Source organism: Arvicola amphibius, chromosome 3, assembly GCF_903992535.2.
Source record: "Arvicola amphibius chromosome 3, mArvAmp1.2, whole genome shotgun sequence".
NCBI classification, from domain to species: domain Eukaryota; kingdom Metazoa; phylum Chordata; class Mammalia; order Rodentia; family Cricetidae; genus Arvicola; species Arvicola amphibius.
The window spans coordinates 106,518,522-106,641,058 of NC_052049.1; the positions used below are offsets into that span (position 1 = coordinate 106,518,522).

The 122,537-nt window shown below is 38.9% G+C and overlaps 2 pseudogenes; one reads left to right on the plus strand and one right to left on the minus strand.

Moving 5' to 3' along the window:
• Window positions 1-25,145: 25,145 nt before the first annotated feature.
• Window positions 25,146-92,313, minus strand: LOC119809331 (annotated as a pseudogene).
• On the plus strand, window positions 45,612-46,319 carry LOC119808832 (annotated as a pseudogene).
• Window positions 92,314-122,537: the final 30,224 nt, after the last annotated feature.

Here is a 122,537-nt window from a genome sequence, read left to right on the forward strand (position 1 = left end):
CTCTGCTCAGTGTTAGTATTGGAATCACCAGGTGTAGTCTGCAAGAAGGATGGTGAAGTAGGAACAGCTTTGAATGATAGACATGGGCTTTTAAGACAATGGCTGCTCTTATGAGACTGTAATCTTACAGAATTGAGCCACAGTTGGGAGAAAAAAAGAAAGAAAATAAAAGAAGAAAAAAAGGGAAAAGGTAAGGCATCTGTGGGGAAAGGAGGACCCTCATTTTCTTCCATGTTAGTCAAATTGCAAACTGACTATTGGTATAGTTAGGATACTTACAAATTTGTCAAACTTTGACATTTTAAAATTTCAGGGTTTATCGACACTAATCAGTGCATTCTAGATTATGTTGAAGTCACAGGCTATTCTTTTACTCCAGCCCACTGCCAAACTGTAGCAAAGATAAATCTTATCATGTTTTGTTTTTTTTCAATGTATTTTCTTATCGTGGAAAGCCCATAAAATTAAATGATACCAGTGGGGTTCTCTCATTATATGTAGAAATATATTTTCAAAGTTCATTCTGCCTGAACTTATTGTTTAAAGTCAGTACTTATTGTTTTAAAACCAGAATAAATTTCTTGAATATGACGATACCACAATGTGCTTATTCATTCATTATATAATGTGTACTTAGGTTAAATTTACTCTTAATGCATTGGTAATAATTGTCTTATGAAAAACATTCATTTTCATTTATATATGTCCAAATCCTTAATATATATTTATGCATAATTCTTATGTCAGGTGATACCTCAATTTTTACACTTTTACAGAACTACCTGATTATTTCAAAAAGTTCTAGAAACATTGGCTGCTTTGAAAAGTGGCTAGACCATTTTTGATTCCCATATCTTATTAACAAATAAACAACCTAAAGGACCCACAACTCATGCTGAGATGGAAGTTGTAGTTCAAAATCTACCACCTAAAAAAGCCTAGAGCAAGGCAAATTCAGTGCAGAATTACACCAAATTCAAAGAAATTCTAACCCTAAGGCTCCTCCAATTATTTCACAAAAAAGACATTGAATGAACATTTCAAAATTCCTTTTCTGATTCATTTTTCTTACCCTAATATCAAAATTGCACAAACTCAAGAAAATGTAATATTATATACCAACATTCTTCATGAACATAGACACAAAAAAATTCTTAATAAAATACATTCACATCAAATTCAAGAACACATAAAAAATTATCCAATATAATCAAGTTGGCTTCATCCAAGAGATTCAGGGATGATTCCATATATTAATCAGTAATAATAATACTCCATACAAAACAAATAGACTAAAATCAAATCAAAACAAAACAACAAAACTAACAAATAAACAAGCATAATCATCTCATAAAATGTATAAATGGCTTTTGTCAAAATCTAATGTCCCTTCATTATAGAAATCCAGAGAAGAAAAAGGATATAATGCACATATCTCAGCATGATAAAGCAATGTACAAAAAGGTCACAACCAACATCATCCTAAGTGGTTTTTAAATATGAAGCAAAGAAAACCAACCTACAAACCACAATCCCAGAGAACTTAGACAATATTAAGGACACTAAGTTAGAGTTACATATATCTAATCTACATGAGAAATAGAAAGTAGAAAAAGATAAGTTCTCCTGAGTAAATTGGGAGCATGGGGACCTTTGGGGAGGCTTGGAAGACGAGGGGAGAGCCAGGAAGGAGAACAGAGAAAAATGTAGAGCTCAATAAAAATCAATAAAAAAAACAGCAAAAAATCAGCATAAAACCAGATACACTAAATCTGATAGAAGAGCAAGTGGGGGAGAGCCTTGAATGCATTGGCACCAGAGGCAGCTTCCTGACCAGAACACCAATAGGGCGGGTGCTAAGGTCAACAATTAATGGATGGGACCTTATGAAACTGAAAAGCTTCTATAAGGCAAAGGACACCATCAATGGGACAAAATGACAGTTTACTGAATGAGAAAAGATTTTAACCAACTCTACATCTGACATATGACTAATATCCAAAAAAAAAAGAATTCAAGAAACTACACTCAACAAACAAAATAATTCAATTTTAAAATGGGGTACACATCTAAACAAATAACTTTCAACAAAGAAACTGAAATGGCTGAGAAACAGTTCACGAAATGTTCATTTTTTAGCCATTGGGGAAATGAAAATCAAAATGAAACTGATACTATATAACACCTGTCAGAATTACTAAAATCAAAACTACAAGAGACAGCTCTTGCTTAAGAAAATATGAAGCAAGTGAAACACTTCTTCACTGCTGGTAGGAATGCAAACTTATACAGTTACTTTGTTAATCAATATGGTGTTTGCTTAGAAAATTGGTAATAGATCTACTTCAAGACCTACCTATATACCTCGGCATATACTCAAAAGGTACTCAGTAATGCCACAAGGGCACTTACTCGGCTATCTTCATAGTAGCTTTATTCATCATAGGCAGAAGGTGGAAACAATATAGAAACGTTGCTCAACTGAAGAACCAATAAAGAAAATGTGGTACATTTACACAGTGAGTAAGTCTCATGATAATTCAATGATATTATGAAATTTGCAGGCAATTGAACAAAACTTGGAAATATCAGTGATAGTCACTGAGTCTTTTGCCTACTTATAGGACACATTCCCCCTTATAGGGTTACCTTATCCAGTCTTCTTTTCATAGTGAGTGACTGGCCTTATAGTAGCTTCTTATGTCTTATTTGATTGATCTCTCTGAAATGCCTGTTCTTTTCAGAGTGGGGGCATACTGTTGGTGGATGGAGGAGAGATCGAGGATGGAGTAAGATATGGAAGAGAGGGGAGGGAAGGGAAACTGCAGTTGGCAGGTAATATTTGTGTGAAAAAAATAAAACAAATCAGGGGAACAACACATTTCACAATAGCTTACTAAAATATATTGGAAAAACACTAAACAAGTGACAGACGTATATAACAAAAATGTTGATATAGGGAAGAAAGAAAATTAAGAAGCCATTAGAAGATGGAAAAGAATTCCATGTTAAAGGATCAGTAGTAAGATTAATATTGTGAAAACAGCCATCCTACCAATAAAAGTCTAGGACTCAATGTAATTCTCATGGAAATTCTAACACAAACCCTCAAAAAGTTGAAAACAAAGCTTAAACTTTAATATTTCTTCAAATCTCAATATTGTTGATAATTATTTGCATTCATCCAACTAGAACTTTTATTATAATATAAATGTGATAATTCATTTGTGAGTATTGCTGTGACAGCTAACTAAGGTGGGAAAACATGTTCTCTAGTTAGTAGTGGTACTCAGTAGCATAGATTGTAGACCTGGAAGCAATACACCCAAATGGTGTCTTATTCACATTGTTTCTGGTATGCTTTACTGGTATCAAAGAAGGTTTTTTTAAACCTGTAATTCTCCCAGTACAAGCATTTGAAAATTTCCTGAATATACAAACTTTGTGGGTCAATTACATGATTGCTGAATCAAATCCTTTCAAGTTTGCCTTATCACACTATGACTAAAGCTGGTTCCAATGTCTTCTGAAGGAGAGCAAAAAGCAGAAATGTTTGTCATAGTGACCTAGTGAATGATAATTAATATACATCAAGTCTACTAATCTATAAAGATAGCTGAAAATAGCAGAAAAAACTGTGATATATTCATTAATTAACTTGTGTTGAAAGAATCATTATATTCAGAAGAACAAGAACTACCAGTTCATTCCATCTCTCCAACATTCCCCTTCCAACAACTAGACCTGGTCTCATATTCAATGTCTCAGCTGTTTTGACAACCCTTGCCTGCATTGCCCCTAACCAATATTAGTTATATTATATATTTCTCTCTGACATCATATATATGCAGAGTCCATGGAGGCCAAAAGATGGCATTGGGTCGCCTGGATCTATGCTCTGCTCTGCTATGTGGGTGTGAATCCTCTGCAGAACAGTAAGTGCTCTTAACTGCTGAATCATCCTTCCAGGTTTTATTCCTCATCCTCAAGTATTTCCTATGTAAATGAAATTGCAAGGTGTATTATTTAGATTTAGAAGTGAGTATGGTATGCTAACACAGTTAAATGCAAAGCATAGACATTCTGGCCCTAATTAAAGAGAGCTGTTGATTATTTTGTGGTTAGGTTTTTATTCATTTATTTTTCCCCCTGCAACAGGGTTTCTCTGTGTAACCACTCTGGCCGTCCTGAAACTTTCTTTGTAGACCAGTCTGGCCTCAAACTCATAGAGAGCCTCATGCCTCTCCCTCCTAATGCGGGGATTGGAGGCAAACAACCCTATCGCCTATCTTGAGTTCTTGATCATTTTGAAATTTCTCTTTGAGATAGCTTTAGAATGATGCATACTGCCTCTGCAGAAAATCCGTGTTTTATTGCTTGTGTTGAAGTTTCTTGATTCTTAGTGAGGAAAATATACCAACTAGACTGCAGGGGGCGCAGCTTCTATCCTTTGCCCTGCTCCTTAATTTCCTTGCTCTTTCTAGCCTGCCTCACTGAGAGTCCCAGTGGACAGGGGCAGACCCAAAAGGGCAGACAGGGTGCTCAGGGGCTGTGGTGTTCTGAAGTCAGCTAGCAGGGGGGGCACACTGATGTTTTGTATTCAATACACTGACTGCACCTCAAGCAACTTCTGTCCCAAACAGCAATTGCAACTCCACACTTACCAGCAGCAGTTTGTCCTATGGGATAAAGTGATGAGGGAATTCTGTTCCCTCAGGCACTGGTCTCAGACTCACAGAGATATGAGATAAGGGATCCTAACAAGACGCTAAGAAAATCTATATCTAAATCTCTATCCTTCTATGGAACTCGGGATTTAGCTATTTAGGTAAATTCCTGCTAGCTCAGAGAGGTTGAATAGTGAGATCCTAATGTGTTCTTTTTGCTTGCATTTATGAACGAAGGTGTGTCCTTCTACTCAGCCTTCACTTAAAAACTCCCACTACACTTAGTTTCTCCCTACAACTTTTTATCAGATGGTTGCTGATGCAGCCAGTTGACCACAGGTTAATTTTATTTATTCAAAAAATGTAAAACATGTTTGCATCATTAAAAAAGCATCAAAAAATGTAACACAACTTTACACAGTGAAAGTAATATTCCAGAGCAGCAGACCACTGTTGGAGGTCAGGCCTCGCTCCATATGGTGTGGATGATGTGTAAATGGAGACTGCACTTTTGTTTCCTGACCACGCAGACCTGAATAATCACACAAAACTATTAATTACAACACTGTTTTGTCAACAGCTCAGGCATATTGCTATATAGTTCTTACATCTTAAATTAACCCATTTCTGAGCCGGGCGGTGGTGGCGCACGCCTTTAATCCCAGCACTCGGGAGGCAGAGGCAGGCGGATCTCTGTGAGTTCGAGGCCAGCCTGGTCTACAAGAGCTAGTTCCAGGACAGGCTCTAAAAAAGCTGCAGAGAAACCCTGTCTCAAAAAACCAAAAAAAAAAAAAAAAAAAAAAAAATTAACCCATTTCTGTTATTTTATATTTTACTATGAGGCTCGTGGTTCGTTACCTCATATCATGATTCTCTTATTTAAGCAAAAGGGGTAGGTGCTATGAAACCTCCTTCCGGTAATAGCCTTTAAGATACCAATCCACTTGGGCATGGTCTCTTAACATTATAAATCAATCTGTAAAGTGTGTGGTCACTTTCTTGATTCCATCACTTGATTCTGGCTGCTAGATTTATTGTATACATGATCCATTCATTTGTAGGTGCTCATCGGACCTATAAAAGCCCAAGATATTCTTTATTCTTACACTCTAACTTGGTATTTTCTTTTCTTTTCTTTTTCTTTTTTTGGTTTTTCGAGACAGGGTTTGCCTGTAGTTTCTAGAGCCTGTCCTGGAACTAGCTCTTGTAGACCAGGCTGGTCTCGAACCTAGAGATCCGCCTGCCTCTGCCTCCCGAGTGCTAGGATTAAAGGTGTGCACCACCACCACCCAGCTCTAACTGGGTATTTTCGAAAGTCTGAGATTCAATTAGTACTAGTTGAACTTCAGGGTCTGTCACTCTGACTTGTTCAGCCTTCAAAACTCATCATAAAAACATGACCTCAGTGTTGAGTGATGAATTTAGAATGAATGCAGCTTTATTAAGTAAAATCAAACACTTCTTTCTCGTGTGTGCATGTTATTATAGGTTTGGGAATATGGGGAGATATGGTACAAATCTTCAATTTTCAGTTGGAAAAATGTGTGGATTGTTTTTAATTAAATGTCAGAAATCAGTTTGCCTTAGCATGAGGAGTTATTTTATACAGCTACAAAATTAAGCAAAGTTCCATATTTCAGCTATTCATTTCTTACTATCATTTTTGATAATTAACCCATAATCTTCTATGTAGCAAGGATTTTTAAACTGTTTTTAATTCAACTATATGTTTTTTCCACTACTCTCCCTTCCTCTCCCCTCCCCTTCTCCCATGATCCACATGCTCCCAATTTACTAAGATCTTGTCTTTCTCTATGTCCTATGTAGAATAGATCCGTGTATGTTTCTCTTAGGTTCCTTTTTGTTGTCTATGTTCTCTGGCATTGTGAAAAAAAAGGCTGGTTTTCCTTTGCTTTATATATAAAAGCCATTTAGGAGTAATTAATTTCTCTTTTTGGATCTGGGTTAACTCACTCTTTTAAGACGTTTTCTCGGTCCAGCTTTTCCCCCTAAATGTTTCCTTTTATATGAGTTCCCAAGGATTTGGTATCTCTACAAAAAATAGAACACTAAGACAAATGGATATTAAAGGGGCTAAAGATAATCTAACATAAACTATAATTATGCTCTGAAACTCTATCATCCAAACCTCTCCACAAGCACAGAAGTTCTAATCAATTGATTATTCTTGCAGAAGGCCCAGTATAGGTGTGGTGTTGTACTGGGAACAACTGTTCACAGATTTTCAGTCCCATTCCCCTAGGCAGAAATTCACAATGACAGAAAAGGTTACTGAGAAGTTTTATTATGACATAAGGACTAGAAAGCAGAGAGAAGGAAAACAGGAAAGGTCAGGGAAATATATTACTTGCAAGGCACATTTCCAGTGACCTACTTCCTCCAACTATGCCATAAAGATCACACTAACCCCAAATGGTGCCACCATCTGGGAAACCAGTCAATAAGCATATAAACTGTGGGACTGCTTCATTTTCAAACTCTAACAATGGCAATGAACTCCTAAACAAAAATCTAGACTTCACAATGGATAGCCGTTCTGTCTCATCATATATCAATCTGTTTATCTAACATCTATCCATCTGTTGATACTGTTTTCATAACCTGCTGTTTAGGAGATGGCAGTGGGGTATGGGGTGATGTTAAAGTCCTATATGCAAGAATTAGATACTAATTTTGGATTCCCCGCACCCACATAAAATGTCAGGTTCTGGATGCCTATGCCTGTGACCCCAAGTAAGGGGAAGAAGCAGACAAGAAGATTCATGGGATTTATTGACTAGCTAGAGTAGAATTAGAGGGCTCCACTCTGAGATACTGTCTCAAAACACAAAAGATAGATTGATAGGTACATAGGTAGGTAGGTAGATAAGTAGCAGAGAGAGAGATTGAGCAAGACTCTTCATATCAACCTCAGGCCTTCACATACACGCTTCCCAGAACGTGGGGGCCAGTCTCAAGGCTGCATGGAATTATCTGACAAGATAAACCAAAACTAAACAGTGCTGACACAATATCTGTAGTTGAGAGGGCCAGAGAAGACAGGTGAGATTTTCCTGTGAGCTTAAGGAACTCAATATGAGCTGCAGAATCCATGCTGAATAGAAAAAGAAAAAAAAGGTAAGGTCACAAGGCCTTTTTAACACCAGTAATGGGAAAGGGACATGGAGACAAATGAGTACCTGGGACTTGTTGGTCAGCTATCTTATTCTAATTGGAAAGTTACAGAGCAATAGGAGACCCTATCTAAAAAGAAATAGAAAATAAAAGTTTGGTGAAATTAGAGGCCTGACATCATCTCTTCCAAATATATACAGACACATATACAATCACATGTCTCCACAAGTATATACACACACTCATGCACAAACATACATACACAGATGAACACTAGTACATACAAACATATATACATACAATTCATTGCTTACTTTGCTTGTGTATATTTCTATATTTATCTATGCCAGTTTATATTTGTATAGATATTTAGCAGGTTTTATGTAAAAAAGGTCATATTCTCATGAGTACCAAAGTTTTGAATATTTTACAAACCAAATCTTTCCAAATAACATCTGCAGTGGAATGATTCTTTTGTATACTCTGAAGATTTGTAACTCCATTTGCTTTAATAAAGAAATGACTGGCCAGTAGATAGGGACGAGGCACAGGGAGCATGACATGAATGTGCCTTGTTAATAAAGGTTCTACTCTGTGGTAGATAGTAAATAAAGAATGTGTTAACTTAAAAATGTCACAGGTAGTAATAAGCCTGATCTATTGGTCAAGTATTTTCAATTATTAAAAACCTCGATGTAGTTACTTTGAACTGTCAGGTAGGAAAGAAGTAACTGTTTACAAATTGCATTCCAATGTGTGGCCAAAAATTTTCACATAAAATCTGAAATAGCTTGGAAAAGGAATCAAAACAAAAAACTACATAGTCAACTACAGCTTCTCAGTGACTACCTCTTTTTCTTGGTGGGCTATGCTAGCGATCAGTGATCAGAGGCTTACCCCCTTTATCAGATGATGAGCATTTGCAGAAAAATAGGCAGTTCTTTTAAGAGACCTTAAGTTTACTGGCACTGTGTCTTCTTTCTCTTGCTGACCTGAGAGCCTAAGTTATGAACCTGCTGGTCACCCCTCTCCCCGTTTCTACAAATCAAAGAATGTGTGCAGCCCTGTCTTGATTCTCCAGGCTGTCCTGCTCAGGTGTCACAGTCATGTGTTTGTGGCTGCAGCCCACCTTTGGTCTTTTATTTGGCATGACTGAATCTTGAATAGCTCTGGACAGCATTATTGGGAATTACCTTCAACACCTTCCCAGAAGCATCCTTTCTTACTCAGTACACTGATCTATGTTGCTACTGTGCACTATATTATATGAAAAATTACCATAAAGTTCTGTGTTCAAAGATATGATTGCTGACTTCTACTGCGGAATAGTGATTTCCCCATTTTTAATTGTGTCCAATTTCTTGATAGTTCAGAGTTTTGAGTTACTTAAATGCATGTTGATTGATTGTGGTCTACAAACAAAAGGCAGCATAAGAGAAAATTTTAAACTGTGAATACAAAAGTGATGTGTTTACTGTCATTAGTAGGAGGGGCCAACAATACATGAAAACATGATTGCTTTTTGTGGCTAACCAAGAACCACCCACAACTATGGAGAATGAACTCAAGCAAGGGGACACCCGATAACTGAGTTTCTAAGTTCCAATTATGGCCAACTGCTTTGGTTAAATATCCAAATATCTTTTTTTCCCATGGTTTATTTTTATGTATTTAAAAATTTCCATCTCCTCCCCTCCTCCTCCTCCTATCCTCCCCTCCCCTCCACCTATATCCCCCTCCCTCCCTCTCCAGGCCAAGGAGCCATCAGGGTTCCCTACTCTATGTTAAGACCAAGGTCCTCCCAACTCCCCCCAGGTCCAGGAAGGTGATCGACAAAGCTGAGAAGGCTCCCACAGAACGCATCCATGTAGAAGAATCAGAGCCCAGCGCCATTGTCCTGTGCTTCTCCGTCAGCCCCCACTGTTGGCCACATTCAGAGAGTCCGGTTTGGTCGCATGATCCATCAGTCACATTCCAACTGGAGTTGGTGATCTCCCATTAGTTCTGTCCCACCGTCTCCAAGGGTGAACGCATCCCTCACGGTCCTGACTTTCTTTCTCATGTTCTCTTTCCTTCTGCTCCTCATCAGGACCTTGGGAGCTCAGTCCAGTGCTCCAATGTGGGGCTCAGTCATTTTCTTCATCTATCATCAAGTGGAGGTTCTATGGTGATATGCAAGAAATTCATCATTATGGCTATAGGAACTGGCCTTTTCAGGCTCCCTCTCCTCAGCTGCCCAAGGAACTAACTGGGGGTGTCTCCCTAGAAACCTGGGAACCCCTCTAGGGTCAAGTCTCTTGACAACCCTCAGATGGCTCCCTAAATTAAGATATATGCTTCCCTGCTCCCATATCCACCCTTCCTGTATCCCAAGCATCCCATTCCTCCGAGCTCCCCCCATTCTCCCCTTCACACATTTCTCTCCGCATCTTCCCTTGGCCACGTCTCGCCCCACCCTCATGTTCCCAATTTTTGCCAGACGATCGTGTCTACTTCCAATATCCAGGAGGATTACTATATCTTTTTGGGGGGGGTTCACCTTCTTATTATCTTCTCAAGGATCCCAAATTATAGGCTCGATGTTCTTTAATTATGGCTAGAAACCGATTATGAGTAAGTACATCCCATGTTCATCTTTTTGGGTCTGGGTTACCCCACTAAGAATAGTGTTTTCTATTTCCATCCATTTGCATGCAAAATTCAAGATGTCATTGTTTTTTACCTCTGAGTAGTATTCTAGCATGTATATATCCACAGTTTCTTCATCCATTCTTCCACTGAAGGGCATCTAGGTTGTTTCCAGGATCTGGCTATTACAAATAATGCTGCTATGAACATAGTTGAGCAAATGCTTTTGTAGTATGATTGGGCATCTCAAGATTCCAAAGAGTGGAATTGCTGGGTCCTGGAGTAGGTTGATCACGAATTTCCTGAGAAACCGCCACACTGCTTTCCAAAGTGGTTGCACAAGTGTGCATACCCACCAGCAATGGATGAGTGTACCGCTTACCCCACAACCTCTCCAGCAAAGGTTATCGTTGGTGTTTTGGATTTTAGCCAATCTGACAGGTGTAAGATGATATCTCAAAGTTGTTTTGATTTGCATTTCCCTAAGAGCTAAGGGGGTTGAGCATGACCTTAAGTGTCTTTTGGCCATTTGGACTTCTTCTGTTGAAAATTCTCTGTTCAGTTCAGTGCCCCATTTTTTAATTGGGTTAATTAGCATTTTGAAATCTAGTCTCTTGAGTTCCTTATATATTTTAGAGATCAGACCTTTGTCAGTTGCAGGGTTGGTGAAGATCTTTTCCCAGTCAGTAGGCTGCCTTTGTGTCTTAGTGACAATGTCCTTTGCTTTACAGAAGCTGCTCAGCTTCAGGAGGTCCCATTTATTCAATGTTGCCCTTAATGTCTGTGCAGCTGGGGTTATGCGTAGGAAACGGTCTCCTGTGCCCATTTGTTGTAGAGTACTTCCCACTTTCTCCTCTATCAAGCTCAGTGTGTTCAGATTAATATTGAGGTCTTTATTCCATTTGGACTTGAGTTTTGTACATGGTGATAGATATGGATCTACTTTCATTCTTCTACAGGTTGACATCCAGTTATGCCAGCACCATTTGTTGAAGATACTTTCTTTCTTCCATTGTGTACTTTTGGCTCCTTTATCAAAAATCAGGTGTTCCTAGGTTTGTGGTTTAAGATCCGGGTCTTCTATTTGATTCCATTGGTCGACTGCTCTGTTTTTATGCCAGTACCAAGCTGTTTTCAACACTGTAGCTCTGTAATAGAGTTTGATGTCAGGGATGGTAATGCCTCCAGAAGTACCTTTATTGTATAAGACTTTTTTGGCCATCCTGGGTTTCTTGTTTTTCCATATAAAGTTGATTATTGTCCTCTCAATATCTGTGAAGAATTTTGATGGGATCTTGATGGGGATTGCATTGAATCTATAGATTGCCTTTGGTAGAATTGCCATTTTTACTATGTTGATCCTCCCAATCCATGAGCAGGGGAGATCCTTCCATTTTCTGGTATCCTCTTCAATTTCTTTCTTCAAAGACTTAAAATTCTAATCAAATAAATCCTTAATTTCCTTGGTTAGAGTTACTCCCAGATATCTTATGCTATTTGTGGCTATTGTGCAAGGTGATACTTCTCTGATTTCCCTCTCTGCTTTCTTATCCTTTGTATAAAGGAGGGCGACTGATTTTTTGGAGTTGATCTTGTAGACTGCCACGTTACTGAAGGAGTTTATCAGCTCTTGTAGACCAGGCTGCCCTCGAACTCACAGAGATCCGCCTGCCTCTGCCTCCCGAGTGCTGGGATTAAAGGCGTGCGCCACCACCGCCCAGGAGTTTATCAGCTGTAGGAGTTTTTTGGTGGAGTTTTTGGGGTCGCTTATGTACACTATCATATCATCTGCAAATAACGAAAGTTTAACTTCTTCCTTTCCAAATGGAATCCCCTTGATTCCCTTATGTTGTCTTATTGCTATTGCTAGAACTTCAAGTACTGTATTGAAGAGATAAGGAAAGAGTGGACAGCCTTGTCGTGTTCCTGAATTTAGTGAGATAGCCTTGAGTTTCTCTCCGTTTAATTTGATGTTAATTGTCGGCTTGCTGTAAATAGCTTTTATTATATTTAAGAATGACCCTTGTATCCCTAATCTCTCCAAGACCTTTATCATAAAAGGATGCTGAATTTTGTCAAATGCTTTTTCAGCATCTAATGAGATGATCATATGGTTTTTTTCATTCAGTTTATTTATATGATGGATTACATTGATAGATTTTCGTATGTTGAACCAGCCCTGCATCTCTGTCATGAAGCCTACTTGATCATAATGGATAATTTTTCTAATGTGTTCTTGGATTCGGTTTGCCAGTATTTTATTGAGAATTTTTGTGTCAATGTTCATGAGTGAGATTGGCCTGTAATTCTCTTTCTTGGTTGAGTCTTTGTGTGGTTTAGGTATCATTGTAACTGTAGCTTCATAGAAGGAATTTGGCAATGACTCTTGTGTTTCTATATTATGAAATATCTTAAGAAGTATAGGTATTAGGTGTTCTTGGAAGTTCTGGTAGAATTCCGCATTGAAACCATCTGGTCATGGGCTCTTTTTGGTAGGGAGGTTTCTGATAACAGTTTCTAATTCTTCGCGACTAACAGGACTATTTAGAGCACTTACCTGGTTATGATTTAACTTTGGTATACGGTATTTATCTAAAAAGTGTCCATTTCTTTTACATTTTCCAATTTTGTGGCAAACAGGCTTTTGTAGTAAGATCTAATGATTCTCTGAATTTCCTCTGTGTCTGTGGTTATGTCCCCTTTTTCATTTCTGATCTTATTAATTTGCGTGTTCTCCCTCTGCCGTTTGATTAGTTTGGCTAAGGGTTTGTCAATCTTGTTGACTTTCTCCACGAACCAGCTTTTTGTTTCATTGATTCTTTGGATTGTTTTCTGTGTTTCTATTTTGTTGATTTCTGCCCTCAGTTTGATTATTTCCAGTCTTCTACTTCTCCTAGGTGAGTCTGCTTCTTTTTTTTTCCCAGAGCTTTCAGGTGTGCTGTTAAGTCACCAATGAGTGCTTTCTCTGTTTTCTTTAAGTGGGCACTTAGTGCTATGAATTTTACTCTTAGCACTGCTTTCATTGTGTCCCATAGATTTGAGTATGTTGTGTCTTGGTTTTCATTAAATTCAAGAAAGACTTTAATTTCTTTCTTTATTTCTTCCTTGACCCAGGTATGGTTCAGTAGTTGGCTGTTCAGTTCCATGAGTTTGTAGGCTTTCTGGGGGTGGCGTTGTTGAATTCTAATTTTAATCCATGGTGATCCGATAAGACACAGGTGGTTACTAATATGTTTTTGTAACTGTGGAAGTTTGCTTTGTTACCGAGTATATGGTCAATTTTTGAAAAGGTTCCATGAGCCGCAGAGAAGAAGGTATATTCTTTCCTATTTGGGTGGAGTGTTCTATAGATGTCTGTTATGTCCATTTGGTTCATTACCTCCATTAAGTCTTTTAATTCTCTGTTAGGTTTCTGTCTGATTGACCTGTCCATTGGTGAGAGAGGAGTGTTGAAGTCTCCAACTATTTGTGTGTGTGTGGTTTGATGGCTGCCTTGAGTTCTAGAAGTGTTTCTTTTACATATGTGGGAGCTTTTATATTAGGGGCATAGATATTCAGGATTGAGACTTCATTCTGAAGGATTTTTCCTGTTATGAGTATAAAGTGTCCCTTTCCATCTCTTCTAATTGATTTTAGTTTGAAGTCAAGTTTGTTAGAAATTAGTATGGCCACACTGGCTTGTTTCTTAGGTCCATTTGTTTGATAAACCTTTTCCCAACCCTTTACTCTGAGTAGGTGTCTGTCATTGTGGTTGAGGTGTGTTTCTTGTAAACAGCAGAATGTTGGATCCTGTTTTTGTATCCAATCTCTTAGCCTGTGCCTTTTTATAGGTGAATTGAGTCCATTGATATTAAGTGATATTAATGACCAGTGGTTGTTAACTCCGGTCATTATTTTGTAGTAGAGTTTGTGTGTTTCCCTTCTTCTAGTTGTGCTGGTGAAGGGAGGCTAGATGCCTGAGTTGTTGTGGGCGTTGTTGGACTCCTTGGTTTGTGATTTTCCTTCTATTACTTTCTGCAAGGCTGGATTTGTGGCTAAGTATTGTTTAAATCTGTTTTTGTCCTGGAATATCTTGTTTTCTCCATCGATGGTGAATGCAAGCTTTGCTGGGTATAGTAGTCTAGGCTTGCATCCATGTTCCCTTAGTGTCTGTAGCACATCTATCTAAGCTCTTCTGGCTTTCATGGTTTCCATTGAGAAATCAGGTGTAATTCTGATAGGTTTCCCTTTATATGTTACTTGACCTTTTTCCTTTGCAGCTCTTAATATCTGTTCTTTATTCTGTATGTTTTGTGTTTTGATTATTATATGGCATGGGGATGCTTTCTTTTGATCCAGTCTATTTGGTGTTCTGTAGGCTTCTTGTACCTTCATAGGAACATCCTTCTCTAGGTTGGAGAAGTTTTCTTCTATAATTTTGTTGAATATGTTTTCTGGGCCTTTGAGTTGTAATTCTTCTCCTTCTTCTACCCCAATTATTCTTAGGTTTGGTCTTTTTATGGTCTCCCAGATTTCCTGGATGTTCTGTCTTAAGAATTTGTTAGATTTGTATAGTTCTTTAATCTGTGAATTAATTTCCTCTATAGTATCTTCAGAGTCTGAGATTCTTTCTTCCATCTCTTGTATTCAGTTGGAAATACTTGTCTCTGAAGTTTCTGTTCGTTTACTCAGAGTTTCCATTTCCAGTCTTCCCTCAGATTGTGTTTTCTTCATTACCTCCATTTCATTTATCAGGTCTTGTACTGTTTCCCTTACCAGTTTGATTGCTTTTTCTTGTTTTTCTTGTTTTCCTTGGGTATCTTTGAGAGATTTATTTATTTCGTCTACTTTTTTGTTTGTCATCTCCATTTCTTTATTTCAGTTTTTTACCTCCTGTTTAAGGTCCTCTATTATTTTCATAAAGTACTGTTTAAGGTCGGTTTCTTCTATATCTTCTGGGGTAGGGTGTTCAATTCTTGCTGTTTCGGGATGTCTGGATTCAGGTGATGTCATGTTACCTTTCATGTTGTTGGGGGAGCTCCTACATTGGCGCCTGCCCATCTCTTCCTTCAAATGGAGCCAGGAGGCACTTGGTGACCTAGACCAATCTTTGCTGTGACTGAATCTGGTTGGATCTCCCCAGTGCCAGAGGAGGACCTGTTCCTTGCGTCACAATCTGTAGAAGCCTGCACTCCCTTGCATGAATCCTCAGACCTGCCTGGAGGCCAGAGTCTGATGCCTTTGGATGGATGGCCTTAGTACAGGAGCAGGACACCTGAAAACACTAGGGAAGGCTTGGCAGAGGCGGGGTCATGAGAAACAAAGGCAAGCCTGCAGAGGGAGCTGGGGGGAGGGGGCCTGTGCTCTCTTCCAGGGCAGGTTGCCCCAGGGTCTGCACTCACTCAGTAGTCCAGACAGAATTGCAGGGCACAGGCAGGATCAGGGATTCCAGGCAGCCCAGGGAAGCTGCCCAGACAAAAGGGCCAAGGTGGGGGCAGGGCGGGATCCAAATATCTTTTTTTTTTAAATAGGCATAAAGCTTTATTAAAAGAGAAAGGGAGAGGGAGAGGGAGAGAGGGGGGAAGAGAGGCAGAAGCGAAGCTGCCTCTCCGAGAGGAAGATGGAAAAGAGCCAAATATCTTTTGAAGACTTTTATTGTCAGCTTGTTTCCTGATTAATTTTTTGTACTTTCCCCTCATTTGGGGAAGATTTGGGCTCCGAAATACTTTAAGAACTAAGTCTAAGTTAGTTTATAATACTATAAGTCATTTATTTCTTCTGGGCCAATGATGAGTTAAGATGAACTTAGATCAGCCTTTTATACCTTACTGTTATTAATGACATGTTCATGAGGCTGAAAAGAAGACTCAGCACTTAGAACATTGGTGACTCATCCAGAGAACCTTTGATACCCAGCACCCACAAGACAGCTCACAACTGCCCGTACCTCCAGTCACAAAAGAGTAGACACTATCTTCTGGTCATACACTTGGTAAACTCACTGGTTAAACTTATATATCTAAATTGAATGTCATTTCTTTTTATGGTTAACAGACACATGAAGAAAATCTATTTAATATAGAATCAAATACAGATCTTTTTGTATTTGCACATCTTGTACCCTTTGAGGGCAGAAGAATGCACCCGATCTTCAGGACCTCCAATTACAGGGATTTCAGACCAATCAGATATGATGCGATGAATCAAACTTGTGTACCCAAGAGGAGCAGTATGCCTGAGACAACTCTCCAGGTCCAACCTTTCATTCTAACACTGAAGGTAGAGAGGTCACACTGTTCCTTCTGTCTCTTAACACTTGAAGGATAAAGTCCACTCTAGATGGCTGGCAAAGGATTCAATGGATGGAATGGGTATATTGTTCATTTTCATTGTTAAGACAGTTCTCTCTATGTGAGGGAATATTTAAAACGTTGGTTGAAATTAGTTTGACTCCAAACAGATTTTATTAGGAAAACTTTGATAATTTGGGATAGTCTTTGTCTTTTGTGATCTTTTTGAGATAGGATATGTCCATGTAGCCATTGATGACAGGTATGCATTATGTGGAACAAGCTGGCCTCAAACTCACTGAGATCAGACCCACCCACACTCCCATGTTCTGTGATTATAGCCATGCACCTCTAAGTTGAGCTGAAATGTGTTTTTTTTCTTATTTTTTTTTATTAAAAATTTCCAACTCCTCTCCTTCTCCTCCCCCTTCCATCCCCTCCCTTCCACCCATACTCCACCCCTCTTCAAGCCAAAGAGCCATCAGGGTTCCCTTCACTATGTTAAGTCCAAGGTCCTCCCAGCTCCCCCTAAGTCCAGGAAGGTGAGCAACCCAACTGACAAGGCTCACAGTGAGACCATCCATGCTGTAGAGTTCATGCTCATCGCCGTTGTTCTTGGTTTCTCAGTCCTACTCCACCGTCAGCCACATTCAGAGAGTCCGGTTTGGTCCCCTGTTCTATCAGTCCCATTCCAACTGGACTTGGTGGTCTCCCATTAGATCTGTCCCACCATCTCAATGGGTAAATGCACTCCTCACAGTCCTGACTTCCTTGTTCATGATCACCCTCCTTTTGCTCCTCATCAGGACCTTGGGAGCTCAGTCTGGTGTTCCTATGTGGGGCTCTGTCACTTTCTCCATCCAATGCCAGGTGAAGGTTCTATGGTGATATGCAAGATATTCATGAGTATGGCAATAGGATCTGGACATTTCTGGCACCCTCTCCTCAGCTGCCCAAGGAACTAGCTGGGGGCATCTTCCTGGACACCTGGGAACCCCTCTAGAGTCAAGTCTCTGCCAACCCTAGAATGGCTCCCTTAATTAAGATATATAATTCCTTGTTCCCATATCCACCCTTCCTATATCCCAACCATCCTATTCCCCCAAGCTCTTCCCATCCTCGACTTCACACTTTTCTCTCCCCATCCCCCCATCCCCCAATCCCACCCCACACCCAAGTTCCCATTTTTTGTCCGGCAATTTTGTCTACTTCCAATATCCAGGAGGATAAATATATGTTTTTCTTTGGATTCACCTTCTTATATAGCTTCTCTAGGATTTTTTTAAGAATTATAGGCTCGATGTCCTTTATTTATGGCTAGAAAGCACTTATGAGTGAGTACATCCCATGTTCATCTTTTTGGGCCTGGGTTACCTCACTCAGGATGGTGTTTTCTATTTCCATCCATTTGCATGCAAAATTCAAGATGTCATTATTTTTTAGCGCTGAGTAGTACTCTAATATGTATATATTCCACACTTTCTTTGTCCATTCTTCCACTAAAGGGCATCTAGGTTGTTTCCAGGATCTGGCTACTACAAATAATGCTGCTATAAACATAGTTGAACAAATGCTTTTGTAAAATGATTGGGCATCTCTTGGGTAAGATCCCAACAGTGGGATTGCTGGGTCCTGGGGTGGGTTGATCCCAAATTTCCTGAGAAACCTCCACACTGCATTCCAAAGCGGTTGCACAAGTTTGCATTCCCACCAGCAATGGATGAGTGTACCCCTTACTCCACATCCTCTCCAGCAAAGGCTATCATTGGTGTTTTTGATTTTAGCCAATCTGACAGGTATAAGATGGTATCTCAATGTTGTTTTGATTTGCATTTCCCTGATTGCTAAGGAGTTTGAGCATGCCCTTAAGTGTCTTTTGGCCATTCGAACTTCTTCTGTTGAGAATTCTCTGTTCAGTTCAGTGCCCCATTTTTTAATTGGATTAATTAGCATTTTGAAATCTAGTCTCTTGAGTTCCTTATATATTTTGGAGATCAGACCTTTGTTGCGAGGTTGGTGAAGATTTTTTCCCAGTCAGTTGGCTGCCTTTTTGTCTTAGTGACAGTGTCCTTTGCTTTACAGAAGCTGCTCAGCTTCAGGAGGTCCCATTTATTCCATGTTGCCCTTAATGTCTGTGCTGCTGGGGCTATACGTAGGAAGCGGTCTCCTGTGCCCAAATGTTGTAGAGTACTTCCCACTTTCTCCTCTAACAGGTTCAGTGTGTTCAGATTGATATTGAGGTCTTTAATCCATTTGGACTTGAGTTTTGTGCATGGTGATAGACACGGATCTACTTTCATTCTTCTACATGTTGACATCCAGTTATGCCAGCACCATTTGTTGAAGATGCCCTCTTTCTTCCATTGTGTGCTTTTAGCTCCTTTATCAAAAATCAGGTGATCATAGGTTTGTGGGTTAAGATCTGAGTCTTCTATTCGATTCCATTGGTTGACTTCTCTATTTTTATGCCAATACCAAGCTGTTTCAATACTGTAGCTCTGTAATAGAGTTTGAAGTCAGGGATGGTAATGCCTCCAGAAGTACCTTTATTTTATAAGATTGTTTTGGCTATCCTGGGTTTCTTGTTCTTCCATATAAAGTTGATTATTGTCCTCACAAGATCTGTGAAGAATTTTGAAGGGATCTATAAGGGGATTGAATTACATCTATAGATTGCCTTTCGTAGTATTGCCATTTTTACTATGTTGATCCTTCCAATCCAAGAGCAAGGGAGATCCTTCCATTTTCTGGTATCCTCTTCAATTTCTTTCTTCAAAGACTTAAAGTTCTTGTCAAATAGGTCTTTCACTTCCTTGGTTAGAGTCACTCCAAGATAATTTATGGTATTTGTGGCTATCGTGAAAGGTGACGCTGCTCTGATTTCTTTTTCTGCTTCCTTATCTTTTGTATATAGAAGGGCAACTGACTTTTTGGAGTTGATCTTGTATCCCGCCACGATACTAAAGGAGTTTATCAGCTGTAGGAATTCTTTGGTGGAGCTTTTCGGGTCGCTTATGTATACTATCATATCATGTGCAAATAACGAAAGTTTAACATCTTCCTTTCCAATTCGAATCCCCTTGATCCCCTTGTGTTGTCTTATTGCTATTGCTAGAACTTCAAACACTATATTGAAGAGATAAGGAGAGACTGGACAGCCTTGTCGCATTCCTGAATTTAGTGGGACGGCCTTGAGTTTCTCTCCGTTTAATTTGATGTGAATTGTCGGCTTGCTGTAAATAGCCTTTATTATATTTAGGAATGACCCCTGTATCCCTAATCTCTCCAATACCTTAATAATAAAGGGGTGTTGAATTTTGTCAAATGCATTTTCAGCATCTAATGAGATGATCATATGGTTTTTATCCTTCAGTTTATTTATATGATGGATTACATTGATAGATTTTCGTATGCTGAACCAGCCCTGCATCTCTGGCATGAAGCCTACTTGATCATAGTGGATAATTTTTCTAATGTGTTCTTGGATTCGGTTTGCCAGTATTTTATTGAGAATTATTGCATCGATGTTCATTGGTGAGATTGGCCTGTAATTCTCTTTCTTGGTTGAGTCTTTGTGTGGTTTAGGTATCATTGTAACTGTAGCTTCATAGAAGGAATTTGGCAGTGACTCTTGTGTTTCTATATTATGAAATACCTTAAGGAGTATAGGTATTAGGTCTTCTTGGAAGTTCTGGTAGAATTCTGCATTGAAACCATCTGGTCATGGGCTCTTTTTGGTAGGGAGGTTTCTGATAACAGTTTCTAATTATTCACGACTAACAGGACTATTTAGATTGTTCACCTGGTCCTGGTTTAACTTTGGTATGGTACTTATCTAAAAAAGTGTCCATTTCTTTTACATTTTCCAATTTTGTGGCATACAGGCTTTTGTAGTAAGATCTAATGATTCTCTGAATTTCCTCTGTGTCTGTGGTTTTGACCCCTTTTTCCTTTCTGATCTTATTAATTTGTGTGTTCTCCCTCTGCCGTTTGATTAGTTTGGCTAGGGGTTTGTCAATCTTGTTGATATTTTCCAAGAACCATCTTTTTGTTTCATTGATTCTTTGGATTATTTACTTTGTTTCTATTTTGTTGATTTCTGCCCTCAGTTTGATTATTTCCAGTCTTCTACTTCTCCTAGGTAAGTCTGCTTCTTTCTTTTCCAGAGCTTTCAGGTGTGCTGTTAAGTCTCCAATGTGTGCTTTCTCCATTTTCTTTAAGTGGGCACTTAGTGCTATGAATTTTCCTCTTAGCACTGCTTACATAGTGTCCCATAAGTTTGAGTATGTTGTGTCTTTATTTTCATTAAATTCAAGGAAGACTTTAATTTCTTTATTTCTTCCTTGACCCAGGTGTGGTTCAGTAGTTGGCTGTTCAGTTTCCATGAGTGTGAAGTCTTTCTGGGGGTAGCATTGTTGATGAATTCTAACTTTATTCCATGGTGATCTGATAAGATGCAGGTGGTTACTCGTATGTTTTTGTAACTGTGGAAGTTTGCTTTGTTACCAAGTATATAGTCAATTTTCGAAAAGGTTCCATAAGCCGCAGAGAAGAAGGTATATTCTTTCCTGTTTGAGTAGAATGTTCTATAGATGTCTGTTAAGTCCATTTGGTTCATTACCTCTATTAAGTCTCTTAATTCTCTGTTAGGTTTCTGTCGAATTGACCTGTCCATTGGTGAGAGAGGAGTGTTGAAGTCTCCCACTATCAGTGTGTTTGGTTTGATTGCTGCCTTGAGTTCTAGTAATGTTTCTTTTACATAAGTGGGTGCTTTTGTATTAGGGGCATAGATATTCAGGATTGATACTTCATTCTGATAGGATTTTTCCTGTTATGAGTATAAAGTGTCCCTTTCCATCTCTTCTGATTGATTTTAGTTTGAAGTCAACTTTGTTAGAAATTAGTATGGCCACACCGGCTTGTTTCTTAGGTCCATTTGCTTGATAAACCTTTTCCCAACCCTTTACTCTGAGTAGATGTCTATCTTTGTGGTTGAGGTGTGTTTCTTGTAAACAGCAGAATGTTGGATCCTGTTTTCGTATCTAATCTCTTAGCCGGTAAATATTTATAGGTGAATTGAGTACATTGATATTAAGTGATATTAATAACCAATGGATGTTAACTCCGGTTGTCATTTTTTATTTGGTAGTAGAGATTGTGTGTTTCCTTTCTTTGAGATGTGCTGTTGAAGGGTCGATAGATGTCTGAGTTATTTTGGGCAATGCTGGACTCCTTTGTTTGTGAATTTCCTTCTATTACTTTCTGTAAGGCTGGATTTGTGGCTATGTATTGTTTAAATTTGTTTTTATCCTGGAATATTTTGTTTTCTCCATTTATAGTGAATGAAAGCTTGGCTGGGTATAGTAATCTGTGCTTGCATCCATGGTCTCTTAGTTTCTGCAAAACATCTATCTAGGACCTTCTGGCTTTCATGGTTTCCATAGAGAAGTCAGGTGTTAGTCTGATAGGTTTACCTTTATATGTTACTTGACCTTTTTCCTTTGCAGCTCTTAATATCTGTTCTTTATTCTGTATGTTTTGTTTTTTGACTATTATACGGCAAGGGGATGATTTTTTTTTTTTTTTTGATGCAGTCTATTTGGTGTTCTGTAAGCTTCTTGAACCTTAATAGGAATATCTTTCTTTAGGTTTGGGAAGTTTTCTTCTATAATTTTATTAAATATATTTTCTGGACCACTGAGGTGTAATTCTTCTCCTTCTTCTATGCCTATTATTCTTAGGTTTGGTGTTTTTATTGTATCCCAGATTTCCTGAATGTTTTGTGATGAGAATTTGTTGGATTTGCTGTTTTCTTTGATCAGTGTGTTTATTTTCTCTGTGGTATCTTCAGAATCTGAGATTCTTTCATCTATCTCTTGTATTCTGTTGGTTATGCTTGTTCCTGTAGTCTCTGTTCGTTTACATTGATTTTCCATATCCAGCTGGCCCTCGGGTTGTTTTCTTCCTTGTCTCCATTTCAGTTTTCAAGTCTTGCACTGTTTCCATTATCTGTTTGATTGTTTTTTCTTGGTTTCCTAGAATATCATCTATGGATTTACTCAATTCTTCAAACTTTGTTATTCTTCTCATCCATTTCCTTAAGGGAGTTTTTCACCTCCTGTTTAAGGGACTCTATTACTTTCATAAAGTCAATTTTTTCTACTTGTTCTTGATTAGTGTGTTCAAGTCCTCCTGTTATAAGTTCGCTGGGTTCTGGTGCTTTCATGTTGTTTTTCAAATTGTTGGAGGAATTCTTGCATTGGCACCTGCCCATTTCTTCCTCTGAATAATCCCCTTTGGGTCTTCTTTTAGAAGTTCAATTCATCCCAATGAATTCAACTCACTCACCCCAATGAATGATGGATCTTCTGGTAGATAATCAGGTTTCCATGCTGGCCAAGCAGCTCGGTGACAAAGGGCCTACCTTGCTGCAGGCAGGCTATTGGAACAGTGGACCTCCCACTGACCTGGGTGCACTCAATTCCCGGTCCAGGCGCCCAATCAGGCTGGGCTGTGGGCTTTTGTGGCCCCAAAGACGTGAGGATGAAGTGGGGGGGGGGGTTCTGGGTGCAAGCTGGGAAGGGATAGGAAGGGAGAGGCAGTATCCGGGGAGAATAAGCCCTGCAGGAAGAGCAGGAAGTGTGTGTGGGGGGTTGGGGAGTGTTGGTGGTCTCTCTCAGGGCAGCTGCTGGTTCAGGGACTAACTCACCCCAATGAATGATGGATCCTCTGGCAGACAGTCAGGTCTCCTTTCAGGCCAAGCAGCTTACTGACAAAGGGCCTACCTTGCTGCAGGCAGGCTAGTGAAAACAGGGGACCTCCCACCAGCCTGGGTGCACTCAATTCCCGGTCCAGGCTGGGCTGTGGTATTTTGTGGCCCCAAAGACTGAAATGTGTGTTTTTAAAGACTTACTGAGTCATAAAAACATAATGAAAGACTTAGAAGGGAACATCATTATTTTGATGAATAACAATATTTCTTGAAGTTCTGTAATTTAAATAGCCAAGTAATGTCAATAATAATGGGTTATTTTTATTGCAGTGTCAACTCCATCCATTTAAAAATGCTTGATGTGTATTTTTGTGAATACACATGAGCCATGTTGTGCATGCAGCACAGACAGGCAAACTCACAGTTGTTTATGACCTACTTATACTTTGTGAGTTTTAGTGCTTAAACCTAAATAGTCATTTGGCTGCAAATAACCTCAAAGACACTTCTTTGGGTTTAAAAATTATTTGTGAATGAGCTGATGTAGGACTGTGTATAAGTAATGCTGATGTGAACAAATATGACAAAATTTGTAAGAGTGTTAGGGTAAACAAGATATAAAGGCAGATTATCATAATCAGCAGGAATGAACTTTAGTAAATTATGCAATTCACTGGCATATAATTTTGATTCTAAGAAAGTTTTACAAATACATTTTTTCCTCGGAGTGAAAAAATTTTAAAAATCTGTGTTTCTAAGACTATTTTCACATGCAAAGAGAATTGACTATACAAATTGTCCTATGTTTTTTGATTCTTGAATGGAAATGCATTTACAATCTCAATAGAAAAAAGGGCTTTACTGTTGTAATATTTCTTCTAATTGAATTTGAGCAACAATGAGATGACTCAGTGGGAAAGGACACTTATTGCAAGACTAGAATCCTAACCTCGATTGCATCTCAAATTTTGCAGGAAAATGGATGGAGCTAGAAAACATCATTTTGAGTGAGGTAACCCAGACACAGAAAGACAATTATCACATGTATTCAGTCATAAGTGGGTTTTAATCATAAAGCAATAAAACCAGCCTACAAATCACAATCGCAGAGAACTTAGAGAACAGTGAGGAAACTAAGGAGACATACATACACGGGAAAAGAAAAAGACAAGATCTCTTGAGTAAATTGGGAGCATGGGGACCTTGGGAGAGGGTTGAAGGGGAGGGGAGATACAGGGAGGGGAGTACAGAAAAACGTAGAGCTCAATAAAGATTGATAAAAAATTTTAAAAAGAACATCAAGTTATAGTGTCAGATATACAACTGATTGCTGATTATACTATTTATTACATCTATAAAAGATAAATGAAAATACTTCTTTGAATACACACAAGGCATCTTAAACATAATTCACAATAAGCCCCCAGTTTCTTCCTCAGGTCAAAAAAGATTATGGTAATATGCACAAGCTTTATCAGATTGATTACACACAAAGAATCTTACTACTATATGAAGCACAAAATATTATTCATTTATATAGTTTCACTACAGTATGATTTTTCTCATTTTTTGAAGAATAGACACATTAAATTGAGAGTTTCTCTACAGGATGGCCTAGTTTATGTATTTGGAAATGATTGTGAAATATGATTTACCACATTTTCCATTCGCAGATATCTCTTCAGTATGTGTTCTTTTCTGCCCTTGAAGAGTACAGACCTTACCACACTGATTTTATTCAAAGGGTTGTTTTTTAGAATGCATTCTTTTATGAATGTGAAGATTATTTTGATATGCAAAGGACTTACCACACTGATTACATTCATAGGGTTTTTCTCCAGTGTGTGTTCTTTGATGAGATTGAAGACCACCATACTGTGCAAAGGCCTTACCACACTGATTACATTCATAGGGTTTCTCTCCAGTATGTGTTCTTTCATGGCTTTGAAGAGCACTGTGATTAGCAAAGGCTTTACCACACTGATTACATTTATGGGGTTTCTTTCCAGTGTGTGTCCTTTTATGCATTTGAAGATTACTGTGATATGCAAAGGCCTTACCACACTGATTACATTCATAGGGTTTCTCTCCAGTGTGTGTTCTTTTATGGCATTGAAGATTACTGTCCTGTGCAAAGGCCTTTTCACACTGATTACATACATAGGGTTTTTCTCCAGTGTGTGTTCTTTTATGGCATTGAAGATTACCGTACTGTGCAAAGGCCTTACCACAATGATTACATTCATAAGGTTTCTCCCCAGTATGTGTTCTTTTATGCAGTTTTAAGGTATGGCGATGTGCAAAGGCCTTACCACACTGAATACATTCATAGGGTTTTTCTCCAGTATGTGTTCTTTCATGGATTCGAAGAACATTGTAATCAGCAAAGGCTTTACCACACTGATTACATTTATAGGGCTTCTCTCCAGTATGTGTTCTTTTATGTGTTTGAAGACCACTGTGTCTAGCAAAGGCCTTACCACACTGATTACATTCAAAGGGTTTCTCTCCAGTATGAGTTCTTTTATGCCTTTGAAGAACACTGTGTTGAGCAAAGGCTTTACCACACTGATTACATTTATAGGGCTTCTCTCCAGTATGTGTTCTTTTATGTGTTTGAAGAACACTGTGTCTAGCAAAGGCCTTACCACACTGATTATATTCACAGGGATTCTCTCTAGTATGTGTTCTTTTATTCTTTTGACAATGACTATCATCAGCAAAGGTGTTACCACACAGAATATATCCATATGATTTCTCTCCAATACGTGATCTTTTATGACTTTGATGAGTTTCACAAAGAACAAAGTCTTGACCATCTTGAAGATATTCATGGGGTTTCTCTCCAGTGTGTGTCCTTTTATGCATTTGAAGATGACTGTGATAAGCAAAGGTTTTACCACATTGCTTGATTTCAAAGCAATTTTCTCTGGTGTGTGTTTTATCATTCCTTAGATAGTGAGTGTCATAAGACAAGGCTTTAGCACAATGAGAATAGACTGAAAACTTCTCTCCAGTTTGCTTCCTTTCAATCCTGCAAGGATAATAGACACATGTAAAAGCTTTACCACATACAATGCACTGTTGAACATCATTTCTGTATAAATTAATTTCATAATTTGTTTCAATTATAGAAAGGAATTGAAAATTAAGGTTTTATATCTTTTTAAAATCATGTTTTGTTCTCTCAGGGGTTATTTTGCATCTGGAAAAATACTTGCGATGATAAATTCCTTTGTGTCATGGTTTACCTATTCATCTATACCTATATTTTTTCTAGGATATTTTTTTTTTTATTATTTTTCGAGACAGGGTTTCTCTGTGGCTTTGGAGCCTGTCCTGGAACTAGCTCTTGTAGACCAGGCTGGTCTCGAACTCACAGAGATCCGCTTGCCTCTGCCTCCCGAGTGCTGGGATTAAAGGCGTGTGCCACCACTGCCCGGCTCTAGGATATTTTTTACATTTTTGAAGAGACCTGCATACTCTGAGTGCTTTACCAACTTTAATGCATTCATAAATTTTTCTATATTGTGAATCATTATACATTTGCTAAATGAACTAAGATACCTGGAAGTATTTGTACAGACCTAGAACTTATGGTTTTTGGTAATGTAACTCTGTTTATGTATTAACAATGATGGTAGAAAATGAATTAACTTTGTATTCTTGGATCAAATTCAGCAAGTATACTCTACATAAGAACTACATTTTATCTTCTTAATTGTTCTTTTTTTTTTTTTTTTTTTGGGTTTTCGAGACAGGGTTTCTCTGAAGCTTTCTTTTTTAGAGCTTGTCCTGGAACTAGCTCTTGTAGACCAGGCTGGCCTCGAACTCACAGAGATCCGCCTGCCTCTGCCTCCCGAGTGCTGGGATTAAAGGCGTGCGCCACCACCGCCTGGCTATTCTTAATTGTTCTTAAAGAGAGGTATACTAAATCTTTCCATATCCCTATGCTCATACACTTATGTCAAGAGTGACAAATCACACACACACACACACACACACACACATATGAAAGGAAGAATAGTGAGTAAAAGATTTGACATTGACTCTTCATGGTTTGACTTTGTGTTCCTCAGAGTCTTGTGGTATAGATATTAAGGTTTCTCCACAACATCTGTTACTTGACCTTTGACTCTAACAGCTGCTTTCACTAAACTTAGCATAGTCACAAAAAGTATATAAGTAATACAAGACTTACTCTGGGCTACTGATATAATAGAAAGTTTTGCAGCTATATTCATCATCACTGAAATGTATACATTTCCTGTAATGAGTAGCAGGAAACAAATGGGCTGGCAGATCTATAACAGCTCTCATGGTGCTATGACTCAAATGGTGATATCTGTTTAGGCATTGCTTCCTTGACTTTTTCATAAATGAATGACTGAGGTATATGGGTTTGTGAGAATTTAATAACCACCAACGCATTTAAAGCTGTGCTTATTTACGCTATTGCTTTTGTTTAACAGTTCCAGGACACATTACAAACTCATCAGAGGCACATTGTTATGAATTTGCACAAGAAAATTACCTTGCATGTCTTCTAGAACATTGACAATGCTCTTCAGTGTTACGATCTTCCCAAATGTATCCTAAAACACAATACCCGAATTTCTATATTATTTAACATTGTACAACAATTAGCTTATTATCTTAAGTGCACCTAGGAACTATGACTGGTATTCACCTCATTGTACTTCTTTCTAAATCAAATTACAGAACATCATAAACCAAGGAAAAGTTGTCTCCATATTTTGAAACATGAAGGAATTTCATTTTTACCTATAGTAGTTAGGTTCCTGTAGGTCTCCAGCATCACATCTTTGTAGAGATTCTTCTGGGAAGGATTCAGCAAATCCCACTCTTCCTTAGTGAAATTGATATGCACATCATCATAGGTCACTGCCTTCGAAAATATACCATACATGTGTACAACGTAAGCATGACAGTGACATCATTGGAAATGCATACTTCTTTGAAAGTATTGTATGATTCTGCAGTTACCCATTCTTATTCCATGACGTACACAGTCACTTTAGAAGAAAATAGAAAAGGAGAGTCAATTCTGTCATTTCTCTACACTTTTAATGGGATTTCACCTTAAGAACATTATCTATTTTTTTTTTTTTTCGAGTCAGGGTTTCTCTGAAGCTTTTTTAGAGCCTGTCCTGGAACTAGCTCTTGTAGACCAGGCTGGTCTCGAAGTCACAGAGATCTGCCTGCCTCTTCCTCCCAAGTGCTGGGATTAAAGGCGTGCGCCACCACCGCCGGGCAAGAACATTATCTATTAACAGAGAGAGAAAACTAAAGATCAACAGTATATCGTATGCATGAGAAAATTGTATGAAAAGTTAGTGACTACAGAAAGAAAAAAAAGATGTACGATGTACAAACTAGGTTTATTGATGTGTTGTGCCTTTAACCACAATATTCAGAAAAGAGGTGGGAACATTTGTCTCTGAGTTGAATGCCAGTCAAGTCTATGCAATCAGGTCCAGGAGAGGTGGCAGTACACATTGAGACCCTGTCTCCATTGCAAGCCTCAGTGTAACAAACAATGGGATAGAAAAACGGAAAGGTTTTTATTGAAGTTCCTACAAAGAGTTGTTTTCACTCCAGTTCTGTATTCATCTTCCAGACACCTGAAGTACCCGAATATAAACTGCAATACCAATAACATTTTGTAGAAAAAGAACTGCCTGTATAAAACAGTTTCAAGTGGACAGATGAAAACAATAGAAGTACATGTTATAAATACATGGCATCCTGGGAATCAGAGTGATATTCTCTGTCAAATTTTAAAATTCAAGATAAGCATGAACCTCAGCACAGCAGCATATACTTAACATGAAAAAAAAACCAGGGCCATCATCCATTAACATAAAAAAATAAAGCCAGGAATGATCCCTCCCTTTACTTTCAGGAATTTAGAGCCACACAGTTATTCAGATAAGCAAATGAAACAATTAAAACAGCAGGTTACCAAACTCCTTAGCACTAAATAACATCTGTTTCTACTATATCTTACATGATTTAGAGATGGATCCTATAATGATGGTAAAAACATTTCAGTATTAATAGGAAGTTGGCTGATTAATGTCAAACACAACACAGTAGATATAAATGTCAGGAAATTACTTGAGGGTATCGAGACTCATAGCATACAATGAGGGATTTCATCTAGAAAGGCTTCTCCTATGAAAGGGCCAGAGAAAATTGAAAGAAAACCACTAAGGACAGAAACTTGTTCAAATACATATTTTCTGGGAGGTTGTTTATTCAGTCAAGTACATTGTGAACCCAGTCACTATTGATTCATGGTCAACAATAGAAAAAATGTATTTAGTCACTGCATAGATTCACATTTAATGATGCTTGAATAAGGATGCTTAAAAGAAATCCAAAAAAAAGAAAAAAGAAAAAAAAAAGAAAAAGAAATCCAACACTTGCTGAAACATGAAAAATAGATGTTTATTTATTTAAGGGTAGACTCACAAATCAGAATCCTATGGTTGAATGGTGTTCAGAATCTGAATTACACAGCCAGAAAAGAGGCCAGACTCATGCTCTATATTGGCATATATAGTATAAGATGCCATGCCCCCTTTTGTATAAATAAGAGAGTTCTAAGCCCACCACAAAATTATATACAATAAGAACAATATATTCACGAACTATCCTATCCTAACTAGTTTAAGTCTTGTATAATAAATAGTTTTGACAAGTGATGAGAGGAAAGTAACTACAACTATCTAGTCTTCCACCAAGAAGGGAAATATTACTTGAGTAAGCAGGAAGTGCAATCAAGAAATTTTCAAAATGTGCAAAAAATTACAGAGACAACTGGCTACCTGGGCAATTATGCAAAGTCTCACTTGCAATGTTGAAGCAACCAACTTTCAATAAGACCTAGAATAAATGAAAGGCCATTTTCCAGGGTAGGGAATTTGTCAAAACAATCTTACCCTGTCTTGGCAAGATTTAACAGATCTGCTTATTCATTTTTGGATACCATGTATCTTGTCAGTGGTTGAGGCATGAACATACTTTGCACAAAGGACAGTTTTGCCAAGAGGAAAACAAGCTCCAAGTCCAGTATCTTCAGATGCTCAACATTCTCTGGGGAATAAATTGATGATACCAGGAGATATTGGGACTCACTTCAACAGAAGCCAAAGTTATTTAAATGCTATATTCTACAGCTCTTTGAAGTGGGTGAAGATTACCTACCTATGCAGAATATAATCTCTACTTATCTAAAGAACCTGACAAACATAGATGACTATTGATCTATAATTCTTAATACCTATATAATTTAAAGACTAAGACTTCATATTGGAATATTATACAATAAACAACTCTGCAACAAATGAGGACAATGACCTCAAAATGTAAACAATGTATTAGTATCTTGATCAGTGGTAGAAATGTGCATAGCAATATGATCAATATAAATATATAAAAAATGTTTTAAGCAGAGGGAGAGGCATGAATGCATACAACACTCAATATATTTTAACATATCAATATACAGGAATCTATTACTCACTATTATTATTATTGTGTGTTAGTTCACACTAATCTATTATCCCATCCAATTTTGCCATTTTCTTTCAAAGAGATCCCTGAGCCTATAAAATTTCCCCTCCAACCCACAACACTATACCAATTATAATCAACCCCTAAATGATGTCCTTAACCCTGAGGACAAACTTTGCTGGGAGAGGGGAGGTAGTCTTTTAAAATTACTTCCAGCTGTCATTGGGGCGATGTTCTCTCCATGGGATCCTGTGGAAGAAAATGGTGGTTAAGTTTCAAGATTACCGTCTGGTATAATTGCAAATAGTCTCAGTATTTGGTAAGGATTTTCTGAGCTTCCTATTAAAAGGTCTGTCCAGAACACTGTAAAAAAAAACGGACACCATTTCAGCTAACCAAGTTGAACCATCTTGAGCAGCCGGTATGCAAAACATGTCTTGTGCTATCATCATCATAATATAATATCAACCAGGTTGAGTTGTTGTTGTGGGGCCCCATCTTCTTCCCAGAAACTTCAAAAATTACTGCAGGAAAATTCATTGTTCATTGTGGAAAACTTAAACATTACTTATATAGACATATACAGACAAATATATCCAATGACATGTACAATAGAGACAAAAATAGATATGAAGAAAAGTAAAATTTTTCTAAATTCTTTTTACTTTCTGTCCCATGTCATGGCTCCTGACATGAGACAGAAACTCAATTTTTACTTAATCAATATATGTGGATTTATAGAGGGACAGAGCGAGTGTTCAACTCCAAAGCCAGCTCTATATATTCATGAGTCTATATCCACCTACAAAAGGCACCCAATAAAATGATAGAATAAAAGTGTACATTATTGAATCTGCTCTAAAAAAAATAAAGGGGCATATATATGTATGATGAGATGAAAGGGCAAATCATTAAAAATAATTTTAAAAAGTAACTACTTATATATTTTACATTGAAATAGATATGGATGCTTCCTTTTGATACTAATTTGACATTATTTTTGTTAAAAAATAACATCTATGATTATATATTCCTACTCAAGATAGTCTATCTAATACAACTCACTTAAATATGTAATGAAAATATCTAGTCCTTGAAAGTTATTATCAAATAATTAGGATATAAAATATTGCATGTTAGTAGTTTGTTAATTATTACAATTGAAATTATACTCAAGTTAGATATGTTTTCAGCATTATAAAGAATTTTATTATCAGATTCAAATGTACATACTTTAGAGAAAATGTTTGCTGAAGTGAAGCAAACTTTGTCTCATTGGGGAGTACAAATTACTTCTGAAAATACACAAAAAGGTGAATGTATGAATTATTCAGCATATAAAATACTTGTATAAAAATTTGAGCCCAAAAGTAAGAATTAGGAGAGATCATTTGTGAACTCTTAATGATTTTCAGAATTGTTGCAAGACATTGACCATCTATATCCCACTATTGGAGTAAAATATTGAAAAGAATAATTTTGACCAAACCATAAAAGGTGACAAGGATTAAAGAGCCAAAGAGAATTATCGTCAAAAGCAGAGAAAAAAAAAAACTGTTTTGGTAGAAATTGGTTTAGTGAAAATAAAATTATAGGAGGCACATATGGATTGTTTAGATCTGAAGCTTGGTTACATTCAAGACATTTCTTTGATACAGGATTTCTCTGTATCTTTGGAACATGTACTAGAACTAGATCTTGTAGTCCAGGCTGGCCTCGAAATCCACCTGCCTCTGCCACCCAAGAGCTGGGATTTAAGGAATGAGCCACCACTTCATGGCCTTCACTCTGAACATTTTATCTTCTATGCATTCCCCCATAGGAATTTTAGTGCAGAAGAAAGATATCTTAAAATCAATATCTTTGCTATAGAAACAGACTAAAAATACTATAAACTTATGTGGAAAAAAAATGTGAGTTGATTTTAAAATGAAAATTGAAACTTCATCAATTAGCAAGAATTGGCCAAGGTTAAATTGTAGCATGTTTTACTAATGTTGAAATTGAATCATTATGGACAAGAAGTGAATATTGGCAAAAAGCTTGCAGTAATTTCTTGGGAGAAATTAACAACAAATATTTCTTTTACCATATTAGTGATCATATAGAGAAGTAACTAATTCTGGGAAAAGGTTTCATCTAGCTTCTTGTATTTAATTTTGGGTTTGAGTCTCTATCAGGAATCTAGGCATTAAGTTGTGAACTCTGAATTTACATAACAAATACTCATCCTTTAACTTCTTATCGATCTTGTGCATATGAGATTTAAAATGCTTAAGTTTTCTAAAATGAAGTATGAGCATGCCTTACAGTGATCTTTGAAGTCTCCAAAAGAAGCATGAGTCTCACAAAGGTTTTAACCGCACTAGGTTAATGCTTCACCATCTAAACATCGGATTTGAACTACAAACTGCTCAGGACAATATCAAAGTGGTACATTGAGATGATTGTGACTGCTGGGAACATGTTTTAATTAAATAAAAAGTTCATTTTGGAGGTTTGAGAAAGGGAAAATGGGCAAAAAAAAAAAAAAAAAAACCAGACAGGTTGACCAATGGAATTGAATCAAAGATCCACCCAGATAATAATCCACACACTTATGAACACCTTTGGAATATGAAGCTAGAATTATACAATGGAAAAAAGAAATCATCTGCAACAAAAGGTTATGGCATAACTGGATATCAACATGTAAAGGAATGAAAATAGATCCATATCATTCCCATGCGCAATAATCAAGTACAAAGGGGATAAAGACCTTAATGTAAATGTGACCACACTGGAACTGAGAGAAGAGAAAGTGGGAAGCAGCCTTCCAAGCATAGAACAGGAGACCACTTCCTAAACATAACACCTGCAACACACAGTCTTAGAGGAACAATAAATTAATGGGACCTTCTGAAACTGAGAAGCTTCTGTAAAGCAAAGGACACAGTCAATAACATAATAAGTCAGCCTATTAAATGGGAAAATAGATTCCCAAACCCATATAAGATAGAGGACTGATCTCCAGAATATGTAAAGAACTCAAGAAATTAAACATCAATTATTCAAATAATTTCAATTAAACAATGGAGCATAGAACTAAAGAGAGAATTTTCTATAGAATAATCTCAAATGACCAAAAGACACTCAAGGAAATATTCAACATCCTTAGCCATCAGGAAAACACAAATCAAAATGAAGTTAGAGCTAATGGCCAAGCACAGTCTTAATGAATAAAGTTTCAGTGTGATTATTTTGGGTGTAAGCTAGCCTGGCAGCTGGGACAAACAAGAGGCCCCCTCCTCATGTAACACTAGCCCTCCTTCTATGAAGCCAGTATCACCATAATACCCAAACCAGTTACTCAACAACCAAAAAGAAAACTGCAAGCAAATGTCCCTGATGAATGTAAATTCAAAATATTCAAAAAAATAGTACCAAAAAGGACAAATGGATACATCAAAGATTTCCCACTATGAGCAAGTTGACCTTACGCCTAAAATACAGGGACGGTTCAACACAAGCAAATCAATAAATGTAATAAACCCTAGACTTAAATACAAATATCCATAATCATTTCAATAGATGTAGAAAACGTCTTTGACAAATTCCATCATGCTTTCATGATAAAATCTTAGAGAATGTTGGCTTTAGTCTTCATGGAATTAAACGCAGAATTAATTGGTGGCTCCTGATTTGCAGCTGCTGAAGGTTTTCTTTTACGGAATGAGTGCAGAATGTAGTTTCTCTATTTTCTATAGGTACATCTTGTCTGCTGTAATTTATTTAGACATTGCAGCCTACATGTGTTCGTGTACTTCATGCATTTCTGACTAAGCCACAACATTTTTAAACTCTATGCAACATTTGGTAAATATACAGAGATATAGCCATTTACAGGGATTAAATACCTTGATGTAAGGATGAATCTGTCTTAAGTTCCTATGTGTGACTTGTGTCCAGTGACTGAATATTGTCACATTTCCAGTTTCTGATGGAAAATTTTATTAAAATTTTGACTATTAAAAAAATTAAATGATTTGGGGGCTGGAGAGATGGCTCAGAGGTTAAGAGCATTGCCTGCTCTTCCAAAGGTCCTGAGTTCAATTCCTGGCAACCACATGGTGGCTCACAACCATCTGTAATGGGGTCTGGTACCCTCTTCTGGCCTGTGGGCATACACACAGACAGAATATTGTATACATAATAAATAAATAAATAAATATTAAAAAATTTAAAAGATTTAACTTTAACATCATTAAACTACATACAATAAAACAGGTATCAGGAAGAATGATATTTATAACATTCAGTACATTTGTATTTATCAAATGTAGAGAAAATACTCCATTATATATCCTATCTTAGAATTCAAAAATTTTATAAGTAACTTACTTTCCATCATAAGTAAGAAAAACTGTAACACTAATTATTTTTTCTTTAGCTCCAAAGACCCCAGTAGGATGTAACATTATCTAAAATTAGAGCAATCTGGCTGCCTGGACAGTCACCCAAAGTTACTCTGAAACACAGGACCATTCATCTTTAAACTGAAGGCCTAGAATATCTGACAGACTTTTCAGTGAAGCAGGAAATTTGAAGGAAAGTTCTACTTGTATTGGCAAAGGTCTTCAGCCACTTTCCGCTCTGTCACTCTGTCTGGGAAAATATCTTGCTGACACTCCAGTGATGTAGGAAATCTGATAACCTTCCCACCTTGTTTTGATGAAATTCAGCAGTCATTTTCCTGTCACTCCTGCATATCCTGTTTAAACAACATCCTATCAAGCAGTCAAGGAAAAACAGTTTATTTCTTACCCAAATAGTTAACCTGGCCACAATGAAAAGAACTCTAAGGGCATTCCTTTGATGACCATCATTCTTTTAGAAATAAAATGATGCTACCAGAACAGGTACATCTCAGTGTCATGGAAAACCTTAGACTATTAAACACATTAATGTTATATTTTGTAAGTCTTTGAAGTGTTTTCAAATCATCTGTCTAAAATATAGCAGGGTAAGCAAGAAAAGAAAGCTAATGTGTTTACAAGTTTGATTATTAGAGATTAACTAGTAACCTCATTTCTTAACTATTGCATTTGTAAATCAGCTACATTAAGGACAATACCCCAAAGAAGAGTAGAAGCATATGGTGTACAAAAGTAACTTTAAATTTGTATTGATTTATCAAAATCCATGCCAATGCAAAATATATGAGATTAATAGTTGTATTTTTATCCTATATTCCCCTAACTTAAAAGAAACATCCACGATCCACCAAATAACCAAAAGCATTCCATACCATAACTCTTGGGAATGTGGATGCCTTTTTTTCTATAATAATTTCTGCTGTCTGTGGGTCAAGGCATCTTTATGGGTCACTGAGAAAAGTTGAGAAAATGTCCAAGACCAGGAAGGACCAGCTAGTAACTTTGTTTTTATATATAACCTGTCAAGAATCAAGGGATATTCTCTGGTCAAACCTGATCCATTTTGACCTGGAACAAATTTAGTCTCTTGTTTCCAGTGGACATAAAATAAAACCTCATTTCCAAAACATTTTTTTATTTCCATTTGACAAATACAATTTTTGCTTCCTTTTTTTAAAGGGAAAAGAGACCTAAAGAATGTAGGACAATTGAAGTTTGCAGTCTTCCTACCATGAGAACACCTGTGCAACTGTGCTGTAGCAGCTTTATTCCTAATAGCCAGAAACTGGAAACAACCTAGATGTCAATGTCTCTCAACCAAAAAATAGAAATATGTGGTTCATTTACGCAATAAATTATTAATCGGTTATTTAGACAGGGACATTATAAAATTTGCAGCTGAATAAAAGGAAATAGAAAAAAAATCATTCTGCATGAGGTAACCTAGACACAAATGACAATGGTGTGAACTTCCTTATACATTAATATTAGTTGTAAAGTAAAGGATAATCATGCTACAATACACACACACAGAGTTAAGTTAAGTAACAACAAAAGCTCTATCTACATCGATCTCTTTCAAAAGGGGAACTAGAACAGGTCTTCTGGATTGAATGGAGGTAGGTGGGGATGGGAACAGGAGAAAGCAGGATCAGGGTGCTTGGATGGAGGGAGAATGACGAAAGACTACAGGAATTGGGGCACATTTGGGACTTGGTATGGTACCTAGTACAATAGATACTCCTTCGATTGTATGAAAATGGCCCTAGCAAGGACTTTTAGGAATGGGGGCTAAGAAGCCTGTGGAGTCTTCTCTCACCAGGCAAAGTTTTCAACACTGGGACAGGGACACCAACCCAGCAACAGTACCTTCACTCTACAACTAGTCCTGCTTGCAAGATATGTTGAGTTATTTGTTCCCCAGAAGTTGTAGGAGTAAACAACAAATAACTTGTGAAACTTCAGGCCCGTTCCATTCAAGGGAGACCATGTCCATCCTAACTGGATGACCAAGAACTTGAAGCCCATTACACTGCAGGTCTATGATAGAACCAATCAAGAAAGAAAAAAAGTCCAGGAAATGATTTCTAATGATATTCTGCTATACTCATAGAATGGTTCATCATCCAATTGTTATCAGACCGGCTTATTCCAGGAAGCCAAAGCAGCAGGAGCAGACACAGGCAGTCAAACAATAACAGGAGCTAAGGAGACCCTGCTGGCAATGGGGAGGAAGTACCATAGCAATCACCTCCCACCTTGGTTGAGGACCCTAAAATAACACAGCTCACAGAACCAACTAAGTAGGAGTTATTGGTGCTCACAGAGACTATCATGATCCTCTAAGGGCCTGTGCTAAATGCTTTGCATATATGTTATCAGTTCATACTTTGGTGTTTTGTGGGACTCCTAGGACTGGGGGTAAATATGTGGGGTGTACTGTAATTCATTTGACAGCTCTTGAGACCCCTTTCCTCATACTGGGTTTCTATATCCAGGCATTATATGGATTCTGCATAGTCTTAGTCTAACATGTTGTACCATGTATGTGGGGCTGGTTTTCCATGTCTACTTGATAATGTCCTAGAGACATCAGAGATTTGGGAGCCTCAGGGAAAAAAATCCCTCCATGGGATTCAGAAATGAGGCATTCTCTCAATGACTGATCAATGGCAGAGGGCACAGCCCATTGAGACTTGTGCCATCCCTGGGCTGGTCCTGGCTTCTACAAGAACAGAGAATGAGTAGGTCCTGTGAAGTAAGGAAGTAAGAAGAACTCTCCCATCATATTTGCATCAATGCTTGACTCAAGGACCTTGCCCTCCTCGAGTTCCTTCCCTGGTATGCTTTAATAGTGAACAGCAATATGGAAGTGTGAGCCAAATAAATCCTGTTCACCCCATCTTGCTTTTTGGTCATGGTGTTTCATCACAACAGCAGATCACAAATTACAACAAGACACCATGTTTTGTTGATATGTATGAAAGACCTGCTCTTTTTAAAGGTAAACAAAGAAGAGAGATTTGGGGGAAAGGTGGGACTGAGATGAATGGTGGAAGGAAGCACTCCAGTCAGGGTAATAAAAAAAAGAAACAAAAGACAAATGAAAGAATGAGGACAAATGAGGGAGGATTGAGTCAAGGAAAGATGAAAATTCAGCAGAGCAAATGTCAAATCCTGTGGTTCTCTCTCAGGTACATGGGGCTACATTTTTTGTTTGTTTTCCTTTTTGTTTTTGTGTTTCTTGAGACAGGGTTTCTCTTTAGCTTTGAAGCCTTTCTTGAAACAAGCTCTTGTAGACCAGCCTGGCCTTGAACTCATAGAAATCCACCTGCCTCTGTCTCCCAATGTTGAAATTAAAGGTGTGTACAACCGATGACTGGTGGGGCTTGATTTTAAAAGGGCTTAATTAATTAGCTCTTTCCCTACTGAAGCATTAATCTAATTGACATTTATCAATAAAAACTCAGACCAGGCAGTGTTGGTGCACAACTTTAATCCCAGCACTCAGGAGGCAGAGGCAGGCGGATCTTGTGAGTTCGATGTCAGCCTGGTTTGCAAAAGTGAGTTCCAGGACAGGCTCAAAAGCCACAGAGAAACGCTGTCTCAGAAAAACTAAACTAAAATGAAATAAAAACTCAGGAGTCAGATAGTAGGGTAAGAACTTGAAAGATCAGAAAACCAATTGATCAGCCATTGGTGACTACTACCACTTCAATATCTCCGTTCAAGAAAATGCCCGTAACTTCTCTCATGCCTGCATTAATAATCCTGACTCCTATCTGGCCAAAGTACTTCAAATCTCTATGGCAATGTTCAGTCAGGTTGTGGTTAGCTCTGTCCTGACTCCAAGCAAGCTCTATTATGAGAACATGATCAAAATGTCATAATTTCCCCTTTCTTAATAAATAAAAAGTGAAGAATTTAACTAACAGAGTGAAGCTATATACAAAATATACAACAGCTATGTACAAATATATATAGGAAACAATGACCAATCCATTTGTATTTGGTAAATTTAGAGAAAATACTTTATTTTCTATCCTATTTAGGTAAGTCCAAAGGGTTGTACCTAAATTACTTTTTATCCAAACTTGTATTACCGAACTAAAATAAACTTTTTATGTCTCTTAACCTTATATATTTCATACTAATTTATGAGTTGTTTTTTTCAATTTCACAACAGGGAGAACTACAATTATCTAGTATTTAACTCCATTAGAGACCTTAGAAGGATGTAATATTACCTGAGTGAACAGAAAGTATAGAGTTTATCTATCACCATGCAGAAATCTCAAGTCCAAATAGATCAAAGACCTCAACATAAAACCAAACACATTGAACTTCATAGAAGTGAAAGTGGAAAGTACACTTGAAAACATTGGTACAGGAGACCACTTTCTAAATATAACCCCAGCGACACAAACACTAATAGCAATAATTAATAGATGGGACCTCCTGAAACTGAGAAGTTTCTGTAAAGCAGAGGAAATGTTCAATAAAATAGCAGCCTACAGAGTGAGAAAAGATCTTCCCCAACCCCACACTGAACAGAGGACTGATATCCAAAATATATAAAGAGCTCAAGGAACGGTCATCAGAAGAAAAAATGATCCAATAGAAAATAATTTGTACAGACCCAAGCAGAGAACTCAACAGATGACTATAAAATGAGTGAAAGACACATAGAAAATGTTCGACATCCTTAGCCATTAAAGAAATGTAACTCTGAGATTCCACCTTACACCTCTAAGAATGGCCAAGATTAAAAACACTGAGGACAGTTTATGCTGGAGAGGATATGGGGTGAAGGGAAAACTTCTCCACTGCAAACTGGTACATTCATTTTAGAAATCAGTATGGTGATTTCTCAGAAAATTAGGACAAAACCTACCTCAAGACCAAGCAATACCACTTTTGGGTATATACCCAAAGGACGTTCAATCATGCCCCAAGAACATGTGTCCAGCTATATTCATATCAGCACTATTTGTATTAGCCAGAACCTGGTAACAACCTAAGTGCTCCTTGACCAAATAATGGATGAGGAAAATGTGGTACATTTACACAATGGAGTACCACATAGCAGAAAAAAATAATGACATCTTAAAATTACAGGCAAATTGATGGATCAGGCTGGGCGGTGGTGGCGCACGCCTTTAATCCCAGCACTCGGGACGCAGAGGCAGGCGGATCTCTGTGAGTTCGAGGCCAGCCTGGTCTACAAGAGCTAGTTCCAAGACAGAATCTAAAAAAGCTGCAGAGAAACCCTGTCTCGAAAACCCAAAAAAAAAAAAAAAAAAATTGATGGATCCAGAAAGCATCATATTGAGTGAGGTAGCCAAGACCCAGAAAGACAAATATACAATATACTATGTTCTCACTCATAAGTGGCTTTTAGACCTAAAGCAAAGAAAACAAGCCTACAATACACAACCCCAGAGAACCTAGATAACAAAGAGGAATCTAAGAGAGACATAAAAGGATCTAATCTACATGGAAAGTAGAAAAAGACAAAATCTCCTGAACTAAGTGGGAAAATGGGGATCATGGAACAAGGTAGAAGAGGGGAAGAATGCAGGAGAGCAGAGAAAAATATATACTTCAATAAAAACAATTAAAAAATACTAAGAAATGACAGAAACAACTGATTGCCTGGATAGTCACAAAAGATTTCACCCAAGATTCCACTGCACTGTTGGGAGTTTTAACTGTGGTCTATACACCTAGAAGATCTGACTGAGTTTCTGTGAAGCAGGGATTTTAAAAGCTTGCCCTGCTTTGCTATGGCAACGCTCAGCTGTCACTTTCTTTTGTGTCCTGCCTATCTAACTTAGACAGTATACTGTCAGTATGTAAGTCAAAGACAGTTTCTTGCCAGTGCCTAAGTCTTGCCACCAAGAAAGTTAACTCCATATAGTCATTTCTATGAGATCCATCATTTCTCTGAAGTAGATTGGTGTTGTTAGAAATAGACATATATTGTCATAAAAGCCCTATATTATCACAACATCTTAAATGCCATATTTTGAATAGGAAATGTTTGATGACTTACTTAAAATGCCTATTTAAAATATATTTTTGGCCAGGGAGTAATGGTGCATGTCTTTAATCCCAGCACTTGTGTGGCAGAAGCAGGTTCATCTACAAGGTGTTTTCCAAGACAACCAGAGCAAGACAAAAGAACCCTATCATGAAAAAAAAAATGGAAAAGACGTGTCTTTTTGTTTCACATTGAGAAAATACCTAACATGAGTATATAAGTATGATAATATGTAACTATTAACCTGTATATTTATTAATTTAAATAGTTTACAGTAGTAATCTTTAAAAACTAGAGATTTATTTTACACTGTTAAGTGACTTATTGGGCACAAAATCTTACATAAGAGTAGAAATGTATGTATAGTATGTTTTATCAAAAATAACCTTGAATTTCCATGAACATACAAAAATATGTTAAACAAGATTAGAAACATATATAGCATAACAAAATAATTTCAAATATGTATTAATATATAAAAATCCATACTAATGTAAAATTTTAATACAAATAGTTGTTTTTTACTTAATGTCAAATTAGTAATCTATCATTTATCCTATAATTTCTATATCTTTCCTTTTTCTTTTCAGAACATGATAACTGAATATAATCTCCTTTGTTTATACTTTTTACCATTACCCATAGTACCTTGTTACCACCTCCACCTCAATGATGACATAAATCATGACCTAATGAATGACCAAACTACTTACCCCAACTCTTGGGAATATGCGATCCACGCGTTTAAAATTATTTTTTGTTGTCTCTGGGCGATGGCATCTATAAGGGTCCCTGAAATAAACCTAGGATAATTTCAATTCATGCAAGAATTACCTATTATCTCTTGTCCAGTCTTTGTGTAATGGATATGTGGTGAAATTATCTCAAGTTCGGGCTAGTGTACTGCATGAGGACCATCTTGGATAGTAAAGTTGGAATTGTCCTGAATAGTTTATAGTCCAAAGCAGACCTTTTGGGGTGGAGGGGGGGCGTAGTCAGTTTAGTGGATTACCATACTCTAGGAGGAATCAATCGTGTGGGGCCCTAAGCCTCTTTTTAGGATTTTAATGGTCACTGTTAAGAATGATCGTGGTTTACTGTAGAAAACCTTTTAAGTGCTTTTTGTAGTACAGCTCAAAGAGGTTAAAGGACCAGAGTTTGTTATTGACATACAGAATTCAAAAACTTAATTTTAAGTTACTTGATAGGGATTTAGACCCAAAATCATGAACAGGAATTAAGAAGAAGCCTTTTTTGAAAATTAGTTTTTAGATGTAGTGCAAATTGATCTTATTCATAAACCCTGTAGACAGATAGCAGGGCTGAAAGCTGAAAGATCAGAGAAGCACAGCATCCAGCCACTAGTTCTTAGCTCCATAAAATTCCCAGTCCAATGTGGGAGCCCACATGTGACTCAGTTTCCATCTGGAGTCATTTGAGACTTAAAGAATCCCTTTGAATTCAAGCATGCCTGCTGTGCTTCTTCCAGTAATCTTGAGGGCTGTGAATAACATCTGTGTCAGCCAACAGAAAAAGCATTTTTTTTCAGCTGAAAGAGCCCATTTTTTTCTATTAAGATTTGGGCTAGTGTAGGCCAGCCAGAGGCACTCCTTGTTAGTGATTAGAAGCTGCTTAGCTGAATCACATAATGCACAGGTTTGAGCTGCCTCCCAGCACAGTGCAGGGAGGTGGGGAGCTCACTGTATTGCTTTTGGATCTGCCTTTTGACTGTATTTAGTATATATGCTGGATGAGAAATAAACTCAGGCTGCTTCCTATTGACCTTTCATCCTCTAGGTCTAACCTATGATTCTGTCTTCATTTCTCTTAATCTAACTTTTCCTCAGCCTCAGTATCCCCTCCAAGGGAACCTTGAGATGAATTCTGCTAGACAGACCAAATGGGGTATCCTGTCTCTATAAGTCCTCAGACTGAATGCTGTTTCTACAAAATACTCAATCCTCAGCTCCTCTCTTGTACCACCTTATATTCTTCTCTCTGCCCAGGCATACCACTTCCTATCTGCAACTTCTTAGTGATAGGATTAAAGATGTGAGACACCAGCACTTGACACTACAACAAACTTGTGTGACTACTGATATTAAAGATGTGTGTCAGTATTGCCTGGGGTGTAAGGCTGGTCATGGCATGTTTTACTTTATGATCTTCAGGCAAGCTTTATTATTAAAATATAAATGAAAAAATAAAACTAAATAATTAGAAGCAAGCATCCGACATCAAGAAGAGAAATGTAAAACTGTTTATCACCAAAGAGTATAAGAAATATTCTGAGTACAAACTGGGGAAGGTCCATCATTTTCAAAAACAATGAATGATATAATTAAATTATGGTTCACAAAATCAGCAATATAGATGACACCATTGACAAAACAAGACACAAACACAAATCTACACACACACACACACACACACACACACACACAATTGTTTCTTAAAGAAGAACAAGAAGGCTCTATTCAAAATTAATTCCTAAGAAATCACTGGCCATCACGCATCCTGTACACTCCTGTTCTCTCCTTTACCAATAACAGAAAATGGGATGGGTGAGAAGGGCTGTTTCACCAAAATTTACAATATTCACTTGAAGTATTCTGATGCTTTTACTTTACAGAAAATAGTTTTGATTACGGAAAGCATTTCATCTCTTATGATGAAGAAAATGATGTCTGTTAGGATCACTTACCATGTTGTTTCCTGCAGTTGGTGACTGAATACAAATCTGCATCACAGTGAGGAAACGAAAACTTCTTAAATGAAATTTCAAGAGAACAGATTTTTAAAGAGTCCATGCACATGTAAAGCAACTTGCTTTACTTCGACTGCTTTAAAAGTCGCAAGCACTTCTGAAAACAAGGTTACTGCTATTTTTTGTGTATGCTTGTGCATGACAGAGAATATCATACGTGTGTGTGTGTGTGTGTGTGTGAGTGAGTGAGAGAGAGAGAGAGAGAGAGAGAGAGAGAGAGAGAGAGAGAGAGAGAGAGAGAGAGAGAGAGAGAAAGGTTGTCAGATCCGCTGGATTGGGAATAGTGGAGATTTATTAACCTCCCAACTTGCATGTAGGTGTCTGAACTCAGGTCATCCACAAAAAGAATCTGTGCTGAGCTACCTGCCCAGACACATAAAACCTGTTATCCAATAAGTCAAGTCTTTCTCAGATTAATAAAAACAAGAAAAACAAAACATAAAAAAGAAGAAAAGAATGATCCTAAGAAGATGATCCATAAAAATTATGATTTTTGTGTATGGTAAATTTCCACCATTAAATGAATACAAATAGCTTTGCCCAACAATTTATAACTGGACAGCTGATAGCAAACCGATACTCACAGTGGAAACACTCAGAACGCTCAAGGGATTATGTATTGATCATACCAACACTTAAGTAGCAAAGATTCAAATATGAAGATAGCAACAACTAAAAAACACAGATATGCAAGGAAATGGAAAGAGGCAGGCATCTAAGAAGAAAAAAGCAGTCTTTGAAGAGAAACTTTCCAAAAAACAATAATGACCTAATAACATTAGAACTTTTCTGAATAAAACTGAGAAAGCTCCATCATTTTCAAGATAATAATATATTTCGATTACAGCTAGATTATAGAAAAATAGTATACCCATTTATGTAATATGACTTCTATACTTTCCCCGATGATCCATAAATCAAAAATGTGCACAATATTTGTATAAGAATTAAGGGGAAGGAAATAAAAAGGCAAAAGCAGAGGCAGAAATATATAGTCAACTTTTAATCAAAGACCAAAGAAAACTTAAGCAAGGAAAAGTGTGATCTTGACCAATGTTACCCAGCTACCTTTGATTATGTGTGTACAGAAATGAAATAAACACAAACCGCACAACTTTCACAAAGTTATCTTGAAATGCCCCTTAAACTGTTGTTCCTGACATCCAGTTACAGATCTGTCTTCCAAAGACAGAAGCCTTATGATATAGATGTTCTTCTTCCAAACATGGAAGATCTTTTGTGATGGCTCCCCATCCCCTTGTGCTTTCTTCTGGTTTCAGATCAATGCTGCTCCACTGATTCCCAATCCCAAACAACCTAGAAAAATGATTTAAGGAGCAATAGGGGAAGCAGGTGGTTGGAGACTCGTGCCTCAGCAGTGGGCCTAGGGCTTTAGGGTAAGCTGGGAGGGAGACCCAGGGGTGCAGAGGACTATGGAACAGTCTGCACAAAGAGCCCCAGTCCTGTGCCACCTCCACCCTCCCAACCCCCACACTACAAGTTCTGGGCCCCCCTGGGGAGTCCCTGGCAGCCAGGAGGAGGAGGAAGATCCAGGACTGGTTGAGGTGAACCCCAGAAAAATCATCATTGAGGACCCAGAGCTAGAAGTGATCAAAGCTTCAGGGAGTCAGGGAGCTAGAGGAAGAGGATGAGAAGTTAAAGGAGCTAGCTACAAAATGAGGTAGAGAAGCAGAGGAATAAGAGAACAACCCCAGGTAATGCTGGCTCAGTGATCACGTCTCTTGAAGAGAAGATGCAGGCTGATGCCAGTTCCATCTATGTTGGCAATGTGGACTATGGTGCAACAGCAGAAGAGCTGGAAGCTCACTTTCATGGCTGTGGGTTAGTCAACCGTGTTTCTACAGTCTGTGACAAATTCAGTGACCTTGCCAAAGGGCCACTGAATATATGCAAAGGGTTTGCATATATAGAACTCTTAGACAAAGAGCCAGTTTGGACTTCTCTGGCTTTAGATGAGTCCCTGTTTAGAGGGAGACAAATAAAAATGATTCCCATCAGTACATCAGAAGGGATTCCCACGTGCCCAATACCTTGCCTGGACTATCAATTACAACAGCTCCCAGTCTCGATTCTACAGTGGTTTTAACAGCAGGCCCTGGGACCAACTCTTCACGGGCTAGGCTAGAGCAACATCAAGGTATTCCACTTACTAAAAAAAGTATTAGAAAGAGAGAGGAAAGAAGAGAGAAAAATTAAAAGAAAAACACAACATAACCTTGATGGAAGAGGTATTTTTAAAAAGGATAAACTGCCCATCAAAATCCCTGCAAAAGTCTTCAAGGACCTTGAAAGAAGGGTACTCAACTTCCTTTGGAAAAGCAAAAAACCTAGAATAGCCAAAACAAAACTATGCAATAAAAGGACAATAAAAGGACTTTTCAAGTCATCACAATCCTTGACTTCAAACTCTACTACAGAGCTACAGTAACAGCCTGGTACTGGCAAAAGAGCAGACAGGAGGAAAAAAGGAACTGAATAGAAGACCCAGATATCAATCCCAAAAACTTCGAACACCTGATCTTTGCGAAAGAAGCAAAAAAATATCAAATGGAAAAAAGAAAGCACATTTAACAAATAGTACTGGCATAACTGGATATCAACATGTAGAAAAATGAAAACAGACCCATATCTATCACATGCACAAAATTCAAGTCCAAATGGATAAAAGACCTCAACATAAAGCCAGCCACACTGAACCTTATAGAAAAGAAAGTGGGAAGTACACTTGAATGCATTGGCACAGGGAACCACTTCCTAAATAGAACCCCAGCAGCACAGACACTGAGAGAAATAATTAATAAATGGGACCTCCTGAAACTGAAAAGCTTCTGTAAAGCAAAGGACATAGACAACAAGACAAAACAACAGCCTACAAATGGGAAGAGATCTTGACTAACACGACATCAGACAGAGGTCTGATCTCCAAAATATACAAAGAACTAAAGAAATTGAACACCAAAAGATCACATAATCCAATAAAAAGAAAAATGGAGTACAGACCTAAGCAGAGAATTTTCAACAGAGGAATCTAAAATGGCTAAAAGACACTTAAGGAACTGTTAAACATTCTTATTCTTCAGAGAAATTAAAATCAAAACAACTGAGATTCCATCTTACACCTTTAAGAATGGCCAAGATCAAAAACACTGATGACAGCTTATGCTGGAGAGGTTGTGGGGAAAAGGAAACACTTCTACATTTCTGGTGGGAATTCAAGCTGGTACAACCTCTTTGGATGTCAGTGTGGTGATTTCACAGAAAATTAGGAAACAAACTTCCTCAAGACCCAGTAATACCATTTTTAGGTATATATCCAAAGGATTCTCAATCGTGATACAAGGACATGTGCTCAACTATGTTCATAGCAGCTTTGTTTGTCACAGCCAGAACCTGGGAAACAACCTAAGTGCCCCTCGATCAAAGAATGGATTTTAAAAATGTGGTACATTTAGACAATAGAGTACTACACAGCAGAAAAAAATAGTAACATCTTGACTTTTGCAGGAAAATGGATGGTACAAGAAAACATTATTTTGAGTGAAGTAACCCAGACACAGAAAGACAATTATCACATGTACTCACTCATAGGTGGTGTTTAAACATAAAGCAAAGAAAGCCAGCCTACAAACACAATTTCAGGGAACTTAGACAACAATACAGACACTAAGAGAGACTTACATAGATATAATCTACATGGGAAGTAGAAAGTATAAAAAGACAAGATCTCCAAGTAAATTGGGAGCATGGATTCCTTGGGGGAGGGTTGAAGGGAGGAGGGAAGAGCCAGGGAGGGGAGCAGAGAAAAATATAGAGCTCAATAAATATCATGGAAAAAAAGAAATAAAAAAAAAGATGTGCTGTGGAAGGGGGAGAATCCCATAACTAACGAGGAGGGACCTGCTCTGGGCAGTACGGGGGGGCCCTGGGAGTGGGGCAGGGGTGACATGTTCCCTCTGGAGATTCACCATGGACACTTCTCAAATGCCCAACCTGCTCCCTATTTCCCTCCTCCACTTCACTCTCTTTGTGCCTTTCTCAGGGAAAGGTGGGCATGGGTAGTAGGAGGGGGATTTTTTTTTTTTTTTTTTTTTTTTTTTTTTTATCCAGAGCTCTGGAAGGGCACCAATCTGTTCAGCTTGTTTCCTTTGCTCATCTTCTCCCTGCCATTTTCAGTCTCTGCCTGATTTACCAGGTCTAGGGAAACCATATCCTTCTTTCCTTGGGGCCCCTGCCCCTCCAGTTTGCCTGGTGAACTATTTTGTTTCCTTTTTTGCCTATTTTTCTGTCTTGAGTGTCTTTGCAGGTTTCTGTAGCAGAAACATCTCACTCCCAGTGGATTCAGTGTAAATTCCACTTAGCCCTGCTGACATACACTACTTTGTTTTGGGAAGTTTTTGCAGTGTTTTTGTTTATCTCCTGTTCTTGTTTTGTTTTTTATTTTTACTTTACTATTTTCCCTTTTATTTGGAGGGAATAGTGAAAGACACCCCCACCCCATCTCAGCCTGTCACAATGAGTGACTCCCGCCCCAGCCTATAGCGTGGTTTAAATCAGGTCACCTGCATAAGCTTAGGAAAACAAAGTTTAAAGAACCAAGTGGGGCTCTGCTGAACAGGATATCTGTGGTTGTTAGCTAGCTCTGTAGAGACTGGGCCAACAGGAAGAGAGCAAACCACTGCGACAGTCTGTCAAAACCCAGAGTGCTGAACTTAGCCTTATCTAGATCTTATGGTTTTTCTTATGAAACTGCAGATGGACAAACAGCCCTGTCCTAAGCTCGACCCTAGCCAACCATGCAAAAACCAATGAAATGCTTGTTGCTATGCAGCATATTACGTAACTCCTGAACCCCCTATAAATGCATGATGTATCCCTAGCCGGGCATGCTCATTCAGCTAGCTGTTCACCCAGCTGGGCTGTTTTGTAGCATCCACAGGCACCTGTATAAATAATAAACTGCCTCTTGCTTTTGCATCCAGTGGACTGGTCTCAGTTCTTGGGTAGGGGGATCCCCAAAGGTGAGACACCCGTCTTTGGGGTCTTTTAATAGGAAGAAGTGGGAATAAGGAGGTGGGAGCTGGATTTTTTTTTTAAACTCATTTACAGGGGATGGGATATTTTAAAATAAATGTATCATGAAGAAAGTTGTTAATTAAAAAAAGAAAAATGATTTAAAATGTATTTTCTGCTACATGGATTATGGCCCAAGATGTGAATTGTGTTCTACCTACCTGCCCAACACAATGCACATCTGAAAAATCTCTGCAGATCAAAAACTCCTTTGTCTCTGCAAGTTTCACTGGATCACACCATTGCAGCTACTGGCAGGATCACATTAAAAGCATTCTGAACATGCATTGCTAGAAGATCAATATCACCATTTTCCTACCAGTTCCTAAGCTATTTGTAATCTTACAACACAAACCTGAAACTGGAATGCAATATTTAGAAGTTCTAGAATCCAGACCTTCAGTTTTCTAATCTCTCTTCCCACTTCACACCAAGAGCAGTGCCCATGTGTGTTCTCTGGACGATCAGCATCATATCCTCCAGTTCCAGAGTCGACCCTGCCCCAGGAAATTCATACATAGGGAGGCTCAGAGGACATGGGCCACTGCCAACATGAGCCACATGGACCAACAAAACTACAGTCTGGCTCATGATCAGTCTAAGTCACAGCAGAAATGACAGTTCAACAGAGCTCAACACCCAACACTCACCACGGTATAGCTTGTGATCTTCCTTACTACTACTACAGCAGAGGCAGAATAGAATCATGGAAAGAACCCACAAACTGTCTGCCACTAGTACTCCCCATTGCTAACCCTTCCCAGAATTCCTCACTGGCTAGGGACACCCAGCTGGGCCTCACAATATTAGCAGCTCCTCTATAGGAGGATCAGAGATCAAATGACTCAGACAGCACAGCCCTTCCAATTCTGCCTTTCCAGCCCAGCAGACCAGGCTCTAGTTTAGATAGTTTGTATTTAGTACACATTATTTGATTCTCCTAGAGCACATCCTGTTCCTCACAGAAAGTACAGGGTCATCTGTGTGCACATTCCATTACACACTCACTTTCCAGTGCAGACATCCCATAGACTCAGAGATGCAAAATCCTGAAGACAAACACAAGGCCCATTCATAAAGTATCTACTGTTACTGTGTAAGTGTTGATAAAGAAATACAGACCATGAATTAGAAAAAATCAGGATCATGTTATGGCTCAGAAGGAAGAAAGATAATGTGAATATGATGTAGCTTCAATCAAAAAAATTATTTTGAAACGTTGAAACAGGCTTTGTGGCCATGTGCTCCAGAGAATAGGGATTTGTATTAGAGCACAATAAATATGTTTTATATATTTTCTCTAATGATGAAGATCTTAATCCAGAAAAGTAGCAGTCTTATTAAGCAGGGACACAACATTTAACCCAGATCTTCTATTTTGGATGAACTACTGTATACATAGCAATTAGGTTTCAGGATAAGGTCAGTCCCTTACCCAGACTCTTGATGGCCCAGGTCCATGGACTGCAAACAATGGTCGATCAGGACAATCATACAGCCTCTACAATAAACTACTTGATTCCAGAAAAGTAATCTCGGTTTAAGGAGGAAAGCTCTTACCCTCAGGCCAACCTCTCACTTCCTGCACTGTGTCTCCACCAGCTTCAAAGTTGGTCAATGAGTTCAATTCTCATACCAATCCCTCTTCATTTCTAAGTCCCCAATAAAAGCCAGATAGATTAGCAGACACTCATTAACTGCTCTATTTTTCTTTCTCTCTGACTACTCAAGGCCAAACCTGGAAGGAGTTGCAGGACTCTTTCCAACACTGGGCAGCAGAGGCAGGATTAGGTGTTGAAAATAGTTCTCAATTACACAGCACGAGGCGAGCCTAAACTACAGGAGACACTGCTCTACACAGAAATCAACATAACTTGAAAGAAATAAAACTATTAATGACTTAGAAACATTGGCGAACAGAAACAGAGACAACAGCAGCAATACACTTAAAGTATTTGAAACTAATACCAAAAAGTGATTTTTAAAGGGATGATAATAATGCACTTTTAAGATAAAATAAAACTTTCTATACTGACTTTGAAAAAAGAGTAGGGAGGGGGGTTATTCTCCCCGGATACCGCCTCTCTCTCCCTGTCCCTTCCCAGCTTGCACCCAGAATCCTCCCCCCCTCCCCCTTCCTCATCCTCCCGTCTTTGGGGCCACAAAATCCCACAGCTCAGCCTGTTTGGGCTCTGGGGACCCAGAATTGAGTGCACCCAGGCCGGTGGGAGGTCCCCTCCTTCATTTGACTGCCCGGAGCAAGGTAGGCCTTTGTCTGAGAGCTGCTTGGCCTGCAAGGGGACCTGAAAGTCTGCAGGAGGATCCATCGTTCTTTGGGGTGAGTGAGGAGTGAGTGCCCGAACCGCGGCAGCTGCCCGGAGAGGGACCACCGACTCTCCACAACTCCCCCTGCCACCAGCACACTTCCTGCTCTTCCTGCAGGGGTTATTCTCCCCGGATACCGCCTCTCTCTCCCTGTCCCTTCCCAGCTTGCACCCAGAATCCTCCCCCCCTCCCCCTTCCTCATCCTCCCGTCTTTGGGGCCACAAAATCCCACAGCTCAGCCTGTTTGGGCTCTGGGGACACAGAATTGAGTGCACCCAGGCCGGTGGGAGGTCCCCTCCTTCATTTGACTGCCCGGAGCAAGGTAGGCCTTTGTCTGAGAGCTGCTTGGCCTGCAAGGGGACCTGAAAGTCTGCAGGAGGATCCATCGTTCTTTGGGGTGAGTGAGGAGTGATTGCCCGAACCGCGGCAGCTGCCCAGAGAGGGACCACCGACTCTCCACAACTCCCCCTGCCACCAGCACACTTCCTGCTCTTCCTGCAGGGGTTATTCTCCCCGGATACCGCCTCTCTCTCCCTGTCCCTTCCCAGCTTGCACCCAGAATCCTCCCCCCCTCCCCCTTCCTCATCCTCCCATCTTTGGGGCCACAAAATCCCACAGCTCAGCCTGTTTGGGCTCTGGGGACCCGGAATTGAGTGCACCCAGGCCGGTGGGAGGTCCCTTCCTTCATTTGACTGCCCGGAGCAAGGTAGTCCTTTGTCTGAGAGCTGCTTGGCCTGCAAGGGGACCTCACAGTCTGCAGAAGGATCCATCATTCTTTGGGGAAGAGATGGGCAGGCGCCAATGCAGGAGCTCCTCCAACAACATGAAAGGCAACATGACATCACCACAAGCCAGACATCCCGAAACAACAAGAATTGAACACCCTACCCCAGAAGATATAGAAGAAACCGACATTAAACAGTACTTTATAAAAATAATAGAGGACCTTAAACAGGAGGTAAAAAACTGCCATAAAGAAATGGAGATGACAAACAAAAAGGTAGACGAAATAAATAAATCTCTCAAAGATACCCAAGAAAAACAAGAAAAACAAGAAAAAGCAATCAAACAGGTAAGGGAAACAGTACAAGACCTGATAAATGAAATGGAGGTATTGAAGAAAACACAATCTGAGGGACGACTAGAAATGGAAACTCTGAGTAAACGAACAGAAACTTCAGAGACAAGTATTTCCAACCGAATACAAGAGATGGAAGAAAGAATCTCGGACTCTGAAGATACTATAGAGGAAATAAACTCACAGATTAAAGAACTAAACAAATCTAACAAATTCTTAACACAAAACATTCAGGAAATCTGGGACACCATGAAAAGACCAAACCTAAGAATAATTGGGGTAGAAGAAGGAGAAGAATTACAACTCAAAGGCCCAGAAAACATATTCAACAAAATTATAGAAGAAAACTTCCCCAACCTAAAGAAGGATGTTCCTATGAAGGTACAAGAAGCCTACAGAACACCAAATAGACTGGATCAAAAGAAAGCATCCCCACGCCATATAATAATCAAAACACAAAACATACAGAATAAAGAACAGATATTAAGAGCTGCAAAGGAAAAAGGTCAAGTAACATATAAAGGGAAACCTATCAGAATTACACCTGATTTCTCAATGGAAACCATGAAAGCCAGAAGAGCTTGGATAGATGTGCTACAGACACTTAGGGAACATGGATGCAAGCCTAGACTATTATACCCAGCAAAGCTTGCATTCACCATTGATGGAGAAAACAAGATATTCCAGGACAAAAACAGATTTAAACAATACGCAGCCACAAATCCAGCCTTGCAGAAAGTAATAGAAGGAAAATCACAAACCAAGGAGTCCAACAACGCCGACAATAACTCAGGCATCTAGCGACCCTTCACCAGCACAACTAGAAGAAGGGAAACACACAAACTCTACTACTAAAAATGACTGAAGTTAACAACCACTGGTCATTAATATCACTTAATATCAATGGACTCAATTCACCTATAAAAAGGCACAGGCTAAGAGACTGGATACGAAAACAGAATCCAACATTTTGCTGTTTACAAGAAACACACCTCAACCACAAAGACAGGCACCTACTCAGAGTAAAGGGTTGGGAAAAGGTTTATCAAGCAAATGGCCCTAAGAAACAAGCGGGTGTGGCCATACTAATTTCCAACAAAGTTGACTTCAAACTAAAATCAATCAGAAGAGATGGAAAGGGACACTTTATACTCATAACAGGAAAAATCCTTCAGAATGAAGTCTCAATCCTGAATATCTATGCCCCTAATATAAAAGCTCCCACTTATGTAAAAGAAACACTTCTAGAACTCAAGGCAGCCATCAAACCACACACACTAATAGTTGGAGACTTCAACACTCCTCTCTCACCAATGGACAGGTCAATCAGACAGAAACCTAACAGAGAATTGAAAGACTTAATGGAGGTAATGAACCAAATGGACTTAACAGACATCTATAGAACATTCCACCCAAAGAGGAAAGAATATACCTTCTTCTCTGCGGCTCATGGAACCTTTTCGAAAATTGACCATATACTTGGTAACAAAGCAAACTTCCACAGTTACAAAAAAAATTAGTAACCACCTGTGTCTTATCGGATCACCATGGATTAAAATTAGAATTCAACAACAATGCTACCCCCAGAAGGCCCACAAACTCATGGAAACTGAACAGTCAACTACTGACCCACACCTGGGTCAAGGAAGAAATAAAGAAAGAAATTAAAGTCTTTCTTGAATTTAATGAAAACAAAGACACAACATACTCAAACCTATGGGACACAATGAAAGCAGTGCTAAGAGGAAAGTTCATAGCACTAAGTGCCCACTTAAAGAAAACGGAGAAAGCACTCATTGGTGACTTAACAGCACACCTGAAAGCTCTGGAAAAAAAAGAAGCAGACTCACCTAGGAGAAGTAGAAGACTGGAAATAATCAAACTGAGGGCAGAAATCAACAAAATAGAAACACAGAAAACAATCCAAAGAATCAATGAAACAAGAAGCTGGTTCTTGGAGAAAATCAACAAGATTGACAAACCCTTAGCCAAACTAATCAAACGGCAGAGGGAGAACACGCAAATTAACAAGATCAGAAATGAAAAGGGGGACATAACCACAGACACAGAGGAAATTCAGAAAATCATTAGATCTTACTACAAAAGCCTGTATGCCACAAAATTGGAAAATGTAAAAGAAATGGACAGTTTTTTAGATAAATACCATATACCAAAGTTAAACCAGGACCAGGTAAATGCTCTAAATCGTCCTGTTAGTCGCGAAGAATTAGAAACTGTTATCAGAAACCTCCCTACCAAAAAGAGCCCAGGACCAGATGGTTTCAATGCGGAATTCTACCAGAACTTCCAAGAAGACCTAATACCTATACTCCTTAAGGTATTTCATAATATAGAAACACAAGAGTCACTGCCAAATTCCTTCTATGAAGCTACAGTTACCCTGATACCTAAACCACACAAAGACTCAACCAAGAAAGAGAATTACAGGCCAATCTCACTCATGAACATGGACGCAAAAATTCTCAATAAAATACTGGCAAACCGAATCCAAGAACACATTAGAAAAATTATCCATTACGATCAAGTAGGCTTCATCCCAGAGATGCAGGGCTGGTTCAACATACGAAAATCTATTAATGTAATCCATCATATAAACAAACTGAAGGAAAAAAACCATATGGTCATCTCATTAGATGCTGAAAAAGGATTTGACAAAATTCAGCACCCTTTTATGATAAAGGTCTTGGAGAGATTAGGGATACAAGGGTCATTCCTAAATATAATAAAAGCTATTTACAGCAAGCCGACAGCTAACATCAAATTAAACGGAGAGAAACTCAAGGCTATCCCACTAAATTCAGGAACACGACAAGGCTGTCCACTCTCTCCTTATCTCTTCAATATAGTGCTTGAAGTTCTAGCAATAGCAATAAGACAACATAAGGGAATCAAGGGGATTCAATTTGGAAAGGAAGAAGTTAAACTTTCATTATTTGCAGATGATATGATAGTATACATAAGCGACCCCAAAAACTCCACCAAAGAACTCCTACAGCTGATAAACTCCTTCAGTAACGTGGCAGGATACAAGATCAACTCCAAAAAATCAGTCGCCCTCCTATACACAAAGGATAAGGAAGCAGAGAGGGAAATCAGAGAAGTATCACCTTTCACAATAGCCACAAATAGCATAAGATATCTGGGAGTATCGCTAACCAAGGAAGTGAAGGATTTATTTGACAAGAACTTTAAGTCTTTGAAGAAAGAAATTGAAGAGGATACCAGAAAATGGAAGGATCTCCCCTGCTCGTGGATTGGGAGGATCAACATAGTAAAAATGGCAATTCTACCAAAAGCAATCTATAGATTCAATGCAATCCCAATCAAGGTCCCATTAAAATTCTTCACAGAGATTGAGAGGACAATAATCAACTTTATATGGAAAAACAAGAAACCCAGGATAGCCAAAAAAATCTTATACAATAAAGGTACTTCTGGAGGCATTACCATCCCTGACTTCAAACTCTATTACAGAGCTACAGTATTGAAAACGGCTTGGTATTGGCATAAGAACAGAGAAGTTGACCAATGGAATCGTATAGAAGACCCGGATCTTAAACCACAAACCTATGAACACCTGATTTTTGATAAAGGAGCCAAAAGTACACAATGGAAAAAAGAGGGCATCTTCAACAAATGGTGCTGGCATAACTGGATGTCAACCTGTAGAAGAATGAAAGTAGATCCATATCTATCACCATGCACAAAACTCAAGTCCAAATGGATTAAAGACCTCAATATTAATTTGAACACATTGAGATTGATAGAGGAGAAAGTGGGAAGTACTCTACAACAAATGGGCACAGGGAACCGTTTCCTATGCATAACCCCAGCTGCAAAGACTTTAAGGGCAACATTGAATAAATGGGACCTCCTGAAGTTGAGCAGCTTCTGTAAAGCAAAGGACATTGTCACTAAGACACAAAGGCAGCCTACTGACTGGGAAAAGATCTTCACCAACCCTGCAACTGACAAAGGTCTGATCTCTAAAATATATAAGGAACTCAAGAGACTAGACGGTAAAATGCCAATTAACCCAATTAAAAAATGGGGCGATGAACTGAACAGAGAATTCTCAACAGAAGAAGTTCGAATGGCCAAAAGACACTTAAGGTCATGCTCAACCTCCCTAGCTATCAGGGAAATGCAAATCAAAACAACTTTGAGATATCATCTTACACCTGTCAGATTGGCTAAAATCCAAAACACCAATAATAACCTTTGCTGGAGAGGTTGTGGGGTAAGGGGCACACTCATCCATTGCTGGTGGGAATGCAAACTTGTGCAACCACTTTGGAAAGCAGTGTGGCGGTTTCTCAGGAAATTCGGGATCAACCTACCCCAGGACCCAGCAATTCCACTATTGGGAATCTACCCAAGAGATGCCCAATCATACAACAAAAGCATATGCTCATCTATGTTCATAGCAGCATTATTTGTAATAGCCAGATCCTGGAGACAGCCTAGATGCCCTTCAGTGGAAGAATGGATGAAGAAACTGTGGAATATATACATGCTAGAATACTACTCAGCGGTAAAAAACAATGACATCTTGAATTTTGCAGGCAAATGGATGGAAATAGAAAACACTATTCTGAGTGAGGTAACCCAGACCCATAAAGATGAACATGGGATGTACTCACTCATATTCGGTTTCTAGCCATGATTAAAGGACATCGAGCCTATAAGTTTGGGATCCTTGAGAAGATAATAAGAAGGTGAACTCCCCAAAAAGATATAGTAATCCTCCTGGATATTGGAAGTAGACACGATCGCCAGGCAAAATTGGGAACTTGAGGGTTGGGCAAGACTGGGCCAAGGGAAGATGGGGAGAGAAAAGTGTGAAGGGGAGAGCGGGGCGAGCTCGGAGGAATGGGGTGCTTGGGATATACGAAGGGTGGATATGAGAGCAGGGAAGCATATATCTGAATTTAAGGAGCTACCTGAGGGTTGTCAAGAGACTTGACCCTAGAGGGGTTCCCAGGTTTCCAGGGAGACGCCCCCAGTTAGTTCCTTGGGCAGCTGAGGAGAGGGAGCCTGAAAAGGCCAGTTCCTATAGCCATACTGATGAATTTCTTGCATATCACCATAGAACCTCCACCTGACGATAGATGAAGAAAATGACAGAGCCCCACCTTGGAGCACCGGACTGAGCTCCCAAGGTCCTGATGAGGAGCAGAAGGAGAGAGAACATGAGAAAGAAAGTCAGGACCGTGAGGGAACCTCCAGCTGGCGACAGATGGGGAAGGTGACTGAGCCCCACATTGGAGCACTGGACTGAGCTCCCAAGGTCCCGATGAGGAGCAGAAGGAGCGAGAACATGAGGGAGAAAGTCAGGAACGAGAGGGGTGCGTTCACTCATGGAGACGGTGGGACAGAACTAATGGGAGATCACCAACTCCAGTTGGAATGGGACTGATGGATCATGCGACCAAACCCGTCTCTCTGAGTGTGGCCAACAGCGGGGGCTGACTGAGAAGCAAAGGACAATGGCTCTGGGCTCTGATTGTTCTTCATGGACGGGCTCTGTGGGAGCCTTCTCAGCTTGGTCGATCACCTTCCTGGACCTGGGGGGAGTTGGGAGGACCTTGGTCTTAGCATAGAGTGGGGAACCCTGATGGCTCCTTGGCCTTGAGAGGGAGGGAGGGGAGGTATGGGTGGAGGGGAGGGGAGGGAAGGGGGAGAAGGAGGGGAGAGAAAGGGGAGAAGGAGGGGAGGGAGGGGGGAGGAGGAGGGAAGGAGATGGAAATTTTTAAATATAAAAAAAAAATAAACCATGAGAAAAAAAAAAAAAAAAAAGAGTAGGCCCTTCCCTGAGAGTCAGGATATCATTAATAAGAGATAGACTGATATTGCCCATATACATATGTTGGCTGCTGAGATCTGTAATCTGACACATAGAGTTAGTCAATGGCCTGTTTTTCAACAACAGTTTTTGAGCCAACATAAATGTATGAAGCAAGATTGATCATATCTGCAGAGGATAGTTGCTTAATTGCTAATTCAATGTTCCTTGACTCAAGAAAGCTTCCCAATCTGGACACCCAAGTACTCTGGTCTGTGTTCATTCACACGACAATAATTTAAACATGCTGGGAAATTACAAACCACTCCCACTACCACAATTGGACCCTTTTTATAATACTGGCTCCAACAGCTGATTGCCTATGCTGTATCCCCTGCAGTGCACATAATAAACTATTTTCCCTATTGTGGACTGAAGATAGAAGGGATGCTCCATATGCAAATCCTTTCCCTGTGAGTGCATTGGATAGTCAAATACATGACTCAAATGCATAATTTTAAAACTGTGAGGTGGTGCAGTCATTTAAGAATTTTGAAGGTTTAATGTAGAGGACACTCAAGATCATTGCCCTGGAAAGCAACAGCCAGGGACTGAGTCAACATAAGAGAAGTTGTCTGGGAAATAATTTTTGTATCTGGATGGAAATGCAGCAGTTCTAGAATTTATATGCCTTTCCACTGAGAAATAACTTCACACCCTTAGGAGATTAATAAAGGAATGTCTCTTTGATGATGGCATACATCAATCTCTGGCCAATGCTCAAGGGGAAACCAGGGTGGACAAATTTTACATTTAATATTTGCTATTATCCTTAAGTATCCCTTAGGTTCATGGTCCAGATTACACTTTAAACAACCGAAACAGAAACAGGCAACTTTACAGTCTAGACATTTAGGAAGATGGCAGAATTACACAGCAAAAATATTCCAAGAATATTTTAAGTATACCAGAGACCTGTTACATCAGTTCGTTCTTCATTGACAGTGTTCTAAGGTGAAGGTCACAGGGAATGAGACAGATAGGACAACTAAAAGGTAAAACACACAGGGTGTGAGGTCCTGCAGAAGATACGTCCCATGCCTACTAAGCTTCTAAAGAAAATAGCATTTTGCTAGTGGTGGTGGCATGCACCATTAATCCCAAGACACAGGGGAAAGAGCCACGAGCTTCTCTATGAGTTCAAGGCCTGCCTGGTCTACAGAGTTCCAGGATAGTCAGAACTGTCCCAGAGGATCTCTGTCTCAGAAAACCAAAAAAACAGAAGACATCAGCTAGCATTTTATATACTACTTCCAGAGGAAAAATGAAAAAATTTCATGAAGTCAGTAGAAACTATCATCCAATGAGACAAATTTAGGAGGAGGCTAGCCCAACAATTCTACACAAGGGGAACACAGGGTATTTCAAAAACTTTGTTTAGTGAAGAGTGATCTTGGTACTGATATCCATAGCTCTGAGTTGGGTTCTACAGAGCTGAGGCAGCCCCTCCACAAAGTCCTTGGCACCAGACCATTACCAGCTCCAAAGCATATTTCTGCTTTTAGAGAAGGATCTATGTTTGATTATCAATACATCAGGTCATTAGGGAAACTCACATGGCTTAGGTCTCGGGCTGTTTCTAGAGCTTCCAAAAATATCCCTCCTCCCAGTCTGAGGTCCTAAATGAAAGTTTTGATTGATCAGGCCAATCATTCACACAACAGTGTTTTATATTTCAAATATAAGTCACCTGGTGTCATATTGCCCATTTGGCAGAACTGTGCTTTTCTCAAAAAGAAAACTGGAACTTTTAGGCACACCAGGCCTTAAGGTTGGTTGTGACCTTGTAATGCCTCCGTGAACAGCTTGTTAAGAGGCCTGTTATTTGATATTTGGATGGGCCTAGTAAATTTTTTTTAAATCACTGATGGCTTCTTTGAAACGGTTTGGAGCCAAGTATCTGGGCAATCCTGGTGATCAATGTATACCCAAGCATTCTAATCTCTACCAGCCCTGATTAGCATATCCTTAGCTTTTGGGTGTTTTAGACCAGTCCTCCCTCTGCTAAATTCTACTTTGTGAGACTTAATTACTCACTAAGCATTGGTAAATCCTTTGGATCACCAATTCTCCTCTTCTACATTATGGTATAGTAGTGGATTGCCACCCAACATGTGAGATAGCCTTTGATAACCTCCAAAAATTTAAATATAAATTCATATTATTATTAAGTAGGGGGCATAGCCCCAGCCCGTGGCCTGGGAGTTACTTTGCTCTGGACTCCAAATCCCAGCTTGCAAGGTCCTGACCCCACCGACCCCCCCACAAGGGAGGGGTCAGGACTAGTCCCACAGGGTATTTAAGGGGCCTCCTAGAGGAGGAACACGTGGTTTGGGGGTCTCCATGAGCTCCTTGCTGTCCTGTCTCCCCACCATGTGCTCGGCCACCTCAGGTGATCTTACTTAATAAAACAATGGGCATTTTGATTTGGTTTGATTTAACCTAATTGGGTTTCTTGCACAAGCAGAGCTTCTCTTATTCTTAACACACACACACACACACACACACACACATATATATATACACATACACACATATACATATATACGTATACATACATATATATACATATATGTATATGTGTATATATATATATGTATATGTATGTATATATATACATACATATACATATATATATACATATTGGTTTTTTCTAGACAGAGTTTCTCTGCAGCTTTAGAGCCTGTCCTGGAGCTAGCTCTTGTAGAACAGGCTGGTCTCGAACTCACAGAGATCCACCTGCCTCTGCCTCCCGCGTGCTGGGATTAAAGGCGTGGCCACCACCACCCGGCAACAACTATATTTAAAAGCTAAATGCAAAGTGCTCAATATTGAAAAGATACTGGGGAATCTAGGCCTGAGTTTGGCAACATGTTTCCATGGATGCAACAAGCCTGTTGAAGTTGACTAGGAAGGTGTTTGTACACACAGCTTCCTGTTCCCAATATTTTAAGCAGATTAAGACATAGAGCAAAGTTATTCAGAGGCTTGCCCCTAAGCCCATGAGTTAGCAGGGAACATGTGGGACTTCACAATATAGGGAATACGGTGCAGGTTCCCACCCAGATCCCGGGAGGACACACCATACCGTCTCCCGCACCGCATCCTCTGCTAGTCCCCACCAGGAGACAGCATTTCCCTGCTCACCATGTTGTCGTTCTGCAGGTCGCCAAAGCTCTCAGTTTACCACCGCCCAGCAGCAGCAAATGCTCCACAGGACAGGAAACCACTGCCGCCAGCTCCTCTTCAAAGTCAAGCCTGAAGGAGCTTGACAGGAAGAGGCCTGCCCTGCTTTGACTGGCAGGTCACCTGGAGGGTATGATTGGCTAGTGAGGCTTAAGTGGCGGAAATACCTCCCATTGGGCTATAGTGTGCTTAAAGAGACAGCACATTGGTTCCTGGTCATTCCTCCCACCCCATCAAAAATTCTTTTCTAGATCTGAGAACATATGCATACACTTGCCTCTCCCTACAAAAGCAGTCAGTCTCATCTTCTTGCACTCCGTAGGAACTTCCCCCTTTTCCTCCTGGACGCAAAGTAGCTAGCTAGTTTGTACAGTTTAACAAGCTAGCTGGGTGGAGTAATTTCCTGTCCCACAGGGGAAAGGATGCCCAGAATATTAACAACTAGAGAGAGTTTTAAAGTTACAAAAGGAGATGCTTGTTCTGTGGATTCATGCTGAAGTCAGATGAACTGAAGGTACTTTTAACATGGCTTTCACAGGGATTTCCAACAGAAAAAAAAAAAGAAAAGCAGAGCCTGGCGATGGTGGCACACGCCTTTAATCCCAGCACTCGGGAGGCACAGGCAGGCAGATCTCTGTGAGTTAGAGACCAGCCTGGTCTACAGAGCTAGTTCCAGGACAGGCTCCAAAGCCACAGAGAAACCCTGTCTCAAACCTCCCCCCCACCCAAAAAAAAGAAGAAAAGCAGGAACCAGATCACAAACAAGATGATAGGTCTTGCCAGGTGGTGGTGGTGCATGCCTTTATTCCCAGTTCTCAAGGGGGGTGGAGTGGGAAGGAGGCAGATGCAGGCAGATCTCTGTGAGTTCGAGTCCAGCCTGTTCTACAAGAGCTAGTTCCAGGGAAAGCTTCAAAGCTATGGAGAAACCCTGTTTCAAAAAAAAAAAAAAAAAAAAGATAGGTCTTTCCCACATTGAAAAGCTGGATGATTGCTCCATTGCTTTATGGGTTTTATTCCTAAAATTCAAAGCAAGCTCCAGGCAAATGAATAATAATAAAGAGGGTAGTATTCATGAAAATCTGAATACATAGAGAATAATGGAGCTAGGAAAAATGTCTTCATGAGCACTATTGTTAGCTAGCAGGTCTCCCTCCAAGATCAGGTGAATAAAATATACAACTGCACTTTTCTAGATTCTCTACATGAACAGGATTGATAGAATGAATCTCACCACTTAAGTAGGAAGTGGGCTTATTAGAATGTCTCACAAACTGTGGTCCTGGTCACCTAAAAATAGCTGCCTACCAATGGCAATGGAAGAATCCAGTTGATTACTACTCAGCCTCGTGTCTAAGATCAAGTGAAGAATTTAGTTGTTTTCAGTCCATGAGGCTCGATGTCTAAGCTGGTTTTCAGTATACACCAAATTTCCAAAGAAGTGGACTCTAATGCTAGTAAAGGAATGAGCTTGGTAGGCAGAGGTAGAGCAAGAAGCCAAAAATAAAAGAATTTTCTTCTTCAGTATACTTTATATGTAACTGCTGATACGAGATTGTGAGATCCTGGTTAAATTTCGATCATAGTCTTTGTATTATTTGGGTATTTATTTATTTATGTGATTTTTATGGCAGGATTTATCTGTGTAGTTCTGAAACTCATTCTGAAGGCCAGACTGGTCTCAAACTCAGAAAATCCCACTGCTCTGCCTCTTGAATGATGGTGTTTAAGTATGCACCGACAACAAGCAGCTAAAAGTGGGTCCTATCATCTCAAGTTTTCCAGATTAATGGAGGGTTTTCCCATTTCAACACCTTTAAGTAAAATCTCTTAAGTAAAAACGCCTTTACGTAAAATCAGTTCTATGTCTATTAGTTAATCCCAAATATAGTCAGTTTGACTACCAAAAATAGACATCTCAAAAGCCAAGAGAGAAGAAATGAGGGGAAAAAATCTAGCCTGCATGAGGCAGGAAGAGCAAGGGAGTAATTTTCAAAACAGCAGTTTTCCTCAACAAAGGAAGCATTAGGATTTTACTTAGTGAGTCTGAACATGCTAATGTAAAGTTCTCCCTATTTTTAAGCATGCTCAGTTAACAAATCCACTTCTAAACATGATCACAGCATAAAAGCAGAGACATTTAGGGACATTCTTACCTCAAAGTCATGTAAGAACAAATGCAAATTAGACAAACGATAGAAAGATGCCTCTGGCTTGCTCATATTGTATCATAAGTTCTTAACTGAAAATCAAGAAAATGACACTTTGAAAAGTCAATTGTCAGTCTTGATATTTCAACTAAAAGATAGCTGTATCAACACCATAATTCTCAGAAACAAAAAAGACACGGAACACAGAACAAGAAAACTTTAAAGAAGAGTCACCTAACAGCCCTATATGCCGTCCTTCTGCAAGAACAGTTACGATGATCTTTATTAATATCAGAGCAAAGCTGCTTTTGCTCTGAGAAGGCTGACTAGGCAAAAGGCCACAGCTGCTCTCATACAAGAAAAATAAGAGTCCATTTTAACGAGCCCTGGCTTGTTGTCTCAGGGTTTTATTTACCCCACAGTAGACAATTTCATTCATTCTTTCTTCTATCTTTACAACATATTTAGTTATATGATGTTTTGCCTGCATGTGCCTATGCACAATATTTACAGAGTGCAGAAGAAGGGAGGAGATGCCTGGGACTAAAATTAGAGCAAAGGCTTAACTAGCTTGCAGGGTCCTGGAATAGAATCAAGGTCCTCTGTAAAAGCACCCAGCACTCTAACTGTTGAGTCATCTATCTAGCTCCTCTTTTTAATTTAAAATTAATCCTCAAAAATTGTTAATAAAAAGACATTACATCACTTTTTCTTTTTATCTGTTCATTCCTTCCATGCCACAAATCCCTTCCAACTTTATTCTTGTTAAGAATGTGTGAATAAATACTGAGCCTATAGTTGATGTGCCTAGAGAGGCTGACCTCGAACTCACAGAGATCTGCCTGCCTCTGCCTCTCAATTGTTGGGATTAAAGGTGTGTGCCACAACCGCCCATTTTTTTAGGGGCTTTAGAGACAGAGTTTTTCTGTGTTACAGTCCTAGCTATCCTGGAACTTGGTTTGTTGACCAGGCTGATTTTAAACTCACAGATATCTGCCTGCCTGTGCCTCCCAAGTGCTGGAATTAAAGATGAAGTTGAAGAATCTACTGAACTCAGTGCAACTGCATCTGGATTTGATCCCTTTTTGAAAAGTCATCTGACAGAAACAAGTTGGCCTCTGAATCAAGAAGAAGTCTAACAGAAGAACAGCAACAGAGGGTTGAGAGAAATAAACAACTGGCCTATAAAGAAGGCAGGCAAAGCTACTGAGTCATCGCCAGTCCCCAGAAAAGGATGTGGTAGTGAGTACACCCTGGGTACAGACAATTGAAGAGAGAAGTACTGGTGATGATCAAGAAGACTCAGTGGATTAAACACAGATACTGCAGATGGTCCACATGTTCCTTCTGCCAGTACAAATGAAGAGGAACAGTTCAAAGCAGAGGAAAATCAGCTGGAACATGCTAACATAGATTGATCCAGAAACGTTCTAAATAGCCAGAATTCCACAACAGAATCCTGCAAAGTTAGGGGTTATTTGTAAATTTTTCTACTTTGTATAAATTTAAGTCATAAAACTTCTATGAGTCCCTGCTTAAAATACAATGACTATTCATAATGTGAAAACCAAAGAAAATAAAAAGACACTTGCAACATAAAAATTATTTTTCAAGCTGCATGTGGTAGTATATTCTTTCAGTACCAGTAATCTGGACACAGAGGTCGGAACATCAATGTGCATTTTGTAGCTTGTGCTAAATAGTCTGCACACAAACACACATACACTCAGAGAAAGAGAGGGAGAGACAGAGAGAGAGAGAGAGAGAGAGAGAGAGAGAGAGAGAGAGAGAGAGAGAGAGAGAGAGAGAGAGAGAGAAAGAGAAGGAGGAAGAAAACTAAATAACATACAAGAAAAGGAGCACTGCAGAGTTATAATAATATAGTACCTCTTAAATTCATTTAAAGTATCTGCCACTTTTGCCCATGTAATCAGTTTCAAACATAAATATAGTGAATCATATGAGCATATGCCATTAATTCCAGTCACTGGGAGAAACTGAATATTTGACAGAGGGTTGGTCACTAGCTTACTATGTGACCTGAATTGCCCATCATGAGCTGGGTATTATTGGCTCCATCAAGTTATAAATTAGAATATGCACAGCTGCAATCTGTTATCAAATGAAAGTGGTAAATAAGATATCAGGACCAAGCAAGTCTTGAAGGCACAAAGAAACTCTATGAAAAAGTGGCCAAATGCCAATGGTTTCTACTCCTATTACAATGCCTTCCGATGCCAAGCATACATCTATAGTCTCATGAGGTATTTAATCCCTAAGATTGGTTGAATGAAGAAGAGAAGACTAAGGCCAGGCTGATGGTTCTATACATCATGCTGGAATTCAGCAGAAAAGTACAATACTCAAGTAGACAGGATGACTCTGCTGTCTTTACTCAGCCTCTTTTACCAACTCTTCATGTCAGAGTCCAATGGGCCCACGAGGAATAGGGCCGTAGTGCCAAAGATGAGAGATAGGTATGGGTTCAACAACATAGACTTGCACTCATCATGGCCAACTTGGCTACAGCTGGTGGTGAGTTGAGATGTCGCACATCAACAGAGACCAAAACTGAGCCCCAGATATGAAGCCATTGCTGGAGTGACCAGCCATCAACCTACAAGCAGGTTGACTACATGGGACAACATCATCCATGGAAAGGACAAGTCTTTGTCCTTACTGGACTATAAGCTTATTCTGGTTATGGATTTCTCTTTCCTACATGCAATGCTTCAATCCACTTGCAGAATTTATTGTTCACTTGCATTATATTTTACACAGTATTGCTTCTGACCAGGGAACTCTCATCACAGGCAGAGAAACATGAGAATGGGCCACAGTCATGATATCCACTAGTACTAACATGTTCTCCAGCATCCCTAAGAAGCTGCCCTGATTATAAGATTAATGGACTTTGTTCTTTAGAAGATAAAGTTTCAAAACCAATTAGGTTTCAGCATCTTCACAGCTGGGGCAAGTTTCTCCAGAAAGACCTATATGCTCTGAATCAGCACCCTATATATGGTATGATTTCTCCTATTGCCAGTGTTGATGGGTCCAGGAATCATGGGCTAAGAAGGGGAATAATGCCACTCACTATTGTGATTCTCATGGGATGAGGACTACACCTCCCAGAAGGCCTTTGTGAGCAGAAGGCCCCTGCCGCAAGCACAGATTGCAGTTTCACCCCGCTGGACCCAAAAACTACATTTCCCAAGAACACTGTACCCCTTTAAAAGTTTAAAACCCCCCGCCATGTGCTCTCTTGTTCTCTCTCTCTCTCTTTCTCTCTATCCCCTTCTCTTTTTCCTCCCTCCCTTGACCCCCACTGTGGAGCACCCCCTTCCCTTAATAAATAATCCTCCCATGCACGTGGTTGCGTCCTGGGTCTCCCTTCCTCCGGCTCCGCGATACACCCCACGCCAAAAAAGAAGAACAACAACTATGCCTACTACTGACACTCTAAGAAATTTTTGTGTCCTACTTCTGCCACTCTAAGTTCTGTTAACCTAGAAGTTTTGGTACCAAAGAGGAAGGCTTCCTGTTAAAAACAGCAAATATTCTATTAAACATTAAATGCAGACTTTCCCCTGGCCATTTAGGCTGCAAAGGCTCTTAAAAAGAAAGATTAAGAAAGAAATAACAACCTTATGCAGGGTGATACATCCAGATTAGCATGGAGAAATTCGATTGTCTCTGCACAATAGAGATAAGAAGGATTATGTCTGAAATGCAAGAGAGCCTTTAGGGCATCTCTTTGTGATAGTATGCCTTGCGACTAAAACTAATCAGAAACAAGAACACTATCATCCAATAAGTATGACAAAGGTCACATGTCTCTCAGGAATGAAGGTATGGGCCACTTCTCTAGGAAAAGATGCAAAACCTTTGCGAAGTACTGGCAGATGTTGGAAGAAATACAGAATGTGTAGCAGAGGGTGGCAGTTCTAAATACCATCTAAGGCCATGTGACCATTGCGGAAATGAGAGTTTTAACTGATGTGAATTTTGATTGAGATACTAAAAAGATGTCCTCCAAGGAACATTACCACTATTATAAATTTATAACACGTTTGTATTTTATTTAGTTACGTTTAGCAATAATTACATCCAGTTCATTGATTTTCATTTGGAAATTAATATGGTAATATGATTGTATGCCAATTGACAAGGTGTGGATTATGATAGCTATTCCTGTTTGTCGAATTTACTATATCTGGAATAAACTACAATTCAGAAATGGAGGTCACAGTTGTGATCTGGAGCTTAAGGTAAGAAGATAACGTAACTTTGATCCAAATACTGAGGAAAGATGACACACGTCCTTAATCTAGATCTGGAAGCTGGCAGACACACCTGTAATATGTGTCACACTTTCTGTTGGAAGGACAATTGAAGAAGAAAAGTGGGGTGTTATTTTTCTCTCTATTGGGTGCTTGTGTATCAGCCTCAGTACCCCCTTGGGTCTCAGAACTGGATGTCTATGGCAGGATCTGAGTGTAAAAATTAACCTTAAGTTCATTAACTCAGCATCTTCTTTATTTTTTATTCAAGGGGAAAATGAAGTGAAAGGGGCCCAGTGGAGAAAAACAATAAGCAGAAAAAAAGGGAAGACTAAGGAGAAGAAAGGAGAGTAAGGGGAAGAAGTAGAAGTAGAAAGAAGAATCAGAGTAAGAGTGAGGGCTCACCTCCATGAGGTTTTCAGTTATTACAGGTGGAGTATTTCACAGGTCAGCACAATGATAATATGCATATCAAAATCACAAAAGGGACAGGTAGAACCTGACAAAGCAGTACTCCAGGACAAAGCAGTGACCCATACCAGGAAAGAGCCTGCATTCCAGGGGAAGTACCTGACATTCCAAACAATTAGATAAAGTTAATAAACACACCTGAATCCTGGATTCACCCATTCTCCTTATCTAATCTCTTTGGTGATAACCAGATTTGAGAATGCCAAGATTCTTTTGTTAGCAAAAGTGGGACGTCCTGCCTTCCTGCTAGGGCCTGTCTTCTATAAAAATTTCTGTATTCGGTTAGTGGGTAACTTTGTGGGATTGACTCCCTGTAAATTTGAGTGTTAGAACAAAGAATGAAAGTTATCCGTCTAAGGCCTCCTGGTATGGGGTTATGGAGCAAGTTTTGTCCAGCATAAGTCACACTGCTGAGGTGCTTTAAGAAAAATCTCATTTTAAAATGAAGAATTATGCTTCCCAATGTTTCCACAGATATGACAGTGATGTTTCCAAAAGACAAGTGTTCCCACAGCTCTGCAAAGTCATTGCTCCATATGAACATGTATTTATACCCTACCTGTGGAACTGCCTTTTGGTCTCTCAGCTGTGCATTCACTGAATAGTCTTGTGGACTTCAACATCTCTCTGTGTTCCCTCACCTTGTCAGCACAGGTATTACTTCATTGTCATTGAAGTTTTACTTCTTTGGGATTCTAGCATATACACAAAGCAGCTGAGACATCCATTCTTGTGGTTCTGGGCATCTACTATATTCATGAATTTTCCATTCACTAACAGCCCTTGTTGGACTGCATTCTGTAAGTTTTTCCAATAAATCCCCATATACACATAGATAGATAGATAGATAGATAGATAGATAGATAGATAGATAGATAGATAGATGATGTGGGAGGGTCTTCTGTTTTAATAAAGAAACTGCCTTGGCCAGCCCTTAGGCGGGTGGAGTAGACAGAACAGGAAGAAGGAAGTGAGGTAGATGGCTCAGTCAGATGCCATGCCTCTCCTAAGTTAGTCAGACTGCAGTGCCTCTGCTAGGGAGAGAGATGCGATGAAGCCAGCCACCAGGTCTGACGTGCTGAATTTTTCCCAGTAAGACACCATTCGTGGTGTTACAAAGATTATTAGATATGGGTTAGTCAAGATGTGAGTAAGAAGCTGAAACTAATGAGCCAGGCAGTATTTAAAAGAATACAGTTTCCGTGTAATTATTTCGGGTAAAGCTAGCGGGCGGCCAGGAGCTGGGCAGGATGAAAAGCAGGCCTGCCCACAGCCCCACACTACAGAATGGCACCCAACATAGATAACTGAATCCACAGAAAGCTTGAGAAAGCTTGGGAAAGAATAGAGTAAAGCATGGCTTCTTGGGTAGCAGCAATTTCTTGGGTTTGAAAGTGTGCTTTTCGGTTTTCAGCTGTAGCAGGAAAAAAGTTGTGCTGTTTTAAAATGCCAGATTTCTGAGCCATCCTGCTAGGGCAAACTCTGACTCTTTTAAGCAGGCGGTCCTGACTATGGAGCTTTTGAGTGTTGTTTAACACTGTTGCAGCTTGCTCGCTGGCAAGTACCTTGAAACGCCACAGAGTTGTGGTGATAAACATGGCTACAGCCGGTAGCTCTGCCATGAGGCTGGATAGCTAAGGAATGGGCTGGATCTAGCTGTAAAAGTCACGGCTTTAGTCCTACCGATATTGTTTGGTAAATTAAAGACTCATGTGGTCACAAAAAGAGAGATATACAGTAAAAGAAAGAGTCAAAATCGAAGAAAACATCTAAATGGTTTACAATGTGTTAAAAATATATTCAGGCTAAACGTTAAAGTTCTTAAAGGTAAAAAAGAAAAAGAAAAAAGGAAGTAGTTTGTTGTGGTGGTACACACCTTTAATCCCAACACTTGGGAGGCAGAGGTAGATTGACCTCTGTGACTTCAAGGTGTGGTAGCACACACCTTCAATCCCAGTGCCTGGGAGGCAGAGACAGAGATCTCTGTGAGTTCAAGGTGTTGTAGCACACACCTTTAATCCCTGCTCTGGGGAGGCAGAGGCAGAGGCAGACTGATCTCTATGAGTTCAAGGACAGCCTGGTCTACAGAGTTATTCCAGGACAAAGATATACAGAGAACCTGTTTCAAAAAGTAAATGTAAAAATAAAAGGAATAGAGGTTAAAACAAAGCTGCACAAAGATGGAAAGTACACAGAGAATCTTGATACTGTATGCTATTATGCTCTCTTTGAATTGTTTGAATGCTGAGGAAGAAGCAACAGCTGCTAAAAGATATTTGTTTATAAATGCTGCCGAACTAATCCAAGAAAGATATCTTGAAAATACCTTGACTTCAGAATTTGGATCTAAGGATATGATACTTTGGAAAAGAGATTCTTCTTTTGTTTTTACAGAAAATGACACTCTGTGGATTGCTTCTATCCCAATATGGTATGATAGACCACGCCCTCCTGAAAGGTTGCTGTGAACACCTTCTGAAAATTACTTCACCCAACTGATGACTGAGATGAACGTGGCACACAGGTTACACCATGAAATATCTGATTAACAGCGTCCCCATTCAGCAAGAAGCAGTTTGGAGAGAAATAACTGCGCGCATGTTCCCAAATATTGTTTATGAGTGTTCTTTTACATTTAAAGGGGGATATAATATGGAGATGAGTAATTTGCATTGATATGGATTTTGCTTTAGTGATTTAAATTTAAGGTCAATTTTGTTATATGTATATGTATTTCTGATCTTGATTAAGGTATTATGATTTTGTAGTTCATTCAAAAATGTAATGTATATAGGTTGTTAATGGATAGTCATCAATAATAGTAAATCTTGTAGTCATGTAAGATTTTCTAGATATATAGAGATATATTTCAGTTAGATAGGCATTCCTAATATCTTTCAAAGACTATAGAATATTCCACTTAAATGTTTTAATAACTTAGGGCTTTTCATGACAATGAAACACATCTGCTCCTGGCAGCACCAGCTACTTCAAGAGGAAGTGGGCATCGAAGAAGCTCCTTATGGAGTTTGATAGCCATTTGGGCAAGAAACTGCTCTTGCCTGGACTGTTGCATAAACTGGACACAAAGAATCTGCAGAGAGAGGACTGCTGAACTTGCCTAAAGGTGAGATGATTTTTCGGGGTTCCTGACTCATGAAAGAGTCTGCGAGACATTCTGCAGGACACAGCAGAAAGTGAATGAACTGCCTTCGAAATTTCCTGCTTCATGGAAATGTCTCTGGATACTATGGGCCTAAAGGTCGAAGATAGATGCCCCAACGGTACAGAGGAACTTTGGGTGACTGTCCAGGCAGTGAGATGTTTCTGTGATTTCTAGAGTTTGGAAGTTGCTTACTTATTGTTTACTTAGGTAATATTATATCCTTCTGAAGTCTTTGAAGGAGTTGAAGAATAGATAGATAGTTGTACTTTTCCTTAGTTATGATAAAAGATAAAGTAGATATATATATATATATACTGTAACTGTAATTCTTACTTGATAACTTTTGTTATATGTAATTATGCTATGTTAAAGTTAAAGCCTTCCTTTTTGTTTAAACAGAAAAAGGGGAAATGATGTGGGAGGGTCTTCTGTTTTAATAAAGAAACTGCCTTGGCCAGCCTAGGCGGGTGGAGTAGACAGAACAGGAAGAAGGAAGTGAGGTAGATGGCTCAGTCAGATGCCATGCCTCTCCTAAGTTAGTCAGACTGCTGTGCCTCTCCTAGGGAGAGAGATGCGATGAAGCCAGCCACCAGGTCTGACGTGCTGAATCTTTCCTGGTAAGACACCATTCGTGGTGTTACAAAGATTATTAGATATGGGTTAGTCAAGATGTGAGTAAGAGGCTGAAACTAATGAGCCAGGCAGTATTTAAAAGAATACAGTTTCTGTGTAATTATTTCGGGTAAAGCTAGCGGGCGGCCAGGAGCTGGGCAGGATGAAAAGCAGGCCTGCCCGCAGCCCCACACTAAAGATAGATAGATAGATAGATAGATAGATAGATAGATAGATAGATAGATAGATAGATAGACAGATAGATAGACAGACAGATGATAGATAGATAGATAGATAGATAGATAGATAGATAGATGATAGATAGATAGATGAAGAGAAGGTTTTAGTTAATAAGTTCTCTGACTCTAGCGAACCCTGACTAATATACTGTGATTTTCTTTTTTCGTTTTTCTTTTTTCCCTTTTCTTATTATTATTAAAAATTTCCATCTCCTTCCCTCCTCCTCCCCCTTCCCTCCTCCCTCCACCCATACCTCCACTCCCTCCCTCTCCAGGCCAAAGAGCCATCAAGGTTCCCTACACTATGTTAAGTCCTAGGTCGTCCCAACACCCCCAGGTCCAGGAAGGTGAGCAACCAAACTGACAAGGCTCACACAGAGCCCATCCTTGTCATAGAGACCAAGCCCATCACCATTGTCCTTGGCTTCACAGTCAGCCTCCACTGTCAGCCACATTCAGAGAGTCCGGTTTGGTCGTATGCTCCATCAGTCCCATTCCAACTGGACTTGGTGATCACCCGTTAGTCCTGTCCCACTGTCTCAGTGGGTAAACGCACCTTTCACGGTCCTCTTTTAGTTTCTAATTTTTCTATTTATACTCTAACTACACATCTGAACAATCATAGCAAACACTTTAGTTTCACATTATATACATTTGAAGAAAATAACCTTTCATACTATAATAAGATAAAGAATATGGGAAACAGTAAAGTTGGGGGTTGAGTGATATTTATAATGATGTCATTACAACCATGGCAAATTTGTTTATTTGTTTTGATCCAGTTTGTAGGTACTTGTTAGTGGAAATCTATTTATCTATTAATTATATCTTGCAGTCATTTATTTGTCTATTAAAATTCAAAACAAAGAGAAAGGAGGAGTCACAGGGAAGTGGGAGGGAGGAAAGTAGTTAAGAAGGGAGGAAAGAAGGATGATAAAAGAAAATGAGAGGAGAACTGAAAAGGAAGGAAGACACATAGGCAGAAAGATAAAAAAGGAAGGAAAGAAAAAGATAGAGATAGAGAGGGGGTATGTGTTCAGCAGGTAAGCTTCTTGCTGTAGGCAATTACTGATTTCCATTGCTGGCACCCACATCATGGACAAAGTTTAGGTTGTGCTCAAACCTTCCCACTTAACACAAGCTGTGTTATGCTTGGCTAAACTGTGGAGAAGAATTTTAGGATATGCTCTGTTTGACTGATTGGACATTAGTTTGAAAAACCCAATATTTCTGCTTGATGTGTTTAATCATGTTTCCATTTTTTGGCCTTTCTTCTAGAAACAGAGCTGCACAGAAACTATGGCATCTCTCTGGTTTATATGTTGAGGAACTACTAGGCTCTTTTCCAAAGCAGCTGCCTAATTTTCCAACACAGCAGCTGTGTATAAATTTTCGGGAACCTTTGATTTCTCAGCATGATCTGCTCTTTTTTTAATTATAGCAGTGGTAAAATAGAGGATGAATTCATATCTCCTGAATTTCATTTTCTTCCCAATGAGTAAGGACATTGGACATCTCTTCATGTACTTACTGATAGTTTTTGTCTTTGAAAAAATTGTCCTAAATCCTTGTGTGAAAATTGTGCTACCTATCTTTCTGCAAGATCTTTGCAAGTTCTAAGTGGAAGGCCTTGTCAGATGGCTTCTTTGAAAGCACCTTCTTCCATCCTTCATGTTGTTCTGAGCTGCCTTTTTCCTTTTAAAGATGGCTTTAAATGTCCCTTGGAACCTTTCTTCCTAATATTATGAGGGATTGGTATTGTTTAATTGTTGGGTAAATTGACTAGAAATGTCACTGGGCTTCTCCTTTTTCTATTGCCAAGTCACCCTTTTTATTGAGGATAAGTTAGCCTGGTTTGCTCCCCACTGCTGTGAAACAGCATGCCCACAATGTACATGGGGAAGACAGAAGTTATTCCAAGTACTAGAGGCAGAAGATGCAGAGGTCATGGGGGTGCTGCTTCTTGGGTTGCTCCTCAGGGCTTGTTCAATCTGATTTCTTATAGCACCCAGGGAGACCAGACTTTTTTTCATGAGAAAAAAACTATCCTGACTTGATGGGGTGTCATGCTATACCTGAATCTGGGGTCCTATATTCCCATATATATTTTGTGGTCAATCAAAAATAAGGCAACCCTGATTTTCTCTAAGAGAGAACCATTACAGCTGATTTCCTCTCTGCTTCTAATGGAGATTCACAGAAGAAATATCCTTTTAATCTCAACTACTGCCCATGTTGTTATTACTTTTGCTTCATTCTGGTAAGGAGAAACCCTGCAGAAATGGACCAATCTGCTGTTTATGAAAATAAGTTATTACTTTGACTATGCTACCCTGTTGGAGCTTCCAAGAATAGACTCAGATCTGTGTCAGCAAAAGACCTTGACACGAAATTCTTTCAAGATACATTACAGAAGGAGGAATCCAGGAAAGTGGCTGGCTCAGAATGGGTGGAAGTGACACTTCCAGGGCTTCTTAGGAATGCAGTTTTCCAGGAAGATTTTCAGGGAGGGAATTGGTCAACTTTCAAGCCCCTTGAGTTTAGATAACCTGATTGGTTAGATTCATGATTGGGAATTAGTTGGTTTTATACTCAACTATTGATTGGTTTTCCTAAAAAGGGATTGTTTAGTTTTATGTTCAGTTGATCAGAGGCCAATTTGGTTCTGGTTCCAGGAACAAAGTGTATTCTTTTGCTCTGGTTTTATGTTAGCTTGTGTTCCTTTTGTTTTGCTTTCAGGGTTAGGGTGTGTTTCTTTCTCTGAATCAGTTATTCTCCCCCCTTCTACCTTCTCTCATCATCTGTGTGCTCCCAATTTACTCATGAGATTTTGTCTTTTTCTACATACCACAGAGATTAGATCCATGAATATATCCATTAGGGCCCTCTTTGTTGTCTATGTTCCCTGGGATTTTGCATTGTAGGTTGGTTGTCCATTGCTTTATGTCTAAAAGTCATTTAGGAGTTAGTACATTATTTGTTTTTCTTTGTCTAGGTTAACTTATTTTATAAGGTGTTTTATAGATCCAGCCATTTGCCTGGTAATTTCAAGAGGTCATTATTTTTCTTCCTGTGTACTACTCCATTGTATAAATGCACAATTTCTTTATCCATTCTTCAGTTGAGGGGATGTTTTCAGGTTCTGGCTATGAGAAATAATGCTGCTATAGATATAGATGAGCACTTGTACTTGTGGTATGATTGAGCATCCTTTGGGTATATATAAACGTGTTATTTATAGATACTGAAGTAGGTTGTTCCTTTTTTTTTTTTGCTTTTCTTTTTTGATTTTTCAAGACAGAGGTTCTCTGTAGCTTTGGAGCCTGTCCTGAAACTATCTCTTGTATAGCAAGCTGTTGTCAAAATTACAGAGATCCACCTGTCTTTGCCTAAAAGTGCTAGGATTAAACACATGCTCCACTACCACCCAGTTTGCTTCCTAATTTTCTGAGAAATCACCATTTTGATATCCAAAGCAGCAGTACCAGTGTGCACTCCCATCAGAAATGGAGGAGTGTTCCCTTTATCCCACAACCTCTCCAGCTTAAATTATCATCAGTGATTTTGATATTGGCTATACTTACAGATGTAAAATGGAATCTCAGAGTTGTTTTGATTTGCATTTCTCTAATGACTAAAAATGTTAGGCATTTCCCTAAGTGTCTCTTAGTCATTTTAGATTCATTTGTTGAGAGTTCCCTGCTTAGTTCTGTACCCCATTTGTTATTGGACTTTTTGAGGAACAATTTCTTGAGTTCTTTATAAGTTTTGGAGATCAATCCTCCATCCAATGTGGGGTTGGTGAAGATCTATTTCAATTCTATAGGCTGCCGTTTTCTCTTGATGACAGTGTTCTTTGCTTTACAGAAGCTTCTCAGTATCAGGAGGTACGATTTATTAATTGTTTCTCTCAGTGTCTGTCCTACCGGCATTATATTTAGCAAGTGGTCTCCTGTGCCAAAGCATTCAAGTGGTCTTCCTACTGTGTATTCTATGAGGTTCAGGGTATTTTTTTATGTTGAGGTCTTTGATATATTTGGACTTAAGTTTAAGTGGCCAAATCATTTCATATGTTCTCAGTAATGGGTTATTTTCATTGTGTTGTTAATTCCATCCACTTAAAAATGTTTGAAGTATGTTTGTGTGTATACACCTGTGCCATGCTGTGTATGTAGCACTGACAGGAAAACTGACAGGGGTCTATGATCTACTTCCACTTTGTGAGTTCTAGTGATTAAACCTATGGAGACATTTGACTACAATCGACCAAAATGGCACTTCTTTGGGTTTAAATATTATTCACGAATGAGCTGTTGGAGAAGTGTCTATGTGTCACTGCTGAAGTGAAGAATATGAGAAAATTTGTTGAAATATTGTACATACCCCAGAGATAGTTTCCAGGTCATCAGATTTAGCAGCAATGAACTTTACTAAAGGAGGCAATTTTCTAGTGAATAATTTTGGTCCTGGGAAAGTGTTACAAATAAATCTCTACTCCTCAAAATGAACAAATTTTACTGTTGTGACATTTCTTCAAATTGAATTTGAGCACCAGTGAAATGGCTCAGTGGGAAAGCACTGTGTGAGCAAGACTAGAAACCTTACCTCAATTCCTATAGAACATCAAGCTATGGTATTACATACAAAGTTGTTTGCTGATTCTCATAAATTATTACATCCATATCAGATAAATGAAAATATTTCTTTGAATACACACATGAGGTATTTAAAGTTTCTTATAATTTTTATCAGTCATTTTAACATTAACATTGTTAAATTCTCTCAAAAACACAGCACATTTGAGTTCATCATCTACCCTTGGACTGTACTCAAGAGTAAGACAAATGAGCATCATGAATTCAAATGTATCCCTGAATCATCTACTGACATCCAAGGTAAGATGAATATCAAACAACAAAATTTCAATAAAATTTGTGAAAAGATGAAAATCAAAACCAGAAACACAATCCACCACCCTTATGAGAAAAGTATGATCAAACATGGCCTGATATTACAATAACCAATGGGAAAATTATATTATAGGGGCTCCATTATATACATTACACAAGAAAAATACCTATCAAAAGCAACAGGCACAACAGAATATGAACAAAAGACATGGAAAGAATATAAGGTCTACAAAATAAACTTCACTAAATAGATTTGCCACACATACAACACACTCAAGTGACTCCCTCAAATATTTCAAAATAGACACCACAATACAATTATCTTCTCCATCAGCCTTGAAAACATGGTACATAATTTACTTCCTGCAAAATTATGATGTAAAATAATTTTTCTTAAACCTGAAGAAATCTGTGATGTTTAAAGTCATTGACAATTTTTTTTCATGAATAGGAATTTCTTCTTTATGAGTTTGTGATCGAAATAGAATTTAAAACATTTACAACACTAGAGTAATGGCTACGTGACTAAGAAATGTTCATTCCCAAGAATAAGGTCAGATTTTTAACAGCTTGCTCTAATTCCTGCAAGAAGAAGATCAAAAATCTTAATTTTCTCAGGATACAGAATGAACATTCAAATATCCACACACACACCACATAATTACAATTAAAACAACATAATTTTTCACTCATGGACATTTTTCTCCTGCAAGCATTCATCACGGTAAAAGAGGAGACAAGGCATCTGACAGCTCAGTTACAAAGTTTTTCTTCATAAATTACTTCATGTAAAGAGACAGCAAATTTAAGCTTGAAGTAAAATAAATTACTCCTTCTAAGTTGGTGGTATCATTTAGAAAGATTTAGGACATGCTGTTCTGCTGAAGAAAATATGTCATTGAGAGTAGGTTATGAGAATTTACATCCATGCACCAGTTCCAGTTCCCACTCTCTGCTTCATGCGGGAGATTAAGGATGTGAGTTCTTAAGCTCCTGCTTCATGTGCCATGTCTGACAATTTTTGCCATGGAACTTTCATGGTGATCCTTTTATCTTCTAGAACCAAGGGCCAAATTAAATGCATTTATAATTTGAAGTAGAGATGATATCACAACAAAAATGGAGTGATTACACATTTTAAAATATTTATACCTGAATTACTTATGCCTTGCAATTGAAGAGAAGTATAAAATCTAATAAGGTTTCATTATCATTCAAATTCATAGCACAAGAGTTACAGTTCTGGAGGGAAAGGTACCCTTACTTCCTGAAGTCAGGAAACACCTACAGTTGTGAAGAGAAGAGCACCACACTAGATGAAGCAATAATGTTCCTCTCTGAGAGAGAGCCATCACAGCTGGGATCTGCTCCAATCTTCTAAGAGAGTTTCCCAGCAGAAATGTCTGGTACTGATCTGCTCAAATCTGCTAACGGAGTGCCTCAAAAGAGGTGTCCATTGCTTCTGTGCCCCTCTGGGTTAAATGAGTTTCCAAGTAGAAGTATCAATTATATCTCAATTCAAGTCCACTAGGGAGTTTCTGATCCATTCCAGTGAAAGAATGTCTTCACAGAAATCTCAATCAAGAGCTTTGTTTGGGAGGGAAGAGAGTGACTGCCTCTGCCAGGGTGTAAAAGAACATCTGCCAACTCAATGCGCATATAGGGCTTCTTAAAACCAGATCTCTTCCAAGGAGATTTTTTTTAAAATCATATTTTCTTTTTATTTGATAGTAATAAGGTATATACAATCTATGATGTGAGAGATAATGGATACAAAATTTGAAAACAGGACAATAATTGGCTCAGTATTCCATTTGACATGTGATGGCAATGAACAGAGAAGGCTTTTAGATTTAGAAGCTTCCTTGTCAGTACACTATATTTTTTTTATTGAAAGATTTTGTTTTTATTTGGGCTTATTTTCTTTTTTTTCTCAGTTTTTTATTAAAAATTTCCATCTCTTTCCCTCCTCCTCCCCCTTCCCTCCCTTCCCTTCCACCCATACCCCCACTCCTTCCCTCTCCAAGCCAAAGAGCCATCAGGGTTCCCTTCACTATGTTAAGTCCAAGGTCCTCCCAATTCCCCCTAAGTCCAGGAAGGTGAGCAACCAAACTGACAAGGCGCACAGTGAGCCCGTCCATGCTGTAGAGTTCAAGCTCATCGCCTTGTCCTTGGTTTCTCAGTCCTCCTCCACCGTCAGCAACATTCAGAGAGTCCGGTTTGGTCCCCTGTTCCATCAGTCCCATTCCAACTGGACTTGGTGGTCTCCCGTTAGATCTGTCCCACCATCTCAAACTGGTCAATTTCAATCCCTGAGTTGAACAAGCTAAGACATGGGCTGGATTTTGTGCTCAGAGACTGGTTGGTTTTGTGCTCAGTTGGACAAGGGTAGAGTGTGTTTCTTGGCTCCGGTTTGAGAGCCAAAGTGTGTTTCCTTCACTGGCTGTTTTTAACTTTTTGGCTCTGTCTTCAGGGTGATGTTGTCTCTATAACTAGCTCTAGATTCAGGGACAAAGTGCTTTCCTTTGGATCTCATTTCAGTACCAGGGTGTGATTCTTTGACTGGCTCTTTCTCCTACCCATAGGTCTTCATAAATTCAATAATTACGTTTTGTCCATTAGTTTGCTTGTGCACAAAAGGAATCATATTAAACAGATTATTGACACTATCAATTTTTTCTACATAATGAATGCTTTTAGTTATCTGACTGTAAGTGTATTTGTTTATGATCTTGCAAAATAATTTAGAATAAGCCCTCAGATTGTTCTTCAGGTACACAAAGGCTATTGTAATTTACAAAAGCTTTATCAGATTGATTACACAAAAATGTTTATATATAAAGTTTCACTGCAGTATGATTTTTGTCATGCTTTTGAAGACTACATTTATTAAATTTATAGTTTCCTTCCTGGATGTTTTTTTTTAATGTATTTTTAAATTATTGTGACAAAGGATTTACCATATACATTCTATCAATGGTTTTTCTCCTGTATGTGTACATTTATGCAATTGAAGATGAATAAGACATGAAAAGGCATTATCACACTGATTTCACTTATACTCTTTCTTATTCTTTTAAGCCTTTGAAGATTATTGTGATCTGCAAAGGTTTTACTATACTGAATACATCCATGGGGTTTCTCTCTTTTGTATGTTCTTTTATGCCTCTGAAGATCATTGTGCTGTGCTCTTACCACACTGATAACCTTCAAAGAGTTTCTAACTAGGGTGAGATCTTTTATGCCTTTTAAGAGAAAAGTGTGAAGTGGAGGATGGGAAGAGCTTGGGGGAATAGGATGGTTGGGATATAGGAAGGGTAAATGTAACATTAAGCAACAAAAAAAAAACATAACAAAAAAAAATCACAGGAAGCTGGAAATGCCTTACCACACTCATTACATCCATAGGGTTTCTCTCCAGTATGTATTCTTTTATGCCTTTGAAGATGAACATGCTGGGCAAAGGCCTTACAACACTGATTACACTCATATGGTTTCTCTCCAGTGTGTCTTCTTTTATGCACTCTAAGAGTACTGTGCACTCTAAAGGCCTTACCACACTGATCACATTCATAGGGTTTTTCTCCAGTGTGTATTCTTTTATGCACTTGAAGACTACTGTGCACTGTAAAGGCCTTACCACACTGATTACATTCATAGGGTTTTTCTTCAGTGTGTGTTCTTTTATGCACTTGAAGACTACTGTGCACTGTAAAGGCCTTACCACACTGATTACATTCATAGGGTTTTTCTTCAGTGTGTGTTCTTTTATGGCATTGAAGATTACTGTACTGTGCAAAGGCCTTACCACACTGATTACATTTATAGGGCTTCTCTCCAGTATGTGTTCTTTCATTCCATTTAAGGTTACTGTCATATGTCAAGGGTTCACCATGTTGAATATATCCTGAAAGATTCTCTCCAGTTTGAATTCTTTCAATCCTGCAAGGATAATTGGCACATATAAAAGTTTTACTACATTCAATACACTGTTGTGCCTACACATTTGTATGAATTAATTTTATAATATGTTCCAACTATAAAGAGGAATCAGATACTAAGTTTTTATAACTGTGTCTAAATTCATGTTTTGCTCTTTAATTAGGCACTGTTTTGCAACTTGGAAGATACCTCCAATTTTAAATTCCTTTCTTTTATGACTTACCTTTTTACCTTCACAGAAACTTTTTTATATGATATTTTACACATATGTGAAGAGAACTGGAGAAACCCAGAGTTTTAGCATTCATAAATTCTCCTATACTGTGAATCATATTGCATATGCTATATGAACTAGGACACCCAAAAGTATTTGCACAGTTCTAGAACTCAAAGAGATTTTTTTTGCAGTGTGAGTTTGTTCATGTATTAACAATAATGGTGGAAAACTAGTTACTTGTATACTTGAATCAAATTCAACAAGTATACTCAACATGGGGACTATGGGTTATCTAATTTTTCTTAGAGAGTGGTATCCTACATCTCTCTATATCCCTATGCTCGTACACTAGTATCAAGAATAACATATGGGCCAGGCGGTGGTGGCACACACCTTTAATCCCAGCACTCAGGAGGCAGAGGCAGGAGGATCTCAGAGTTCGAGACCAGCCTGGTATACAAGAGCTAGCTCCAGGACAGGCTCTAGAAACTACAGGGAAACCCTGTCTTGGAAAACCAAAACAAAAAAGAATAACATATGGTATACATAGTAAAGAAGAATAACAAATAAAAGATTTCCACATTGAATTCTCAGGGTTTGACTTGCTGTTCCTCACAGACTTGTGGTACAGATATCAAGGCTTCTGCAAACAACTGCCACTTGACTCAACTCTGACTGCTTCTCTCACTAAACTTAGCACAGTCATAAGAAGTGTATGAGTAATACAAGATTTACTATGGGCTATTTGTTTAGTACAAAGTTTTGCAGATATACTTATCATTGCTTCAATGTGTATACCTTTTGTATTATGAGTAGCAAGGAAGAAATTTATTTGCAGATCTACAACAAAACTCTCATGGTCCTATGCCTCAAAAGACGATATCTTTCTACCCATTTCCTTTCTTGACTTCTTTCTTAAAAGAATGTCATTCAAATGCAACTCACATATATGAAATATGGATTTGTTAGAATTTGATAACCATTAGTGCACTTAAAACTGTGCTTATTTATTTTTCTTTAGACTAAAACTTTCATGACACAAAAAATTTTAACAGAGGCACACTGTTATCAGCTTGCACATAAAAATTACCTTTCATGTCTTCCAGAAAATGGGCAGTGTTCTTTAGTGTTATGGTCTTCCCAAATGCATCCTGAAATATAACACCAGAAAATGTATGTTATATTATTGAAAATTGTGCAGTAGTTAAAGTGTTATCTTAAGGAACCCTTAGGACTATGACTGCTTTATTCAACTCGTTCTTCTTATTTTTAAACCAAATTACAGAAGAACATCATTAACCAAGAAAAAGTTGTCCCCTTATTTTGAAACATGAAGGAAATTCATTTTTACCTATAGTAGTGAGGTTCCTGTAAGTCTCCAGCATCACATCTTTGTAGAGATTCTTCTGGGAAGGATTCAGCAAATTCTATTCTTCCCGAGTGAAGTTGATATGCACATCATCATAGGTTACTGCCATCTAAAATATTTCATTCATGTACATAATAGAAGCATATGGTGACAACATTGTAAATGTATACTTCTTTGACAGTATAGTCATAAAATTCTGGTGTTCAACACTAATATTCCATGACAAGGACAGTCACTTTTGAAGGAAATTTGAGAGCCACCTCTGTCATTTCTGTACCCTTTGAAAAGAACTTACAAAAGAACTGTCTATTAATAGTGACAGCCAAGGAAACAGATCAACAGGACATAGTACATTGAGGAAATTGTTTGAAGAAATACTAATTGCAAAATAGAAAAATACAGTGGACAAACTGGGTTATTGACTCATGCCTTTAAGCACAGCACTCAGAAAGCACAGGTGTGTATATTTGTCTCTGAGTTGAGTGCCAGCCAAGTCTATGAAATCATGTCCATGATAGGTGGAAGTACACATTAAGACCCTGTCTCCATAGCAAAAATCACTGAAACAAATCACATTGAAAGAATTCAGAGATGTTTACTGAAGTTCCTACAAAGAATTATGCATTCATTCCAGTTCTGTATTCATATTCCAGACAGCTGAAGTGTCCTATTTTCAACAGCAATACCAAGAACATTTTATGAAAAGGTATTTCATGTTTAAAATAATTACAAATGGACAGATGAAAACATTAGCAATATAAATGTTGGGCATAACAAATTAACACAGTTCTGGAAATAAGGTTGAGTACTACTGAGCTCTTCCTGGTCTTGAAACGAGGTGGGCACAGTTGTCAGTACTTACATGGGGATCACAACTATTTATTATTCCAAGTTCAGGATTTCTGAGAAGCTTTGATCATTTTGATGACCAAGTACCCATATCCATGCAGACACATAAAGCAGTCAAATTGAGTGAAAAATTAAAAGCAAGCACCACAAGCAGAAAGAAGTTCATGCACCTGTAATTCAGTGACTCAGAATGCTCAGGCAGTATTGTCATGAATACATGGCATCTTGGGAATCAGTGAAACCCTCTGTCAAATTTAAAATTCAAGATATGTATGAAGCTGAGCACAGCAGCATATGCTTGACAAGTAAAAGCCTATATTCCAGGGTCAGCACCCAACAACATAAAGACAAATAAAGCTATGAATGAAGGCCCCCTCACTTTACTTTAAGGAATTTGGGGCAAATGTTACTCAGACAAACAAACAAAACAATTAAAACTGCAGGCTACCAAACTCCTTAGCACTGAACAGCAACTGTTTCTTCTATATTTTGTGATTTACAGATCAAACCTATAATGATGGTAAAAGCATTTCCATATGAGTGGGAAGTTGGCTGATTAATTCCAACCACAACACAGTAGACATAAAAGTCAGAAAATTTGTTAAGTATATTGAGACTCATCACATACAATGAGGAATTTCATCTAAAAAGGCCTTTCCTACTAAAGGTTTATAGGAAAATGAAAGGCCACCAAGGAGAGAAACATGGTCTTTGGTGGAAGATTATTCATTCAATGAACTGCACAGACTGGACCAAGAGAGTGACCCAGGAGAGCAGACCAAAAGAGCAGGCCAAGACAGAGGGCAAAGACAGACCTTAGTGGTTTTGCTATCTGAAATACAGAGTAGTCCAAGAACAGGTCTCAAAAACAAAAACAGTGACTTTAAAGATTGGACCAAGAGGCGAAGACAGTGCTGTCACCAATTGAAGGATGAGATGGGTAGGCACTAATAAAAGAATTAATCCAACAACACAGAAAGCAACATTGTAATACCAGAACCTAGTGGTCATACAACAGGAAGATTTGATCATCCTAACTCAGAAGAGGCAAAAGAAAATGATTTCCAATATAACTTTGTGAGGATGATGAGGCAATGAAAATTTCCTTAAAGAAATTGAGGAAAACATAAACAAAAAATTAGAAGACATCAATAAATCTCTCAAAGAAACCCAAGAAACCAAGAAAAAAAACATCCAACAGGTGAAGCAAACAACTTAAGACTTGGAAACTGGGGCCGGGTGATGGTGGCATGCATGCCTTTAATCCCAGCACTTGGGAGGCAGAGGGAGGTGGATCTCTATGAGTTCAAGTCCAGCCTGGTCTTCAAGAGCTAGTTCCAGAAGAGACTTCAGAGCTACAGAGAAACCCTGTTTCGAACCCCCACCCCCAAAAAAGACTTGAAGACTGAAATAGAGGCAATAAAGAAAACACAAATGAAGGAAATTCTGTATATGGAAAATCTGGTTAAACAAATGGGAACTGCAGCAGGGAGTGTAACCAACAGAATACAAGAGATAGAAGAGAGAATCTCAGGTGCTGAAGATACTATAGCGGAAACCAAATCATTGGTCAAAGAAAACAATAACTCCAACAAATTCCTTACACAAAACATCCTGGAAATATGGGAAACCATGAAAAAATCCAAACCTAAGAATAATAGGTATAGAAGAAAGAGAAGAACACCAACTCAAAGGCACAGAAAATATATTCAACAAAAAAAAAATCATAGAATTAAACTTTTCCAATCCAAAGAAGGATATACCTATGAAGATATAAGAAGCTTAGAGAACACCAGATAGACTGGACAAAAAAAGTCCCCCAACATATAATGATTAAAATGCAAAACATAGAGAATGAAGAAAGAATATTAAGAGCTGCAAAGGATAATGGTCAAGTATAATATAAAGGCAGACCTATCAGAATAAGACCCAAATTCTTCATGGAATCTATGAAAGCAAGAAGGTCCTGGACAGATGTGCTGAAGACGCTGAGACCATGAACGCCACTATACCCAGCAAAGCTTTCAGCCACCATCAATGGAGAAAACAATATATTCCATAATAAAACAAGATTTAAACAATACTTATCCACACAAACCCAGTTATACAGAAAGTACTAGAGGAAAAACCGCAACCCAAGAAAGCTTACTGTAAACACAGGCAACAAATAACCTGAATCTGCAAACCGCAAAGAAGGGAAACACACAAACACTACTACAGAAACATAACAGGAACTAGCAATCACTGGTCATTTACATCTCTTACAATCAATAGACCCAATTTACCTATAAAAAGGCACAAGCTTAGAGAATGGATGCAAAAGCAGGATCCATCCTTTTGTTTTTATAAAAGAAACAAACCTAAACCTCAAAGACAAACATTGCCTACTAATAAAGTGTTGGGAATAGTTTTTCAAATCATATGGACCTAAGCAACACACAATTATAGGTATCCTAATAGGGAACAAAATAGACTTTAAAGTAAAGACAATCAGAATAGATGAAGGACACTTTATACTCATAACAGGAATAATCCATTAGGATGAAGTCTCAATCCTCAACATCTGTGCCCCAAATATAAGAACACCCACATATGTAAAAGAAACATTACTAAAGCTTAAAATGCACATCAAATCTCACATATTACTAGTAGGAGACTTCAACAACCTACTCTCCCCAAAGGACAGTTCAGTTAGACAGAAACTTAACAGAGAAATAAGACAACTAACAGATGTCTTGACTTAAATGGACTCAACAGACATCTACAGAATATTCCACCCAAATACAAAAGAATATACTTTCTTGACCTGGAGAGATGGCTGAGTGGTTAAGAGCATTGCCTACTCTTTCAAAGGTCCTGAGTTCAATTCCCAGCAACCACATGGTGGCTCACAACCATCTGAAATGAGATCTGATGCCCTCTTCTGGCCTGCAGGCAGACACACAGACAGAATATTTTGTACATAATAAGTAAATAGAATATACCTTCTTCTCAGCAGCTCGTGGTACCTTTTCTTTTCTTTTTTTTCTCATTTTTTTATTAAAAATTTCCATCTCCTCCCCTCCTCCTCCCTCTTCCCTCCCCTCCCCTCCCTTCCACCCATACCCCCACTCCAGCCCTCTCCAAGACAAAGAGCCATCAGGGTTCCCTTCACTATGTTAAGTCCAAGATCCTCCCAGCTCCCCCTAAGTCCAGGAAGGTGAGCAACCAAACTGACAAGGCTCACAGTGAGCCCGTCCATGCTGTAGAGTTCATGCTCATCGCCGTTGTTCTTGGTTTCTCAGTCCTCCTCCACCGTCAGCCACATTCAGCGAGTCAGGTTTGGTCCCCTGTTCCATCAGTCCCATTCCAACTGGACTTGGTGGTCTCCCGTTAGATCTGTCCCACCGTCTCAATGGGTAAACACACTCCTCAGGGTCCTGACTTCCTTGTTCATGATCTCCCTCCTTTTGCTTGTGGTACCTTTTCTAAAATGGACCACAAACATGGTAACAAGGCAACCCTTGACACACACAAAAAATTGGAATAACCCCCCGTGTTTTATCAGATCACTATGTTTTAAAATTACAATTTAACAACAACACTAATCACAAAAAGCCTAAAAACCCATGGAAATTGAACAGTGCTCTATTAAACTACCCCTGGGTCAAGGAAAAAATAAAGACATACTACAAAAAAGCTGCTCTCCACAAAATTGGAAATGTTAAACACATCTGGACAGGGTTAGTCAGCAAAATAAAATCAACCTAATGACAGCAGACAACTTATCCATCTGTTTTTGACCAACTTTGAGGAGACCTGATTTTGAAAATCGGGAGTTTCTCTCTACCACTATAATCCATCAATCTGTCACTGAAACATTCATTCAACAGTGTCAGTTTTTCTTTTACAATGGAGAAATTGTAGAAACTATGAACACTGTGGCTCCTCCCCCACCCACAAATCCAGGACAATTGGCGGAGTCAATGGTACCGCTTCAGTTTCCACCACCAGTGCAACCGCAGCTCATTCAACCACAATTGCAGACAGATCCTCTTGGTATTATATAAAGAGAATGTGATTGCAAATGGCCTGAAACTGGACAAAAGAAAATCTAGACATGCAAGCTTCAGGGTTTAGTAGTATATTTCATGTTTCATACAGATAATCCACATTAAAAATGACAAGACATTCCCTCTTTGAACTATGAGGTATTCCCTGTTAACTTACATTGCAAACCTACAAATGTGGTAAGCATGACTGGAGAGGCTTAATTTTTATAAACAAATACTAGTTATAAAAATGCAAAGCTGCTGCTGCATGCAGCCTTATTGAATCAGTATATCATTTCTGTGGCAATTTCTGTCACATTATATTGTGAATAAAATTGTTCTATAGAAATTAAATGATTCAAAACCCATATATGATATGTTTAATGTTTTCTGCCTGCTTTATGGCTGGTTTTGTTATTTGATGTGCTAATTTGGGAACTTAATTCACATTCAAGCAGTCTGGATAGATAACTAAAGCCCAGTTAAGTATTTGATAATTTCAGACTGCTATGCCACGCTTGGGATGTTGTTTGAAAGAAAGAAATAAAATACATGGAACATATTTCACATTTCCGCACCTTCATCTTCTAAGTAAATCTGTGGATGATTTGATGAGGAGTGAATGAACCTGTTTCTTGTGCTCACATACCAAGGACACACTTGTGGTTAAAGTGAGTTGATAATGTTGTGTAAAGGATGGTTGTCACCAACTCATTTCTTTATGATCTCTACTGAAAAATACATTTTGTATACAGTTAATTCTGTAAACAGATGCATGTTCATAATATCGATAATGGTCATGTAATCTTAACCTAATATATTTTAGATATTTTAACTTTTCCTTCATGGGAAATACATTTAGTATAGTGTAGAAAAATGCTTCATGACATTTTCAGATAAGGTTATATAACTTTTCATATATAAACATGAAATTTGTTGTAGAAAATTCTTTAAATGAAACAAGTAATCTAGGACTTCATTTTAATCTGTTTCTTGAATCTATTTTTATGTGGCCCTTGAGAATATATCCCCCAAAAATCCATTGCTAATACAGCAATAAAACTAATTTGAGTACTGACAATCTTCTTAGAGTATTTATATATAAAATTACAAACTTGTATTCATACTCTTTCTGTGATATGTTGTTTTATAGTCCAGAATGGCTTTTGCAAAATTTTTTAAACCAGATTTCCCTTTTGATGTTGGTACCAGAGTTGCTATAAATGACTGCTGCTTTAGGGGTTAAATATTTTGTTAGTAGAGATATAACCAATACACTAAATTATGATGAAACTTTCTGACTGGATAATAGGTAAATATAGTTGGGCTATATTCAAAATTATTTTAATACCCTAATTATATCATTTGTTTTACTGGAAAAAGAAAAATGGTTTGTTGAGAAAAAAAGAAATGAACAATTTTCTGAGTAGGTATCACGTACCATAATTGAATCAAGACCAAGTGAATAATTTAAATCAACCTATAACCTGCAAGGAAAGAGAAGTCATTCCAAGCAAAAAAAGCCCAGGGCCAGAGAGTGTCAGTGCAGAATTCCATCAGAACTAAGATCTAATAACAATACTCCTCAAAGGGGTCCACATAATAAAAACAGAAGGAACATTGCCAAACCCCTTTTACGATGCTACAGTTACCCCTATACCAAAACCATGCAAAGATTCAACCAAGAAAGAGAATTACAGACCCATCTCACTGATGAACATAGATGCAAAAATACTCAATAAAATACTAGCAAATAAAATCCAAGAACACATCAAGAAATCATCTACCATGATGAAGTTAGCTTCATCTCAGAGATGCAAGAATGGTTCAACATACAAAAATCTATTAAGAATCCTACCATCTTTAAGTTCCTTTCCTGACATCCTTTAGTAGTGAACAACTATATGACAATATAAGGCAAATTACCCCCTTTCTCCCACTAGTACTCTTGATTGCTAATGCATCCCAGAATCCATCATTGGCTAGGGCCACCCAGCTGGGACTCACAATATTAGCAGCTTCTCTACTGGAGGATCAGAGATCAAATGACTCAGACAGTACAATCATTCCAGTTCTTCCCTCCCAGCCCAGCAGACAGGGCCCCAGTTTAGAAAGGTTGTATTTAGTATACATTATTCCACTCCCCTAGAGCACATCCAGTTCCTCATCCAAAGTATAAGGTCCTTTGTGTGCACATTCAATTGCACACTCACTTCCCAGTGCATCCATCCCATTGACTCAGAGATAGGAAATCCTGCTGACAAACAGGTACAAAACACGTGTTGATGAAAAGCTGAACTCATGCTTTTCGGTTTTCAGCCATAGCAGGAAAAAAGCTGTGCCGTTTTAAAATGCCAGTTTTCTGGGCCGTCCTGCCAGGGCAAACTCTGACTCAGGCAGGCAGTCCGACTGAGTGTGGTCTGTGAGCAGAATGCAGCAGCTTGCTTACTGGCAAATACCTTGAAATGCCATAGAGTTGTGGCAATAAAAATGGCTACAGCTGGTACCTCTGCAATGAGGCTGGAAAGCTAAGGAATGAGCTGGATCCAGCTGCCAAAGTCACGGCTTTAGTCCTACCAATATTGTTTGGTAAATTAAAGACTCATGTGATCACAAAAAGAGAGATATACAGTAAAAGAAAGATTCAAAGTTGAAGTAAACGTCTAAATGTTTTACAGTGTGTTAAAAATATATGCAGGCTAAAGGTTAAAGTTCTTAAAAGTAAAAAAAAAAAAACAAAAAAAACAAAAAAAAAAAACAAAGAAAAAAGAGAGAAGTTGGGTGTGGTGCTACACACCTTGAATCCCAATGCCTAGAAGGCAGAGACAGACAGATCCCTGTGAGTTCAAGGTGTCTTAGCACACACCTTTAATCACTGCACTGGGGAGGCAGAGACAGACGGATCTCTGTGAGTTCAAGGACAGCCTGGTCTACAAGTGTTATCCCAGGACAAATATATACAGAGAACCTGTCTCAAAAAATAAAAAGTAAAAATAAATGAAATAGAGGTTAAAATAAAGCCACACAAAGATGGAAAATACACAGAGAATCTTGATGCTGTTTGTTATTATGTTCTCTTTGAATTGTTTGAATGCTGAGGAAGGAGCAACAGCTGCAAAAAGATATTTGTTTATAAATGCTGCTAAACTATTCCAGAATAGATATTTTGAAAATACCTTGACTTTAAAATTTGGATCTAAGGACATGATGCTTTGAAAAGGAATTTCTTCTTTTATTTTCACAGAGGATGAGACCCTGTGGATTGCGTCTATCCCAATATGGTATGACAGACCACGCCCTCCTGAACGGTTGCTGTGATTACTTTAACCAACTGATGACTGAGATGAACCTGGCACACAGGTTATAACACAAAAGATCTGATTAACAGCACCCCCACTCAGCAGGAAGATGTTTGGAGAGAAATAACTGTGCCCATGTTTGAAGGCTTAGGTCACAAACAATCCTACACCAGTTTGGAATTATGATTAATAGAATGGTTATTTATTTAAAAGGGAAAAACTTACAGATCACCGTCCCAGCCAACAGCCCTCTGAGCAATCAGGAAGGGAGCCTAGTGGCTGGAAGCAGAACCAGAAGCCAGAGTGGAGTGGAGGAAAGTGGCCCCGTATTTTTAAAGAGAGAGACCACGCCCCAATGGGCTGGTATCTCAGCAGCTATTGGCTAAAGTAGCGGAAGGAGGTCCCGCAACACATGTTCTCAAATATTGTTTATAAATGTTCTTTTACATTAAAGGGGGATATGATATTGATATGAGTAATTTACATCGGCATAAATTTTGCTTTATTGGTATAAAATTAAGGTCAATTTTGTTATATGTATATGTATTTCTGATCTTGATTAAGATATGCTGGGAATGACTGAGAAGACAGGTGAGCTTGTCTTATGAGCTTAATGATCTCAATTTGAGCCCCCCAGAATCTATTAAGGACATTTTGTGTCCTCACAAAGTAGGATTTTGTTGCTGTTGCTTTTTGTTTCTATTTTTCTTCTCAGTTTTAGATAAGGTTTTCAGAAGGAAATGCAACTTTCTTCATCTACCTATATTGATGCATTGCAGCATACAATGGCTTTTCTATAGACATTTGAAAGACTAAGCTTGTGCCTTAGTAAATATCCAACGCTGAAGATCTTAAATAGAGAGTCTATGAACTAAATAACTATTTTATTCAAGGCTTTACACATCACACTGCAGTTTTTTTTTTTTTCCTGGGCTTGAAGCAGATTCTCCCTCTCCCTGAAGCAGAAAGCTGCAGAATCTTAGAGCATGGGGCCTGCTTACCCAACATGCTCCCTGCCTGCAATTGAGCTTGATTTAACTAGCTTGGCTGTCATCTCTATAGCTGCTTCTTCCAGTATAAGGCTGTAACTTTAGTCACCTCTAGCACACGTCTTTTTCTCCAGGCCTCTGGACACTTGCCCCGACCTGCAGACTAAGGAGGAGTCAGGAAGAGGGTGAAACACTCAGTGAGAGAAATTTCTTTTGAGGTTGGAATCAGGAAATCAATGTTTCATTGTAGGGAACCGTTGTCGGTCTCTCTTCTCTCTGAGTTTTCTGCAGTGACCAACTGCCAGCTTGAGATCTCTGCTGCCAGACAGAGTCTGGCCTTCAGCTCTGCTGCTCCTGGGTGACTCTTCCAGCTGCTATCCGTAGAAATTCTTTCTCCCCTTCCCCAAGCCTATCTCCCTGACACCAGGGAAGGTCCTTTTTTCAGGGCTTGATGTCCTCATCCACCTTGCTTAGCTGCTACCTCTGCGCTGCTGCCCAGATATGACTTGTTTGAACACTGTCAGACTTTTCCAATAGCTCAAAACAGCAGATGTCAAAAATAGATCATTCTTTGATAGATTTGTGTGACTGATGTGAGTTGTATAGAAAATACCTCTGTTATCAGAGAGATGGTTTTCAGGGAGACTAAGGAGGTGTCCCCAGGCTTCATCTGCTGTAAGGTTAGTCTAGGGTTAAATAGGGTACTCAGGATTGTTCACAAGTTGGCAAGTTCTTTTGCGCTAAGCTATAACCTCAGTCTGAGAGTTGTAAATGGCCATAAGAATCATCCTGAAGGACTTAGCAACAGCCCTGTACAGCCTTCAAAATTGCTGATTAGGATTATCCAGGTATGGGAAACTAATCCTTCAAGAGGGTTTCCAGCCTGTAGATCTGAAAGTGAAGGCTGGGCTTCCAGGGGACTGAACTAGCATGATGTATACTCCCAGTTGGAAAACCACCCTTGGACACTGTGGTCACATAGAGTGACAGCAGGGAGAGGCAAGTTAGCAAGCAGTCAGATTTAGAAAGAACAGCTTCTGGATTTATTTGGGACCCTAATTGGAATTATCCTAATCTCTTGACTCTGTGGGTAAAAATAGCCATGTAAATCATAACCTTATAATTAAATCCCTCTGTTTGACTTTATATTACATGCAAGATTTGTACAAAATTATAATTCATGAAATATATTTATTAAAATCTGTTTTAAAGAAAGAAAACATTGTACATATATTATCTTTATACTTGAGAACATCTTTTAAAATATGTAATTTTTTCAACTTATGACTTGAAAATTGTATAGGTGTGTGTATATAGTTTGATTTTAGTCCCTTGTTAATTACCTTGTAGCTTGTCCCAATCAGAAAAGGCCTGTCCCTCCAAAGTATATCCTTTTGTTCTCTTAACCCATTAAATTGAAAAATGTTGCCAATATTTACAGAGGTACAGGTTTTTCAATTCCAGTATGGGTAACCTACCACGGACCAATTCCCTGAAGAAGAAGAAATGACTATCTCACTCCAAAAAGATATCAAACGCAAATCTCCTCAGTTAAGGATTGGCCTGAATGTGCCACTCCCAGATCTGTGCTGAAATATTGATTGGGTTGATGGTGCATGTCTTCTGCCGGTAAAAATACCTGCTTTGAGATCATGACTACTGTAGCCCTGTCATGAACAGAAGACACTGACTAGCAGGAGTCCTCCGTGACTTCAGGCTCTTAGAAACTTTCTGACACTTCTCTCTGTTCTCTGAGCATTGGTTGCAATGTGATAGGTGTTAGGGGGAAGACAGGACAATACAGATGTTCATTCTGAGTTAAGCATACCACAGTCAGTTATTTATTTTCTGCAGTGGGCCAGAAGTAAAATAATATATTAAAAATAATAAAAAATGAAACAGTGGGTAGTTTCAATACAAAGTATTAAAGAAAAAAAGGACTAAGTAAGAAGATTATAACATAGGATGCCATTTGAATCACAAAGGTATTCATGGGAAGAATAGGGAATGGGGACTGAAGAGATGGCTCAGTCTTTAAGAATTCTGCCTTCTCTTTTAGAGGACCAAAGTAGATGGTTGAGGTCCTACATGGCAGCTCATAACCATCTGCAAATTCAGTCCCAGGGAATACAACAACCACTTATGGCCTCTGCTTTATGTAGTATGTTATGTATAAGAGTATCTCTCTGCATGTGATATACAGACATGCATTTAGAGACTCATACATATAATATAAAAGTAAAAAAAAATTTAAATGGCTCTTATACTAGACGAAGAATGCTAGGGTTAAATTATGACACCTATAATAGTCCCTGTAGACAGTTCGTTCAACACTCTTTGTAATTATAGAATGGTGTTTGTAGCACTTTAAGGTGTTTTAGTGATTTACTGTTTAATGGACACTTCCGGCCTCTCCACCTGAGCACCATTAATCAGGAGAGTTAATGCCGGCATCTCCCCTCCTTTTCTCTATATATCCATATGCCCACACTACGATTTTGAAGCTAGTCCGGCAAGAGAGAAGGACATAAGCTTCAGTTTTTGATATGTAACCGTATCATGAATCTTTTAATGATGTGCCATTTCCACAGAAACGTGCAGTCACCATGGAGCATTACTGTGGTCTAATCACTGGCAACAAGGAGTCAAGTAAGCCTGATTTAGGACTCTTAATGACAAGGTCATTGGACCCATTACAACTCCTGATCTTTGATGTCATTCTATTAAAGTTTGTTGTTTCCAGGTACTGCCTTTAAAAACCATTTAGGTATGTTCTTAAAATTTAGCCAGTTTTGTGCCTGGGACCAGAGTGTCTCTGGGTTTAAAGTTTTATTTTCCTGAAAAACCTACTTCATATGACATTTAATATTTAATAGCCATCAGAGTGGCCTCTTCTGATATTCCTTCAAAACTCAATACTTCTGTTTTTGTTTTCTCAAGTACATTTCCTGTTTTTATTGAGATGTATTTGATTTTATGTTTTGAATATGAATATATTGATGAGTAGTTTCTTACTCTGTAGCTTACATTTTTTACTATCAAGACTGTTTCTTCTACTTTATTTTCTGAGAAATTTCTTATGCAATCCTAAATGATCTGGAACTCATGTACTACCTCAGGCTGGCCTCAGTGGCAATTCTTCTGCTTATCTCTGCTTCTAGAGCATTGGGATTGAGCCATGGGCTACCATAAATTACTCAAGTAATTGTCATTTCAATGTCTATTCTCTGGTTTCTCTTTAAAATTATGACTTTTCATGTGCCCTGTTAAGTTTTTTCTTTATTCAAGATTTTCTGATTGTTTACACTTTCTTTTCAAAGGATTTTGCTTTTTATATTGGTTCTTTCTCAGTTTTATATATGTACATGTACATTCTGGTTACTATAACCTCTCATTCTTTCCTATCCCCCCCCCCCATCTCCATCAATCTTCCCTTCCCTACCTGTTCTTCTCATAGATTTATGTAATTTTGTTTTATAGCATGACCAATTTTGTTTAATCATTGCCATCTCTATGAACACTGGATTGGGGCTGTCCATTGAATCCTGGTGGGTTTACCCTTGGGTATACAACTGAAGGCTATGAATACTCCTTTACTGATTCTTAGGATATTACTCTCATAATGGTCATGCAAGTTTTGCATCAGTGAATATGTTGTCCCTGGAAGATAGTATTATATTTTGTAAGGCTCACAGATAGTTCATATCATATTCTTTTCTCTCTTCAGTGATATTTCACTTGTATTTTAATAAATAAAGCTTGTCTGTAGATCAGAAAAGTAAAACAGCCATACTGGCCAGCCTTGCAAACCAGGCAGCAATGGCACACAACTTCAATACCAGTAGCCACAATAGCACATACCTTGAATCCTAATAGCAATGCAAGTTTGTCATAGAACCCATGCAGTAGTGATACACACCTTAATCCCAGAACTAGAAAGGATTATGAAAAGGGAAGAGACAGTTCTCAGTCTCAGTCTCATTCTGAGGTTTCCTGGAGGTAGGATCATCATTTTCAGACTGAGGTCAAAGTAAGAGCCAGTGGCTGACTGCTTTGTTTTTCTGGTCTTCAGGTTGAACACCAATATCTATCTCTGAGCTTTATTAATTGTACTTTATCTCTCAGCAACCTTTATAGTATCTCTTGATTTCTTCATATCACAGAACTAAGGTTGTAGTGACTTCAGCATTACCATATTAACATCTCACTTAGGTAGGCAACTGTGAACAATTGCTAGACTCTATCTTATTTTCTGGGCTTCCTTAATCAACAACTCATATTTGGTTATCCTTTTTCTGACATTGGGGTTTTGTTTAGTAGTCCATAGTTCCAAGGTAAAGTCTTCTCCAGACATGTAGATTATAGTCCTTCCAATTTTTTGGGGGGATAGTGTCTTTTTCCATCAAACTACATTAACCTGAATGGAATCCACAGGTTCTCATCTTCTAAGGAAACAAAAGCAGAACCTCTTTTCCAAAGTACCATATTCTTAATCTCAAATATTGAAGTCATTATGCCTTTATAATATATATGCTGGTTTAGCTTAGCAGTCCCCAGAATCAAATGTTTTTCATCAGTTCAATATTAACAGTCAAAAATTCCAAAGAAAACAAAATCCAGACTCTCTGTGTGTATTCCATCTTTGCATGGCTTATGTTTTTACTCTATTTTAAATGCTTATTTTATTATCTTTATTCTTTTAATCTATGGCTGTCTGTATTGTCTGTACTCTTTCTTTTCTCTCTTCTAATCCAACAATGTTGCCCATTCAGAGGTCTATTTTGTCTGAATCTGTCTTATTGTATATCAGTAATCATTTTCTGACCAGGAGAGTTTTTTTTTTTAATATTTTAAGCAGGTTTGACTAGAACTAAGACTGGAACTTTGCTTGCTGGCTCCACCCCATCCAATATGGTGGTGCTATGCTTACCACCTCTGCAAGCCAGTTCCAGGGATAAAGAGGGTCTATGTCACCATTTGTAACAATTTTTAACATGCTGATCACAAACCCCATTAAGTGCTCCACAGCAGGAATACTGGAAAGAGCCAGAGCCCTTAGTGTGGCCAACACAAAGCAGGCAGTTTGGCTATTAAGATTGAGTCAGGAAGACTTCTTTTAAAGGAGCTACCCCTCTTCTCAACACCAGCAAACAGAACTTGTCTGAAAATGTGCAGCTCCCAAGAAGCTCCAATTGACTACTGTTTTTGTGGGTCTTGAAGCCGCCCCCCTCTAAGCTTTCTTAGTCTTTATGTGAAGGTTCTTGCCAAATGTTTGTGTGCCATAATCCAATGAATTTTAAATTCTATTGTGAGGTTTTGGTCTCTGTGTATTCATTGCATCAAAAAATGTACTATAACACTGTCCTTTTTCTATTTTATGAAAATTTTCTTACTTAATTGTTCATTAGAAATGGCCAATGTGCTATTCTGACATATTGGACTTATTAGATGTTTTGGACTAGAGGTATTTAGATGGTATCTTTTGCTTGATAGGTCTTTTTCTTTGCTTCCAATGTGTACCTAGAGTAGAAACCAGCAGCCTGAATCCAGATAAAGTGTGATGAATTTCATGGCTGGACCATTTCTCAACATCTCTACCTCCCAGGTGTTAGTATTTCCACATTGATCTGTGAAATATTCCCAGGTGTTTACAGGGATATCTGTCAATGACGAAACTCAAAACTCTACAACTTTCCTACTTTTTCTGAAATAGCTTAAGTGCTTAGCCATCCATACTTGCCACCCGATCCGAATGGTAAGGAGAGAGATTTCAAAGGGAGATCACTAACAATCTCCATATCCATGTCTTGGCTTATAGCTTCATATTTCTCAGTAGTCATTGGAGCCTGTTTTCTTAGTAGTTTTCTGCCTTTACAAGAAGTACTAAAATTATTGTTTATAGGTCTCTAGTGCTCTATGGCTTGAATAACCTAGTCTAGTATTTCTGTGAGTGGAACTCACAGTGTTTTGTCTTGATCCTTGTATGAGTTCTTTTTTTTTTTTTCATTCTCATGGTTTATTTTTTTTTATATTTAAAAATTTCCATCTCCTTCCCTCCTCCTCCCCCTCCCTCCGCTCCTCCTCCCCCTTCCCGCCCCTCCTTCTCCCCCTTCCCTCCCCTTCCCTCCACCCATACCTCCCCTCCCTCCCTCTCAAGGCCAAGGAGCCATCAGGGTTCCCCACTCTATGCTAAGTCCAAGGTCCTCCCAACTCCCCCCAGGTCCCGGAAGGTGATCGACCAAGCTGAGAAGGCTCCCACAGAGCCCGTCCATGCAGAAGAATCAGAGCCCAGCGCCAATGGCCTTTGCTTCTCAGTCAGCCCCCGGCCACATTCAGAGAGACGGGTTTGGTCGCATGATCCATCAGTCCCATTCCAACTGGAGTTGGTGATCTCCCTTTATTTCTGTCCCACCGTCTCCATGAGTGAACGCACCCCTCACGTTCCTGACTTTCTCCCTCATGTTCTCTCTCCTTCTGCTCCTCATCAGGACCTTGGGAGCTCAGTCCAGTGCTCCAATGTGGGGCTCAGTCACCTTCCCCATCTGTCGCCAGCTGGAGGTTCCCTCACGGTCCTGACTTTCTCATCTTCTCCCTCCTTCTGCTCCTCATCAGGACCTTGGGAGCTCAGTCCGGTGCTCCAATGTGGGGCTCTGTCATTTTCTTCATCTATCGTCAGGTGGAGGTTCTATGGTGATGTGCAAGAAATTCATCATTATGGCTATAGGAACTGGTCTTTTCAGGCTCCCTCTCCTCAGCTGCCCAAGGAACTAACTGGGGGCGTCTCCCTGGAAACCTGGGAACCCCTCTAGGGTCAAGTCTCTTGAAAACCCTCAGGTAGCTCCTTAAATTAAAATATATGCTTCCCTGCTCCCATATCCACCCTTCCTATATCCCAACCATCCCATTCCTCCGAGCTCCCCCCATTCTCCCCTTCACATTTTTCTCTCCCCATCTTCCCTTGGCCCAGTCTCGCCCAACCCTCAAGTTCCCAATTTTGCCTGGCGATCGTGTCTACTTCCAATATCCAGGAGGATTACTATATCTTTTTTTTGGGAGTTCACCTTCTTATTATCTTCTCAAGGATCCCAAATTTATAGGCTCAATGTCCTTTAATTATGGCTAGAAACCGATTATGAGTGAGTACATCCCATGTTCATCTTTTTGGGTCTGGGTTACCTTACTCAGAATAGTGTTTTCTATTTCCATCCATTTGCCTGCAAAATTCAAGATGTCATTGTTTTTTACCGCTGAGTAGTATTCTAGCATGTATATATTCCACAGTTTCTTCATCCATTCTTCCACTGAATGGCATCTAGGTTGTTTCCAGGTTATGGCTATTACAAATAATGCTGCTATGAACATAGATGAGCATATGCTTTTGTTGTATGATTGGGCATCTCTTGGGTAGATTCCCAATAGTGGAATTGCTGGGTCCTGGGGTAGGTTGATCCCGAATTTCCTGAGAAACCGCCACACTGCTTTCCAAAGTGGTTGCACAAGTGTGCATTCCCACCAGCAATGGATGAGTGTACCCCTTACCCCACAACCTCTCCAGCAAGGTTATTATTGGTGTTTTGGATTTTAGCCAGTCTGACAGGTGTAAGATGATAGCTCAAAGTTGTTTTGATTTGCATTTCCCTGATAGCTAGGGAGGTTGAGCATGACCTTAAGTGTCTTTTGGCCATTCGAACTTCTTCTGTTGAGAATTCTCTGTTCAGTTCCGCGCCCCAATTTTTAATTGGGTTAATTGGCCTTTTACCATCTAGTCTCTTGAGTTCCTTATATATTTTAGAGATCAGACCTTTGTCAGTTGCAGGGTTGGTGAAGATCTTTTCCCAGTCAGTAGGCTGCCTTTGTGTCTTTGTGACAATGTCCTTTGCTTTACAGAAGCTGCTCAACTTCAGGAGGTCCCATTTATTCAATGTTGCCCTTAATGTCTGTGCAGCTGTGGTTATGCGCAGGAAATGGTTCCCTGTGCCCATTTGTTGTAGAGTACTTCCCACTTTCTCCTCTATCAAGCTCAATGTGTTCAGATTAATATTGAGGTTTTTAATCCATTTGGACTTGAGTTTTGTGCATGGTGATAGACACGGATCTACTTTCATTCTTCTACAGGTTGACATCCAGTTATGCCAGCACCATTTGTTGAAGATGCTTTCTTTCTTCCATTGTGTGCTTTTAGCTCCTTTATCAAATATCAGGTGTTCGTAGGTTTGTGGTTTAAGATCCGGGTCTTCTATACGATTCCATTGGTCAACTTCTCTGTTTTTATGCCAATACCAAGCTGTTTTCAATACTGTAGCTTTGTAATAGAGTTTGAAGTCAGGGATGGTAATGCCTCCAGAAGTACCTTTATTGTATAAGATTTTTTTGGCTATCCTGGGTTTCTTGTTTTTCCATATAAAGTTGATTATTGTCCTCTCAATCTCTGTGAAGAATTTTAATGGGACCTTGATTGGGATTGCATTGAATCTATAGATTGCTTTTGGTAGAATTGCCATTTTTACTATGTTGATCCTCCCAATCCACGAGCAGGGGAGATCCTTCCATTTTCTGGTATCCTCTTCAATTTCTTTCTTCAAAGACTTAAAGTTCTTGTCAAATAAATCCTTCACTTCCTTGGTTAGAGATACTGCCAGATATCTTATGCTATTTGTGGCTATTGTGAAAGGTGATACTTTTCTGATTTCCCTCTCTGCTTCCTTATCCTTTGTGTATAGGAGGGCGATTGATTTTTTGGAGTTGATCTTTTATCCTGCCACGATACTAAAGGAGTTTATCACTGTAGGAGTTCTTTAGTGGAGTTTTTGGGGTCGCTTATGTACACTATCATATCATCTGCAAATAACGAAAGTTTAACTTCTTCCTTTCCAATTCGAATCCCCTTGATCCCCTTGTTTTGTCTTATTGCTATTGCTAGAACTTCAATCACTATATTGAAGAGATAAGGAGAGAGTGGACAGGCTTGTCGCATTCCTGAATTTAGTGGGATGGCCTTGAGTTTCTCTCCATTTAATTTGATGTTAGCTGTCGGCTTGCTGTAAATAGCTTTTATTATATTTAGGAATGACCCCTGTATCACTAATCTCTCCAAGACCTTTTTCATAAAGGGGTGCTGAATTTTGTCAAATGCTTTTTCTGAATCTAATGAGATGATCACAACCTACCCCAGGACCCAGCAATCCCACTCTTGGGAATTTACCCAAGAGATGTCCAATCATATTACAAAAGCATTTGTTCAACTATGTTTATAGCAGCATTATTTGTAATAGCCATAACCTGGAAACAACCTAGATGCCCTTCAGTGGAAGAATGGATGAAGAAAGTGTGGAATATATACATATTAGAGTACTACTCGGCGGTAAAAAACAATGACATCTTGAATTTTGCATGGAAATGGATGGAAATAGAAAACACCATCCTGAGTGAGGTTACCCAGGCCCAAAAAGATGAACATGGGATGTACTCACTCATAATTGGTTTCTAGCCATAAATAAAGGACATCGGGCCTATAATTCGTAAAAAATCCTAGAGAAGCTATATAAGAAGGTGAACCCAAAGAAAAACATATAGTAATCCTCCTGGATACTTGAAGTATAACAGATTGCCGGACAAAAAATGGGAACATGGGGGTGGGGTGGGATGGGGGTATGGGGGAATGGGGAGAGAAAAGTGTGAAGTGGAGGATGGGAAGAGCTTGGGGGAATAGGGTAGTTGGGATATAGGAAGGGTGGATATGGGAACAAGGAATTATATATCTTAGTTAAGGGAGCCATTCTAGGGTTGGCAGAGATTTTAACTACTGCACAATTTTCAATAATATAGCATACATTTTCTGGTGTTATATTTTAGGATGCATTTGGGAAGACCATAACACTAAAGAACACTGTCCCTTTTCTGGAAGTCATGAAAGGTAATTTTTATGTGCATGCTGATAACAATGTGCCTCTGTTGAAATTTTTGTGTCCTGAAAGTTTTAGTCCAAAGCAAAATAAATAAGCACAGTTTTAAGTGCACTAATGGTTATCAAATTCTTACAAATCCATATTTCATATATGTGAGTTGTATTTGAATGACAATCTTTTAAGAAAGAAGTCAAGAAAGAAAATGGGTAGAAAGATATCGTCTTTTGAGGCATAGCACCATGAGAGCTTTGTTGTAGATCTGCAAATAAATTTCTTTCTTGCTACTCATAATACAAAAGGTATACACATTGAAGCAATGATAAGTATATCTGCAAAACTTTGTACTAAACAAATAGCCCATAGTAAATCTTGTATTACTCATACACTTCTTATGACTGTGCTAAGTTTAGTGAGAGAGGCAGTCAGAGTGGCAGTTGTTTTGCAGAAGCCTTGATACCTGTACCACAAGTCTGTGAGGAACAGCAAGTCAAACCCTGAGAATTCAATGTGGAAATCTTTTATTTGTTATTCTTCTTTACTATGTATACCATATGTTATTCTTTTTTGTTTTGGTTTTCCGAGACAGAGTTTCCCTGTAGTCTCTAAAGCCTGTCCTGGAGCTAGCTCTTGTATACCAGGCTGGTCTCGAACTCTGAGATCCTCCTGCCTCTGCCTCCTGAGTGCTGGGATTAAAAGGTGTGCGCCACCACCGCCTGGCCCATATGTTATTCTTGATACTAGTATACGAGCATAGGGATATAGAGAGATGTAGGATACCACTCTCTAAGAAAAATTAGATAACCCATAGTCCCCATGTTGAGTATACTTGTTGAATTTGATTCAAGTATACAAGTAACTAGTTTTCCACCATTATTGTTAATACATGAACAAACTCACACTGCAAAAAAAATCTCTATGAGTTCTAGAACTGTGCAAATACCTTTGGGTGTCCTAGTTCACATAGCATATGCAATATGATTCACAGTATAGGAGAATTTATGAATGCTAAAACTCTGGGTTTCTCCAGTTCTCTTCACATATGTGTAAAATATCATATAAAAAAAGTTTCTGTGCAGGTAAAATGGTAAGTCGTAAAAGAAAAGAATTTACCATTGGAGGTATCTTCCAAGTTGCAAAACAGCGCCTAATTAAAGAGCAAAACATGAGTTTAGACACAGTTATAAAAACTTAGTATCTGATTCCTCTTTATAGTTGGAACATTTTATAAAATTAATTCATACAAATGTGTAGGCACAACAGTGTATTGAATGTAGTAAAACTTTTATATGTGCCAATTATCCTTGCAGGATTGAAAGAATTCAAACTGGAGAGAACCTTTCAGGATATATTCAACATGGTGAACCCTTGACATATGACAGTCACCTTAAATGGAAGGAAAGAACACATACTGGAGAGAAGCCCTATAAATGTTATCAGTGTGGTAAGGCCTTTGCATATCACAGTAATCTTCAAAGACATAAAAGAACACACACTGGAGAAAAACCCTATGAATGTAATCAGTGTGGTAAGGCCTTTGCATATCACAGTAATCTTCAAAGACATAAAAGAACACACACTGGAGAAAAACCCTATGAATGTGATCAGTGTGGAAAGTCCTTTGCAGTGCACAGTAGTCTTCAAGTGCATAAAAGAACACACACTGGAGAAAAACCATATGTGTGTAATCAGTGTTGTAAGGCCTTTGCCCAGCACGTTCATCTTCAAAGGCATAAAAGAATACATACTGGAGAGAAACCCTATGAATGTAATCAGTGTGGTAAGGCCTTTGCAGTGCACAGTACTCTTCAAGTGCATAAAAGAACATACACTGGAGAGAAACCATATGAATGTAATGAGTGTGGTAAGGCATTTGCAGCTTCCTGTGATCTTAAAAGGCATAAAAGATCTCACCCTAGATAGAAACTCTTTGAAGGTTATCAGTGTGGTAAGAGCACAGCACAATGATCTTCAGAGGCATAAAAGAACATACAAAAGAGAGAAACCCCATGGATGTATTCAGTATAGTAAAACCTTTGCAGATCACAGTAATCTTCAAAGGCTTAAAAGAATAAGAAAGAGCATAAGTGAAATCAGTGTGATAATGCCTTTTCATGTCTTATTCATCTTCAATTGCATAAATGTACACATACAGGAGAAAAACCATCGATAGAATGTACATGGTAAATCCTTTGTCACAATAATTTAAAAATACATTAAATAAACCATCCAGGAAGGAAACTATAAATTTAATAAATGTAGTCTTCAAAAACATGACAGAAATCATACTTCGTTGAAACTTTATATATAAACGTTTTTGTGTAATCAATCTAATAAAGCTTTTGCAAATTACAATAGCCTTTGTGTACCTGAAGAACAACCTGAGGGCTTATTCTAAATTATTTTGCAAGATCATAAACAAATACACTTACAGTCAGATAACTAAAAGCATTCATTATGTAGAAAAATTGATAGTGTCAATAATCTGTTTAATATGATACCTTTTGTGCACAAGCAAACTAATGGACAAAACGTAATTATTGAATTTATGAAGACCTATGGGTAGGAGAAAGAGCCAGTCAAAGAATCACACCCTGGTACTGAAATGAGATCCAAAGGAAAGCACTTTGTCCCTGAATCTAGAGCTAGTTATAGAGACAACATCACCCTGAAGACAGCCAAAAAGTTAAAAACAGCCAGTGAAGGAAACACACTTTGGCTCTCAAACCGGAGCCAAGAAACACACTCTACCCTTGTCCAACTGAGCACAAAACCAACCAGTCTCTGAGCACAAAATCCAGCCCATGTCTTAGCTTGTTCAACTCAGGGATTGAAATTGACCAGTTTGAGATGGTGGGACAGATCTAACGGGAGACCACCAAGTCCAGTTGGAATGGGACTGATGGAACAGGGGACCAAACCGGACTCTCTGAATGTTGCTGACGGTGGAGGAGGACTGAGAAACCAAGGACAACGGTGATGAGCTTGAATTCTACAGCATGGACGGGCTCACTGTGAGCCTTGTCAGTTTGGTTGCTCACCTTCCTGGACTTAGGGGGTGTTGGGAGGACCTTGGACTTAACATAGTGAAGGGAACCTTGATGGCTCTTTGGCTTGGATAGGGAGGGAATGGGGGTATGGGCGGAAAGGAGGGGAGGGAGGGGGAGGAGGAGGGGAGGAGATGGAAATTTTTAATAAAAAACTGAGAAAAAAAAAGAAAATAAGCCCAAATAAAAACTGAAAATCTTTCCATAAAAAAATATAGTGTACTGACAAGGAAGCTTCTAAATCTAAAAGCCTTCTCTGTTCATTGCCATCACATGTCAAATGGAATACTGAGCCAATTATTGTCCTGTTTTCAAATTTTGTATCCATTATCTCTCACATCATAGATTGTATATACCTTATTACTATCAAATAAAAAGAAAATATGATTTTAAAAAATAATCTCCTTGGAAGAGATCTGGTTTTAAGAAGCCCTATATGCGCATTGAGTTGGCAGATGTTCTTTTCCACCCTGGCAGAGGCAGTCACTCTCTTCCCTCCCAAACAAAGCTCTTGATTGAGATTTCTGTGAAGACCTTCTTTCACTGGAATGGATCAGAAACTCCCTAGTGGACTTGAATTGAGATATAATTGATACTTCTACTTGGAAACTCATTTAACCCAGAGGGACACAGAAGCAATGGACACCTCTTTTGAGGCACTCCGTTAGCGGATTGGAGCAGATCAGTACCAGACATTTCTGCTGGGAAACTCTCTTAGAAGAATGGAGCAGATCCCAGCTGTGATGGCTCTCTCTCAGAGAGGAACATTATTGCCTCATCTAGTGTGGTGCTCTTCTCTTCACAACTGTAGGTGTTTCCTGACTTCAGGCAGTAAGGGTACCTTTCCCTCCAGAACTGTAACTCTTGTGCTATGAATTTGAATGATAATGAAACCCTATTAGATTTTATACTTCTCTTCAATTGCAAGGCATAAGTAACTCAGGTATAAATATTTTGAAGTGTGTAATCACTCCTTTTTTATTGTGATATCATCTCTACTTCAAATTATAAATGCATTTAATTTGGTCCTTGGTTCTAGAAGATAAAAGGATCACCATGAAAGTTCCATGGCAAAAATTGTCAGACATGGCACATGAAGCAAGAGCTTAAGAACTCACATCCTTAATCTCCCGCATGAAGCAGAGAGTGGGAACTGGAACTGGTGCATGGATGTAAATTCTCATAACCTACTCTCAATGACATATTTTCTTCAGCAGAACAGCATGTCCTAAATCTTTCTAAATGATACCACCAACTTAGAAGGAGTAATTTATTTTACTTCAAGCCTAAATATGCTGTCTCTTTACATGAAGTAATTTATGAAGAAAAACTTTGTAACTGAGCTGTAAGATGCCTTGTCTCCTCTTTTACAGTGATGAATGCTTGCAGGAGAAAAATGTCCATGAGTGAAAAATTATGTTGTTTTAATTGTTATTATGTGGGGTGTGTGTGTGGATATTTGAATGTTCATTCTGTATTCTGAGAAAATTAAGACTTTTGATCTTCTTCTTGCAGGAATTAGAGCAAGCTGTTAAAAATCTGACCTTATTTTTGGGAATGAACATTTCTTAGTCACGTAGCCATTACTCTAGTGTTGTAAATGTTTTAAATTCTATTTAGATCACTTTTAAGTCTGAAATTGGAACAAACTCATAAAGAAGAAATTCCTATTCATGAAAAAAATGTTAATGACTTTAAACATCACAGATTTCTTCAGGTTTAAGAAAAATTATTTTTCATCATAATTTTGCAGGAAGTAAATTATGTATCATGTTTAGTCAAGGCTGATAGAGAAGATGATTGTATTGTGGTGTCTATTTTGAAATATTTGAGGGAGTCACTTGAGTGTGTTGTATGTGTGGCAAATCTATTTAGTGAAGTTTATTTTGTAGACCTTATATTCCTTCCATGTCTTTTGTTCATATTCTGTTGTGCCTGTTGCTTTTGATAGGTATTTTTCTTGTGTAATGTATATAATGGAGCCCCTATAATATAATTTTCCCATTGGTTATTGTAATATCAGGCCATGTTTGATCATACTTTTCTCATAAGGGTGGTGGATTCTGTTTCTGGTTTTGATTTTCATCTTTTCACAAATTTCATTGAAATTTTGTTGTTTGATATTCGTCTTACCTTGGATGTCAGTAAATGATTCAGGGATACATTTGAATTCATGATGCTCATTTGTCTTACTCTTGAGTACAAGTCCAAGGGTAGATGATGAACTCAAATGTGCTGTGTTTTTGAGAGAATTTAACAATGTTAATGTTAAAATGACTGATAAAAATTATAAGAAACTTTAAATACCTCATGTGTGTATTCAAAGAAATATTTTCATTTATCTGATATGGATGTAATAATTTATGAGAATCAGCAAACAACTTTGTATGTAATACCATAGCTTGATGTTCTATAGGAATTGAGGTAAGGTTTCTAGTCTTGCTCACAACAGTGCTTTCCCACTGAGCCATTTCACTGGTGCTCAAATTCAACTTGAAGAAATGCCACAACAGTAAAATTTGTTCATTTTGAGGAGTAGAGATTTATTTGTAACACTTTCCCAGGACCAAAATTATTCACTAGAAAATTGCCTCCTTTAGTAAAGTTCATTGCTGCTAAATCTGATGACCTGGAATCTATCTCTGGGGTATGTACAATATTTCAACAAATTTTCTCATATTCTTCACTTCAGCAGTGACACATAGACACTTCTCCAACAGCTCATTCGTGAATAATATTTAAACCCAAAGAAGTGCCATTTTGGTCAACTGTAGTCAAATGTCTCCATAGGTTTAATCACTAGAACTCACAAAGTGGAAGTAGATCATAGACCCCTGTCAGTTTTCCTGTCAGTGCTACATACACAGCATGGCACAGGTGTATACACACAAACATACTTCAAACATTTTTTAAGTGGATGGAATTAACAACACAATAAAAATAACCCATTACTGAGAACATATGAAATGATTTGGCCACTTAAACTTAAGTCCAAATATATCAAAGACCTCAACATAAAAAAATACCCCGAACCTCATAGAATACAAAGTAGGAAGACCACTTGAATGCTTTGTCACAGGAGACCACTTGCTAAATATAATGCCGGTAGGACAGACACTGAGAGAAACAATTAATAAATCGTACCTCCTGAAACTGAGAAGCTTCTGTAAAGCAAAGAACACTGTCATCAAGAGAAAACGGCAGCCTATAGAATTGAAATAGATCTTCACCAACCCCACATTGGATGGAGGATTGATCTCCAAAACTTATAAAGAACTCAAGAAATTGTTCCTCAAAAAGTCCAATAACAAATGGGGTACAGAACTAAACAGGGAACTCTCAACAAATGAATCTAAAGAGACACTTGGGGAAATGCCTAACATTTTTAGTCATTAGAGAAATGCAAATCAAAACAATTCTGAGATTCCATTTTACATCTGTAAGTATAGCCAATATCAAAATCACTGATGATAATTTAAGCTGGAGAGGTTGTGGGATAAAGGGAACACTCCTCCATTTCTGATGGGAGTGCACACTGGTACTGCTGCTTTGGATATCAAAATGGTGATTTCTCAGAAAATTAGGAAGCAAACTGGGTGGTAGTGGAGCATGTATTTAATCCTAGCACTTTTAGGCAAAGACAGGTGGATCTCTGTAATTTTGACAACAGCTTGCTATACAAGAGATAGTTTCAGGACAGGCTCCAAAGCTACAGAGAACCTCTGTCTTGAAAAATCAAAAAAGAAAAGCAAAAAAAAAAAAAAGAAACAACCTACTTCAGTATCTATAAATAACACGTTTATATATACCCAAAGGATGCTCAATCATACCACAAGTACAAGTGCTCATCTATTATCTATAGCAGCATTATTTCTCATAGCCAGAACCTAAAAACATCCCCTCAACTGAAGAATAGATAAAGAAATTGTGCATTTATACAATGGAGTAGTACACAGGAAGAAAAATAATGACCTTTTGAAATTACCAGGCAAATGGCTGGATCTATAAAACACCTTATAAAATAAGTTAACCCAGACAAAGAAAAACAAATAATGTACTAACTCCTAAATGACTTTTAGACATAAAGCAATGGACAACCAACCTACAATGCAAAATCCCAGGGAACATAGACAACAAAGAGGGCCCTAATGGGTATATTCATGGATCTAATCTCTGTGGTATGTAGACAAAGACAAAATCTCATGAGTAAATTGGGAGCACACAGATGATGAGAGAAGGTAGAAGGGGGGGGGGGATAACTGATTCAGAGAAAGAAACACACCCTAACCCTGAAAGCAAAACAAAAGGAACACAAGCTAACATAAAACCAGAGCAAAAGAATACACTTTGTTCCTGGAACCAGAACCAAATTGGCCTCTGATCAACTGAACATAAAACTAAACAATCCCTTTTTAGGAAAACCAATCAATAGTTGAGTATAAAACCAACTAATTCCCAATCATGAATCTAGCCAGTCAGGTTATCTAAACTCAAGGGGCTTGAAACTTGACCAATTCCCTCCCTGAAAATCTTCCTGGAAAACTGCATTCCTAAGAACCCTGGAAGTGTCACTTCCACCCATTCTGAGCCAGCCACTTTCCTGGATTCCTCCTTCTGTAATGTATCTTGAAAGAATTTTGTGTCAAGATCTTTTGCTGACACAGATCTGAGTCTATTCTTGGAAGCTCCAACAGGGTAGCATAGTCAAAGTAATAACTTATTTTCATAAACAGCAGATTGGTCCATTTCTGCAGGGTTTCTCCTTACCAGAATGAAGCAAAAGTAATAACAACATGGGCAGTAGTTGAGATTAAAAGGATATTTCTGCTGTGAATCTCAATTAGAAGCAGAGAGGAAATCAGCTGTAATGGCTCTCTCTCTCAGAGAAAATCAGGGTTGCCTTATTTTTGATTGACCACAAAATATGTATGGGAATATAGGACCCCAGATTCAGGTATAGCATGACACCCCATCAAGTCAGGATAGTTTTTTTCTCATGAAAAAAAGTCTGGTCTCCCTGGGTGCTATAAGAAATGAGATTCAACAAGCCCTGAGGAACAACCCAAGAAGCAGCACCCCCATGACCTCTGCATCTTTTGCCTAGGACTTGGAATAACTTCTGTCTTCCCCATGTACTTTGTGGGCATGCTGTTTCACAGCAGTGGGGAGCAAACCAGGCTAACTTATCCTCAATAAAAAAGGGTGACTTGGCAATAGAAAAAGGAGAAGCCCATCTAGTCAATTTACCCAACAATTAAACAAAAACAATCCCTCATAATATTAGGAAGAAAGGTTCCAAGGGACATTTAAAGCCATCTTCACAAGTAAAAAGGCAGCTCAGAACAACATGAAGGATGGAAGAAGGTGCTTTCAAAGAATCCATCTGACAAGGCCTTCCACTTAGAACTTGCAAAGATCTTGCAGAAAGATAGGTAGTACAATTTTCACACAAGGATTTAGGACAATTTTTTCAAAGACAAAAACTATCAGTAAGTACATGAAGAGATGTCCAATGTCCTTACTCATTGGGAAGAAAATGAAATTCAGGAGATATGAATTCATCCTCTGTTTTACCACTGCTATAATTAAAAAAAGAGCAGATCATGCTGAGAATTCAAAGGCTCCCGAAAATTTATACACAGCTGCTGTGTTGGAAAATTAGGCAGCTGCTTTGGAAAAGAGCCTAGTAGTTCCTCAACATATAAACCAGAGATATGCCATAGTTTCTGTGCAGCTCTATTTCTAGAAAGGCCAAAAAACGGAAACATGATTAAACACATCAAGCAGAAATATTGGGTTTTTTATTGTTGTTTATTGGTTTTTGGCAGTGTTTTTCATAATGACTCAAAGACAGACACTGTCCAAACTAATGTCCAATCGGTCAAACAGAGCATATCCTAAAATTCTTCTCCACAGTTTAGCCAAGCATAACACAGCTTGTGTTATGTGGGAAGGTTAGAGCACATCCTAAACTTTGTCCACGATGTGGGTGCCAGCAATGGAAATCAGTAATTGCCTACAGCAAGAAGCTTACCTGCTGAACACATACCCCCTCTCTATCTCTATCTTTTTCTTTCCTTCCTTTTTTATCTTTCTGCTTATGTGTCTTCCTTCCTTTTCAGTTCTCCTCTCATTTTCTTTTATCATCCTTCTTTCCTCCCTTCTTAACTACTTTCCTCCCTCCCACTTCCCTGTGACTCCTCCTTTCTCTTTGTTTTGAATTTTAATAGACTTGAATAAATGACTGCAAGATATAATTAGTAGATAAATAGATTTCCACTAACAAGTACCTACCAACTGGATCAAAACAAATAAACAAATTTGCCATGGTTGTAATGACATCATTATAAATATCACTCAACCCTAAGCTTTACTATTTCCCATATTCTTTATCTCATTATAGTATGAAAGGTTATTTTTTTCAAATGTATATAATGTGAAACTAAAGTGTTTGCTATGATTGTTCAGATGTGTAGTTAGAGTATAAATAGAAAAATTAGAAACTAAAAGAGGACCGTGAAGGGTGCGTTCACCCACTGAGACAGTGGGACAGAACTAACGGGTGATACCAAGTCCAGTTGGAATGGGACTGATGGAACATGTGACCAAACCGGACTCTCTGAATGTGGCTGATGGTGGAGGCCGACTGAGAAGCCAAGGACAATGGCGATGGGCTTTGTCTCTATGCCAAAGATGGGCTCTGTGTGAGCCTTGTCAGTTTGGTTGCTCAGCTTCCTGGACCTGCGGGTGTTGGGACGACCTTGGACTTAACATAGTGTAGGGAACCCTGATGGCTCTTTGGCCTGGAGAGGGAGGGAGTGGGGGTATGGGTGGAAGGAAGAGGGAAGGGGGAGGAGGAGGGAAGGAGATGGAAATTTTTAATAATAATAAGAAAAGGGAAAAAAGAAAAAAGAAAAAAAGAAAAAAGAAAATCACAATATATTAGTCAGGGTTCGCTAGAGTCACAGAACTTATTAACCAAAACCCTCTCTCCATCTATCTATCTATCTATCTATCTATCTATCTATCTATCTATCTATCTATCTATGTGTATATGGGGATTTATTGGAAAAACTTACAGAATGCAGTCCAACAAGGGCTGTTAGTGAATGGAAAATTCATGAATATAGTAGATGCCCAGAACCACAAGAATGGATGTCTCAGCTGCTTTGTGTATATGCTAGAATCCCAAAGAAATAAAACTTCAATGACAATGAAGTAATACCTGTGCTGACAAGGTGAGGGAACACAGAGAGATGTTGAAGTCAACAAGACTATTCAGTGAATGCACAGCTGAGAGACCAAAAGGCAGTTCCACAGGTAGTGTATAAATACATGTCCATATGGAGCAATAACTTTGCAGAGCTGTGGGAACACTTGTCTTTTGGAAACATCACTGTCATATCTGTGGAAACATTGGGAAGCATAATTCTTCATTTTAAAATGAGATTTTTCTTAAAGCACCTCATCAGTGTGACTTATGCTGGACAACTGAGTGAACTTGCTCCATAACCCCATACCAGGAGGCCTTAGACGGATAACTTTCATTCTTTGTTCTAACACTCAAATTTACAGGGAGTCAATCCCACAAAGTTACCCACTAACCGAATACAGAAATTTTTATAGAAGACAGGCCCTAGCAGGAAGGCAGGACGTCCCACTTTTGCTAACAAAAGAATCTTGGCATTCTCAAATCTGGTTATCACCAAAGAGATTAGATAAGGAGAATGGGTGAATCCAGGATTCAGGTGTGTTTATTAACTTTATCTAATTGTTTGGAATGTCAGGTACTTCCCCTGGAATGCAGGCTCTTTCCTGGTATGGGTCACTGCTTTGTCCTGGAGTACTGCTTTGTCAGGTTCTACCTGTCCCTTTTGTGATTTTGATATGCATATTATCATTGTGCTTACCTGTGAAATACTCCACCTGTAATAACTGAAAACCTCATGGAGGTGAGCCCTCACTCTTACTCTGATTCTTCTTTCTACTTCTACTTCTTCCCCTTACTCTCCTTTCTTCTCCTTAGTCTTCCCTTTTTTTCTGCTTATTGTTTTTCTCCACTGGGCCCCTTTCACTTCATTTTCCCCTTGAATAAAAAATAAAGAAGATGCTGAGTTAATGAACTTAAGGTTAATTTTTACACTCAGATCCTGCCATAGACATCCAGTTCTGAGACCCAAGGGGGTACTGAGGCTGATACACAAGCACCCAATAGAGAGAAAAATAACACCCCACTTTTCTTCTTCAATTGTCCTTCCAACAGAAAGTGTGACACATATTACAGGTGTGTCTGCCAGCTTCCAGATCTAGATTAAGGACGTGTGTCATCTTTCCTCAGTATTTGGATCAAAGTTACGTTATCTTCTTACCTTAAGGTCCAGATCACAACTGTGACCTCCATTTCTGAATTGTAGTTTATTCCAGATATAGTAAATTCGACAAACAGAACAGCTATCATAATCCACACCTTGTCAATTGGCATACAATCATATTACCGTATTAATTTCCAAATGAAAATCAATAAACTGTCCTTGAAGCTCCTCAAAAAGGTATCTAGCAAGACCAAATTAAGCAGGTCTTTGAATGCTAGGTCCCTGTCTTAGGCTATGTGGAGGGCAATCCTCATCCCCTGACATCATGCCATGTTGAGCTGGCCTGTACGGCCTCTGTATGATGTGCTGTTCAGGGAAGGGTTCCACAATATTCCCGTCATTGGGCCTCTGTGTGTACTATTAATGAAAAGACTGTGAGGAGCTTCTAAAACAAAAGGTATAAAAGATATAATTTGGACACCAATGTCTCACCCCCAACCTAAGACAGGGCCCTGGGAACCCTATGATGGGTAATGGGGAGGAAAACCTGATCCCCACTCTACCTAAGACATGAGCCCTCATCGCAGGCCATCATTAAGGGCCAAAATAAAAAAAATATATAATTAAGACACCCCTCTCTTCCCAGGAGAGGATAGGAGACTCCACTCGAGAGAAGGGTCCTCCTTGCCCCAGTCCCTTCTCCTATAGGTCTGACAATGTGGTTAGATTCTGACCAGTGTTCTCCACTTATTAGCTGCCTTCCTTAATAAAACGAAGGGGGATTTGTCAGGGACAATTTTCCTAAGGATAGATTTGTCAGGGACCTTCGTCCTTACAGGGATAGCAGAGATCATTGCCCTAAGGATGTTTACTGAGAACCCACCCCTCATCCCAACTATATTGAGGACATTCTGTTAACGGAACCCACCCCTTACTCCAAAGTTAATGAATCACATGCTTCTGCTTACACCAGGTGCTGGCTGATGACCTTCAGTTACCCCGGCAGAGTTCCTGCCTACCCCTACCTCCACCCCATTCAATGGTATATAAGCTGTAACTTTCACCCCAATAAACGGAGACCTTGACAATAGAAAAAAAAAGAAAATTAATAAACTGGATGTAATTATTGCTAAACGTAACTAAATAAAATACAAACGTGTTATAAATTTATAATAGTGGTAATGTTCCTTGGAGGACATCTTTTTAGTATCTCAATCTTACTTTTGATAACCACAGATATTCTCTTACTGATGTTGCAACATATAATAGGGAAATTCAAAGATTATATAAATAACATTACAAATGCATTATCAACAAAATACAATACAAGCACTCACATCAGTTAAAACTCTCATTTCCGCGATGATCACATGGCCTTAGATGGTATTTAGAACTGCCACCCTCTGCTACACATTCTGTATTTCTTCCAACATCTGCCAGCACTTCACAAAGGTTTTTCATCTTTTCCTAGAGAAGTGGCCCATACCTTCATTCCTGAGAGACATGTGACCTTTGTCATACTTATTGGATTATAGTGTTCTTGTTTCTGATTAGTTTTAGTCACAAGGCATACTATCACAAAGAGATGCCCTAAAGGCTCTCTCTTTTTTTTCTTTTTTTCTGTTTTTTTGAGACAGTGTTTCTCTGCAGCTTTTTTAGAGCCTGTCCTGGAACTAGCTCTTGTAGACCAGGCTCCTAAAGGCTCTCTTGCATTTCAGACATAATCCTTCTTATCTCTATTGTGCAGAGACAATCGAATTTCTCCATGCTAATCTGGATGTATCACCCTGCATAAGGTTGTTATTTCTTTCTTAATCTTTCTTTTTAAGAGCCTTTGAAGCCTAAATGGCCAGGGGAAAGTCTGCATTTAATGTTTAATAGAATATTTGCTGTTTTTAACAGGAAGCCTTCCTCTTTGGTACCAAAACTTCTAGGTTAACAGAACTTAGGGTGGCAGAAATAGGAAACAAAAATTTCTTAGAGTGTCAGTAGTAGGTATAGTTGAGTGGCATTATACCTTTTCTCAGCCCTTGATTCCTGAACCCATCAACACTGGCAATAGGAGAAATCATACCATATATTGGGTTCTGATTCAGAGCATATAGGGCTTTCTGGAGAACCTTGCCCCAGCTGTCAAGATGCTGAAACCTAATTGGTTTTGAAACTTTATCTTCTAAAGGACAAAGTCCATTAATCTTATAATCAGGGCAGCTTCTTAAGGATGCTGGAGAACATGTTAGTACTAGTGGATTTCATGACTGTGGCCCATTCTCATGTTTCTCTGCCTGTGATGAGAGTTCCCTGGTCAGAAGCAATACTGTGTAAATTATAATGCAAATGAACAATAAATTCTGCAAGTGGATTGAAGCATTGCATGCAGGAAAGGTATATCCATAACCAGAATAAGCGTATAGTCCAATAAGGACAAAGACTTGTCCTTTCCATGGATGATGTTGTCCCATGTAGTCAACCTGCTTGTAGGTTGATGTCTAGTCACTCCAGCAATGGCTTCATATCTGGGGCTCAGTTTTGGTCTCTGTTGATGTGCGACATCTCAACTCACCACCAGCTGTAGCCAAGTCAGCCATGATGAGTGCAAGTCTATGTTGTTGAACCCGTACCTATCTCTCGTCTTTGACACTACATCCCTATTCCTCGTGGGCCCATTGGACACTGACATGAAGAGTTGGTAAAAGAGGCTGAGTAAAGACAGCAGAGTCATCCAGTCTCCTTGAGTATTGTACTTTTCTGCTGAATTCCAGCATGATGTATAGAACCATCAGCCTGGCCTTAGTCTTCTCTTCTTCATTCAACCAATCTTAGGGATTAAATACCTCATGAGACTATAGATGTATGCTTGGCATCGGAAGGCATTGTAATAGGAGTAGAAACCATTGGCATTTGGCCACTTTTTCATAGAGCTTCTTTGTGCCTTCAAGACTTGCTTGGTCCTGATTTCTTATATACCACTTTCATTTGATAACAGATTGCAGCTGTGCATATTCTAATTATAACTTGATGGAGCCAATAATACCCAGCTCATGATGGGCAATTCAGGTCACATAGTAAGCTAGTGACCAACCCTCTGTCAAATATTCAGTTTCTCCCAGTGACTGGAATTAATGGCATAAGCTCATATGATTCACTATATTTATGTTTGAAACTGATTACATGGGCAAAAGTGGCAGATACTTTAAATGAATTTAAGAGGTACTATATTATTACAACTCTGCAGTTTCTTGTTCTGTGTTCCATGTCTTTTTTGTTTCTGAGAATTATGGTGTTGATACAGCTGTCTTTTAGTTGAAATATCAAGACTGACAATTGACTTTTCAAAGTGTCATTTTCTTGATTTTCAGTTAAGAACTTATGATACAATATGAACATGCCAGAGGCATTTCTTTCTATCGTTTGTCTAATTTGCATTTGTTCTTACATGACTTTGAGGTAAGAATGTCCCTAAATGTCTCTGCTTTTATGCTGTGATCATGATTAGAAGTGGATTTGTAGGGAGAACGTTACATGAGCATGTTCCGACGCACTAAGTAAAATCCCAATGCTTCCTTTGTTGAGGAAAACTGCTGTTTTGAAAATTACTCCCTTGCTCTTCCTGCCTCATGCAGGTTAGATTTTTTTTCCCCGCAATTCTTCTGTCTTGGCTTTTGAGATGTCTATTTTTGGTAGTCAAACTGACTATATTTGGGATTAACTAATAGACAAAGAACTGATTTTACCTAAAGGCGTTTTACTTAAGAGATTTTACTTAAAGGTGTTGAAATGGGAAAACCCTCCATTAATCTGGAAAACTTGAGATGATAGGACCCACCTTTAGCTGCTTGTTGTCAGTGCACACTTAAACACCATCACTCAAGAGGCAGAGCAGTGGGATTTTCTGAGTTTGAGACCAGTCTGGCCTACAGAATGAGTTTCAGAACTACACAGATAAATCCTGCCATAAAAATCACATAAATAAATAAATACCCAAATAATACAAAGACTATGATCGAAATTTAACCAGGATCTCACAATCTCGTATCAGCAGTCACATATAAAGTATACTGAAGAAGAAAATTCTCTTATTTTTGGCTTCTTGCTCTACCTCTGCCTACCAAGCTCATTCCTTTACCAGCATTAGAGTCCACTTCTTTGGAATTTTGGTGTATACTGAAAACCAGCTTAGACATCGAGCCTCATGGACTGAAAACAACTAAATTCTTCACTTGATCTTAGACACGAGGCTGAGTAGTAATCAACTGGATTCTTCAATTGCCATTGGTAGGCAGCTATTTTAGGTGACCAGGACCACAGCTTTTGAGACATTCTAATAAGCCCACTTCCTACTTAAGTGGTGAGATTCATTCTATCAATCCTGTTCATATAGAGAATCTTGAAAACTGCAGTTGTATATTTTATTCACCTGATCTTGGAGGGAGACCTGCTAGCTAACAATAGTGCTCATGAAGACATTTTTCCTAGCTCCATTATTCTCTATGTATTCAGATTTTCATGAATAGTACCCTCTTTATTATTATTCATTTGCCTGGAGCTTGCTTTGAATTTTAGGAATAAAACCCATAAAGCAATGGAGCTATCATCCAGCTTTTCAATGTGGGAAAGACCTATAATTTTTTTTTTTTGAAACAGGGTTTCTCCATAGCTTTGAAGCTTGCCCTGGAACTAGCTCTTGTAGAACAGGCTGGACTCGAACTCACAGAGATCTGCCTGCATCTGCCTCCTTCCCACTCCACCCCCCTTGAGAACTGGGAATAAAGGCATGCACCACCACCACCTGGCAAGACCTATCATCTTGTTTGTGATCTGGTTCCTGCTTTTCTTTTTTTTGGGAGGGGGGGAGTTTCGAGACAGGGTTTCTCTGTGGCTTTGGAGCCTGTCCTGGAACTAGCTCTGTAGACCAGGCTGGTCTCTAACTCACAGAGATCTGCCTGCCTGTGCCTCCCGAGTGCTGGGATTAAAGGCCTGTGCCACCATCGCCAGACTCCGCTTTTCTTTTTTTCTGTTGGAAATCCCTGTGAAAGCCATGTTAAAAGTACCTTCAGTTCATCTGACCTCAGCATGAATCCACAGAACAAGCATCTCCTTTTGTAACTTTAAAACTCTCTCTAGTTGTTAATATTCTGGGCATCCTTTCCCCTGTGGGACAGGAAATTACTCCACCCAGCTAGCTTGTTAAACTGTACAAACTAGCTAGCTACTTTGCGTCCAGGAGGAAAAGAGAGAAGTTCCTAAGGAGTGCAAGAAGATGAGAGTGACTGCTTTTGTAGGGAGAGGCAAGTGTATGCATATGTTCTCAGATCTAGAAAAGAATTTTTGATGGGGTGGGAGGAATGACCAGGAACCAATGTGCTGTCTCTTTAAGCACACTATAGCCCAATGGGAGGTATTTCCGCCACTTAAGCCTCACTAGCCAATCATACCCTCCAGGTGACCTGCCAGTCAAAGCAGGGCAGGCCTCTTCCGGTCAGGCGCCTTCAGGCTTGACTTTGAAGAGGAGCTGGCGGCAGTGGTTTCCTGTCGTGTGGAGCATTTGCTGCTGCTGGGCGGTGGTAAACTGAGAGCTTTGGCGACCTGCAGAACTACAACATGGTGAGCAGGGAAATGCTGTCTCCTGGTGGGGACTAGCAGAGGATGCCATGTGGGAGACGGTATGGTGTGTCCTCCGGGGATCTCGGTGGGAACCTGCCGCCATATTCCCTGTATTGTGAAGTCCCACGTGTTCCCTGCTAACTCATGGGCTTAGGGGCAAGCCTCTGAATAACTTTGTTCTATGTCTTAATCTGCTTAAAGTATTGGGAACAGGAAGCTGTGTGTACAAATACCTTCCTAGTCAACTTCAACAGGCTTGTTGCATTTATGGAAACAAGTTGCCAAACTCAGGCCTAGATTCCACAGTATCTTTTCAATATTGAGCACTTTGCATTTAGCCTTTAAATATAGCTGTTGCCGGGTGGTGGTGGCCACGCCTTTAATCCCAGTACTAGGGAGGCAGAGGCAGGCAGATCTCTGTGAGTTCGAGACCAGCCTGGTCTACAAGAGCTAGCTCCAGGACAGGCTCTAAAGCTGCAGAGAAACTCTGTCTAGAAAAAACCATATATATGTATATACATATATGTATATATGTATATATGTATGTATGTATATGTATATATGTGTGTGTGTGTGTGTGTGTGTGTGTGTGATTGTGTGTATATGTGTGTGTGTGTGTTAAGAATAAGAGAAGCCCTGCTGGTGCAAGAAACCCAATTAGGTCAAATCAAACCAAATCAAAATGTCCATTGTTTTATTAAGTAAGATCACCTGAGGTAGCCGAGCACATGGTGGGGAGACAGGACAGCAAGGAGCTCATGGAGACCCCCAAACCACATGTTCCTCCTCTAGGAGGCCCCTTAAATACCCTGTGGGACTAGTCCTGACCCCTCCCTGTGTGGGGGGGTCGGTGGGGTCAGGACCTTGCAAGCTGGGATTTGGAGTCCAGAGCAAAGCAACTCCCAGGCCACGGGCTGGGGCTATGCCCCCAACTTAATAATAATATGAATTTATATTTAAATTTTTGGAGGTTATCAAAGGCCATCTCACATGTTGGGTGGCAATCCACTACTATACCATAATGTAGAAGAGGAGAATTGGTGATCCAAAGGATTTACCAATGCTTAGTGAGTAATTAAGTCTCACAAAGTAGAATTTAGCAGAGGGAGGACTGGTCTAAAACACCCAAAAGCTAAGAATATGCTAATCAGGGCTGGTAGAGATTAGAATGCTTGGGTATACATTGATCACCAGGATTGCCCAGATACTTGGCTCCAAACCGTTTCAAAGAAACCATCAGTGATTTGAAAAAAATTCACTAGGCCCATCCAAATATCAAATAACAGGCCTCTTAACAAGCTGTTCACGGAGGCATTACAAGGTCACAACCAACCTTAAGGCCTGGTGTGCTGAAAAATTCCAGTTTTCGTTTTGAGAAAAGCACATTTCTGCCAAATGGGCAATATAACACCAGGTGACTTATATTTGAAATGTAAAACACTGTTGTGTGAATGATTGGCCTGATCAATCAAAACTTTCATTTAGGACCTCAGACTGGGAGGAGGGATATTTTTGGAAGTTCTAGAAACAGCCCGAGACCTAAGCCATGTGAGTTTCCCTAATGACCTGATGTATTGATAATCAAACATAGATCCTTCTCTAAAAGCAGAAATATGCTTTGGAGCTGGTAATGGTCTGGTGCCAAGGACTTTGTGGAGGGGCTGCCTCAGCTCTGGAGAGCCCAACTCAGAGCTATGGATATCAGTACCAAGATCACTCTTCACTAAACAAAGTTTTTGAAATACCCTGTGTTCCCCTTGTGTAGAATTGTGGGCTAGCCTCCTCCTAAATTTGTCTCATTGGATGATAGTTTCTACTGACTTCATGAAATTTTTTCATTTTTCCTCTGGAAGTAGTATATAAAATGCTATCTGATGTCTTCTGGTTTTTTTTTTTTTTTTTTTTTTTTTTTGGTTTTCTGAGACAGAGATCATCTGGGATAGTTCTGACTATCCTGAAACTCTGTAGACCAGGCAGGCCTTGAACTCATAGAGAAGCTCGTGGCTCTTTCCCCTGTGTCTTGGGATTAATGGTGCGTGCCACCACCACGTGGCAAAATGCTATTTTTCTTTAGAAGCTTAGTAGGCATGGGACGTATCTTCTGCAGCACCTCCCACCCTGTGTGTTTTACCTTTTAGTTGTCCTATCTGTCTCATTCCCTGTGACCTTCACCTTAGAACACTGTCAATGAAGAACGAACTGATGTAACAGCTCACTGGTGTACTTAAAATATTCTTGGAATATTTTTGCTGTGTAATTCTGCCATCTTCCTAAATGTCTAGACTATAAAGTTGCCTGTTTCTGTTTCGGTTGTTCAAAGTGTAATCTGGACCATGAACCTAAGGGATACTTAAGGATAATAGCAAATATTAAATGTAAAATTTGTCCACCCTGGTTTCCCCTTGAGCATTGGCCAGAGATTGATGTATGCCATCATCAAAGAGACATTCCTTTATTAATCTCCTAAGGGTATGAAGTTATTTCTCAGTGGAAAGGCATATAAATTCTAGAACTGCTGCATTTCCATCCAGATACAAAAATTATTTCCCAGACAACTTCTCTTATGTTGACTCAGTCCCTGGCTGTTGCTTTCCAGGGCAATGATCTTGAGTGTCCTCTACATTAAACCTTCAAAATTCTTAAATGACTGCACCACCTCACAGTTTTAAAATTATGCATTTGAGTCATGTATTTGACTATCCAATGCACTCACAGGGAAAGGATTTGCATATGGAGCATCCCTTCTATCTTCAGACCACAATAGGGAAAATAGTTTATTATGTGCACTGCAGGGGATACAGCATAGGCAATCAGCTGTTGGAGCCAGTATTATAAAAAAGGTCCAATTGTGGTAGTGGGAGTGGTTTATAATTTCCCAGCATGTTTAAATTATTGTCATGCGAATGAACACAGACCAGAGTAGTTGGGTGTCCAGATTGGGAAGCTTTCTTGAGTCAAGGAACATTGAATTAGCAATTAGGCAACTATCCTCTGCAGATATGATCAGTCTTGCTTGATACAGTTATGTTGGCTCAAAAACTGTTGTTGAAAAACATGCCATTGACTAACTCCATTTGAGAGATTACAGATCTCAGCAGCCAACATATGTATATGGGCAACATCATTGTATCTCTTATTAATGATATCCTGACTCTCAGGGAAGGCCCTACTCTTTTTTCAAAGTCAGTATAGAAAATTTTATTTTATCTTAAAAGTGCATTATTATCATCCCTTTAAAAATCACTTTTTGGTATTAGTTTCAAATACTAAGTGTATTGCTGCTGTTGTCTCTGTTTCTGTTCGCCAATGTTTCTAAGTCATTAATAGTTTCATTTCTTTCAAGTTATGTTGATTTCTGTGTAGAGCAATGTCTCCTGTAGTTTAGGCTCGCCTCGTGCTGTGTAATTGAGAACTATTTTCAACA